The sequence below is a fragment of the Trichogramma pretiosum genome, unplaced genomic scaffold (genome assembly GCF_000599845.2).
Source record: "Trichogramma pretiosum strain Unisexual culture from Peru unplaced genomic scaffold, Tpre_2.0 scaffold65, whole genome shotgun sequence".
NCBI lineage: Eukaryota > Metazoa > Arthropoda > Insecta > Hymenoptera > Trichogrammatidae > Trichogramma > Trichogramma pretiosum.
This window is the reverse complement of record NW_019641689.1, coordinates 300,257-438,028: the sequence shown is the minus strand read 5'-3', so window position 1 is coordinate 438,028 and position 137,772 is coordinate 300,257. Positions and strand designations below refer to the sequence as shown.

The 137,772-nt window shown below is 41.4% G+C and overlaps 3 protein-coding genes and 1 pseudogene across 4 annotated transcripts; 3 read left to right on the top strand and 1 right to left on the bottom strand.

Annotated features, from left to right (window-relative positions):
- Nucleotides 1–4,175: 4,175 nt before the first annotated feature.
- LOC106650998 (zinc finger protein 112-like) lies at nucleotides 4,176–8,787 on the top strand. The gene is made up of 6 exons (XM_023461750.1): nucleotides 4,176–4,282; nucleotides 4,360–4,462; nucleotides 4,542–5,526; nucleotides 8,013–8,059; nucleotides 8,391–8,634; nucleotides 8,741–8,787. Exons 1-6 carry the CDS (start codon nucleotides 4,248–4,250, stop codon nucleotides 8,785–8,787), a joined length of 1,461 nt encoding a protein of 486 aa, XP_023317518.1. The 5' UTR covers nucleotides 4,176–4,247.
- A 14,207-nt stretch (nucleotides 8,788–22,994) lies between these two features.
- LOC106650999 (zinc finger protein 182-like) lies at nucleotides 22,995–24,318 on the top strand. The gene is made up of 3 exons (XM_014369325.1): nucleotides 22,995–23,146; nucleotides 23,222–23,324; nucleotides 23,404–24,318. Exons 1-3 carry the CDS (start codon nucleotides 23,112–23,114, stop codon nucleotides 24,316–24,318), a joined length of 1,053 nt encoding a protein of 350 aa, XP_014224811.1. The 5' UTR covers nucleotides 22,995–23,111.
- A 17,742-nt stretch (nucleotides 24,319–42,060) lies between these two features.
- On the top strand, nucleotides 42,061–113,717 carry LOC106651074 (protein daughterless). 2 transcript variants are annotated; one of them, XM_023461738.1, is made up of 11 exons: nucleotides 42,061–43,475; nucleotides 104,796–104,880; nucleotides 106,034–106,170; nucleotides 107,683–108,033; nucleotides 108,569–108,730; nucleotides 109,897–110,164; nucleotides 110,254–110,386; nucleotides 110,542–110,631; nucleotides 112,001–112,146; nucleotides 112,267–112,421; nucleotides 112,605–113,717. In XM_023461738.1, the coding sequence occupies exons 1-11, from the start codon at nucleotides 43,218–43,220 to the stop codon at nucleotides 112,647–112,649; spliced, it is 1,830 nt and encodes a 609-aa protein (XP_023317506.1). In that variant the 5' UTR covers nucleotides 42,061–43,217; the 3' UTR covers nucleotides 112,650–113,717. The 2 variants fall into 2 exon arrangements, with proteins under 2 accessions (XP_023317506.1, XP_023317507.1); XM_023461739.1 differs by lacking the exon at nucleotides 42,061–43,475 and adding an exon at nucleotides 102,926–103,265.
- Nucleotides 113,718–117,874: 4,157 nt separating this feature from the next.
- Nucleotides 117,875–125,605, bottom strand: LOC106651134 (annotated as a pseudogene).
- Between the last annotated feature and the right edge of the window lie 12,167 nt (nucleotides 125,606–137,772).

Genomic DNA, 137,772 nt, shown 5'->3' with positions numbered 1-137,772 from the left:
GTGCAATAATATACGCGAAAACGCGAGACTTCCTCGTGAAAATCATCGCTTAGAATTATTTACAAGCGGGTGCAGTTGGTCGGCGACCTGGTGCAATCATATACGCGAAAACGCGAGACTTCCTCGTGAAAATCATCGTCTGGAATTATTTACCAGCGGGTGCAGTTGGTCGGCGACTTGGTGCAGCAATATACTCGAAAATTTTCATACTTCCTCACGAGTAGCATTGTCTGGAACAATTTATAAGCTGGGGCCACAAGGCAGCGACCTTCCGTGATATTTTAATTAAAAGTATTAGAAGAAATCTTTCCCACGCTCGCTGTAGCGATAATTTAATATATAATTTTAATAATTTATTTTTTTGACATAACTAAACCATATTCTTATACATCAATGTTTTCTATTTATTAAAACCTTTATTTTGTGTATATTTCAAATAGTCGATTTTAAATCAAATTTCAAATTTCGCGCGCGTTTCCGTTCGCAGCGTTCCGTTCTGCAGTCACTTTTGTGAACCCTGATGCACACTCGAACACACAAACACACACATGGACAGTTTGCTCGTGTATCCTTGAGGCATCCTTTATATGTGTAACTGTGTGCCCGTATATAGCCGCGCGCGCCGACATCTTTTATCTTTCCTCTCCATCGACGCTCAGCCTCTCTTCTCCCTTTTTTTCTTGACTTTTTTTTCTTTTTATTGTCCAATTTCAGCGCGCGCGCACGAGAACCTTCTTTTTAATTCTTACACACGTTAATATACGATACGAACTCATTACTTTGCATTTCACCTCGGCTCGAGCTTAAACTTCGCGCTGACACGCCTTATGTAATGCAATATTAAATACGCTTTCCAATCGTGCAAGTACGCCGCCGCCCTTATAGCTCTGTTGCGATGCCTCGTTGCAATTTTCTCGCGCCACGATTTCGCGGGTGAATCTTCCTCTTCCTGTGCGTATAAGTGTCTCGGAAAAACCGACGGCAAAAGGAATAGCTCCAAGCTAATTTGCAATACTTAGCCAATTTCTTATCTCTGCGGCTTTTTATATTTCAATTGATCACTCTTGAATGGCGAAAATAGGAATGGTATATGTTATATTGATTCACTCGTTCTACATTACATATATTTGTCACAAAAAATGTTGTATCTAATTTTTATAATGAATAGTTTATAACATGGCAATTTCGTATGCTCGAAAGAAATTTATTTTGAATCAAGCATGTTTTTTCCCCAGTGCGTGCATGTATTATTCATTCGGTAACATTTTTCTGGGCATATATAATTTGTAAAACGCATTGTCGAATTCGTGTATTATACCTGCACGCAGAGCCGCGAGGAGAAGCCGAAAGAATTATACATGCCAGAATTGTGCGCAGAAAAGGAAGTAGCTGTATATGTGGTATTCATTGAACTGCGTTTGGATATTATAAGTTGGAGAAAGCCGTGCCGCGCGCGGTAAATACAACGATTCGATCGCTTGGTGAAATTTTGCTCGCGCACGTATACGCACTGCATCGAGGCATTATTTGCTTTTTTAATTTTTTTCCTTTTTTTGGTTTATCGTGCGCGAGCTCCGCCAAAGAAGCAAAGTGTTTTATATGTGTGTACGATTTTCGAAAGCATATTTGCTGCCGCTCTTGCTGCCAAAGTTCGTATTTGTACCTTTTATACAGACACGCATGCGAGAGAAGCGCTGAAAGTTGAGCTCCACTGGTGAGCGCGCGTTAAGTGTGTCTGGCCGAGTCGTAGTCGTCGTCGTCGTCGTCGTCGTCGTCGTTGGCAGGGCGCACACGCAGCGCACACCATATACAACACTGCATACAACGTGTATACAGGCATATATACAGCACATAGGACTGGCATATAAAAACTCGCGCGCGGGCTGAGTAGTAGTAGTGGTGTTCAGTGGGCCGGGGCCCCTTCCGCAGCATTCAGATAGAGCTCCGATCCAGTGGCTCGCTCTCGCAAAGGGGGGCAGCAAACATAACGAGAGAGAGAGAGAGAGAGAGAGAGAAAACTGCACAAAACGACAGCTGCTCCGCGTTGTGTGCTCTCCGTCTCTGTCTACTGCGGCCGAGCTCGCGCGCGCCTTCGCTCCACCAACTCCTATATATAATATAACATAGCGCGTATAAAGTGTACAGCAACGCAGGCAAATACATATCTGGAACCTGGCACACGTATACACTTGTGTGCGTGTGCTGCTGCTCCTTCCCCCAACGAGACGGGCTCTGCGGCACGGAGTAGCGAGCCGAGCGGGCCCCTTTTGAGCTTCCCTCACCACGAGGGCCCCGGTCGCGTGGCACCGACTGCAGCACCAACAGCAGCAACAACAACACAGCCTTTTTCTCCTCTCCGCGTCTATACGTGTATGCCTCGGCTGCCGAGCTTCGGCAAAAACTCTCGCTGCACCTTTCCTCCGCTTTTTTTCTTCTCTTTTTTTTTCATCGCATACGTATTGCTATCCTGTTTCTGCCAGTGCGTTGCTCACCCTGCGAGCCAAAAATAAAGTACGCGTAGGTACCGCATCGACGACTACGCTCGGCGTAACCCGAGCACTTGTGTGTGCGTATCGCCGTTTTTTTTCGACTAGTTGGACGAGTTCGCGACCCGCTCGGCCGATCGTGCCTTTATTATAATACCTTTGAATATGTAACTCCGCTCGTGAGCGATTAATCATTTTTCCCTCGATTGAAGCGATCTCGCGACAGAAATTTTGTACCTCTTCCAGCTCGAACCATTCGTATACAATTTCTATTATGTTTTTTCTTCTATTGCTCAAGGCTTATTATATATTTTCATTATCCTATCTCCATTTCGACCACCTATCGACCACCTTTTCTCATTCTCTCTTCTTTTCCAATGAAGCTTACGAATTTTGTATTTTCTGCTTCGTGAGCTCCTCTTCGCGCCATAACTCTATTCTCTTTTCCAGGAATATACTCCCGCGTGAGCGATTATAATGATTCGCTGTGTGGCTTCTTAGCCATACGATAATGATCGGACAGGATTCGGAAAACTTTTTAAAATCCTATTAGGCGCCTTTAATTTGTAATGGAATATTTCAAAATTACTAAATCATAACTAATTATGCTATCTTTGTAAAATATATATATTTTTTTTGAAGCGTTAGGTCAATTTCGACACAATAATAGGTAAAGTTTGCCTCTGCATTTTCACTTTATTCAGATGATAAATGATACTCTCTGCTCGTTGAAAACCCCTGATTAAGTCTTTGCACGTAATATTTTTAAAGGATTTTTCCCTTCTGACATCATCGATTTGTATAAAAGAGAATATGAAAAAAGATTATAACTCGTGTCTAGTGCGTATCTGTTTGTAATTTAACTTCGATGCGTAGTGTGCGTAGATATATTCGTTTTATTTTTATTTTGATCGTCAACGCGTCTTTCTTGTGCGAAATTGCGACATGACTGGTTTTAATGTAATTTCGATTTAAGATACTGATGATAGTTTACACTTTCATAAATCGAATCTTTATCTTAATGTTATATTTCACAGTCTCAACACAACAACTTTAATAAATTAATTTATTTTGTGTCGGTGTCGAATTGTAGTAAATTGATTAATATTCTTGCTTGAAATTTTTTAATGAAAATTTTCAAAAATATACAGACTCCAAACAGGACTATCTTGCATTGGTTATTCGATATTTATGATCATTTCACGAAATTCATCAGAAACAGTAATAAATCAGTATAGTTTTTCAGTTGGACGATTTTAATCAATTAAATTTTTTTGTTGATTACGAAAAAAAAACAAAGATTCATGCACAGATCGAAGATGAATGAAACGATGAGTTTAATGAAACAATACATATATATTTCGAGATGAAAGTACCATATCATGAGTTTCAAGCATCCCAACGGTAATGTGTTGGTGTATGCAACTTAACACCTGCTTTGTTTTCATTGATAACTAAAAAATTTATAAAACGATTCATAAATTTTATTAAATTAAATTCAAGTCGTAAGGCTCGAAAATACTGCCGAAAAGCGATGTGCTGTGTTCGCTGTATTTTAAAAATCTGTGTCTGTGTTAAGAACAACAGCTTTGTTGCGTAGCGCTATCATAATATGGACGGCAAGAAAACGCACTGTGTAACACACGGAAAGGTTATGCACGCCACACACAAAGTAAACAACAGAACAAACACAACTCTCAGGACTCTTCGCCAGTTTTCTCGTGCGAGGATTAGTTGTTAACGGAATTTCAAGTTTGAAAGATGGAAGCCAGTGATTTATTTGGCTTTTCGGTCAGGTAAGTTTTATTTTATACAAATGAAATTATTCAAAAATATTATAACCTAATACTCACGTTTACTGGACTTATTTTAGAGTGAAAAAGGAGCCTAGTGATGTGACGCCGAGTAAAAATATTTATAAAATGATTGACGAAAAACCCGATCTTCAAAATTTGCCATTTCCTCCAAAAAATTCAGTAAGTTGATGATTGTAAATTTTATCTTGTATCGTAGTTGATTTTTTATGCAAATTCTCTCATAGTTTTAATCTTTTAGCAGACCCATACCCTTAAAAAATGTGACAAAAGTCGTGAAAGTGAACTTGACGACGAACTGAAAATAGTTGTCGAATGCGAAGACGTAAAGCCCTGCATAGATTTATTAAGAGTAAAGAAAATTGACGATGATTTCCCAAATCACATGAAGAATACAAAAGATATCAACGACAAAACTCTAAATTTAATTAAAATGGAACCCAGAGAAGTGAAACAGGAATTTGTTGGCGACATTACAGAAGAATTAAATTTGAATGTAGACTGTGAACATGTCGAACAAAATAATAAAAGAAGAATTACAAAAAACTTAGTCAACCAACATAACCGTAAATGCAAAAAGGATTTTTCAACTAAGGATACTCTGACTAGAAAACCGAAATCATTGCTTCACTGTATTGCCCACTCATGCGATAAGTGTGCTAAGACATTCAAATATAGGGGCAGTCTCAAGACTCACATCGATGAGGTTCACAAGAATATCAGATATGCATGTGATATATGCGGAAAGTCATTCACCCAAAAGATTCATCTTCAAAGCCATGTCAATACGGTGCACAATGGCGTCAAACATACATGTGATATATGCGGAAAATCATTCACCAACAAATTTAGTCTTCGAACTCACATCGATGCGGTACACAAGGACATCAAACATAAATGTGATACATGCGGCAAGAAATTCACAAGCAAGGATTATCTTAAAATTCACATTAATGCTGTACATAATGGTATGTCACCACATGCATGTGATTTGTGCGGGAAGTCATTTATCCAAAAGTCTAAACTTCAAGTTCATATTGATACGGTTCATAAAGGTATGACATGCCATGTATGTGACTTATGCGGAAAGTCATTCATCAACAAATCTAATCTTCGAATTCACATCGATGCGGTGCACAAGGGCGTCAAATATACATGTGATGTTTGCGGAAAAAAATTTACAAGCAAATATTATTTAAAAATTCACATTGATGCGGGTCATAAAGGTACGACACAGCATCACTAACTCATTTCAACTTGACTAATTTAAACATTTTCATTGATAATTTTATCATGAGTTCCTTCAATGCTATCTCATTATGTAAAAACAATGTTCAACTTTGAATTAATCAATAAACTTTTGGAGGAAAATTAAGTGCATTATTAATTGTAAAGGTTATTACAACATTGAATCCCGTCAGTAGATGTCCATTGTCCATGTTATAGTGCCAGTCACTTTTAACACGTTTCGCTTGCTCTAAAATCCTGTAGTCTCACGGAACATCTCAAAAGCTCCATTTTTCATCGGTCAAATATATGATTGAAATATTTCAAACTTAATTTAAAAATGTTTATTAGAATGTGTTAAAAAATAATGAAAAGTCTGTTATCTCAGCATTAATGCAATGTTCGTTAAAATTGCCTAAAATGTATCGAACGTATGAATTCATTTGAATAAAAAAGAACTGGTTTAAATTAAAAAGCTTCATTGATGTCAGCGAATAGTATTTCGAGTGAATCCTTGAAACTGCATGCAGAAATGACTACGTAGACCGCTCGAGCTTGAGTAATATCCACAGGGTTGGTGAGCTGCACAGGGATTAGACTGCGAGAGGTATCGAATTTTCAATCATGTGTGCAAGAGGTTATTTAAGTCGCTTGTCAGGTAAATGGCTCGAATCAGGCCCATGCCCCGAGAGATACAAGTCTGAGCTGGAACTCGATACAGGCTCGTGTACATGCAACGTCGGGTGGTTGCAAATTTCGACGAACGGGTCAAGCGAGCGTGAACGCGGCGACCGTCCAACGTCGTCTCTGCACTGCACACCAGGCCCCATTTGTTCAGTGCACTGTTTCTCGTAAATAGTCAGCTAATGCGAGCTGCGAGATGCAGCACATTTGCCGAGAGTCCATGAGAAGTCACGGCTATACGTCGATTGATTACGATGCAGAGTGAAAAGTACACGCGATCGGTAAAATAATATCCAGTCAAAGATCAGCTGCATAGAAAAAAAACCGACCAAAGTCTGGATTTCTGCTTGAACCTTCGCAGATGTAGCTGAACGATTAAATTCTGTTAAACAATTAATGAGCAAATTCGTTTTACACTTGATTTTAGATCGATTTTGCTGAACTTTTAGAGAAATTTGCCATAATATAATCCGTCCACTAGCGTAGTTACCTACACTTGCTAAATAAGCTAGTGGTGCACACGGGTATTACGATGTGCATCGCTCAACATACATACAAATGAAGGCAACAATAATAATCGTAATTAGCTGCGGGAAATGGGTGCTTGCAAGGGAGGGGCGGGAACTACTGTATACCATCCCCGAGCCGCTATAAGTATACATACTTATCGGCTGACTGACTGGCTGGTATGAAGCAGACAAGCTTGCAACACGTAATCGTGATATAAGCTCGGAACCGAGTAGATATAGATGTCGAAGTCGCGAGAGCGTAGTTATGTATACGCGCGGGCCGCTCTGAGGATGACGGGCCGCCGAAGCTACTGTTGCTGCTAGCCCATGCCCATAACGTAATAATACTAGCTAGCTGCCCCCCGTCCCTGTCCTTTGATGCATGATGCGCCGCTGCTGCAGCCATGAGCGGCCGAGCGAGCCGAGCACGCGGGGATCGCCACCGATTCGTGCACACGCTCCGGCGAACGTGTCAGCGGCAAGCTGAAACTGTTAGGATTCATAGTTATCTCCTCCCCGTGCTCTCCTCGCGATACTACTACTCTCTCTCTCTCTCTCCGCATATAACAAGCAAACTCTCTGTCATGCACCGTAACCGTATGAGCGCGAGCGGCTATTTCTCTCTCTCTCTCTCTCTAATGTATAACGCGTGTTCGGATAACGGTCGATCTCTCGCGAGCAGTCGCCGGCCAGCCACCACCTCCCCATCCTCACGGTCAGCCTTCCACCGGCAAATTATCCGCTGAGCAATTATGCGATCGCTCATATAGAGATGGTCTCTCTCTCTTGCTCTATGTCGCATGCGTTTGCTACATAGACACATGGATACGTACGTAGGCCACAGGGTCGGCCGCGTCGTGCTCCGGAAACTTATTAGGGCGGCGATCTCACACAAGCCCGCGAGTATGAGCTGCTGTATACGCGTCACCGACGCCGCTCTGTGCTATATGTCCACCAGCCGTCCGGCCAATGCGCCAAACAACGTCCTTTACATGGAAACTCGTCGAATTAATGTCCAGCCCCTCCTACTTGTCGGCTACTCCGCACTTCTCTAATATATAATGATATAATTTATACAGCGTATTTCAATTACAACTAATGCCTTTGCATATATTTTGCATTTCTATCGTACATTACTCGACCATCGAGCGATATCTTATTTTCAACAAACGCACAGATCGTTTACTTGACGTTCGGCTGTACAAATGGCAATGAACGATTTTTTTTATTAAATTCGCATAACAAATCTAAAAAAACTCAAATAACACCTCATTTTTTTTCATTTGTTTCAGAAAAAACGAATTTTGAAACGTTTGTCTCGTCAGTAAACAATGGAATTGTAAGTTTAAACAATTTTTAATCGAATTTTTAAAGATTATTTTAATGATTCAGCTTTGGTATTGAATCTCAACAATTTTTTCTATTATTCGATTCAAATATTTTCAAAAGTTTTATTTTTTAATTAATTATCATTGAAGATGATCATATTAGAAAAGTAGGTTAAAAACTAAGAAATATATTTATTAAAATCTAATTTATATTTAAAAAAACACTAACGTGATACAAATATGCACTTGATAGGTGCTCGTAAAATATTTTTTACCGTAATGTTTCGATTTATTCGCGGAAACTCGCGAGTTAATTTCATTTCTTTTCTTCGTTGATTTCAGCCGTACGCGGAAAATATTACTGGAAGTGGTTATCAAACTTTAATTGGTGGGTCTGGAAGCGTTGCCGAGGATGCAGGCAATGGTGGCATGGCTTCAACGAGAGAGCAGCCTGCGTCGGGCGTCGAAAGTGCGACTTATCCTCCCGATTCTCCGTACTTCCCATTCGGTAGTAGAGTTCCTATAAACGAAGCTGTACCTGTTAACGTTAACACATGCGCTGGACCTAAGGATCAAGATTCTATCGGTGAGCTATCACTCTCCAAATGAAAACGTCGATTTTCATACTTTGAAAGATAATTTGCGCCGATCGACCAATAATCCAGTACTAAACATTTTAATAATTTTTTTAGGTATAGCAGCCAACACGAAAAAGAAGAAAGATGTAAGCACTATTTAATTATTTGTAATTTCTCATTGATCATTTGTAAAATAACTGCCAAATTTTCCCACATGTAATTACAGTTAAAAAAGTAATTATTATCTTTGTATACGTTACTTTGTTTACGTAATATTCAGTTAATTTAAGACTCGTTCAAAGAATAAATGAGCCGAAAAGGCTGGTTTTCATAATTAAGATATATTTTTCGTTAAGATGTTCGTAAAATAATCAATTTTGGTAGCGTAAAAGTAATGTATATTGCTTCCAACTTGAGTCGTGTGCGGCTTAATTAACTCTTCGAGAAGCTAATTTAAGAGCGAGAAAGCTCGACTGACTGATAAAGAAAGGCACAAAAATTCGATGGAGAAAAAGTGGGCAGGAGCGCAGCAGTAGCGCGTCGACTTCGAGTCGTAAAAAGATTTTGTAAAAGCCAAAAAAAAAGGGATTCGGGTGGGGAGAATAAATAAATTACACAGTACGCGTTATGTAGGTGCGCGTGCGTTATAATGTTTCGAGTATATATAACGTTGTATCATAAAAGCAAGTATACGCTCGCTTGGCTGAACGAAGGCGCAAGTAATTGCTATTTAAATTATAGCAAACTCAAATTTCCGTGGGCCTGGAGCTGACGTTGATCGGGCACGAGAGCTGCTAGCCGCTCGATGCACACGCAGTCGTCGATTATTGTCATTACCGTCATTATTGCTGCTGCTGCTGCTGCTGCCGTCGCCCCCCACACCCACACCCCCACACAAGAATACACAATCCCCTCTTGTTTTATTCGCGCTCCCGCTCCAACGGAATAGTCGCGCTTCCTCGAGTGCAGCGCGGTGTATAATCTGCAGCCAGGCACGTGCTTTGAGCGATTGCCACGTGCTTTCACCGTAGTATATCGCACGCGCGGCAAAAAGTCTCGGCCCAAAAGTCAGCTCGATCCGCGTCTATATCGTTAAACTGCCTAGTGACAAACGATATGCATGCGCGTGTGTACGAGTATGATATTTATAAGACGACGACACGCGACTCGTGCGGCCTCGCGTCGATCGTTTTCACTTTCGCTACTCGTGTTCTCTGACAACCTTAATCTTTTTCATCTCTCTCGCTGTGACTGATGTTGCCGAAAGCAGAGAAATTGCATTCCTATTGAGTATTGGCTGAAATTAATGTGTTTCTGTTTTTTTTGTCCTTGATGCTGACCAGGGCCAGGATCTCAACGCCGCCGACGGAGGAGTCGTTACAGCACAGCATTGGGTAAATCTTTTTTACTTTTATGCTTGTTCAATTTACTTTAATTACTATTGCAAAAAGTAATGATACGATAATCGTTGTGTTTACAGTTATTTTTTTTTACAATTTTTACTAGATACATTTTAATTTTGTTTCGTAATTTTTAATTGTTCATTCTCATTCGAAATGTTATAATTTTTTTTATTCGTTTTTTTATTTTTATTTTAAATTATATTCTGTTCATTTTTTGTTTATTATTATTTTATTTTATTACTCGCTTATATTATTTGTTATAACTGTTTGTTATGCATCTTATTTCTTATAAATGGTAAAGATTTTTCAATCAATGATATATTATTTCGAAAAATTGCGAAATTCAAAAAGGATTCTATATAGCATGAAGCATACTGAGGAACTTGATATTCATTGAAAAAATCGTTGATCTTTTGAGTAGCTAAACCATTACATTACCCTGAAAATTACACTGTCAAAACTATTTTGGTCTATAATTTTCTGCAAAAGCATAAATTTACCAACGTCATAATCGTCACATTTAAAGCTAATCCGTGCAAATAATATTGAAATTTATAATTAAAATATTCAATGCATATCGTTATAATTTCCAACTATATAATTGCCAGGGGAAACTGATACAATGCCAATCGAATCCGCTTAAAGTTCTGCGGTAAATCATTTCAGAAATCGATTAAATTATTATTTTAGCTTAATTACATTATCGCGACGTGAATTTCAAGCTGTAGGTGATATTAGCATCGCTTATAACCAAATATTTTCGAGCCTCATCGTTTCCGAGCTTTATTCAAATCCCAACGGGGAAGCGTGAAAAATACGACCGAGCAGTCGCTCGTCCGATTATATATTATACACAAGCTAGTCAAGATTTCTCAGGATGCAGAAAACATGAAGATACGCGCGAATAGACAATGTGACACATGTTTCCAATTGCAACGGGCTAAAATATCATTTACTCTGGGTATTTTTCGTCTGTGCCACTTTTTTTTGAAATCTAAAGGGAGTTTGAAAACACAACAAATCGTGAGAGCTGAGAGAGCTGCTGGCCTCGTTTCACTCGGAAATACTAGAAAGCGCGTATACGCATTGCAGAATAGTCAGCCAGCAGCAGCCTCTTTTCATCGAGAGGGAAGTATAACGCCTGTCCTTGAACAGACACAAAAGCTGCAGTGGTTGTAAATGCGATTCGGCTCGCTCGCATGGGCAGCTATCCTCGGTCGTCCTGCACTGGTGCGGCTTTCACCCTCCGATTATAGGCACTATAGCGCGGGTAACGCCCGTTCGTAGTTTACAACGCGATATGCCCGCCTACGAACGAAGTGCAGTGGAGTTCGCTCTTGATCTTGTGCCACTGGCCGTTATAAGACGGGAAAGATTCGATTTACGATCGAAATATTCTCTCATCTAGGTTCAATTCTCATATGCTGTAATCTTGCCTGCCTCAATTTTTCTAACCTTTTCATTTATGATTATAACTCGCTTAAAAAAAATTAATGCTCATAACCTGGCTCAAGTGTGCACCAAATATGGCCCATGTTTGGTGCAAACATTGACATTGATTTTTTTTACGCGGGAAGGTATATTATCAATTCCACAAATCTTCGATAATATTCGAGGCTAAAATTACGATTGAAATTTGTGTTATTGTACGCTTGTGATTGACGTTGGTAATTTTTCACTATGGTCCGGGAAACAGAAAAGTGTGTGAGTTATTAAAAATTGAATATAGATAATAAATTTTAAATTGTATAATTTTGATCGATTATTCTATGTTTCAAAAGTGAAAAAGGAGCAAGAAAAAGTTTCGAATAATTACGGCATAGTGAAACATGGAATGAACAATCAAATTTAGGGGAAAACTAGATTTTTCGTCCACGACCTATATTTCTATAAAAAAAATCTCAATTTTTTCCAAACTGAGAACGAGGGTAACTATCCACGTTTCTGAGACCATAATTATCCACGCCATAGCTATAATGCTCGTCCAATATAAAAAATTTCATCGTCATTTCAACATCAAAATTTAGTTAATAATTTATAAACGGACTCATATTTGAATATACGAATTAATGCAGTAAACCAACATCATTTAGAGTATTTTTCGCGAAACTTATCTGCAGATAATACAGATTAAGAAAAAAGCCACGCACGTGCCCTTATTTGCGTAATATAGTGGTCGACCACATAAATGTGAAAAATTTTGCCAGTTAAGGTTGGCAGTCGCGACATCGCCTTGCTAACCTATACGAGTGATGCGTTAACTCGCCAGTGTGTAGCTGGATATTGTCGACGAACAAGTGTTTACCAATTATCTTAGAGCATAGATCTTTTCGTAAAATCGAAGCATAAGATCAGCCATTTTAGACCATTAACCTCAAATATTTCATTGGTGTGAATCGTGAAAATTTACACAGAAAAAATTCAATCGAGGAGATGATAGAAAACAACAGTGCCATTATTATAATCTCAGTAAACATATAAATGTAGTACATCTCCATAGTAAGCCTTTCGAATGTGAGATTTGTCACAAATTATTTGGATTCAAACATCACCTTGAATCTCACATAAGGGCAGTACATAATCTTCTCAAACCTTACGAATGCGGTATATGTTATAAATCATACGGATACCAGAATCATCTCAAACGACACATAAATACAGTACATGATAAAATCAGTACATAATCGTAGTAAATTGAACCCGTTTTGGTCGCAAGGTTACCTCGAGAGCTCACATAAATACAATTCAAGACCACACTGAAAGAAATTTTGGATTAATTTTGTCTCACGATGTCACATTACGCTACAAAGTGGCGGACCATTATCATTCCTCATTCTCGGTTGAATCTAATCTCACTAGGGTGCGTTTTGATCCCATGGCAAGCGCGCGCTTTTCTCTTGTGAGATAATTTCGATACCAACACTTCGGTATTGTAATTGTCCACACACCTAATATCGACAAGCACACGCAAGACGAGTACGGTCTCTTACGTTAGGTATCAAATCGCTCCCAATCTTGGCCAGTAACATTTCCTAACACATAGAGTTCTTCTACCAGCGTGCCTGGAGCGCTGTGGTCTCTGTGAGAGAGAGATATGCTTCTAAATTTCTTTCAGTGCATAGGAAATCATTTAAAAAATTCGATTAGTCGCCAGATTTTAAAACACAATAAATGTTTACTCGCATGAGTATTTTATTGTTTTAAAACGCTTGACATGAATATTTTGCTATTTTGTGAAAAAATTTGATGGTATTTAAACTGATATTAATTGGATTGAAAATGTAAAAAAAATTTTTTTTCAAATGTGCAGGAACTTATATAATAAATTATACGTTTTCGTTTTCAATTAGTTTTATTACTTATTATCACTGTAAAATCTGAGTTCTCAAATTAAATTTGTTCCTAAACTTGGCGTTGTGTGAGTCGATTCATCGTTTCTTAATGTTGTTCGTCAATGCACTGTCCACCCCTACTCCTCAAGACCTCCATAAACAACTATCAACATCTATTACGCGCACGCGCGCAACGGCAAAAATTTCTGTCGCAATTTCAGCTCTGAATTTTGCCGACGATCTGTAGAATTTTTTATCTAGCACATGCATAGCCGCGTGCAACCCTATTACTTATAATTCGCCTGCATTGTTATAATAATGAACGACACGTAGACGAATGCACACACCTTGCAAGGTGGGCACCGGCCCGAGTAAAGCAAGCCGAACGAGCGAAATCCGACAACGCGTTCGTTGGCGCGTTACGGTGCAACGAGTAAGTTGCGGCCACATATATCGTACGGCGTTTTCTAGGCTGCAACTGGTTAATGCACGCGCGTACAAAACTGTGCGCAGGGGGTTGGGGTCTCGCTCGTCGACGCACACGCACATGCATCAACGGACGCGTGCTAATGACTGATTGCCGGATGCGATAATTCGCAGCCACACTCGCGCGATTCGCATCTCGTGTAATGTTCGAAATTTGCCCAAAGGGTGCCAGCCGACCAAGTACTTGCCGTTTCCTTCCACCCCGGTCATCAATTTTCCGACGCGAGCTACATTACGCACCTTTTTCCTGTGCTTTTTGTCGCTTTGTCTATATTGGGCGCGCAGTGCACCCTTGTATTACATCGACATCTAAAAAAATAAGCAGCAGGGCTGTTTCATTCAATTCCGGGAGACAATATAGTCAATCAGCACGTTTTCCGGAAATGTGCCTAATACCGATTATAAAACTGTAGGCGTTGAAACGCAAAACATTAGAGGAAAGTAGTGAGCTCTCTGGATGATTGTTGATTTTTTGTTTGCTTCTGCGCACATTCATCTCATTCGAAGAGAAAATTATTTCAGAGAGAATGTCGTACCTGCATTCATCTCATTCATCGGAAACTAGCATTATCATTGATAGTATTCAGACGTGGACACAGCGTGTCAAAAATTTACTCCCTTTCAAAATTAAACCACTAAACGCCGTCGAGGGAGCTATAAAAACGCTTGGTCCATAGATTCAACCTTCCGAACATCTTTATGCGCGCAATTCCCTGGTTAAGGCAAAGGAGATGAGCGCTTACTCTTTTTTTCTTTTTCTCTTTCCCATAGGCCCTTGCCACCGACTGGGAGCAACGCACCGTCTAAACGCATATTGTGCCCTTTTTTGCTCTCTCGCAGTCTCCCTCCATATGTATGCATGTATGACGCGTACTATACGACGGTGCACTTGGCCACTTATGATCCGAGCTCTCTCTTCGTTGGTCGCAACCGCGAGTTTTGCAAATATATAAACTGATTTGAAAAATAACTACTTTTTCAAAACGATTTGTTTCATATTTTTATCTGTTTTTTTTTTGTTCATGAATATTGGTGGGAGTAATTTTAATCTGAATCGTTCAAAAAAATTATGGTCATATGGCAAAAAACGAAAGAAGAGAACGTCAACTTTGCCAAACAAGTATAGAATTTTTGAGGTGACCCGAACGCGTCGAACGGAAAGGCAGCAGGATGTTCGATGTATCAGAGGCATTCAAAAATTCCTGATAATATTATCGGAAAGTACGAAAGTTGCAATAAAATATTTGTCGGGGGAGGAAATACGAGGATGGTCGGTGCGGTGCGCGCATAGTTGTGTACCGTTTATTGCGAAACGGGCTGGAGACCGCAACAACGCATATATTTGACGACGAGAGATGGGCAAGATTGAGAAAATTCGAAGCTTGTCGCTGACAAAATATACGGCGACGAGAGCTGAAAGGAAGGAAGGAAGGAACGCGAAGTAATGGAAAAAGAATGCACGTATGTAGCGCGCGCAGAGTGCCTCGACTCGAGCTTTGAGCAAAAATGCAGGTAACGTCGATGAGTTGCTCTCCTGCCTAGAAACTATATTATAGCAGCAAAATAGCCCTGCGCTGCTGGAGGAGTGCAGCTCGGTATACGTAGCGAAGCTGGAGTGCATCGCGCGCGTCCCTGTACGCTCGTGTTGGGTCACAAACATACACGCACACAGACACGCCAGATGCGGGGGGAGAAAGAGCTCGAGTATACGAGCTGCCGAGTAGCTATCTACGTGCTCTCTGCTCGTGTATATATATACGTGGCGTATCTCTCTGTATAGCACCGACACAATACACGCAGTTTTGCCCGGTACTCGTGTGTGCACGAGAATGCGTTTGTGTATAGGTGCGCGAGTGCAAAGTTGCACGCCGCCGCCTCCCAACGCCATATGGTGTCGCGTGCTGCGGTCGCCAGACCGAATACAGAGAGAGAGAGGAGAGCCTCTTCTCTCTCTCTCTCTCTATGGGCTGCATCGGTGGTGGCTCGCAACCCGAGGAGTAGTAGCTGCGCGCGGTGCACATTGCTATATAACGTCGAATCGGCTTGGCCGTGCTCGCTGCAGCCGGGACTCGTTTCACGCTAATTCGTGGCCTCCAGGAATTTCCGAAAGCCAGAGAAGAGCCGACGACGATGATCGTGGCAGTAGCTCTCCGAGTTGGTATAAGTAGTAGCGTAGCTCGCTGAATGCGTCCAGCTCTCGTGCATACGAGCATCGCAACCCGCGTATAGCATATAGCCATGCACATAACATACCTGCTTGTATAAGTTTACGTGTGTGCGCGCGCGCTGTACAGTATATGCCGGATGGACCAGGATTCGAGCACAATGCCGCGGACAATAAGCCGCGAGAATACACGGGCTCGCTCTGCTCTGCTCTCTCTCTCTCTCTTTTACTCATTTTTTTCCTCCTTTTCGCAAGAAAAAGCCAGGGAGGCTCTTTTAATTTTTGTTCTGGCCGAGGCCACTTCTTCTTCCTCTTTTCGCTGTGTGTTGCAAATTGCAGGATCGCAGCGAGCAGCCCTTTGTCGACAGGCGCGTCCGCTCTCCTTCCTGCGCCCCCTCTCACATACGTATATAGCATACAGCGTATAGCAGCGTTTCTCCAACTCGATCTCGCTCGAGCTCCCCAGGTGTACGAGCCCGCGCTCGCGCCAGCCGATCCCTTCTTTTGGCCCTGCGCTATGCATGCATCGGCTACTTCGACTCCGATTCGCGATCTTGCAAACTGCATCGACTCATCTTTTTTTCTTCGCTCTTTTTTCGCTGCTTCGAGCTTAAAATACTAAAACTAGGAGCGATAAATAGCGCGTCTAGCATCTCCTGCATTCTCTTCCAAACAAGTATAGCGAGCTGAGTCTGCACGCGACCAATAATTCATTGAACCAACTGCACGCCAATGCGATAATTGGCCTTATATATACCGAATGTCTGAAGTCGCACTGTAACAAAAAGCATCATCGAATTCACCTCTGGCGATTGGGATCATTTTTTTCTCTCCAACTGCATCCTTATCAATGCGTCAAATTAATTCAATTAACCACTGAAATCTGAATTCAATTTTTTTGTGATCTGTCGCGTGGTAGATCACTACTGCTTTTTTTCAATGTTCGTGTGAATGAAATGAAAAGGATTGAGGGACTTTAATTCGATTAAAGTTCATGGGTAGTAGCGATATGGGATGGTTTTTCGTCGAGGAGCACCTGTTGGCCGTGTTATTGGCCAAAGCTTTATTTCGCTGCTGTAACTGAGCGGACGTTCATGCATTCACCGCGTCGTAGTCTGCTTTCTTCATCACGCCTCCGATGTTCGTCTCGTTTTACATATTCAACATTTTTCAATCATTTTTCATAATTCAAACGATGCAAAATTGTTCAAGTAAAAAAATAAATCAACTTTTGAGTTATTTACAATAATTATCAATTTCGTCAAAATGCGTGTAATTCCAAAAGTAAAAGTTTTCGTGATCGGTCGACTAATGCGTATTGAACAATCAGTCAAAACACACACCGAATATCAAAGACCAATGAAGTGAGCGATAAGATTGGAATATAAATTAGGGTTTTTGCCGAACTTGCAGGAAGGTCCGCGATAACAGTTCCTTTGCGAGCGGACCGCTGCTTATAATATATACAGTCAAGTAATTAGCGGAAAGCTGTAAAGAAGTTAAGCTCTCTTTCTGCGTGCGGTCGCTTTTTTTGCGCAGCGACGTTTTTTACACAGAAGCGATCGGGAAAATATAACCAATCTGAATTTATAATTACGCCGCGATGCCTCGATTTATATTTGTTTCTTTTTTTTCTTCAACCCATTACCGCGAAGCTTTTACGTTGAATCAACGTACAGCTGAATTTTTTTACAATCAAAGCCATTAAAGAGGATATATTAATGCAGTGGGGCAGAGGCATAAGTTGAACTAGTATTATTTACGAGCTGTTTTCTTTTTTCCTGTCTTTTTTTTTACAAAGAAAGACTCGCGGTAGCCGCTTGATTGCTCGATTATAATATTAATGCGGCGTACTCGCGGCACGCTTTCGATCGGTATACAGTTTCGGCGATGGCTAATCCGTTATCTCATCCAATTATGCGGTAAAATTGGCCTCGAGTCGTTTCCTTTTGATAAATACATGCGTGCGATGGTAGCGCGCTCAGGGGAGGCTGCTATCGGGGTGGCTCGCGGAAGCAATCGAATCGCAATGAAAAGAAAAAGAAATTAAACGGCGCAGTGGCGTAGACGATCGAGCAAGAAACCGAGCTCGTATCTGGCGTGGCACGATGAGAGCGGCCAATATTTGCAGTGGCGCGCCGCACGCGCATACGCTTCGCGTTCCACGCGTCGTTGCACGGATCATTGAGCTCGTATGCTCGAATCGTCCCCCTTTCGCTCTTGGCAATTCGTGCGTACCCATCGCACATAGATAGATGCCATGTTTGTATAGATATATCATATGTGCAGCGTTTGGAGCCGCCGCCGCCGCCACGATTCAATTAATTTATTAGCGTCGGGCCGTCGAGTGCTTGGCATCATCTCGATGCGAGCTTTTCCTCCTATGGCAGGCCTTCTTCCCATGTACGCATAATACAATCTGCGCTCCCCCGCTCGAGCTTATACTTATATATGTGCGTAAGGTCACGTGTGCACTGCAGCGCGTACAGGACAGTTCATACATAAAAGTACACGGCGAAGCATCGTAGAAGCCCTCGAGAAGTACGTGCGGCAATGGTACGCGCAATAGAGATGATCCGCCGATCATGCCCCGTACGTATCACGTCGACGGTCGACGAGAGACGGGGTAGGTACTTGCACCGATGTTTACGGGGATATTGCTTTCATTGGGGATTAACGACGACGCGCGTCCAGACGAGAGTAAAAGAACGACGAGCGAGTTAGAGCCGCTGCCTGCTTCTCTCTGAGCCAATTAACATATGAATCGGGCGACAATAAAAAAGCCGCCGCCACACATATCTCACTCTTGGCTCTTTGAGCCATCATCTGCAGCACAGAGTAGTCCGTGCAGGTATATATAGCCGCTATCGCGTCGCCGCCGCCTTTTCTTCGATAGCTGTCGCTGCTTATTGTACACCCTACTATAGACTTTTTCAATCTCTCGTCTGTTATGTACTTTTATTTCCTGCGGAATACTATGTAACCCTTTGCGACCAACGAATTCTATACTATGCTCGCGTGCGCGTCACAATGAACAAAATTTGATCCTCGTTTATTCATCTATGTCTCTCTGACTCTTTGTATTCGAACTCGGTCATTCGAAGCTTATTTTTGAGCAATGGAGAGCATCGTTAATATATTCATTTTTACAAATCGAAATTTATTCCATTTTTCACTGCTACGAGAAACACTCGCGACCATGTGATTATTATTATTAATGTTTGAAGCAATTTCGTTTTTACTCGGTAACCGTATCACCTTTTTTCATTTTATTGAGCTCATTATATAGTCATAGAAATATCGAAGATACGGATTTAATTATTCAAAGCTTTCAATTGTTTGAGCTTATTATAAAATTTGTATGTAAATCGATAATTTTTTATGACGAGCTGATGAGTTTTTTTTACCAGTTGGCTATTCAATTTGTGTTTAGTTCTTTATTTGCAATTTTTGATGATATAATATTTTGAATACACTCATGTATCCTTTATCGCACATTATTGTTATCTTAATCAAGAAACCATAGTTAAAAGTGTCTCATATGAAGCTGATGACGAATTTTATCTGAAATTACCGTGCATTAATAAAATTTTGAAGATATTCGAGGTTATGTGCCTTGAGTAGCTAATAGTACTGTACCTCTAATTCGCACAAACTTGTAAACACTTGCTAACAAGAGTTCAGCTCCTTGATAGCGACTGCACACTCTACTCGTGTATTAGCGAGGTGACTCCGTGATTGTGGTAGCTCCTTGGCGATATTTTCCCCCTCCATAGTTGGTTGGTTATACGCAGTTATGGACCATGGAAAGATTCGTCTCTCGCGGTCCATTAAAACTATACAGGAATTATAATGAAAATATCATTGATCCAAGAGTAAAATTGACTCATGCACACGTAATACAGAACATAATAGTATCACGCCTGTGATATTAGAAATGAAATTCAATTAGTCAAGAGCTGCAGGTATTAGTAACATAACGCGGCAGCTGCGTTAAGAATTTCACAAAATACATTTCTTATAATATTAAAAAAGTAATGTTATAATTGAATGCGCCTTTGAAATTAACTTATTGTGATTGTTTGTGAAATTTAGATCGGTGACGTGAATTGAATTTAACGCGAGATTTTAAATTCTTGATAAAGAGACTGAGGACGGGTATGATGCGCTCATAGCATGCTGAAAGATGCTAGTTATGGTAAAAAAAAATAATAATTTCGATTGACATAAATCATAGTTGAAAAAATTGATTTAAAAGCTAGCAAGAAAAATAACAATCCAAGTGCGAATTTGAATTTTTAAAATTTTATATTGGTGGGTCAAAATAATACTTTTTTACAAAACCGTGCGCACGTATGTCACCGATCTTGATGCGCTTTTGGTATGTTATAGTACATGGTAAAAAGGTCCCAAAAAAAAATTTTAGACCCCTTTCCCCCTCCTAGCCCCCACTTCCGGAATAAACGTCCATTTTCGATCTATATTTTTTCTGAGGACATGGAGTAATTAAAAAATCTGAAAAAATTCACAAAAATATTTTTCAACAATCCAAACAACCTTGAATTTTTTTCAGATTTTTTGAGTGCTTCAGGCCTTCAGATAAAATCATTAAAAATTCTGAAAATCGAGATACGGCGATATAAGCCGATGTAGTACTCGGAAATTTTTTCAGTTTTTTATCGCATTGAAAAACATTACCTCAATTTTTTTCAGATTATTTCAGATTACCTAACGCACCTTTTGAAGCCAAAAACCGCATTTTTTGACGAAAATAATTTTTTTAGGGCGATACGGAGCCTCGAAAAATCTAAAAAAAATTTTTCTTGTTTTTTTTCATCAAAATACATAACCTCAAAATTTTTCAGATTTTCTAATTAAAGACGATAGTTTCTAGGGCAGAAAAATGCAATTTTTAACAAAAAAAGGTTCCTAGAACCCAATGGTTCCGGTGAAAAAATTTAAAAATATTTTTTTTGAATTCCTTGTCAAATTTTAATAAATTTTGACCGTTTCAAGTTTTCGATTGCAGCCTCCTACCTCAATCTAGAGCATCACAAAGGTTAGTGCAAAATATCTGAAGACGTTTCTGAAGACATTAAGGAATAATAAAACTAGTTTGATTATTTTGACCCTGGTATATTCGTTCCTATATATGTAACATTGGAATAGATTATATGATGTTTTGAAACATTAATGTCAAAAGAAGGAGAGAGAGAAAGTGAGAGAGAGAGAGAGAGATGTTGAAAGAGAGGCAGCAGCAGCTCGACACCCCAGTATATGAAATTGCATCGAGCTCTCGGCGGAATATGTTATTTGCCATTCTACGGCCCAGCCTCATATATACTCGCACGTATACACGCAAACAGCAGACTCTGTCTGGCTGCAGCGTATGTGTGTATTTGCGCTAGAATTGGGTATATATGCCCAATATACGTATATTTGTGCGATGGGCGCGTAACATATGTACGCATACACACACACACGGACACATATACAGAGTAGAGTCGACAGATACGGAGAGACACATGTAACTTTGGCTCTGGGAGGAGAGCTATATATTAGCTGCTCGCGCTCGGCGAATCGCATTGGCGCATATTCCTGCACGCACGCACTCGAATTCGGCCTGCTGAAGTTACCCATATATATATGCTCGAGCTTGGGTGGGTGTGTGCGTGTATACATGCGTGTGTTTATATATGCGCTCGCCTTCAGCCAACTCGCAGCGTGTAGTGCACATATATATAGTTCCAGGACTGTAGAGGCACGGGCTAAACCAGCAGAGGCTCGATAGCGAGAGATGCACATATAGACATCCGCATGGGCGCATACATACACACGTACTCCGACACTCGAGCTCTCTGGCGAGGCTGTATACGTAAGCTGCATCGAGCCCCCTGTACGTATACACATGCGTGTATATTAATCGAGGGTGGAATATGGAGGCGGTTGTGCTCCTCCTCTCCGGCAGCAGCTCGTGAAATATCTGCATGTACACATACGCACCCACGCACTACCTATAGCCCCGCGACTATTGCATCTCTCTCTCTCTCTCTTTCCAGCTCTGTCGCGCGCATTTATGCACGTGTCGATCTCTATATAACTACTGTATCTTCGCGCTTTGACTGTAACTGCTACTGCTAGAGTAAGCGAGGCTGGAGCCGCGATATATAAACTAGGATGCTCGAGCCTCAACGACGCCATATTTTCACGAGCTCCTCTGCTCGTCGTTCCTCGCAGCCTCGCGACTCGTTTCGTGAATTTTGCCCAACGACGATCGAGCCGCGCGTATCATACGTTTTACTACTTCCACAGCTACTACTCTGCACTTATAGGCTACGTCGCCGTGCGGAAATGTCGCGAGCTTCGCTTTAGAGCCAGCTTTTACTCCTTTTATCCGCGAGACGTGTATAGTTATATCAACAATTCTATTAAAAAAATCCTTAAAGTTGGAGACTGAAATTGCGATTTAAATTTTTGTTTCGGGATGCGCGTACCGACCATCGAGAACTGTTTTAAAGGCTCAAAGATACACGGAAAACGCAGGAATAAGCAAAAACTTGATATGGTTGTTAAGTAATAAATAATTTAATTGGCATATTGATGCATAAAAAGAAATACTTTTAAAAAATTTAATTCATAGTGACCGAGGAATTTACTCAAAAATTCTCATGAAAATGATTTAGTCTTGTTTCGTTTACATTAACAACTATTTATTAATACGATTGGTAAATATTATCAACTTGAATTTAAGCTGTAGCACAGAAATATGCAAGTTTTTTTGTTGTTTACGTTGTGCGTCTCATGCGTGACCTATCCTCCCGGTAGCCGCACATGTGTTTTGCTGCTGTAGATGCAATTAGCGCTATGATACACGAAGGACTATGTGGAGTAGGAGTGGTCGCGGTATGGAGACACAAGGTCCAAAACAAACGGTCCAATGCCAATGCGCATAACCTAGCACTATTCATGTAGACACAGTTTTTTTTTAAATATAGAGAGAATAGTACAGCAGTCTTCGTCGGTCTTTTAGAGTACATAGTAAGTTTGATGTATGAAATCATTACGGAAAGGCTAATTGTTAATGTAATTACAAGTGAAAGATGGAATCCAGTAATTTAATTAGCTATTCCGTCAGGTAATATTCATTTCATGAGAATTAAATTATAAAAATATTATAACCTAATACTCACGTTTACTGGACTTATTTTAGAGTGAAAAAGGAGCCTAGTGATGTGACGCCGAGTAAAAATATTTATAAAATGATTGACGAAAAACCCGATCTTCAAAATTTGCCATTTCCTCCAAAAAATTCAGTAAGTTGATGATTGTAAATTTTATCTTGTATCGTAGTTGATTTTTTATGCAAATTCTCTCATAGTTTTAATCTTTTAGCAGACCCATACCCTTAAAAAATGTGACAAAAGTCGTGAAAGTGAACTTGACGACGAACTGGAAATAGTTGTCGAATGCGAAGACGTAAAGCCCTGCATAGATTTATTAAGAGTAAAGAAAATTGACGATGATTTCCCAAATCACATGAAGAATACAAAAGATATCAACGACAAAACTCTAAATTTAATTAAAATGGAATCCAGAGAAGTGAAACAGGAATTTGTTGGCGACATTACAGAAGAATTAAATTTGAATGTAGACTGTGAACATGTCGAACAAAATAATAAAAGAAGAATTACAAAAAACTTAGTCAACCAACATAACCGTAAATGCAAAAAGGATTTTTCAACTAAGGATACTCTGACTAGAAAACCGAAATCATTGCTTCACTGTATTGCCCACTCATGCGATAAGTGTGCTAAGACATTCAAACATAGGGGCAGTCTCAAGACTCACATCGATGAGGTTCACAAGAATATCAGATATGCATGTGATATATGCGGAAAGTCATTCACCAAAAAGTCTAATCTTCAAGATCACATTGTTGCGGTGCACAATGGCGTCAAACATACATGTGATACATGCGGCAAGAAATTCACAAGCAAGAATTATCTGAAAATTCACATTGATATGGTTCATAAAGGTATGACACCACATGTATGTGACTTATATGAAAAGTCATTCACCAAAAAGTTTAATCTTCAAGTTCACATTTTTGCGATACACAAGGGCGTCAAAAATACATGTGAAATATGCGGAAAGTCATTCACCAAAAAGTCTAATCTTCAAGTTCACATTGTTGCGATGCACAAGGGCATCAAAAATACATGTGATATATGCGGAAAATCATTCACCCGCAAATTTAATCTTAAAGTTCACATTAATTCAGTACATTACCAACTCATTTCAACTTGACTAATTTAACCAATTTCATTTATAATATTATAAATTGTTGAAAAAAATGAAATATACGATTAATTGTAATACAATAATAAAATTTTGAACGACTTAAGTTTATATTTATTTAACAGTGCTCGTCATTTCAGCAGGATTTTTGAGGATATGACATGGTTATTATGAATTATGATGTTATTTTTTAATTTATTATTCCCAATGTAGTTTAACATTCACCAAAAATAACATCATTTCAATAAATTTTTTTTGAACCTTAGAGATTTTTTTTAATTATTCGATTTCTCAAGTACAAAAAGGTAGTCATATTGACGGGAAAATGTTCTTTGTCTTTGACGAAAATAGCTTTAACAAAATATCTAGTAAAATATTTATTGTTCCCATATTATCCCGTGTTTTTGGGACCTCAATGAAGAATTACAAATGTCCATTACCAACATCAATTTGAATCGATATTTTAGTCTCGAGATTTAAGGATTTTTTTATAGAATTGCTTAAATATATATGCAGCCAACGTTTACTCTTGCTCGATTATAAACTTGCCAAACTTACATAATTCCCTTGATTTTTTTCAATTGCCGTTAGATTTCGATTTTGCGATTCGTGTTCAACGCGCGATAAGTATGAAATTTTTGCTTTCCTTCTCTCAGATGGATATTTATGTAGGATATCGCCTAAAGTGCGGTACACAACTATATCTGCGTTGTATACGATCGCAAGTGATTAAATACACATAGTCTATATAGGTATATTTTATATAGGCGAAGGCACGCGTCTATATATATAGGTACGTGCGGGGCCATAATAATATATGGCTGCAATGCTCAAGTTGCCGTAACTAACCGAGCGTATCGGGGGAAAATTCAAGCTCCTAGAAATCTGTCACCGGCAGAAATTTTAAGTGAAAAATTATGCGTTGCCTGCTTGTTCGGCTGCGATGAGTTACACTCATCCGACAATTTTCAACTCGGGCTCTCCGCACTCGAAACTTCGCCCAGCTCTTCGCTTATATTATTATAGCTCAGCTTCTATTGTACAAAAATTCTACTTTTATTTACTCTCGTGTTACATCATTCGGCTCACTGCAGCGACGATTCCATTCGACTAACTATCAGCATCTATGCGTCGACATATTGCGCGAAATGGAAAAAAACGTTCTACGTATGTACATGGGTCGATTACTCATTATGTGCGCTAGGCAAGTATTGGAAACATCAATCGCAGAAATGACGATCTCGTGCATTTGCTCTTGATCGGTTTTCAAACCGATCCGCTCCCGATCTTGAAATGTATTCGTACCTATATCGGGAAAGATAATGGAAATAATATGCGCGAATCCTGCATACCGACGTGAAACGACGTTTGCGTACAAAAACATCAATTGATAATACGGAGCTAGCCGAAGCCGCAATCATTGTCAGCTCGCGTGCAACGGATGACATGTTTCTGGCTTGTCACAAATCCTGCGAACGATCGCTGCTGCCGATGCTACGCAAAATGACGAGCTTGACCGACGTACGCTGGTCAACTCTTGGATTGGCATTTGTCGCGATCAGTTGCATCGATTTGCGACAGGCTCACTCGTATCGGCTACGATTGTTGTCTGCAAACAGATCGCGACTGCATCAATGAAAAATTGACTCGATAAATCGAGCTATTAAGCAGCCTGAACAAAATTAAATGTCACTTTGAGGGCGTTCACCGAAAGCTCGGTATACTTGCGACACGATAAAGATGTGCGGATCGCAGCTTGATAAAGAAGCCGCGCTCAGCTGCACTTTCTCTCTCGGTTGCTCGCTATTGCGTGTGCCAAGAGAGCTATGTATGTATAATATATACGGGTGCAGCTCTCTGGTACGTGTGCAAACGCGGCGCGCCGAAAGCAAACACCCCGTCAGCGGCGAGCCAACTCACATTATCTCTTTCGCTGTGTGTACCTAAGGGATGCTCTCGCTTTCTGTTGCTGCTGCTGCTGCTGCTGCACTGGATGTGTGTGTGTGTGTGTGTGTGTGTGTGTGTGTGTGTGTGTGCACTCATGACGAGAGACGCGCTTTAACGGCTCTTTTGTTGACCTACACCCTTGCTCCCACGCTTACTTTGCGCTGCGTCGCGCACACACACACGAGCCGCCATTCTTTCCTCCGTGTGGTCTATTGAAACAGTGTCGCTTGCGTTGCGATTTTCACGCCAGCTTAATCTACGTTATATGGCTCAATCAGATGGATCTTTTATTTTTTCCCTTCAAAATTTAATTAAGCGAAGTTCTCATTTGTGTGACGATATAAGACATCGACGTGCCAGACAAGTTTGAAAAATGATGGGTACTTGAGAAGGGCAAAAAGTTTAGGAATAATTTAGGATTTGGGAACCGAATTGAGAAAATTTTCTACCTTTATAATGATAAGAAGTACTTGGTGAAAGGGTAGATAGAACATTTAAACATCGATTTTACAGTGATAATACAAAAAAGCCAATTGAAAACATAGATGAATTATTACTTATTACATTAGTTTCTGTACAGTACATGACTAGTATGTTACTGTCCCAGGCCGCGAAAAAGGCGCGGCCTAAGGCAGTAATAGGCCTGTATACTATTTTTCATACCCCGTGGCCCGAAAATAGCTCTTCCCGTTTTGCGCAGCAGCCGGGAAGTAGTCACTTTCGGGCCGCTGGTGTGAAAAAACTATTTTTTACATTTTTATGCCAATTAAGGAGGCTCTTTCGATTTTGTCAAAGATGAGAGAATTTGATGTAATTGATATCATCGATTCCTTAGAGCATCACAATTATGTAGAAAAAAAAAATTGGGGGTCGGCGAACTAACTTCCGAGAAAACTGCAGTCGAAAATGCTCATTTTAACATGCAGTCTTATGGGAGGCTATCTTTTTTTGTTAATAACTTTTTTCAATGATGAGAGACTTTGATAAAAGTTATATTTTCTGAAAGGGAATTTAATAATGTTTAAAATGAAATGATAAAAAATATAGGTTGGCGAACGTTCTGAAGAAATATAACGTGATAACCGTTGAATTCCTCGATGTGATCCGAAAGACGACGCAACGCAAAAGAGCGCGAAATTCAAATTCGAATAAAAATAAAAATTTTAAATTAAATAAAAAACGGAGCAATTCTGAGAAAGAAATCTTTTATTATTAAAATATGAATTGAACATTTTATAAAAAAAATCAACTAAATCTATTTCTCAATGGGAAATAAACTTAAAATCAGATGTCTGCTCGAGAAAGGCTTAGCCGTACGGCACATGCGCATTACGTTGCGTTCTGCACCATGCGTAAGCTACAGCGCGTTCGACTGTACAAAAACCGGTACCGAAAGAGCCTCCTTAATAACAGTTTATATATTCTAAATTTTTTCACAAAATAGTAGAATATTTATGTCAAGAGTTTTCAAACAATAAAATACTCATGCGAGTAAAAATTTATTGTGTCCAAATGCCGTGAAAATAATCTCATTTTTTTAATGACTTGCTTTAACCTTGAAACCGAAATTAGTTCAATTTACTACGATTATGTAGTTATGTTTGATGTAGTTATGAAGATTTGAGGTTATGTTTGAGTTCACATGATTTTTGACAAATCTCACATTCGAATGGTTTGCTCCGACTATGTACTGTGTTTATGTGAGTTTTGAGATTACTCTTGTATGAAAATGATTTATGACAAATATCACATTCGAAAGGTTTGCTACGCTTATGTACTCCAATTATGTGTTGCTTGAGATTATTCGGGTATCCAAATGATTTGTGACAAATCTCATATTCGAAGGGTTTGCTATGATCATGCACTACGCTCGTGTGACGTTGAAGGTCATTTTTTTGTCCAAATGATTTATGACAAATATCACATTCGAAAGGCTTTTTGCCTTTATGTACTGCATTTGTATGCCTTTCTAGGTTTCCTTTTTGTCCAAATGATTTGTGACAAATTTCACATTCGAAGAGTTTGTTACGATCATGTGCTGCATTCACGTGACGTTTGAGATAACGTGTTTGTCCGAATGATTTGTGACAAATCTCACATTCAAAGGGTTTCTTCTGTTCGTGTACAAAACTTAAGTGTTTCGTGAGATTAGTCTTGTCTGAAAATGATTTCTGACAAATGTCACACTCGAAGCGTATGCTACGATTATGTACTGTATTTATGTATTTATTGAGATTATTCTTGTCCGAGTATGATTTGTGAGAAATCCCACATTCGACGTATTTGTTACGATCGTATTCTGATTTTATCCGAGAATTCATGTTGAATTGAAAATTATTATCAAAATTAAATTTTTGTTGTATCAAAATTATAGGATCAATCAAATAATTGGTCTGATCATTGTTTTCTATTTTCACAATAGATTGACAAATCTGATCCTCAAATTTGCAGATTGTTGTTGATAAAGACTCCGGTTCAGATTTAAAATCTTTGCACTCAAAAACAATGGGTATTTTTTCATCTGTTTTTTCCTGTAGTACCATATCCTCATTCGTGTCATTGGCCTAAAATTAAAATTGTTTGATAGTTTTTGGTAGTGGAGCAATAGAACATAAATCAAATGATTAAACTCACTGATGATTATAAAATGGTAATGTTTTATAATTTTTAACTTTGCAAGAGTCCACTGGATCAAAAATATAATCATCACCATCAACCGGCCAAATATCAATCGGTTCATTCTTTATCCTGATAAATAATCGAGTTAGAAATTAGAAACTCGCTCATAAAAAGGATCATCGAAGTATATCAAACGAAAAAGTTATACCTAATAATGGCACTGTTGTTTTCCATCATCTCCTCGATTGAATCTTTTCTATGTAAATTTCCACGATTTACACCAATGAAATATTTGAGGTTAATGGTCTAAAATGGCTGATTTTATGCTTCGATTTTACGAAAAGATCTATGCTCTAAGATAATTGGTAAACACTTGTTCGTCGACGATATCCAGCTACACACTGGCGAGTTAACGCATCACTCGTATAGGTTAGCAAGGCGATGTCGCGACTGCCAACCTTCACTAGCAAAACTTTTCACATCTATAATTATTGGGTATACCGTCGACCGCGTCGATAAGTATGCAGTTATGGGTACGCGTGATTTTGCTCTCTGTATATTTGCTAAATGCTTTCACGAAAAATATTTTGGAATAAAAAAAGTATACATTGTTTATTTTACCATTGACATCAAAGACGTTTCAAATGTAAGCACCTGCTAACTGACTAAACATTGTTACATTTAAACCTTAACATCAATAAATTATTTTGCGATTATAATTTATGCAGTATCAATTAAATAATATTTTTAAAGTTTATTTTTTATTAATATAATTACTTTGAGCCTTTAATTACAAATAATAAATTGCAGATAAAAGATCAGAGTTTTAAAACAGAAAATCGACAATATAACGAGGAGAAGGAATAAAACGAGTCACAACGAAGAGACTAGCGGGAGAAAAGAAAAAGAGCGTATATAACTGCGAGGTGGCATATGGTCTCGTTTGAGTGAAACAGTTTTCGAGGTTTCCCAGCTCTTTTGAAGTAACTCGCGAAATAAAAGGAACCGCTATTCTTTCGGGTCTCTCATTCGACGTCTCTTTTATTTTTCGAAAATTTCTTCGTTTTTCATTGTTGCGGAGTCACCCTGTGTGTATAGGCTCTTGCGCTTTAACTCGCTGCGCTAAAGCGTATTTTACTACTTCCACCTAGCAGAGTGTGTCCGCTTCCGCGCGTGTCTATTCTACACACATACAGACACTTTCTTTTCGTTTTTCCCTTTATTCGTGTGGTTTATTTGACTTTCTAATTCTTTTCTTGAGCGCCTTGTTGCGGCCTTTTAAAAGGCTAGTTTACTTGGTCATTCATTATGACTCACTTATAAGGCCATTTAAGTATTTTCGTTCACCTTAATTTAAATGTAGTCATCTTATGTGGGAGTAATTTACTATGAATTATTTTATTTGCTCGGCAAGGAGATCTAAGAACTAGTTTTTAAACTTGAGTAGATTTTCATTGTTTATTGATTGTTTAATATTCTTTCAAACCACAACAACTAACATTTAAATGACTCTTCAGGTTGGTGAGAGAAGTTTTGACTAAACGATAAATTGAATTAATCGATTGGACTTGAAAGAAAACTCGTTGACAGTCATTTCAATCTAATCAAAAAAAGTATTTGCTCGGTGCAATTTATTGCAATTGGTCACAAATGAAAAGTTTGATGAGCTAGCCTTTGATGCACTACCAAGCAAGTAATAGACTTTTTTAAAAATTTTGCGGATTATAAACTCTCGCCTATCGCAGTTCCTATAATGAGGTTTCAACAAACTTGCTAACAATAAGGCTTGGAGTGACAAGTTGCAGGCCATAGCTGGAGCAGTGAATATACATAAGTACATGCTTGTATATATATGGGAATCATGTAAACTCGAGACGAAGATCCTTCGGCAGTAAATTGCAGTCAGAAAGGGTCGCCCCTCGCCCATTCGGCAACACGAGAGTAGAAGATACGCTCGGCGTCGGTGTCGGCGGTGGCAGCTGTGTATAGGAGGGGCGCAGGAGTCGAGCTACCCCAACGGAGCCAACTCGTATACTCCAACGTCGCGTTATGCTGCATTACGCGTCTCAGACTTTTCTTCGGATACGCTTATACGAGGATAGGAAACTGCGACGCGGCATCCAAAGTAGCTCGCTTCTCTATATACAGTCTCGGGGCGCGAGGATGCGGCTGCGCGGATTTCCGTGGCGAAAGGTTTGACGCTTCACGCGCTATACACACGCCGGCAGCAGCTCTCGAACCCTCGACGAAACTCAACCGCGTGCACGAATCGAGCGGCGCGTGTGGCAGCGGCAAATTAGCTTATCCGGGCACTCGAATCACAAGCCTAGCGCGCGGACCCCGCGGAGAGAGAATTAGAGGCGCGCGCTTGCGTGCGTGCAGTAAGCAAACAGTTTGCTCGATATCCCGAACTTTGTATACGCAACTGCACTTTGTGGGATTCAAGAGCTTTCGCGCGGCTCGTTACATTACATTAGCTCGATCCTTTTCCATGGGCGATGATCTTGCCGCGGTGGCCGATACAAGATGCCCTACGAGTGATACAAATTAAGTGGAGCAGGATTTTAGGGGAGGCATCCGCAGATATCTGCTAAACCGGTCACTTTGAATGGGAGCCGCTATCGGGATCGATGTCCGTCATCGTGTATGCGGCCGATGCCAATGAGTCTTTCATCTCGAGAGAGCCGAGAGATCCACGATTCGAATGAGAGATCAACGAGGATATAGCGGCTGCGTCGCCGAAACTGAGCACGTTTGAAAAAGCATCCTCGTATAAAAAAGCACTATCCACGATGATGCGGTATAGGCGGAAAGGGAAGTGGACGCAGAGATCATTAAGCACACACACACACACACACACACACTTGTTTACTCGGCAATCGAAGGCAATTTAATTACGAACAGCTATAATCGCGTAAAAGTGAGCCTCTCTAATTTATTACGCGGACGATTTAGCCACGACGTATGCGCAAGCAATAATATAGGTTCCTGTATAATAAGGGGAAGTCTCGCGCATAAAATAAAGTAACCACGACGCAAGCACGCGAACGCGAGAAATTAATAAATTGTAATGATCTGCAAAAGATAAGCGTCCGTCCGACAGCGCGACATTGTAATGATACGTTGGGATGATCGTTGGGCCTATCGACGCTCGCGCGGAAAAGTCTTAATCAATAGTGCGGCCCGATCACGCGGACTCGGCGCGACCGATATTCCAGGGGACGCAGGTAATACAACGTTTGTATAGGTATAATACGAGTATCATCGTGCCCCGAGAAGCGGCAACGCGAGCCCGAGCGCGGCTAGACGCTCATATTATACGCGTAAAAGATAAAAACTGCGCGGCTTTAATTAACCGACTCGTATACGCGGGACGATATAAAGATACATTTCGCGGCTCGCGTCTCGACCGCAGTCAGTTGATACAAAAGAGAGCTCGAGAGCCCATAATACAGCCTTCGATATCTCTCTCGGGCACGTGAAATCGGCATCTAGCTTCGAATTAATCATCGACTCTTCGATTACATTCGCCGGGCAGCCTCCTTATATGATGATCCGTACATGTATGTAGCGACTCGATTCTACGTACATACCTACACACACACACACACGAGGATGATCGCTCGTACAAATGACGCAGACGCACGCGATTAGTTTGTGCATTATACCCGAGAGAGCACATTTGCACGAGTGCAGCGGCCCCAACTCCGTGTATACGTTTATGTACATTGCTTGTTTCTATATCTATACACCCTGCAGATGTGTGTGTACCTGCCTTAAACGCGCATATATCTACCTGCTCAGCTCGTACAAACACTCGTACATAAACGTATATTGTATTAGCCAATGCCCGGCGCACGTTCAGCTAATTCCATTGCATCTATTGGATAATTATACATTGGATGATCGGACGCACTCGCTCGAGTTATACACGAGCAGAGACGTCTTAATAATTCGCAGAATATGCCGCGGACGCGGTAACAATGTAATTCATTTTATGAAATTCAGTCTACGCGCGCCATCGTGTCTGGGCGCCCCGTTTGTTATTTCATCGAATTTCTCAATTATGTAATACCCATCTTACCCTCTTATCTGCCTTCTGATGAAATTTCCTGCCTAATACGTCTATGATGTTTACGAGAACTAGTTTCTTGTTATCGAAGCGTTTTATCTCTCGCTCGCTGAAAAACAATTGATTTTCAAATGGTGTAATACATAATCAATATCACACTCGCATCCCCAAAATGTATAACAAAGACCGAGCGGCATAATGCGTCGGAGAGAGATGAGAGGAGAAGATTAAGCTTCGCCGATCGCTAGGCTAGATTGAGCGTTAAAGCGTTTTTCTCTCTCTCTTCTTCTATAGTACAACTTTTTCCCTTTCGATTTACGTGTAATGTAGTTGGGTTTTGGTGTCGCTCCCGAGAGCTCCCCCTTATAATACGAATCGCTAACTCTCCATCTCTTTTCTGCGTCCTCCCCTTCTTTACAGCGCGCGCCAGTAACACCAGCCAACTCTTAGTCGTCTCTCTCTCTCTCTCGCTCTCTGTGTCCTGCATTTAATGCGTTTCAGGGTCGAAATCGAGCTACTACTGCCGCTTCTACTGCTACTACTGCTGCTTCTATCCCTCCTACGAATTTCATTTCGCTTTTGCAATGTTCCTTTTCTTGCCCGTTCTGTACTATAAGCTCGAGCATGATATTTCTCGCTACGCTTCTATCTGGCTCTTGCTTTCAATAATCCAAACGTTAAGAGCCTATGTGGCGGCAAATACATTAATAATTATTTGGAAACGGCTGTGTGATACTTGGGTTACTTGCCCAACGTACGCATGCAGGGCTCGAGTCGACAATTATTCGCTTATGTGAATCATTTTTTCACTTGATATCGTTTTTGTATAATTCAGGAAGAGAAAATATTCCTTGCATAAGCCACATCTTGCAGCTTTCCACGGATAAAATTTTTTAAATCTTGTTTTGAGTTTTACAACTATTTTGATTTAGCCACTTGCAGATTTACAGACAAAAGAACTTGCCATCTAGTGGTAAAAGTTTGAAGTGGTATTATCGCATTTAAAGTAGTTGAAAGTTGGTCTGAATTAATGATCACGTACTTTAAATTATTTTATATGCTCATATATTTTTTTCTTACAGTCATTTTTAATGTTGAGAATTTTAACGAGGAAAATATTAGAGACACTGTTTTGGAGAAAATTTTATTGAATTGATAAAGTATAGCGAGAGAGAATATTTTTAGTAATTCGTTTATTTTTTTGAATGGATCGAGCTGCTACTGTTATATGATCGACCATGAGATTGTTTAAACGGCCATGAGATACCACTGTGCACTGTCATGACCATATAACCTTTTAAAAATTTGGAAGGAGTTAGCGTCAATCTCAAGGTTCGTGTCAATTGGTTCGGCTCGACTCGACGCAGTTTTGCCATTCGTTGGCTTTGGGCATCGGTACGCGGCCGATGACCGGAGATAGCACTCGTTGCCGCGTTATGATCGGGTAAAAATGACACCTTCGTATTTAAGCTGCACATACACTGCAACGCTCACGTGTATATACACAAAAGCAGCGAGGAGACGGAGGAGGCCAGTCGTTTGATCGACTCGCTCTGTTTACACAGTTGCTTCGAGAGCTCGAGGTTACCTAATCATGTCGCGATAATAAAACGACTGCAACGTTTACGAAGCGCGATACACGAATATATATTACATTTTGTCTCTTTTCTCTCTCTCTCTCTCTTTTCCAACGTCATCGAGCTGCAATTGAGCAGGTCGTCAACTTGGAACGCTCCGCGCACAAGCGACGTACAAAATTATATGAATTAAAATTTCAAAGCGAAAAATGTATCGATCGATCAACGATTGTGACTAGGGGATGAATTATTCTTCGGAGCTGCAATCGTAACGCAGGTCATCCGCAAAGCTATGCATGCTAAGGATATTCGACAATATAAGCTGGGCCAATATAGAGTTGGAATACGCAGGCAGTGCATGTATAGGAAAAAGAGCTGCGAAGGTGTGTCGAGCATGTATGTATGCAGATAGATAGAAAGAGAGAGAGAGAGGCTTGCGATCGATCTGTGCAGTGTGTACGAAACTCATTCTCTTATACGTATATATCTATATCTGTATTGTATGCATGCGTTATTGCGCGCAAGGGAGCCTTTCGATATTATGTGCGGCTTTGCGTTTGGTAGCTTTCACGCCGAGTGACTATGCTAATGCACAGATACCATATAGATATAAACCTACGTACACCGAGCGCTGCAGCACGTATAAGCCTATCCATGCATAGGCTGTTCTTCTGCTTGGTGTACGTAGTAGTGGCTGTGGCGCAGCAGCCCCCGACTCAATTCAGTCGTATAATAGCTATATGGGACCGAGCATATCGTTCTCGTGTATAGCGCGCACATATATACACCTATACGTGTGTTTGCGCCCACGCGGTATCGGTCCATTGTTATTCTCTTTCGAGAGGCGAGCATAAGTGCTCATTAATTATTGTCGCTGCGCTCATCTGAAACGAGTTTTTTCTCTCTCTCTCTCTCTTCCCTAGGGTGTAATCGCCTACGACTACGTGTATGTATACGTGGTAGCCGTTCGCTCGAAAGGAATTCAATTCGGTTAAAGCCCTGTCCGCATCACTCGATGTACAACATGAGTTATTCACTGCGAATCCGATGCTGCAAATTGTTTCGTTATTGTTCCGAAGAGAGAGCCAAAAAGTGCCTCTATAGCGAGTCTCGTGGCTCTTCTTATGTACTTATTGGCACTGTCCGACCTTTAGACGATTTAAAAATTCATCGCATCGCAGAAAGCAATGCCTCGAAACGCAATGACCCGGACGTGCATCGGCACAAATCAACACGGTCCATGCTCGACAGGCGACAGCAATTTATTGTCATCTAAGAAAAAATATTATAATAGTATAGCCTTGCGAGGATAAGCGAAGAAACTTGTAAGCAATTATAAAAACTTTTCCGCAAGATGTAAGGGGTGCTGAGCGACGATGGCCATACCTACGAAAAAAAGTTTTTCCGTCTTACCTCTACGTCGCTCTGGAATCAACAACTGCACACCGATACGAAAACACTCGTACAAAGTGTAATCGTACAGAATTTGCAGGAGAGTACAGCGATACACGTACTTTGCTACCTCGTTCTCGGTTGTACTCGTGTTCGTGTTGTTTGGTTGGTGCGAAGGATGAAAAAAATGAAAAAAAAGCGGAGAAAAAAAATGTGAGAAAAAAAGAAATAAAGAGCACCACGGCTGACGGCAAAGCGCAGCAGCTCCTAGAGGTTTGCAAGTGCAATACGTATGTACCGGCTGTTGCTATTGCCCTGGGCCAGATAATATAAAAAAAAAGTTGAAAGAGAAGAAGCAGAGAGTTGGAATGGTGCAGGTACATACGTAAGCCTCTGGTTCTCTCTCTGTTCCTTACGTCGCTAACTTGCACTGCTATATACGTATGTATAAACGAACGTTGCATTGTGCGTGTAGGTATAAATTTATATCCGGATACCTCGACGGTTCATTGTACTGCGCGCCGCGAATGAAAGGATGGCCAACTCAACGACGAGCTCGTCGTCTTTTCACATTCCCATATTCGGTGCTCCTATATATAATGCGTATATACAGCGCATTCCCTTCGCTGCGTGCGGAGTCGACTCTCTCAACTAACTTACTTCGTGTAAGATGTAATTCCAATTTGGTCTCGGATTTCCATTTCCATTTCTACGGCGGGTGATGATTAATTTATATTTTTTTAAATATAAGCGCACGCACACAGAGAGGCCGATCCGTTTCAATGACGATTTACGGACGAAGCTAAGACGATGAGATTTGATTGCTCGGTACTCGAGTGCGATTGTGTTGATAATGTGACCAAGACATTTACGAGGTGTCCTATTGCTAGGTCGCTCGGACATCTGTGGAATCAATTTGACACCGGACAGCCGTCACATTATCCATTTAAAATCGAAAAATCGTTTTGAAATTATACTCTAATTGTTTGGCTGGTCTGCTTTTGGAAAACTCGTAGTTAAATGATACAAGATCTTCCGAAAACAAAATCGAACCAATTGAAATTTACCAGAAAAAATGGCTATATAACGATTATCTGTTTTTTTTTATTAGTGCTCATGATGCAGTTTTAAATAGAGCAGTGTAGATTGAAAATCAAATTACTATGAGTTTTATCAGAAAAATTCAATAATAATATTTAGTCATGAGTAATGTGTGATACGTAAAATTTCGTGACATTTGATCGTCCTGCTAGAAATACTCAACGACCTCATGACCAAAAAATGACAATTCAAAATGTTTTGAAAGATATTATCATTGTCTGTTCTTTAACAATTTTTAAATAAATAACACAATTTTATTAAATTGAATCCGGTCATAATACCACTTTGAGCCTCCTCCGTTAGATGGCGAATACGTATATATCTGTAAATCTGCAAGTGGTAAAGTTAAAATATTTGTATAAGTAGAAGCACGGTTTGGTTACCTATTTCGCGCTCGTCTAACCACGCGATGTTGAGCATCTTCATCAGGGTCGCGATGAGAAAAATTGCAGCAACTAATACCTCGCGTTCTCCCCCTTCATAGTGCAATGTTGCTTTAGTTAATGGCAGGTCGCGCGGCGACGCGCCAGCTAACAAATGGAAAATTCGCAGTCGAGTTGTTAATATTCACACGATGTACAGTTCCGCTTGAAGAGGCGAATCTCCCCGCGCGTCCAAATAGGTTACTGCACACCGGCGTGTATATAATATACGAAGATGGGTAAGCCTCAAGGTAATTATAAACTCTCTCGCGAGCGGTGGCTATTTTCCGTGTTTATGCACGCAACACGATATACGAAGCTAAAATTATTCCTCCAACACCACACACACACGCACACATACACGCATACGCATGTACGTTCGAATGCGCGAAGCCGGGCTTGCTGCTGCACGTCGCGTCGCAAGAATACTCTCAATCTTGCAGCTTCACTATGCCATTCTCATCTATTTTTGTGTGTAAGCGAAAATTTATCTTGGCCTCTTCTCTTTTGCCCTCTCCATCTCTCTCTCTCTTTCTCTCTTTCGCGTAATTAAGAAATGTGTACCACTGTACACTCTCGCGAAGCTGGCAGAGATTTTAATAAATTTCATTTCTGCTCGTTAAAGTAATATGCAGCTCTTTAAACGCGTAATGAAGAGCGCTCGATGCGAAGCATGAAAAGTATAAAATTACCATCCCTTTGCTGCGCGATTTTATTCCCTCTCTGAAATTAGATGTTAATAAATATTTCGACGCGCGAGCTTCGCCTTTTATTTACGATTACAATTAAATTTAAAAAGTTAAGATCAACTATGTGGTCAGAATCATGTGTCCACGTACGAAATGGTCGATATACGGCGATGACCGAGAGGATGGAGTACAGAGCAGAGTAATGAAGAGGAGGCTGGGCTGTGCAATTGCCAATGGATTTACACAGATTGACTCGTCTCAATGAACGTCGAAACGCATCATCATCATCGTGGGCAAACAGTGTGCAGACTCGAGAGCCGCACGTTAATGCACTCGTCGCGTGTACGCGTACGGTAGCTATACTACACACATAACCGAGGTGCATTGTGAGCTGGTTACATAAGAAGCAGGACAAGATTTGCCGCTGGCTATATTGCATAATTGCCACACATATTGGCAACTGATAATGCTCCGCTTGCTGCCGATCCCTGCTATATATATGCACCAAGGCATATAGACACAGCAGCGGCAGTAGCCGGTTTCCTTCGACCCTGACGTGCAACGGTTTCTGCTATGCTATACTGCGGGGAGCTGCAAAGACGATCCATCGCGAGGCTTGGACTGACCGACTGTATAGCTGCAAGAAAACGGGACGAGCGAGCGATGTATGCAAGTGTCGGATCTTCGTCGGGAGCGAATACGTGGTATACGCATGCGACGAAAAAAATCATACATCACGATCACGGGCCGGGTAGCGCCGTATATTATAAAACAGCTCGGCGATCGTCGTAAGGCCTCGTCATGTTCGCGATCATTATCCCCCGTGAGGCTGCGTAAACTATACATGGGCTAGCACTCACGCAGCTGCATAATATCCTATACTCTCTCGTAATACAGTTTATAAATTCTTTCTTATGGGCGATTTATAATTATCCGAAACTTGCCACCAATTCGGTATAAATAACGACCTTTGAGTTCCATTCATACTTGGAGCTGTGAAACTTGACCATTTTCGACTGTGCTTTTAATTTTAAATTACTCAAAACGACGAGGTTAGTAACGGTATGTAGGCATCAGTCAACTTATCGGCAAATCTCTTGAAAAAAAAGTCGCAAAATTTCTGCAGAATTTCTACAAGACATTTTTACAAAGAATTTTTACCTAATTTTATTCCTCCTCATACCATTACGCCCTGTATTCATATGGGTGCAGAGAAATGTTTCTCTTTTGTGTTTGTGTGTGTCTGTGTGTAATACATAAGAGTACATGGCCAGTCGATCGCTCGCTAATATTACAATTAGTACGCTCAGTCACTATATTAAGAAATTCTTGCCGTAAGAAGTGTTTACAAATAATATCTGCAAAAGTGTACAGTAGGAAATAAGGCACAGTGTTGGCTATTCAAGGCACATAACTTCGAATAATTTCTTAGTAATATCGTGAAAATTCACAGTAATTTACTAAAACCAAGTGAGAGCTGGGAAGCAGAAAGGATTCAGTTAGGTATACAACTTTTTATATATTTTTTTAAACGATCGTTAAAGTGTTAAAGAAGAGCCGTATGATGACTCGTCGGATGTTGACGACGATTGCGATGATCCAGTGACACCTCAAACATCACATAAATTTAGTACATAATCGGAACAAACCCTTCGAATGTGACAAATGTCTCAAATCCTTTTGTGACAAGAGAGACCTTAAACGTCACGCCAATGCAGTACATTTTTGAGCAAACTTTTTGAATGTGAGACTTGTCAAAAATCATTTAAAGAAAAGCATACGCTCAAAATACACATAATGACGGTACATAATTAGAGCGAACCCTTTGAATGTAAGATTTGTCAAAAATCATTTAGAAGTAAAAATCAGCATATAACTCACAGAAATGTATATGGAACTAACCTTAGGAGTATGAGATTGGTCCTGAGTCATTTGGATCTTACGAAGACTTCTGCAATCACATGAGTAAATATAAAAATTTTGTTGCTACTTACTTTTGAATATTTTTTGTGAAGAACATTAAAGTATTCTTAATTTTTATTAATCTTGTCATGCTTATATAAAAAACCTACATATCTTTTTTACATTTACTAAAATATAAATAATATTTCCCAAGTACTTACTCACGTCAATGAAGTATAACTTCATAAGTTTTATCTTTCGAATTGAGTCAAATTAAATTGTATCACATTTTATTTAAAGGGTGTGTATTCATTTGAAAATTCGTCTATGGTCTCTACGTACACTAGCAGTAAGTTGTATCGGTTCCTGCAATAGGATGGTCGAGGAATATGTACAAGTATACCGAATTTCACGTTTCAAAGAACCAAATCAACTTACATTTAGTGTACGTCCGAGTCGTATTTATAAACATGAAATAGTAAAAGTTTTAAAAACACTAAATGATAAAAAGATTAAAAAAATTTTTTCATACCAGCCCCACGTGCCCCACGTGCCTCACGTGCCCTGGGACTTTTCTGTTTTTCGCGGCCTAGGGCAGTAATATACTATAAGACTATGTTATCGTATCGGAAGTATCATTAATTGCTTTTGAAAAGATGTCGAAAGCAATACGCAAATACAAAAAAAACGGCTTCGAATCATTATTAGCTATAAGGCAGCAGGTGGATAAACCTAATGCACAATCATCAATGGCAATGACCAGTACAGAATGTGGATGTTCAAAGTCCAAGTCTACAGTCAACAAGTGAACCGATGTTTTCCGTAAACACATGCACAATAAGCGTAATCGAAAAAGAAAACACAATTTCGTGGATATTATCGCACGGACGTTTTGTCAAAGTCAACGTATTAGACAAGATGTCAATAATCATGACGTATGAAAAAACATCAAGTTTGAAAGTAGCGCTACAAAGGCTACAATGGAAACATGACTTACACCTGGCGAAAGAATAATTTGAATATCTTCAGCAAGATAGAAGCAGTTTTATTTTGTTGAAAAATGATCGATGCCGTTTTACCGAGGTTACGTTATTAATTGAGTTGAAGGCATTATTGCCGTTTACACAAAAAATACGAGTGTAATTTTGCACGTAATTTTTGGCGAAAATTGCCAGAGACGGCGTAATTACTATAAAAGCTACATCTCGTTTAGGTGCCACAGCAAGTTGCATCGGGAGCTTGATCGCATATCATACATCATATATATTATTTGCATTGTGCGTGTATACGTGCGAGTAGGCATGAGACAAGATACATCGGAGGACACGCAGCGGTACACGCGCGCTATATATCGTGTCGTAGCTCTCGCGCATAAGCTGAGAAAGTCGCCGAAGCAAGTGACACAAGAGTCGTATATGCATACAGAGCTATACGGGCGCAGATACGTCATACAAGTTTACTACTATATGTGCTCCGTTCTGCAAGGGAGTTTGCGTTACATGCATGCGTATCGAACGCGCTTGTGTGCATGTGTGTGAGAAGCTCCGCTGATAGTGGGAGCAGCGCGAAAGGAGCGCAAAAGGAGTGCGAGCGCAAAAGTAAAGTAAAGAGGAGAAGCGCCTCATGCTGCTGTATGTATAGCTAGCTATACGAGTTGCGAGAGCTCCCGAGAGTGCGAACTCGTGCGAACTGCAGCAGACTACCGAGGTGGACTATATATAGCAGACTATATAGCAGACGTATAGGGCAGATTATATAGGAAGAGAGCAGTGCGCGAGAAAGAGAGAGAGAGGGAGAGGGTATATCGTAACGAATATCGCGCGAGTATAGCACAGTGTTGGCAGTAGTCGTCGTCGTCGTCGGCGCAAAAGCCGTGCAAAGCAGCGCCAGCGCAGCGCAGGCCAACAGCCGGTGCCGCCGAGCCGAGTATCCGACTGCTATAATACTGTATACGAGTGCGGCGTGTGGTAGTGCGTGGTGGGAAAGGGCGCACAAGACTCCCCTCTGCCTCGCATCGCGAAAGCATCGCCACAGTAGTAGTTGCGCCGCGCACTTTCGACCAAGAGCCAGGGGTTCGCGTGTAGAGCGCAGTTCACTCTGCCGAACCCGCACGAAGCGACACAGCGACCTTCTGTGTTTAGCGCTAAAATTTACACGCGTACACGCACTAGAAAACGCACACAATACATGCACACACACCTACGTATAATATCGATGCACGTACGACATATAAAAAGGACGCGAGTGTACTCCGATACTACTCGTTTCGCCTTGTAGCGGGAGTGTGCTACGTTACGATATCAAGTGTGCTACGAAAGAGAGAGAGAGAGAATAAGTGCTGTGCGGGTACATATAGAAGACCCGAAAACCCCACTGCAGTCCAAGTGACATACGTACACACACTCATAATAATAATAATATAAATATCTAACACCAGGCACACACAGGTGCGCGAGCGCTGCGGAGCACGTGCGCGACGAATCGTGAGCGGCCGCAAGTATACTCTACTGCTACATAGTATATACGTAGTAGCACAGGCCCTGCTCCGCATGTGTCAATTACAATAACAAACAAAACAAGTTAAATAGCAGTGACGATGTTGTGCCAGCAGCGAGCCAAATAATAATAAAGGGCTCGCATCAACACCATACTAACGTTGTGCCGCTTTAATAATACTGTCGAGCGATCGTCATCAGAGTGCGCGCACGATCATGAGCGCTGACGAGTCGCCGTCGCTTACGATCCAACTCGCGGCTACTACCACCAATAGCGAGGCTCTCTGACACGCTCCGCGTCGCGGATGAGCGTCGATCGTTTTGCAGTGCGAGAGGCCCGCAGTGTCGATCAGCTAATTGCCGCGTCTGCCGCTGCTGCTGATTGCGAGTTATATACCTCTTCTTAATGTAAGCGTCGTTTGGCCTCAGGTCTCTGTGTTTGTGTTTCAAAGTTCACAACTATTGCCTGGCCCGGGTGACTTTTATTTCGCCGTGAATAGTTACATTTAGTTTCTGAACCGCCTTCGAGCGAAGCCTCGTGCGGTGGTGCTTTGCTGCTTTTCTCGCTACGGGTTCTTAGAGATAGAGAGAGAGAGAGACGGAGCAGCGAGAGCCACCCGCGCGCGCCGGTCTTGGTGCACCGAGAGAAGCGTCGACGAGTGCAGTGTCTGTGCGCGGATATTATCCATAATATGCAACCGGACTCGATAATGCGCGACGTCGACAACTCCGTGGACAAGCTGCGCGTCGTCAACAACAATTACAACAACAACGTCGACGTCGTGGTGGTCGAGTCACCGGGCGCGATGAACAACGGCGCCGGTGGAAGACACGCCGCTGGCCCCGATCACAACATCAACATGTATCACCAGATGGGCGACGACGGCCTCACGCAGATCGGCCAGGTTTTTCACTCGGCTTACCAGTCGATCGTCGCTGGACAGCCTCAGGTATAACTCAATGATACACCCCCTACCCTACCATCAGGCGACGCGCGTCACAAGCTCGCTACGTATTACTGGCCACGGACCCACACGCTTATCCTCGCATACTTGCGAATCGAGCCCGATGTATACCAGAGAAAGAGAGAGAGAGCACCGTGTGCTGCGTCGCTCTGCGTATTCTCTCCCTTTTAGGCCAAGACTAAAATTAGCTTCGGGCTATGCAGGCGTGCGCAACTTATGTAGGTACACGCGCGAGTACGTAGCAACTTTAATGCACTGAAATGAGAACCACCTGCCTGCCTCTCTCGTGCTGCATTTATACGTGCACCGCGGATCGGAGAGCATCTCGCGTATCGTTCCTTTAGCTGCACACATTTCCCAAGAGTTTGTGCAGTCGGAATTTTTGCGCAGATTCGAAAACAAGAGGTCGCGATTGCGCTTCTCTTTTTCTTCTTATTCTTCTGTTTCTGTTGCTGCTGCTGCTTACTTCTTAACGTGGCCCCGCGCAGATCGTGTGTATACGTTCACGACTTTGCGCCAAAGCAGCAGCAGCGATCCGACTTTTCAATTTCAGATAAGGCCACACTCACAAAATCGAGTCGGAAAGAAAGAGAGAGAGAAAGAGAAGACGCGCTCAAGCGAAAAGTCTAGATATACAAATTAATTGTCGCCCGGTCTTGCCTGCCACGCTGCTATATACACACGCACTAACACCGCGATAGCTGTTTGATGAGAATTAATTCCTCGATAAGAATGATCAAATAATGAGCAATGCGCGCGGCCTGGCTCGCTCGCTCAAACTCACTGCTTTGACTTTCGAAGCAAAGAGTCAATTGTTGTATACGCCTTGAGTTTTTTTCCCCGTTTCGTCAATTTTATTTTTTCTCTTTGACGTGTAATCAAACCGAATTTGTCGCTAATTTCGCTCACATACATATATCGCGGACTCAACGGAGCCTTTTGGGAGACGCTTTCCGCGCGCCACAACGTGCTTTTTTGCTATTGTATACAGCAGCAGTCGCGTTGACGTTTACGCGCTCGTGTATACATGTCGCCGCCTAGCTCAGCGATGAGCTATAATAATTCTCCTTGAGGCACACTGTCGCGTGAGTCCACAAACAGATGCACGATCGAGAAGGAAAACACATTGGCTCGCACTCATGATATACACATCGCGCACAGAGAGGCCACTTATAATTTATTTGGGATGACTCGAGCGCGCGAGTCTAGCAAATAATTGCGGGCGACTGTAACGCCGTCGTTCGTCTCTCGCGCCTATATACTGCTGCATTGTCACCACAAGCTTTGACATAATAACATCGAAGAAAAAACGTTTTTCGTGCCTTGCATTCGTTTCGTGTACATACTTTGCTGCAGGCGTGTGCCGCGTTGCGCTTACGTAAAGGTCGTCGTTATAGGTGTCAACTTACCGATGCTTCAAGAAGCATAAAAAGCTGTAAAAAAAGCTCATTTTAAATTGATAATTTTTTAAACAAAAATCCATCCCTTTCTAATAGTTTTCGAATGCTATACATTTTTTAAATGTCATTTCAATGATTTTGATCTAATCCTCTCGAACTTGATCATAATTTTCATTGATTAAAGATTGTTGGGCAATCTTCCCTCGGTAAACTTGTAATGTTATGTAACAACATCGTATATCTATGGAGATAACTTGTATTGATGTACATGCATGCGCTATCGTGAATAATTACAGTGAATAATATCGTGATCAGATTAAAGATGACAGTGTTTAAATAATTAAAATTCCATCCGCAATTGATTTCCTTATTCCAAATTATTTTCGAATGATAGTAACATGACGAGATGTGTCATCAGTCATCCCTGTGTAAAAATGAAAATTTCCAATCTCTTCATTCAAAACTTCGTAAATAATTAGAAAACAACAAAACGATATACTAGAAATGCTTGGCACGTACGCACGAAATGTTTGATGTTTTAAAAATAAAGCATGATCTAAGCCGAAGAAACGTTTACCCTTACTAAGTAAAAACTGAGCTTCGACCATAATTATTATTAAAGGTTTTTAAAAGTATTAAAAGTAAATTTCGTAGCTCTGAGCTGAGTAAATTATTTAATGCAGAGCACACACACGCGCGCGCGCGTGCACAAAGATAGTTTATTTAAATCTGCGGAGCAGTAACTCATCATCTTGGTATTGTTTCGTTAAATGGAATTTCTATCTGATTTAAATGCAACTAAGCTAGAAATAATACGATTATGCGTTAGCTTATTCTGTTTGTTAATCTGCTTTGCACACCATTGTTAGTCGCGCGCGCGCGGAGCACTATAAGGGAAGGAGAGAGACAGAGCGAGAGAGAGAGAGAGAGCAGGATTCGTTATACATCGATTTTCTCTCTTTCTCTCTCTCTGCCGCTCCGTTGCCAGGATCGTAGCGCTATACCCGCTCCCCGGTTTCATCGTGAATTCACGACCCTTTCACTTCTCCAACACGGGGAATGTACATTTCGACCCACTTCGTCGCCAGATCTTTTCCGCACCGCTGAAGCACTGATACTAATTCAAATTTGAGATTCGAGCAAACTCGTAATGCGACAACAAAGCTCTCGTTCAAATATTTTGGCAGATTTTTTTTTTCTCGCTGGCAATGATTCGTGTGACAGATTTTATAAAGCTGCACGCAACTTGAAAATCGTAAGCTTGCAGAAAATATCGACTCGAATTATTATCTTTCGTGCGTTTTTAATGCCAACTAGGATCTGTTGTTGGAACTTGAATTTCTTCTTTTGCGTCTGCTCGTACGCTGAATAAATATTTCGTTCGCGTGTACGTAAATATCTATATTTATTTATGTTTATTTGATATATAGATGCAAGGAGCTTCGAAAAGCAAAAATAAACAATGCGGTCCCTTTCGCTAGCGGAATTATTGCCCGAGCAAATAAGCTCGCGCTACGGGCCGCGGAAAAGAGAAAAGAAGAAGAGAGAGAGAGAGAGATGATGAATAAGAGGAAGGAGGAGAGACGAAGAAGAAAAGGAAAAGGAAACAAAACAAAGAGATCGCGTGTATATGCTTATGAGCTTGTACGAAGGGGGAAAAAAGGGGAAAGAAGAAGAAGCACAAGAGTCTTGTGTGTTGGCAAGTACCGCTACGTCTTACTGATCGTAGTAAGAAATCGTGAACTTGGCGCTGTGCTTGCTGGCTACAGTGCTACGCTAGTTATCGTGTGTAAGGCTTTTTAGCGGCGAGTTTGTACGACTTGTCCACGTGTGCTGTTCGCTCGATGACCTCTCCGCATGCATTAAAAAGCTCAAATCTAGCCAGAGGATAGCTTTTGTGATCTTTTCGAGCTTTAATTTTGGGGATGGCCAAGTGCTTGACCTTCGCTAATTCATCTTTGCTCCTTTCAAGCAAACGTCGAAAAGAAATGAAATGTTTTACTTTTCAATCTTCGAGTTCACCGAGACGAATCATTCAGCGAAGAAAAAATGCAATGACCCGCGCAAGTGCGAGAAGAACAAAAAATGGACAGTTATAATCGTCGAGCGCGTATAATGAGCAATTTGTGCATAATTACCCGCGGCGCACTGGTATATTCATCGTCATTTCTTTTTATCGGGTTGTTTTTTCTCGAATATGTTAAACAGTTGGATCCATTGCAGGTACCGAGCAAGTGCTGCAGCGTAAAAAAAGCAAAATATTTCAGTACGGAGAGCTGCGTTCCACGCGAGATAATTTACTTTACAGGAATGAATTTTTTTTTATTATTCTCGTGTACTTAGCGATAAAGATAAACATTCGATCGAGATAAGCTGGGCATGGTAATACAATCTCAAGTTTTTTTTTGAGAGCTCTGCGCGCGGCGTATCGGGCAGGTAGAAGTGTGCAAGTTGGAATCAAGAATGAAGTGTGACACTTGACGATAACAGCTCGTAATATATTACGCACCTCGAGCTCGCGCATGTAATTATACTGTTTTCGTGCACGACGAGGAGACCAATACAACATGAAATTCTCTCTTATTAAACTGCGGCGTCGTGGTCGCGCGCAGCAGCAGCAGCAGCGGCACACGAATTCCATACACGTTCGAGGCACGCGTGCACTGCGTAAATCCAATTGGATAAGAGACTCGTTGAGGGGCAACGATAAGAGAAAGTATATTATAAATATGTCGTATGAAACCAAGAATCGCGAGCAGTATAATATGATGTATACTACATGTAGCGGAGGCTGGTTATTGCACGCTGCTGCTGTCAAATTGGCCCGACCCGATCTCAGGCGTGCGTGCGCGATAATAGCCGAACCGCGACCGAACCCCGCTAGCCATGGAGTTGACTTATTTTACAAATAAAACTGTTTTGCACAGCGGGGATTTAGGGGTCTGTGCATACCTTACACAGCTTCTAAAATCTTGAAAAATAATAAACAATCGCAGCAATGATTGATGATTATGTATAAAAAATTACATTGAGCATAATTACACGATAAGGCGCAACATATTTTCTAATGTGTAAATGTCATCTCGCAGTAATTAGTTTTTGATTATTACAATACTCAAATCAGAAGGAATTTATTTTCCTTCTTTCACTTGTTTACCAATCAGGCGATTTTTTCAGCTATTCTGAAATGCAGTATGCGAATCATTTTCTTTTCAAGTCAGACAGCGGAGTTTTCTAGGCGTATTTGGCACCAAATTCTATTAAATCATGCAAGGGAAAACCATCTGTTTTAGGTGGCCAAAAGTAGTTTTACACCTCGTCGTCCATGAGAGTACACGTTTATATACACGATCGGACTGACACTGACTCGACGATAAAACGAATACGCGTTACATATATAGAAAGACGAGGGTAGACGCAACAACACCGGCTTATAAGATAGTGCGCGCGGACCAAACACGTATTCACGCATGCAGGGTATAACATTGGCTACGGCCGAGCGAGCGCACAAGAAAATCGACAGCTGTCGGCCATTATTTGATGAATAGCACTTGTGTGTATGTGGTGTGTGTAGCCGAGGCTAAGGAACTCGCATCTCATTCTCTCTCTCTCTTGAGATGCCGTAATTTCACTCCCGGAGCTCACTTTCTGGAGTAATTCCAGGTATCGTTAAACTCGCCACTCGCGCCATCGACTCGAATAATTGACCAAACTCGCGCACACGCCGCTACGTTCGCTCGCGCTCCTCTTTTTCTCTCTCGGCCCTTCTCTACGTGCATCGTTCTCGCAAACATCTTCAACTGCAGTTCGTACATTATGCGCTATTCGCGCATGCCGATGTACCCCTTGGAATCATCCCAAGAAAATTTCCTCTCCCCGCGCACTCGTGTTTTCTTTCTCGCGCCTATGTAACGTCAGTGTGACATCGCAACGTTATTTTTACTTTATCAATTCTCTGCTTTTTCTCATTTGTAATTTAAAGGACTGCTTCGTTTCTCAAAATTGCTAATAACTCGCGTGAGAATTCGCCGGCTGAAAAAGGCCAAAAAGTTCCGGATAAGTCGAATAAGTAGGTATTATGCGAAAAGTTGCCCCGAGATCCACATGCTCGGCTCGGCTCGGCTCGGCTCGATGCTCTCGTTTTTTAGTTTTCGCGTGCGCAAAAGTTACGGGTGTACGCGCGCGCGTCGTTCCATGGCGCGAGGCGTGACGGCGCCGTTCTTCGCTCGGGCTTGCTATATACAGTAGAGAGCGGCGAAAGTAAGTTTCGGCCGTGCTGCAGCAGCGAGGCCCTCTCTTTGGCCCTCTCACGCGCGCGCACACGCCGGCTCCTGTACTTCCAGCCTAATAATTCGTCGATCCAACTCGTGCGCCCGAGAGAGAGAGAGAGAGAGAAAAAGTGCGCGCGAAACGTCCGCTCCTGCAGCCGATCGTTCTCGAGCCAAACTTTCCTTCTATGTTGGCTATACGCCTCGGCTCTCCGCCGTCTGCTTCCTTTGCTTGGATAGCTTTTGCGATCGCTTTTTTTTATATTAAATTTCGAAGCGATCCGAGAAAGAAAATAAGCTGTACGTTGAAAGAGAGCAAAATACGCGCTTGTAGCCGAAACACTGTCTAGAGATAAAAAGAGAGAGTTAGGCTGAAAAAAGGTAATTAGCCCTCGGAGCCTCGTGTACAAGAAACATTTTCAGCACACACGCCTCTCTCGAATAATAGACCGTCCGAGCTATTTCACTTGCTCGTCGTTGCGATACTGTGCCTTCGGTGGCTGCTGCTACACGAATCCTCCTCCTCCTCCTCCTCTTCCTCGGCTCCGATAGTCAAAAACGGCCGTGATTCTTTACGCCATAAATGTATATGGACGCGTTTTAAGGGCTACTTCCGTTGCCCTCGCCGCCACCGCTTCTCTCCGCTCAGCTCACGTCCGGTTGTTCGAATTTCTTTACGTTCTTGATATTCGAGGCTTTCATTTCGAGCCGCACCAGCCTATACCATTTTTTCGTCCTGCCTCTCTCTTTCTTTATCCGAAGCCCGGAGCTCTTGAGTATTTTTCGGCTCTCCAATTGTCTTAGCTCTTTTTCTTTCTATTTCTTTCTTGGGCTAAAAAAACTCTTGGCTTCGTTTTCGGCTGCGATTCGACATCCTTACTCTACAAGTATGTTTTTCGTCTTGGCTCATTTTCGATTAACTCGCGAACAAGAAAATTTGGTTCCAGACATTTTTTTTCTGTGATTCGTGAATTACTTTAATCTTGACGAACTACATCGCTATAAAACATAACTGAATTTAAACCTAATTCTTTGCTTAAAAAAAAAAAATTATGCAGTACAGTCGAAAATTTTGCTTCATTCCATAATAACAATCCATGTTTGACGATGCTCTTGAAATGTAAATTAAGCCAAAGGTTAAAAAAGTAACGTTTTAATTGAAGTGAGTTCAGTATTCGACCATTTATTTATTATCCAGTATTGCGCTTCTCGAATTTCGACGCTAATTTTTCTCCACACATCATCGAAAAATGCGATACTTTCATCTCGTTTCCTCGAAGCATCGAGAGTCGTCGACTTAAAAACCATCGGAGGTTTTTAATAATTCGAGAGATTTTCCTCTGCATCTGCCAGTCTGCGTCACTTGCTCGCGCATTACGCTATAAGATTTGTTGGTTATTGGCCATCTGTCCATTTCACGCATTATTTGTCAAAGATCAAGACGTCGCGGCGCGAAGATTTACTTTTTTCCGTAACGTTCCACGTACATCGTCACTTTCTGATAACTGAGATTCTTTTTTCCAAACTACATTACGGTTAAGATATAAAAAAACGGTTATAGTAAAAAACGTCGGCTTTGGTTGTCAACGAGCGTTACTTGTATCGACTCGAAAAACATATGTCTCGACGAAAATACGAAAATTAACGAGGCCGGGAAACGAAATAAATGCGCCTCTCTCGCGCATCGGCAAATAATTCGTGAAACTCGAGCGCTCGACGCCGCGCTGCATCGATCAGCGATCAGAATAACTGGAGCAAAATCGAAAGCTACTGTACTATATCGCCGCGTGTACGCGCGGCGCGCGATTCGATTCGAAGGCAGTAGAGAATGACAGCTGCCCTCTCGAACGCGTTGCCGCGGCGCACTTGGACCCCAACAAGTGCAGAGAGCAGCCAGCTATATACGCGAACAGATGCTCGCTCGGCTCCGTTGTTGCTTCATAGCTAGATGTACAAATTGCAATGCAATTTGCTCTCGATATATATGCCTCGAGTTCCGTTCTCGCGCGCGTAACCTTGACTCACTTTTTCGCCCTCTACCCTCTCTCTCTCTCTCTCGGCGCGATATCCCATTATGTCGCGCGTTTGTATAAAAGCAAGAATATAAATTGAGCGCCGATGCGCGTAATGGAGCAGGAGCGAGCGTACGATTGTTATATTGAAAATAATATATCGATAGTTGTGTAATGTTTACACGCAAATGATGTACGCACGGGGATGGAAATCGAATAAGGCATATATCGAGGCCCACAGTCGAGCATTGCGGGAGTCTTACTCAAGTCTCTCTCTTGTTTGCACACATATTTAGCTCTCCGAAGCAGCTTCACCGAGTATCGTCCACAATTCCGATATTATCGAGTGAAGCCGTCAATGCTTCGCCGCTGCAGGGCAGTATACAAGCTCGAGCCAGGAATACGTACGAGCTGCCCGGTATAATATAGCCTAATGTCCGACAAACCCAATTGAATCAGAAGTGCGCGAGACATATAGGACGATAGAGAGAGAGATGCCGGACGCGGAGAAGCAAATATGCTCTCGTCTATGTATATAAGGTAGCTAGGTATAGGCAAGCCATGATTATCCATGGCTCGTGTTTGCTTACTAGGGGATAGATATATATAGAGCTCGTGCTCGAGCCGCAGCACGAGTGCCGTTTGCTCGTCGCCGCACGACGTTTGTTGTCGTCGTCGGAGAAGGAGGACCTACATATACCTAGCTACGGTTGCCCAGCAGTCTCCTCTCGACTACTTGATTCTATTACATTTCCAACGCAGCAGTTTCTCTCGCCTCTTTGACTCCTTCGAGCCGCAGCGCAGCAAAGCTCTCAAAGCGACTCCGATTCGTTTGACGTATACGTGCGCGTTGTGCAGCGAATATAATGCCGAATAATAATGACGATACTATATCGATGTTGCTTCTGTGCTTACAGTGTACGGAGGCAACGGCTCGAGCTTTATGTGAATAAAGACGATCGATACACGACGGGCGACGAGCTGCTCGCAGAAAAGCCGAAGAATAAGTTAAGAGCTGAATTAGGAAAATGAAAGCAAACAGCTAACGCCGATTGGCAAAGTCGCACAAATCGTCTCTCTGATTGTCTCTATTACTCACTCTGAACTTTTAAGTACGATTAAATCGATCGCGTGATTTTTTTTTCGTGTGACGCGCGGCCTGTTGCGCGAAGCACTAAACGCGTAATGCCAGCGCAATTCTCAAGAGTACCACTACGCGCTCGACTAATGTGCATATGGTGGGCGTCAACGATCTATTTTATACAAAAGCGATTGACTCTTGAAATACTTATGCGTTTCTTTATTACCTAAATTTCATTGAAAAACATTCAATTTTACAGAATATTTTATATTCCGAGTCAAACTCAAAATAACAATAATGATACAATTTTTTATAACTAAATGAATATGCTTTATTAATACATAACGTAATTCATTTATTATAACCGTAACAATAAAAACGAATTTAAAAATGTGTATTATTTTTATTGTTGTAGGTGAGTAATCGTTTGTCAAGCAACATGCAGCCGGATGATTGGCAGGGGTGAGATAAAACTTGAACTTTGTTCGAAAGAAAAACCGTTTCGATTCTTCTCGAGTTAACGTACAAAAAGCAGCAGCAGCAATCACAATAAAAACCAATCGTACACGAACGCGATACAAAGCGAATACATGTCTTCTCAAATGAGTCGCGATGCGGACGCTCATAAAAACGAGCTCAGCTATTAACTCCTTGTTTGTTTGTGTTTAAACTCCAATTTTATTAAGGTCTATAATGTCTTTCGGAGACGTTTAGAGAGGAGTATAGAATTTTCGCTATGCGTGTGCCTCAAGAATTTCCGTCGATATCCGAGAGGCTGTTTTTATATTTTCTACCGTGACAAGCGTGCGCCATATGGCTCGACATTGAGAGGGAAATAATAGATGTCTTTAGCCGCTGCGGAGCGCACGATAAATGACCTATGCTAATCAAGCGCGCAGAGCCGCACCATCTTATTTCATTCGTTTTTCTCGAATTCATGGCGAGTCCAAGTCGCGGCGGCTCTACACTTTGGTATAATTCACGCTTCCTCCCCGATCACTTTGGTCGCAGCGAGCGACGTCGGGAACTCCTCCCTCGCGTTTATATTATAAAGCTTCGGAACCGATAGCGAGCGCAGAGTCGAGCAACTCACTCGTACTGGCTGTCTTTTTGTCGTTGTCGCCAGACCCAAGCCTCGTTCGTTCCGATTTCGAGGGCAACATTATGCATCGGTGCTTCTCTTCTGCCGCTTTATCGCTCTCGCACTCTAACGTAACCTATGGATTTCAGTTTTAGTTTCTGCGTTGTGTGCTTGTGTGCGTGTACGTCGCCGCGCAACGCGTTGCTTGTATTTTTCACGCGCTATCATAGCACATAGAAAGTCCTCTCGAGCGTGGCTCCGATCTTTGAGCGTACTTGGACCCTAGAGAGCAGTAATTGACGATTTTAATGGCCCGAACGTTTATCGAGAGCACATCCCGAGACACATGCCGTGTAGTTTATACATATAAAAGGCATCCTCTTTCCTCTTCGCGGCAAAGTATACATAAAGCGACTAACCGAGACCGCGTCGAATTTCGTTTATGGCTCGATGCCGTATACTTATGGCTCTGGTCCACAATATGTTAGCCATTAAATCGCGAGTGAGAGAGAGAGAGAGACGTTCCTCCGAGCCAAGCGAGAAAAACGAGCTCGCGCGCGCATTAAAGATCGGATCGCTTATGTACACGTACGAATCGTCGTCTTTGCTCTGCGAGTACATAAGCGCGCGAATGATATCAAATCAAAAGTTGCGCGCCTGCCACCACGCCGAAAGCTCGTCGCGTCGCGGTACGAAGAAATAATATAACGCGCGTACGCGGCTATAAATCAACGGAATTTTTGCTCGCTGCGCTCGAGCAAACTTTTTTGAGAAACTTTCTGACAAACTGAAAACGAGCGCATTATAATGTCGCGAACACGTCTCTCTCTCTCTCTCTCTCTCTCTCTCTCTCTTTCGCGTACTGTTCGCGTAAGTTATCTACGCGGCAATACACGGAATCCGTTTGCCTGCGCGCAAAACTTGTGCTGGCACACAACTCGTTGCTGCACATTGCAACTCTCTCTCTCTCTCTCGCATGTGAACTAGCTAAAAGGACATCGTCCGACGATTTATGAACGACTAACAAACAAAACGAGCCTCGACACCTCGCAGCAGCAGCAGCAGTATATATGTACCTATGCAATATGCAGTGCGCTAGTACATATCGTGCAGTACTATAGGTATATAGAGCGTCTCTGCGCACTACTAACATTCGCGAAATATGGCTATGAACCCTACCAGCGTGCGGCAGCGAAATGTTGCGCTTGTGCAAAATTGAGAATAAATCGTAGGAGGCCAAACTTTGCTCGCTACTCTTCCGAGGCGTCGAAATTACCCCCCTCTCCGCAGCCAGTTGTAATTTATCGATTATACTTTCTGCTATGTTATACTCGTGCGTGCTAGCCTACCTCTCGCGTGTTCCAGTTCCGACTTCCGAGCACGAAAACTACTACTGCTAGCTAGCTAGCTAGTCGATTCGCGCGCGCGCGACCTCGACAAGCCTCTCGAAACAATTTTTAATCTTCATTATGAAGCACTCATTCAACTGCGCGCTTTGCATATGGCAAATTTCTTTATCTCCCTGCGCTGGCAATAAAATGCGACGAGCTTCTGACAAATCAGCGGAGAGAGAGAGAGAGAATTCGCTGCTGCGCGAGAGGCATTAAATATATTTGTTTGTGCCGTCGTTGCTTTTTGTATACTGTCGTTGAATATAATTTAGAAGAATTGAAATTTGTTGTTCTCACGAAGCGATACTATCTCTGCATGAGGAGAGTGAGAGAGATGAATATTAGCCATATGAGAATTCTGACGCATGTATGGGAATACATTTTCGCCAAATACGAGGTCCCAGCGAATATATAGTAGCAGCGATATGAATAGGTCGCGTTCGTGCATATAAAAATGCAAATGAGCTGGTCATCGGCACCCATGAGCCATTGTACAAAAAGTAACTGCGCAGGATAAATCACTCGACGTGAATTGCCACGAAATTTCACTAGCTGCATAACGATAAAGTGCATTCAAATATGCGATATGCGCGCATGTGCACCAGCCTGACTATATTTTCAACTTTCAATGCCCGCGACTCTCTTACTACAAAGTTCAGATTCATTTCTAGTCGAAAGTAATGATTAATATCTTAAATAATTATACTGAGATACATGTTATTACAATATTTTCAAAATTTTGGTAAAAATTGGGTCATACAGTCATATATTTTATTTCTACGTGCTCGATGCTTCACTATTAAAAAGAAAAATCATTTGCACATTCAGCGTGACATTAGAGTTTTTGCCATTTAGAGTCTCATGGTGTCTTTCCCATGCGAGCATGAGGCCGCAGTTGTATCACCGCTTAATGTCATGTATGTGCTTGTTCCTCGTTTTCTCGAACCGCATCTTAATGGTTTTTCTATTTTAATCTAACAGTCTATTGTTGTTGTTTCGAATATTTTTTGCCCCTTTTCATTTCCTTTTCTCTGCGAACTTTCGACCGCACAATTATAATGACACAGAAAAATGGTCGAATATCCTGAAATTCGCTTCAACATTCAACGTAACGATACAAATAAGTGTGTGGTTTAACATGCAAAAATCACTCGGGTATTTGGTATGTCTGGTTGTTCTAACACTTTGAATTATATTTTCAAAATAATGACGTAATATAATTTTATAGATTATTTCGGTCGGATTTTGTTAGAATTATCTTATATGACTTTAAAAATCAAAACTAAAGCATTGCATTCTACTTGACATTCTTAGAATTTTAAAATCACATTTCATTGCAATGTTTATAGAATTAATTACTTTTACGTATCGCGTATACAATGAAACGATTTTTCCGATTCAGTGATTTGTCTTATTTCGGAATCTCAAACTCTCATTTTTTTCTCATTGAAAATAATCCTCCTCCAAATGGACTATAGTGCAACGTCAATAAAACAAAAACTCACGCGCATACATAGAACATATATAGATTTACTTGCAAGTCATCGACGCGCGCACGCGTTTAAAATATACAATGCACGCGCCGCGCGTGTTGTAAGCTCGCTCGCGAGAATGTTTATAGAGAAGAGAGGCACAGGCAGTAGTTGCTTCTTCCAACGCTCGAGCAATTTGTGTCATACGCGACATAATTCTTTTTTTCTTTCAACGTTTGTCATAGCGCGACGATATTGCTCGATAATCGTTACCAGGAATGTCAATCGCGCGCGCGAATAAAATAGCACAGCTTTAGATATATTGTCTCGGCCGTAATGCGCCTGAATTAACAAGTATAGTCTTGCGAGAGTGTGTCTATTCTATCTTAGCTATAGGACGTACACAGCAGTGCAGAGAAACGAAAATTAAGTACCATATTGTTTTGTCGATGTGTACTATACCGATCGTCTGCGCTTGTTAAGCAGTGCCAGCCATTTGCTACACACACACACACATACATAGTTGCGAGCAGCGTATCAGAAGATCATCATTCTCAATCGCGACGCGGCTCTAGCTTCGTCGATAGCCTATATTTTCTGGCGCACGTACCACAGCGTCTGGACGTATACACAGTAGCTTACAGATCGGGGTGGGTCGCGCGCAAATTGGCTAAACGATTCGAACCGGTAGAGCGTCGTGTTTACCGACAACTTACAGCTTCATCGTTGCGTTGTACACATACGTGTATCTCGCTGTTAGGAATGCGGATCGTCGCGTCAAGTGTCAAACTTGAATTATCGGAGCCTCTTCGAGCGCAATCTCGAATCCGATACTTTTGCCCTCGCACGCGAGCAATCGAGAATTATGTTCCGCGAGGCCCGGTTATTTTAGTCCAAGCGAGCATTACATATACACGCGAATCGACTGCACAAGCTCGACGCGATGTACACGAGCCAGCGAAATTGCGTATACGACGACGACGAGTAAATTACGAGGAGCGTGATTTCGATTGTCGCGCGCGTCAGCGCCGTGTATATATATCTGCATACAACACGTAGTATAGCTGGTAACACATGTTGACTGCAGATCGCGAGCTTGTATACGGATTGCAATAGCTCACACTCGAGTGCGAGACCGGAATCGTCGTCAACTTGTACTAAAACGAACAATTATTTATAAACTTCGTGTCGAATGGCAGGTAGTAAATTACATTGTAAACACATTGATGGTTAATTTCACTAAATGAAACTGCGATGAAAAAAATGATCGTAATACTAAAAATTTGCAATTGTTTCGATTCTTGTCTGCGAACCCGAGTAATGTGTCGATACGTCGATTTGTTTTTAATAAAAATGCGGGAATTTGCGGTTGGAAATCTCTAGGGTTTCCCACGAAAAATTTAATAATTCGAAAACAAACAAGTGAGTTCTTACTAATGTGCATGGTTTTTTTTTATCAGTGGAGCTTCGAAACGATCATTTCTTGCCGAATACATCATGAATATTAGTAAAAGTCATTATACTTTAAAAGTTTGACGATCCGCAAAAATATACTTTGTAATCTTTGGTAAATTGTTTATTTGTACAATGATCATGTTCGTCGGTGCTAATTTACTCTGCACTTGCGCAATTAGCACATAATTAAAGATCAAATCTATCTAAAATTAATCACTTGAACAATTTATTTTTGAATAAAAATTGACTCTCTAAAGAGACTGTGTTGCGAATTTCGACACTCTTATAAATCGATGACATATTATACAACAAGATCGATATCGTCTCTCACTTACAAGCATCTAAATGCGAACGTCACGACGCGCAGTCGGCTACTTGCTATTTCAAAGATTTTGTAAGACTTTTCCGGATCTCTATAATCTCGAAAGTCGTTTCTTAACTCTTTTTCTGCTAAAACTAGAGAAAATCCCAATTGTTTCGGCGTTGGTGTAAAGAAAAAAAAACTCGAGAATCATGTAGATTATTCTTACAAGAGAAGAAAAATAAAAGCCGTGACCAAATTTGGTTTGCTCGATAGAGAGTCTAAGAAAAATGAATAATTGATAAATAGAAGAGATAATTAGCAAGGTGTTTGCTTTTGGGTGTATAGACTTTTGAAAGCCGTGACTTTCATCACGAATCTCTCGTCGGGCGTGTAGTTGCGAGTTGTGTTATATACATTATGTACGTACAGGCATGCTACGTGCGCGTGTGCGTACATATATGCAAAAATGAGTCGAGAAAAAAAAGGTTTGAAAAAAGGGAAAAAGGAGCTGCTGCTGCTGCTGCTGGCAAGAAGCCGACGCTGAGAGGAGTAGCTATATATCGCGGCCTTGCTGAGCTGCCACGATGCTTTCTCGCCTGTCTCTCTCTCTCTCTTTTTGGTATAGTATATTTGACCAGCTATACGTACTACGCATTATTATATGTATACGCATGCAAAGAAGCTCGAGCTGTCTCGAGTCTCTCGTCGGATATACGAAGCGGTGCGGCAGGCGCGCGCCGCGAGTCGTCGCGAGGGCCTTTGCGGAGCAAAAATCGAGCCTCGCAGGCGATCGGGCGCACGCACGAATATGTATACACATTACAAACACTTATACGCAGAAAGAGAGAGAGAGAGAGAGAAAAAAGGTAGTATATAAGCTTGTGCGTGTGGGCGTGTGTGCTGGTGCAGAGAGTAGCAGCTGTCCGCCAGGTGCGCGCGACCGTCGACCAATAACGCGCGAGCGTACGCGTGCTTCTCTCTCGTCGTCCCGTCGAGGGGTTCTCAATTCGACGATCGAGCGTCGAGGCTCGCGAGCCTGTATTATCCTTTTTGCCGTGTATTACTATACTCGAGCTCCGTTTTTTTCTCTTCGTGTTTTTACACGCACACACACTCATACTCGAGCTCGCGTGCGTGTATGTACATATAAACATGTACAACGCGCGCGACGCGCTTCAAAGGCTCGATTCCTCCTCTTTGTCGACGTTCAGCCAAATAATATTATAGGTAGCTAAATATTCTCCTGCCGAGCGAGCGAGCGAAAGAGCCTCAAATTCTGCGAGCTGCTGTTGCCACGCGACTTAGAATCCGACCATCGCTCGTATTATATACCTTATTATATACACCGATCAGCGATCGAGCTGACTGCAGATTTTAGCCAGTCGCGTGCCGACCAACGACTCGCGGAATCAAGTGCGCCGCGAGTTCAGCCACCTTTGAACTGACCACGACGCGCATAGCTGACTGCCGCTCGTATATTCACGCGTCAAACGGATTATAAGCAGCGTCGGCTTAGAAAATACTCGGCCATCCTTCTGACAATTTTCTCTGGCACGAGTATTTTCAATATTATAATAATCCGGAGCCCCTTTCGGACGAAAGAGACGAAGAAGAAGAAGAAGAAGAAGAAACTCATCTTGGTCTCGAGCCGAGAGATCTTGGAAGGAAGATCTTCGAATTAGGGCCGCCCGAGGCGTAAGAAAGCAATGGGTTGCTGGTAGCTGCGATATATATGCGGCTGTATACTCGCAGCAGGAGCTCGTGCTCAACAGCAGCTGTAATATATGCCCGTTATATGCGAGTATAGCTCGACGGAGAGAGAGAACGACGCGTCCGAGCTCCGCGCGATCAAAGCAGAAACGAATCGCTGCTGCTGCTGCATCTTCCTCGTGATGTGCGACCGAGAGAACCATTTAAGTGAGCATATTATAGGTAGAATATTGATAAGCTCGTCTCATTAAGGTGCCCTGACTGTTTCTAAATCGCTTAATCAAATGGCCTTACGCACAAAATAATACACTGCGCGCTGACATCATCGGGAGAGAAAAAAGCTTTGATGAGTTTTTACGATATAGCTGCATATAATATGTGCCGCTGCGCGTAACTCACCACCGTCGACACTCATTTTATTCGTTGCGCGCGCTGTACGCAGCACTTCTCTTAATATGTTGGAGCGTGCTGCGCATAAGCCATATACTTGCTGTACAAGCTACTGCTGCTGTTGATCCGTAGATCGGCGTCGTCGTCCGTTATATTCTCCTTCGTTTTTTTCATCCTTCGTCTCTTCCTCGTCTTTCGCTCCTCTGTCACTCGCTCAACTCATACTATAGGCATAGAGAACCTTCAAACTTTTCTCTCCCTCTATACCACCTCATATTTATTTTCTTAATCTCATTATAATTACAGATTCTTTGTATGGACACCCATCAATTACATCGATTACTTTTATTCGCTCTATTCTTTTGTAAATTTACCTATGCCTATTGTAATGATATACCTCCGATTTTAGTATACAATTAACGAGTGTATCTATATTTACAACCGTTAACTATTCTATGATGCTATAATTCACGCAGTCGATCGGTCGATTCGATCAAACAGATTTGTATATTACACCGTAAAACTAAGTTAGCCACGAGTCTTGGAATTATTTAAATAAACTAAACACGCCGCCGCGCAAAAATATCAAGCATCTGCAAAATAAGCTCGTCTGGTAATTCTGTACAACTTAAGTTGTGAGCTGTGTTTTCGAGAAAATAAGAGATCAGCTCGAGCGTAACGCGAGTGCACTGCATTTTCCCGCATGTAAGTCGTGTTTATATGGAAACTGAATAAATTAGAGCTCACGTAAGAACAATGATACGACATTATTATTCTCTTCCTGATAAATAAACATTTATTCCCTTTTCTTATTCGAACGGGCGAAACGAGTTTTTTTTTTCTCATTCGCGTCTTCGTACTGATGCTGCTGCTGCTGCTGCTGCTGCTGCTGCTGCAACGGTTTATATTTATTACATCTTTCACCGTCACTGTAATGAGGGAATTATAATGCACTCGTGTAAATTCAAAGCGATTGTCTCGGCGCATACACGCGCACACACACTCGTACACACCGTATGGCGTAATGGAAACAGACCCTTAAGTAAGAAAGCTTAGCTCTAGCAGTGCCCAGTGCACTGCTATATACCTGCATGCATGTATATGAACTATGTATACTTGTTTTCACCATTTTGTATGTACTTGTGTTCTCTCTGCCTCTCTCTTTCCCCTCCCTTCTCTTTTTATGCCGTGCTGCAGCACGTAACGCACCGAGCATTGCTATTAACCATATACATTCTTCCTTACTTTTCATTGGAATTTTCTTTGAGTTTCTTTCGGTGCCTTGGAATTTTAGTTAAGAATTTTCGCAACTAAAACATTTTTTGACTCACGACGTAGCTTCATTATTTTGAGCTCAAGTTAATATAATGAATATATTGTTCCAAATGTTTTATTCTTTATGAAAATAAACTCAAAAATCGAGGATAGACGTTAATTTCCATAAATAATTGAAACAATTCGCTGTGTAATTTGTCCAAGAGATCAATATGTCCCGGACACTCGAATTATAGAACTTGATTAGTAACATAAGAACCGAATCGATATCTGTTTGAATAGGATCGATAAAAAAAATTTACCATTAATACAATGCCGATATCTCGATACGAACATAAATAAATCACGACAATTGTTTATCAGCATGTGCTGCACTTATAAGTAAAGCAAGCCACCGCCGCCGCCGCAGGTATACGCAGATACAGCACTATCAGCAACAACAAAAGTGAATGTTTGCTGAATATTTTGCAAAAAGCAGCAGCAGCAGCAGCAGCAGCAGCAGCAGGCCTTCGTCGTCGTCGCCGCATATGAATGGAGACAAAAGAGAGCAGCAACGGCAGAGAAAAGAACTTTAAAGCGGGAAGACAATATGCGGCGTGTGTGTATGCGTGTGTGCAAGAGGACGTCAAAGTGCCAGTGAAGCATAATTTCCCAAAGTAGTGGCCGCGGTAGACTATACGGATAGCAAGTACGGCACGGGGATACGCAGGTATAATATGCACGTGCTATACTTTCGAATAGGTGAGCTGCTGCGTGTGCCACAGTGGGACTGCGCGCGGACACTTACAATGGAATTAAAGGCGATTTTATTTATAAATATAGAGGCAGGGCCCGTCGACGACGACGACGACTTTAAGCTCGAGCTGCAGCTAGCTCTACATCGTCGTGTCGAGGCGATAACCGTTTAGGGATATCGCGGCATAGGCTTTGTCACACCCACGCGCGGCTACACACACACACACGTATGTATAAACACGCTAGGTGCAGTGCTCGCTCGCTGCTACACCGATTATGCGATTATGTACCCCTATGCGCGCGCGCGAGCTCGAACACACACCGTATATGCAGTTGCAGGCGGATACAATGCACGTACGAAACGATAGAGCGGAGAAAGAGTGAAATAGCCGCCGCCGCATGCGGACACGTCGCGAGCAGCAGTCCCGGCCCTGTCGCAGATCTTGTACATATAGAGCTGGCTCTATTCTATTCTATTGCTGTATGCGCTTCCGAGAAATCGTTGTGCGCGCGCGCTGCAGCTTCCATTCGTGCGCGGCGCGTGCCCCAGCTTGTACATTGTAAAGCCGCTGCGGCTCTGATTCTTGACCCCGTTATCGAGACAATTTACCTCCCAGCTCGGCGACGAACGTCAACTTGACATTGTGGGCCTGGGCGCGATCGGCCGACGTTTGCTGCACTCATAACGTTTTCGAGGTTGGCCGCGCGCGTCGGAACTACTGGTCGAGGAGCTTAGGAGCGAGCTGCAGCCGGAGGCTGCCAGAGCGCTAAAACATCTCCTCCCATTGTCTGGCCATTAGACGAGCAATTCATTCGACCGACCGTACCGGTTACCATAGCTATACGGAGAGACAATGTGACTCGACGATCCAGCTCCTATATCCGACTTGTCGATATATACCATACTCTAGCTCCGCTTTGATCCTTTAACGTTAATTATCCTATACGCTGCGCGGGCGCATAATCGATGCGGCTAATTGCCAACGACGACTGCAACGACGATTGTCGTGCTGCAGTCGTAGCTGTATACATACGTGTTTGTGCCTAGGAAGCAAAAACAATAATAGCCACGACACGAGATTGCGCCAGGGATATACAAGTATTCAACTTATAAAATGCAAAATCGCGAAAGTGCCATTTTTCCCTCCCAAAGCTTGCCGTTCAAACGAGGTGCAAGCGGACAGCGCACAAACACACGTGTTACTCTCGTTGAACATTGAATTTCCCCGAGGCGAGGGATTTTCGAAGATTAATGCAGTAGACGCAGCGGCGGCTCGTCATGTAAAGCTCGTACGTCTTCTCTCTCTCCCTCGGTGCCTCGCTGTGTGCATACGGAACGCCAGAGTCCGCCCACGCCTCGATACGTCCTGGTCTATTATATACGTGCATACGTCCTAGCCTCGCGTACATGCACGCCTGCCAGCGCATAAGGACGACTTTGTGTCGGAGGCCCTGCGCGTAATTAGCGAGTTTCTCTGCAGCGGCAGTGACGGTGGCGGCGGCGTTTCTGTGTCTTGTGAAAACAGCTACTTTTCGGAGACATTATCCCAAGGCAAACACAAACTGCTGCGAACCGACTAGAGGCCCAAAGCCTTGCTACGATACGCTGCACTACTGCTGCTGCTGCTGTTGTGCGTTGAAAAGCTCGCTCTGTTAATGTAAGCTCACAGGATACTAGCTACGAATGTACTCGAATAATTGACTTACAATTCTTATCAAAAATTTTTTTATTTTTTGCGAAGAAAATATTATTTGTTTTTTTTTCAGCGCGAATCGTGTGGTTCGTACTTGAAAAGTAATGAACCAACTTAAAAATAACTTTAATTTGATACGGATTTAATGTGTTGAAATTATCAATTTACTTTAATATGAAATCTTTTTTGAAAATTAATGCATCAGTATTGTTGTTTTTACAAAAATAAACGCAAAATGCATAAAAATACAATCGAATACAATATCTTCAATGCAATACTGATCTAAAAAGATTTAATTCTATTTTCAAATGTAAACATTTTAGTTGAACAATTTTAATGTAGCTTTAGTATTCGTGATAAGTTCGTAAGATTCGTAAGTTCATATTTAGATAAATTTCCGATAAGATAATTAATGATAATGTTGTTAAATTTAAATATATAAATTTAATTTGATCGACGTTTCACATTACATAGGCAAAATGATGAGATATCAGCACATAAAATTCAATGTTATTTTAACAAAATTTAAATAATCTGCACACATTTAATTTCATATGCAATTCATAAAAAACTATTCAAATTCAATTTCAAAAATCACATTAGCTTTAATGTTTCTATACAAAATTGAATTCCCCGCATATGACCTATTTTAACCTTTCATATCTATATGAGCAACATTTTTCTATTTTTTCTCTCCCCGATGATCAATAAATATTTTTTATAAATTTATTCTCCAAACCCTCATTTTAATTGGCAAAAATGAGGTTTAAAAATATTTACAAATTGTTAAATTTGCAAAATTTCCAATATTTGATTTGTGAAAACGTTTGTAAGATTCTTACACGCGCGATGGACTATTACGCAAAAAATAGCAGAGGCCTGTACAAGAGCACGTCATGCGAAGTTCTGTTTATTTCAACGGTTTTTTGAACTCCGTCATTTTAATTGGCCATTAGTCGCTGAGAGATGCTTTCCATGTACGCGCTCGTGCTCTCCTTTTTTGAAAATTGCTCAACTATTTCAACTGCTGAAATTAATGGAGGCAAACTATAAGATTTTACTCGAACTCGAATGATTCATCCATCACTGAGCTTTGCTCTAAGCTCGTAATGAAATAAAATTTTGTTGGAGCAAAAAGATTTTGTTGGACTCTTCATTTTTCAGCAATAATCAACTATAATACTTTTCGATGTATATTTCAGTCAAATTAAAAGGATTATTTCCCGAGATAATGAACTAAATAGGCAAATCTTATAAAGCGAAAGCCAAAGGTGCTGCAATTTGTCGCTTGTTTAACCAGATCAAAGTAGCTGCAGCGCAAGTTCAGTAACCTAGAATTTAATGCTCTGGCTGTGCAGGTCAGAAAAAGAAGTCCGCGCGTGGAAACTCGAGCAGCTGAGCACAAGAGCCGAAGAGTAACGATACGAGACAGAGAATCGAGCCGAGATATATATTTGCTAACGCACACATACACACATTGCCGGGAAGTAGCTGTAGCATAAGCCGGTATACTCGTGTCTGGCAAAATTCCATTTCCTCGGCTGCCGCTTCAGTCCAGCTTAGGCTGCATAATTGCTTGTCAATCGTGTGCTGCTGCTCTGCGCGCGCGTGTACTTCCGCGACTCGACTCGACTCGCTCGGATTGTTTTGCGCCGTCACCCTAGGGTTCGAGCTTCCAAGAGAATCGGCGGAGGGTTGCTTGCCTCGAGCCTTTGAAACAGAGAGAGAATATAAGGCTGTAGGCTGGATTAAGCTTCGCTGCGACGATTTTCCTGCGCTCGAACGAGAAAAGCGACGTGCCCGACACCGACTGATTCTAGAGCCGTCGCTCTAGGTTCTAGCCAAAAAAGATCGAAAACCCTTGGTACGGCCTAATCGATGCGTGTACCTTTTGTCACACATAAGAATTTTTATTGAAATAATCAGTGTTATTTTATTGTTTAAATATAAGCGTGCATTGGGGAGCACAAAGCTGATCCACGGAATTCGAGGTTGCGTAATGATAATTAGTACGTAGAGATAAAATTGACTTTGTTAAATTTTCCGATAGAAAGGCGAGCTACAGTAAAAGTCAGTATAGTCAAAGGTTTTCGATACCATATCCGCGTAATTGACAATCCAGGTCTTTTCGTTGAGAAACGCGCGATTTCGACACTCATTTTGGGCAGATTTTCCGCATACTTGCCTTGAGTCAATTGTCGGCGTTTTTCAACGATAAAAGTACACCTCTGAGAACGTGCCGATCTAACATATTGCTGTAACAGTGCGGAGAACGCATTGTCGGCTACTCCTGATATTTAATTTAAATACTTTTACTCGCGGTGGTCGCGGATAAGCACATTTTTTTCTTATACCAATGGATTGCTTCAAAAAGTTTCCATTTTTAGTTTCCATTTTTAGTCGAGCTACGTGTTGTTCCCCATATTCTTACCATAACGTAATTGTCTGAGTCACACACCCGCACGCTGATTGTTCAGTGCCGCTTGTTGAGCTGATATACATTTTTCTACCACGTTCATACGATTAGAGTCTACAAAATTTCATTGAATTATGTCTGTACATAAAAAAAGTGAACCGAATTTCGCGTGGCATTATTCAGAGCCATAGTGCAGGAGGGTATCGGTTGCCAAATAATAGATTAGGATCGATCGAAAGAGCTTGGAAAGGTGAATTAATTTTTGTCTCTTAGCGATCGAGCATTGTTTATGACTCGGAGAATGGAAAATTGTTGCAAATTCGGTTTGAATCTCTATACTATAGAATGAGCTGCTCACATACAGCAGTCTAAGTTTGGTGCGCGATCGACGAGCAATGTGAGAGAGAGAGAGCCGTAAGAGCACTCCGGCACTTAGACTTAAATATTTAAGTAACAGCACATTGTACTTCCGAAAAGTATAAAGAACATCGGGAGAGGGCGGAGAAGAGAAAGCGCGCGTCGCCGTATAAAGCTGAGAGCTAGCAAGCAACGTTTAGTCATGTATATAGGTTCGAGCGAGAGACAAAGGGTCGAAGCTCGGGCTTGCACACCAGCCCTCGAATATACCGCTTCTATATGCTACTGGAGCTACTTTCCTGTATCCAAGGTGAAATTCGTCTCTCTTTTCCTATACATGCGCGCGCGGTGGCTATATCGAGCTACGAGCCCCGAATTCTGAGCTGTCTTGCATGTAGATCTTGCTTCTTTGGCGAAATGCTCGAGGATGCTGGGAGCGAGAAAAAAGCATAGTGCGACAGATTCATCGTGCGTCAATACGCGACAATTCGATGCGAAAACAAAACACAAGTCGTACGTGGAAATACTTTATTTCCGATATTCTTTGTGACCACGGCGAATAATTTTAATGCGGACTCTGGTGGAAATTCTCAATACTTTATGACTACTTTTCGGTCAAGGAAAAAGTTACTTGGACGTAAAAGGGATTTTAAAGATTGGGCTTTCAACAATGTAAAAAATGTTTTTATTTTTAGTCTTGACGAGTCTTGACGTGAAAACCATAACAATTCTCATTAGTGGATCAGTCGATACGAGACCTTCGATAAATAAATAACTAAAAATGATCAAATTCGTAATCAATTTTAACTTTATCTTTACTAACGATATGTACGACGATAGGATCGATTGAGCTAGAATGCGAATTCTTAAGTACCTTCCCGTGTCGGCTAAAATTCTCCAACTTGACACTTGGAGTACTTGTGTTGGTGCGCATGATACGTGCCATAAACTCCTTCATGCGCACCTCGCACTTTACTCGCACGGAAGCTTCCCTCGCTTCTTTTTTTTCACTCGTAGCGGTCTTAAAAGTAAGCGAAAGATCGTATAAAGGGCTTTCTCGAAAAAGTCGCGAATATGTGTCATTTCTTTTTGGTACACGACACTAAAAGGCACAAGTTCGAGCGCGAAAACAAATGGCGACGCGCTCGGCCGCGTTATCTAGCGCTTTGTAGCTGCGTACGGTGTATTATAGCATGTGCTGCGTGCGTTATAGGTGCAAAATCAGACGCAGACATCTTGTTTGTCGCTGCAGCTTATTTGTTGCTGGGCTGAATTCGCATTAGCTCTCTTTCTCTGTTGCGCGCGTGCGAACAATATAACGCGCGTATATATATAGTAGTACTTGTCGCTTGCGCGCGAGGCATTTTGCAAATTTTTGCGCCGCTCGAGTATTTGATAATTGGAAAGCCGGTCCCGCGAGAGCAGCTAGGCTCTAGCTCGCGATCCGCCGCCGCGCGTTGATCGAGAAACAATGAAATGATCGATATTGTGCGTTCGTTGTCACTTAACATAATACTGCATACAATACAAATGGTATAGCACGCGCCGAGGCTGCAGCCAGCCAGGCTAACTCTATTGTCGGCCGGTTCACACGCGAGCGAGCGAAAAGCCCATTGCGAGGAGCTGCTGCTGCTGCTCTCCCGCTATATAGCTAGAGCTAGCTCGCGCGCGCGAGCATTTTTATCGAATTAATGAAGCTTACAGTTCGCGCGTACGTATATAAGCGACTGCATATCGCAGCGGTCCGATCCTGCACACTCGCGCAGCGGCCACACGAGCTGCTGCATATGCACGGCCGATATGTACTCGTGCAATACGACGTGTTTTATATGTGTGTGTATGTATGGACCACCGACTGCAGTCGCGCGATGCACATGCACACACGCGGCCAATGTGCAATGGCGAACGGCCAACGGCGACGAGGCGAGGGGGAAAAGCTGCAGCCGCGATTTATTAGCTTTCCCGAGTGTGCCACCGCTCGTTCGTTCGCTAAGCAACCAATTGAATATCTGAAAATGCATGTGAGCTACTGCTGCTGCAAGTCTCACGCACATATTGTGGATACTACACGACTTTTTTTCACTCCATCTCTGTTGTCGATTGCAAATTCGCGTGCTGGTGCCTTTTTTCTTACGTGTATATGTGCCTGAGCTTTTCGGCATGCTTCCCTCTCTTGCCCCTTGCCATCTTCCGATTTTTGATTGAATCCGCTACGTTATAAACATTGATTTACTCGTACCTCGAGCGTGGAAGTTTAATTAGCTACGTACCAACTCGTACCGCCAGGTAATTCCATATACGACTGCACGAATGCAGACTGTAATTAATCGAAAGCGAAAATTGTTTTTTTTTGTTTTGCATCGAGCTCGATCAATTAATGGATCGCAAAATCACTGAATGAATATAGTGTTCGAAGAAAAGAGACTCGGGTTTGAGAATCGACACGTTTTGATATAAGCACGACTTTTTTCCCGGGCGAGCAAAAGAAAAAACCCCGAGATCGAACGCAGCAGCAGCAGCAGAATTTCATATGACTTTGAAAGAGAGCATCTTTCTTGGCTTGTAAGATTCTCTCTCTCTTTCTAGTCTATATAGGCATGTCTTGCCAGGAAGAGTTGCAGCAGCAGCAGCAGTGTCGGAGGCAGCAGCAGGGTTAAAGATGGCGAGCAGCCAGGCGTAAGATATTTATCTCGCGCTCGCACGCGTCTCGTAAATTCGCGCTCCGCTGCATTTTTACGCTGGCGGTGAAAGAGCGCAGCAGAGCAAACGCGCACAGAGGCTATACAGCACCTTCCACGGGGCTTTCATAAATACATTATTTCCGTATTTTATGAGCCGCAAAAGCTGCGTATCGACTCTCCGAGTCACTTCGTTATATATCTCGACGATGCGTACGTTGTACGCGCTTTTTCTTCTTCTCTCGCTTCGATTCCAGCTGATAAATATTCCATGTTTTTTTAAGCTACACCTCTCGAATTAAAAATCAAAAATTAGCTGCGCCCGATGCTTCGAGCTTTGCAGCGGCTGAGAAACATTTTCGATCGACGTTCCGTTTCGATGCATTCATACACTTTTAGCTCGATAGTTTATTTACTTGGACTGTTTGCGAGATTAAAACAAGCCTCGCGTACGCTATTACTCTCATTATGGCTTCTTTGAAAATTTTTCTCCATCTCCGTAAATCCCATCTCTCGATCTACCCTTACAGTACTCCCGTAGTATAGAAGCGCATATAATTCTATCGTTGGATCAAATAATTGAAACGCTTTAATACTTGGCTGGTGAAAGGCCGGGGGTCAAAGAGACTGCTTTCCCTTTCCGCATATATCCCCCTCAATTTATGTGTGTGTGTGTGTGCTTGCGCGCGAGCAAAGAGACGCCTTCATCAATCCCCCATTTGGCTACGCGCGTCAAGAGCTCATTCTTAAGGTTACAATCCTGTGGGTGAAATGACCGATTTGCTCGTCGCTCGGCTCGCCCTCGCTCTCTTCTTTTCTCTCTCTCTCTCTCTCTCTTTCTTTCCATCGTATAGCGTTTTTGTGTTTTACTGCCTAAGCTTTAAGCCGTTCGGCCTAGCCCCTTTGGTCGAATCCGTGCGCGCGCGCGCGTTACCTACTACCCTCGCAGTACCTTCGCATTACAAACAGCGACATACACACAATATAAAAGATCGCCGATCTTTTTTTTCCTCGTAACCCCTGTCGGTGCAATGCCAGTCATAGCGTGGCACGCAAATTTTATTTACATATACACACGCGTGCCTCGTATGCATATGAGTTTACGTATACGTCCGGCGCAACTACTTTTCCTTTGTACATGGTGAAAATTGCCGGGCCATGTATGACACGGCGTGACTCTGAATTTCTTCTCTCTCTCTCTCTCTCTCTCTCTCTCTTACTCTGTGCACTTTCATAGCTCATCGCTCATCAGGAGTTTTTGTCGCGTCGATATATACTTTAATTCGACGAGACTCGAAAGAAAAGTGTCGCGAGCGCAATTAATCACGCGCCACTGGGGTCGACTCTCGACGCGTCGTCCTTAACGCACGACTAATTTTCCCGAATAACTCGCAAATACAGCGTGTGTGGACTTAACTCCTAATCCGCTGTGCTTCGTGCTCGCACGAGTTTATTTGCCATTATAATGCACTGCTGACCAATTCGTGCAGGATTAAGCGCATAGCCGCAAAAATTGCTCGAGTACGTAGGGAACTTTTTATGTCCATAGGCAACAAATTATTCAATTAACGGCACGATAATTTACGCGAAATAAAAACTATTAGTCGAATGATAAATCTTTTCATTAACAAAACTTAAATTGCATATATTTTAGGGTCGCACTTCACGCAGTATTGTCGTGGGTGAGCGGCGCAAGCGGCGTATGAGCCCCGAGACTTCACTTGCATAATAAGTGATCGCACCGATTCGATTGCGTACGTACAAACTCGCTGTCCCCCTCGGGGCGCGTTATTAGGCCTCTGTACACCATACACGCGTGATATCGCGAAACATAATTTTTAGCTCGTCATCGGTAAATTGCGAAATGTTGGCGTTTTAACATTAGCGTGTGCGCAAAATATGGTGCGTGTAAAACAGATCGAGGGAGCTGCAGAGAGGTGGCGACTAGACGCACGAAAGAGGGCACGAGAGTGTACTCGTTTTTGCCTATACAACACGGTATACAGTACAGTTGGCAATAATAACTCGATTGCTCGAGCTGCAAACTGTGGGCAAAGAGAGTCTCGGTTTCCGGCGCATATAGTAGGCATTACAGCGTATACGGCTACAAATCATGCAAGGCAAACCCTCGCGCAGCTTCTCTATATACCACCGCCGCACTCGCACTTCTCTCTCTCTCTCTCATTCTGTATATATGTGGGGTCGGGCTCTCTTGCTCTGCTTCGCGCGCGCTGTTGCGACATTATAATACAACCACCCCCGAAACGGTTGCTGCCACCCCCTCTTTGCCCCACCAGCGACAGCCCCCTACAACTCTCACCACATCGTTGATGTGTGTGTGTGTGCACACACACTCGTCTATGTAGCCGTTGACTTGCTCTTTACTTTGGGCTGTGCTTCAAAATCCTCTCGAGTGTCGCAGCGAGAGAGAGAGACTGTGTCTCGAAATTTGTTTACTCTCTTAATTCTCCAAGTGCAGCTGGTTATTTGCACGAGTAATTGCCGTTCGCCATTTGTGTGTTAGCCGCGCGCGTTTCATGTGCATTTGTCAGCTAAAATCCCGTAACGCCTTTTCATTCGAACTTTCGTTTAAACATTTTATGAATTTCAGAAAAAATTGGCTTTATGATAATAATGTTAGGATTCTTCAGAATTAAAATATGAAGCACAATTTCCCTACCTTTTCTGTTTATCTATATTTCTAGTTTATCTTTAACTGGGTTTCTGTATCCCAGAATTTTTCGTATAAAAAATCCTGCGAAATTTTTCGTCGGCCAAAACTATCCATTAAATGTTGAGCATTTTCACCAAGATTAATAATTGAAAAAAGGCTACGCAATGGACTTTCAAGATGGCAGAGTTTTCACTTCAATTGACGTGGAAAACTTTGCTCTTTAATTGAAAAATATCATTACTTTGAATATCAAGTTTTTCAACTTTTGAGATGAATTATTCAGACTTTTTGTTTTCTTTTAACTCATTCCGAACGACTTGCAGAAATCGTCAAGTATCATGAAAAGCATCATGACGTATACGGATTAGGGGTTTTTAGAAAATGTTGAAATCGTCGTCGAGGGCAAGTAGTAGGGTAGAAAGCTCCGGGTTACGGGGATGGATCGGCCCTGCGCCGAGAGTCGTAAAAAGCGGACATAAAGCAGCAGCAGCAGCGCATACAGCGAAAGCCACGCCGCGCGAGGCCATGAAACACTGCTCGCAGCACGTATATATAATATAAAGTATATAGTAAGGGATTTCAACGCGACTCGACGAGGATGAGCACTCGAATCGCACTTTGCTCGCTCGAGCCCGACGTCCCACCAACTCTCGTCGAGTTATTAAATTTTTAATGGGCCAAAGTTTGGACTCGGTGGCAGCTAGAGGCCGAGAGCTGGTAAGCCTCCGTTTATGGAGCAAACGTTGTGTGTACGCAATGACCTCGGACTTTGGAGTTGGACAACACATCTAGCTATGGCTCGCTGTATATACATTTCTCCCTGCGCGCAGCGGTCCACCAACCCCGCTCGGGAGTGGCTCACGGCTCTGTGCACCACAAACAGAGACTAGTTGATTCAACGATACGATTTGTGTGTTTTTTTTGGTCCGGCTTCGATGCACATCGGCGTATCAACAAAAATGTTGTTTATTGAAAAGAAAAGGATATTTGTATGTACACTCCTGTGCGAGCGGTAGATCAATAGAAAACAAAGGTAACGTAGTCCCGCGCGCGTATATAGGTATACACATATAGAGCGCGAACAACAGCAAGGGAGGGTGGCTGGCTCGACTCGGAAAGTCGGGGCAGCAAGTGAATGGCAAAAGGAGAAAATATAGAGAACGTTTTCACGCTTTGATGAGACATTAAAGAGAAAAATGGTCAGAAGCGTAGAGGATAAGAAAAATGATTGTGCTCCGGCTCGGCTGTGTGCGCGCAGGGAAAGACGCGCTTGCTAGCGGCCAAACATTTCGCTTTGTGCCGGTGTGTGTGTGCGTACACGTCCGTGACGACGACGCTGTCGTTCGGGCTATGCTGCCGTGTACCGCGTGCGTGTTTGTATCTGTCGTGATAAATTTATGAACCCCTCCCAATTATACGACGACGAAGCCGAGAGAGAGAGAGAGAGAGAGAGAGTGGTATATACACAGTTTTCCCCCCGCGTCCGCGCGCTAAATCGAATAATGTTCTTGTTGGATTCTTATAGCAGCAGCGACACGAGAGAAAGAGAGAGAGAGAGAAACTTTGTGTACAGCGATCACCTCCGTATATACAGTAGTCAAAGCTATGTCCCTTCGCAAAATCTCACTGCCTTAGCTACTCGCTTTTACAAACTCTATAATATAGCTCGATCGCCCTCGGCTTCTTTTGTATACAACTTGTTACTTTAGAGTAATATTACTTCGATCCATATGCGCATATCAGCATGTATTTTTGATACTTCGACTTATCGTACTCGTCATACTCATCATCATCGGCCTTATATGCAAGGCGTTATTTTTAGATTAAATTCAACATTCGAACCTACGTCGACCTTCGCAATGCAACGATGCTTACCATAGATTTTTGTTTGATACTTGAATATTTTCAAAAAAATGTAAAATATCTGAATAATTGTTGTTGCTGAAAACTAGACTATTGTGAGAATCTGTTTTCAAAATAACCATCTCTCGTACTTTCGTCGAACCAGCTCAAATTGTACTTTGATGATATTAAATTACGCTGTGCGCAGACGTAACAAAGATGAATAATTATTCGCGCGTTTACCCGAGCAGCTCCCGAGAAAGAATCGTCGGCCGCGTGCCTCGCGTAAAACAAAAAAGATAAAAGAATCGCGCGCACAAAAGTGCAGACTTCTGCATATGCACACAGCTAGGCGGCTGCTGCTGCTGTTTGTTTGCGCAGGACACACATCTATCTACGTGCACGATGCAAGCATATAAGAGTCGTGTCCCACAAGTGCTAACGCGACAAGTACTGTGCTGTATGACGCGTCGCGCGAGAGACGAGATGACGCAATGCGTCAACAATGTCTGGTCGCGGCTCTCTTCGTCACTCGAAACTCACTCGAGCAGCTAATAATCAGAAAGTACACATAGCATTTTCTCAGCTTTCCGCAATGAGAGCGAAAGCCCATAAAGAATTATCCGCACTCGCTAAAATTGTTTTTTCTTTCTTCTTCTTCTTTTTTTTAGATCTCTTCCTATGTCCTTGACGCATCGTGAATAATCATATCAAGCCACAAACCGAATAATTGTAATTTCAATTTTTCTCTATTTTTATGCGATGAATTACGTTCTAGTAAACAAATATTGAATTAGTGTTTCTCGTAATTTACGTATACATTATTATTTAATTTAAATAAAATTTAAAATCAAATTTCGATTTTACTACAATTATGTTGAATTCATTTTATACAATTTTTTATTGTTATTTTAAATATATCAATGAAATGAATAAATAACTGTTTCGATTATATTCGTACTTTACTCAAAATATTCTCAGCCAGTTATAAAGAAAAATTTTTGCACCGAGTCCTAGTATACTTGATAGCTTAGTGGCTAAGCGCACGGACTGACGCGCAGAGGCCGCGGGGTCGATCCTTCCATCATCGAATTATCCGCGAAATTTTTCATCGATTATTTAACCAGTTTAATGTGATTGCTAGGTTATCATAATGATGAATTGCGTAGGGGTCCTGAAACCAACTGTTTATGTGGGTTGGCAGCTGGAGAAGCGTCGAAGTTCGATGCACTCTGGTTGGATCAAACGCTAGCCTGAATGATTGAGAAAAAACTTGGCAATTACTTTTTGTAAAAATTGAAATTTTGAGGAAATTTATTTTGACGATTAATCGACAGCATCGAGAAGTCGGTTTTGTTGATGTGTCATATCAATTAGAGCTTCGTGTGTAGTCCGCGAACGCAATTGTAAATGAATGCGAATGTTCGATTGGCATGTTGTTACACACTTCACGTAGCTCCGCGGTGATTTCGCGAATCAAGCCTAACTACGTATATATTTTAAGACTTGGCGCCATAAATCGCGAAAAAATCGCTCAACATCCTATTTGGTTGAGCACGGCAATTTGTAAGCATAGCATCGAGCGATGAACAGGGCTGCGAAGACGTAAACACGCGCTCGGTATACACAGCGGTATTCGAATCGACGGGAAAATGTTTCAGTGACCGCGTGGATTGCACACACACACACTTGACGATGAAAGATTCATTCCGTGCGCGCCTTCGAGGCTCGCGAGCAATGAGACTAGTACGAAAATGGAACTGTCGAGAGCTCTGGGTAGGATTTGCGAATGCGCTCGCTCGGCAAAAAGAAAAAGAAGAAGAAGAGAACGAAGAAGTAGAAAAAAAAACTAGTCGTTTGGTGCGTGCCAATGACAAGCGAGGGACGAGTCGTCGCTTGTAAGCTTCTTTCTTCGATCTCTCGAGCTAGCCCCGAAGATCATGATGCATTGACAGCTCGCGCGCGCTCGACACGCTCTCTCTCTCGCTTCGATCGGCCAGCTATCTGTAAAATGTTTCAACATTTTTACCTCTACCACGCGCGCAACTCAATTCCCCTGAGCGAGCTGGACTCGCGGTAGGATTTTTTTTCACTCGCCGCTCTTTGGTAATCGATCATCGCGGCTATATAGGTACAACTGCTGCTGCGCTTCGTTTGACGAGTAGCGCGATTAGCGCCGCGCGACCAACAAAACGATTTCATAGAGTGAGAATTACGAGCAGTCCATACATATAGAGACGATCGAGATGATCTCTCGTACATACAGAGAAAAAGATACGCTATATAGGTACGCTTTGTAGGATAGCGCGATCAGCGAGCGTAACCGAGTAAAGATAGCGGCTGCAGAGCTCGTGAATCGCTGCTCAGCTGACACCAGAACGCGCGTCAAGGCAAATGCGAGAATAATCGTCGACCGGCTAAACGTCCTTAGCACTGAGTCCTCTAATGTTCTCCGATCCGAGCGCAAGTAGCTCGTGACCCTGAGGCACTGCGACGTACTGGTATATATTCACCGAAGGGCGGCCACTGCGGCGTCGTGGCGTTACACCGCAAAATCGCTCGGCCGACTCCACCGACGAGAGACGACTCCGTGTGCGGTCGCGTCGGGGATCTGTGCTGGCCAACATTGAGGCCAATTTTCCCCGGCGTTCCTTGTGTTCCTATGGAGAAAATCTATCGCACTGCATTTTCCCAGCTATTCTCCATCGTTTTGCTATAGCTAAATGGAACGAGCTCGGACGCGTAGCATCGACGAGGTAGGATTGCTCGATTTGGACGTTCCGTACGACAAAAAAATTGCCTCTTTCTATGTACACATGGAGCTGTTAGCAGGCAATGTCGAATTGCCGAGAGCGTCTCTTGACTCTTGAAGGAAATCAAATCCGAGCGAAGAAGATTGAGCGTTGGCGGCCTTGACGATCGCTGGCGCGGTATACGGCGCGCGAAAGGAAAACCGTTGCCTGCGCACACTTTTTCTGCGGCTTTTGCTGCGTGCGTACCTCTATATACCTGTACCAGCAGCGAGGACAGAGTCGCGTTTTTTCATTGAACTCGCGGAGCACTGCGCGCGCTCACTTTTTTCTGTCGCTCTCCGGCGGGATTCGTTCGCGCGCACGGGCCTCGCGCGCTCGAGCGCCGTAATTTATTGTTCGCAATTAAATAAATAGAATGTTCCGTCGTTGCGAAATTTATTGCAAATAATTATTTTTCCTATAGCCCCGGCGAGCGCCAGTGCCATGCAGCAGACTCGAGTCGCGCGCGCGGCTGCCTTTTGTGCTCCTCTCCTCTCGGCGCTGCTGCAAAAAAATAAATACTTGCGCCGCGCAAAACGTTTGAAGGAGGAAAGATAGATAGAAAGAAAAAAAAATACGTGATGATGAAATTTTTCATGAATGTACAATGGCATCGTTTGCTCGTTTAATCTATTCTTCTTTTGTTACACACAGGATAGATCGCCTGATAATTATAAAAATTGCTCTCGCCGCCGCCGCCGCAGCTACGGTATAATAATGGGTTTTGTTGAACGATATAAAATTAGCTGTAATGACGTTTATTTATACGTCGTTGTGTACGTCGTGCGTGCGTGTGTCGGTACTTACACGTTATATTATACACCGAAGCGCGTGGCGCTCATGCAGCAACGCTAATAGCTCGAGATATTTTTTTCGTCAACAATTAACGCAAAGATCGTCTTTCAATTCAAAATAGTCGTTTACATGCTCGACTGCTGGCGTGGATCTTAATCGCGTTACAACAAATTATCCACCAGCGAGGAATGCGATAATTTTATCGGACATCAAAGAGATTGTCAGTAAATAACTGCGACCATTATACTTTGTCATATATGGGTCCCAAGTTCTTGCAAACAGCGAGTTTCGTTATGCAGAATCATGGCAAAACGAAAAAATTCTATTACGCGACGACGGGCATCGCGCGATTAATAACGACGAAAGATAAATCATGCGAATAATGAGATGCAAAAGTGAGGCTTGTAGAAAAATAATTACATTATTTGAAATCAAATCACGTGAGTCGGCTGCCGTTACAGCTGCTCGTAAATATCAGATGAATGATTAATACTGCGCGATTTGACGTATATTCCTCTATTCTATCAACATCATTTCATTGCGATTGCAACTAATTAATCGAATGTTATTTTCTTTGTTCTAGGTGAGTAACAGAGGGTTTTTACTGTGTTTGACTGCAGAGGGACTTATTACTCTCAATTAGCAAGTAAGTGAAAAAGTTAAATTCGAAAGATTTCAACGAAAATGAGTTATAGAGTGGACGGAAAAGAGGCATATTTTAACTTTGTTGAGCTTTTAATAGACAGATATTCGCAGAGGCCGAGCAAGCCTTATAATGCAGAGTCAAAGAAGCACGCGTATACATAAGCCAGATATATATGCATGGCATGTTGAACTGACCGAGGATTAAGCAAGCTCAAGCGCGAGTTTGTAATATAGGCTTTACAGCTATGAGCGAGCAATTGTTTTGGCTCGGCCACTGCTGCAGCACACACATACGCACAGTCCAGTTGCGGCAAAGTGCGTAAAGGTAAAGAGAAAAAACGTAAATGCCCATGCGGAGGACTCGAGCGAGAGCCGATCGGGGGGACGCTATGGCACGCGCGAGTCGCGGGAGCGTAGGCTGCATCGAGCGACCGACTCGAGACTTTCTAACACCAGCTCGAGCGATCGTCGAGTGCACTTTAATACCTCGAACGCGCGACTCGTGTGGCGCGTGCGAAAATTCAGCCCGCGCATAAAAGGTATACGTTCTCCGTCGCGCGAGCCAAGTTGGCCTTGTCGCGATCGCTCGGCTCGGCTCGCTCGCTCGAGCTGGTATCTTGTCCAACTCGGACACACTGGCAGCTTTAACCGTTTGCCTAATGCAGAGTGCCGTGTAACTATTAATAAGCCGCCTCCGCTGTGCGACGAGCTCGTATATACCTTATACCCGGATCCCTGCCACTACGCGACCATAATTCGGACTCGACTTTATTTACGAGAGTCGACTGTATTATACCTGCGCCGACACATATAATACCAGTGCGGTGACACGCGTACGACTTGCTTGTAGCTCGTAAAAGCTGCAGCGGCCGCCGATTGTTTACGTGTGTCGCGCCCGCGCGCGAGACTCGTATCACTGTATACACACACCGAACATGTTGAATCGGCGGACTCGGACTGCAGCGCGTGCCTCGAGACTCTGGCCCATTAATAAAAGAACGCGCACGGTGTGTAGCTGCGATCGCGTAAATGTTTCATTCGCGACCGGGGGCTTGGACGAGCTTTCGTCGCCGAAAAAAAGCCCGATATCCTGAGTACGCTCCTATAAATGTGTGTTTGCGTGTGATTTTTACCCGGCCAGCATTAAGTCCGAATGAAAGTGACTTATATTATAATAACAAGCCGTTGCTGCTGCTGTTGCTGCTGCTGTTGCTGCGTAGTTCGATGCACACACTCACGCGCGCGCGCAAACATACTTATATCACAAAACGCCGTAAATTCTAAGACATTTTTCAGACTGCTATATTCCGCGCGCGACAGTTCATATAAAGGAACTTTCACATCGCGGCTTTGCTTATAGCTGCTACTGTTTTACTCCGCTGCTGCTGTTGCTGCTACTGCTGTGTCGCGCACGATCGCCTCCGTTATACATATCGCGTACACAGTACACACACGCGCAAACGTTCTCATTCCCCCTTTCGGAATAAATTCATGAACAAAGAATAATTGAATTTACAACTTTCTTTGCCAGCATCCATTTATAGTTATTTTAATTAAGCCGCAGCAGCACCGTACGTTATGTCGTTGTCGCAACTACCAATCGATTCCATTGTGCTTTTCTCTATATTATATTCGCCACTGGCCACACGACATTATACCGCCTCGCCTAATTCGCAATTTCGATGAAAATTTGAAATTTAAAGCTTCGACGCGTTTTCTCGAAATCGCCTGGCGGAAGCTAGATCGATCGCGTGCTTTATATACGACGAGCCACGCGACAATATGTATTGTTTTGTATCATCTCGAGCTTTCCACTCTTTCTATTTCCCCTTATGCGCTGCCTTTTTTCGCACCTCTAAATGAAAACTCTCGAAGTAGGCACATAAGTATACATTCGTATGAATAATATTTCACGGCCTTTATTCGGTCGCTGCAGCTTCTCATCGATGTCTTTACCATACATTATAGTTTCCACCCTGTCGAGCTTGCGCGAGCTTCTTCGAGACGTCTTCTCTCTAGTCTATTTCATTTATATAATTTCAAAAGCTTCGGTATAGAGTAAGGTGTCTTGTGTGCTCGAGTTTTCTACCAAATTTCTCGCCTTCGAGAAGCTCGTGCTTGCGCACCGATGGAATTTTTACCTCTATTTCTCGGCGCGTCTCGATTTTTCTTCGTTTTAACTCTCCTCGAGCGCGTCACGCCAAAAAAGAGACGCTTCCATCTATCCGCTAGGCTCCTCGCTCCGGTAGTGTGTGACAAAGACGCGCGTCGGATAAACGGAGCTCCTCCACTTCTTCTGCCGTTATATAGCTTGCGCGCGGTGTCTATCTTGCAGTAGAAAAAAGCCGTCGAGAATTCGATTTAAGTCGCCATTTCCTATTTCTACATCTCGACTCTACTTCCCTCGTCTTATATATTGCATGTTTCTACAGCGAGTAGAATCAAGTGACCCTTGATGCTTCGTATTATTGTTTTATTCGTATAAAAACTGAAATGATCTCCATATAAGAATTTCGCGTGCTAATTCTGATATCCGTCATCTTTTTGAATCTGATTCAGCGGCAACGGCAGTTACGAAACACGGTCGTTTATTCGGTATAGCTGCAGTCATTGCACTCGCACGCATAAAGGAGAGGATTGTAATTAATATATAGAGCATAAATAACGTTTCTCATTGAACTTCTCTTTCGGTTTGTTTTTGCGCTCTTATAAATTGCCTGCGCCTGCTATGGTCTCGTTTAGAATATAATTCTCCGCGGAAGATCGTCCGCAGCGAGCTAAAAATAAGCCCGTTGCATCGTCGCGAGCGAGTATCGAGAGCCGTTCGCCCAGTCCACGTACGCGGCGATGGCTGTTGACCGCGAGCACGAAATCTGATGATAATTATGTGATACACAATATCGAATCGAGATATAAAACTATCGTAGAAGTGAACGGGACACAATTAGCAAAATACTTGTTAGAGGGATTATTGAACTTGTAAAAAGTACTGATAGTCGAAAGAATTTTAAAAACTAGAAAAGTGAGCCTGTTTACATCGATCTGTCTCTGCGTTTGAAGGTAATCGAGCCTACGAACCGAACTACGCGTCTGTTGAAGGTAATCGAGCTTTGCTCATTTATATAGACGCGTACATACATATAATACGAGCGATAGAGCGACGATGAGCGCAGGTTGTTGCATATGTGCTGCTCGCTATTGCCTTAATGAAAAACCGAGAGAATGTGTCGAGTCGCTCGGAGCCTGATTTTGCTGCTGCTGCTGCTGCTATTGTACAAAGGTGCGGCGGCAGGCAGTCTGGCCGGTTGGCGAGAGCACTATTCTATACATACATACGCAATCCTTTCGCCAAGGCGTGCTAGTGCATGCCACCGCCATCGAGACAGCTCGCGCGTATAAACGAGCTCCATATGCATTTGCAAGGACTTCTCCGCGAGGAAGACCTTCTTCGGGCCTCGAGATCGACCAATTTACTTGATTTTTCTGCCCGCACTTTCGATCCACTGGCCGCTGCATCTCGTTGTGTTTTTCAAAATTCATCCAGCTTCGCGAGCGAATATTTATCGACTCCCCCGAGCCAATCTGTAATGCGTTCGAAGACTAGCAAGTATATAGGTATCAATATGGATTGCGCAACGTCGCCCGCACACACACACACACACTCATAATATTTGCTCGATCTCGAGCGAATTTCAAATGCAAATCATTTCCAATGATTTGTGCTCGCCTTACAACGAGTTTGGCTGCGCAACGACTTTATTATACGCTCGGTTGACAAAGATAAACCTTATTTTGGCTGATGATTTTTTACTGGGCAGTTTACTATATCGATCGTCGACTTGAACGACCCTCCTACGTGAAAATACCGTCGAGTTCTCAATGTAGTTTGAGCTGCGTCCGATATTTACTTATAGGTATACCTGCTGCCGAGTGGCAACAAACGGTTATCGAGTTCGGAGAAACTACGAGGCGGATTGAATGAAAAATAACAAAAAATCAATAGGCGATCCGATTAATCGTCGACGCGATAAAGTTATTTTCGATAACGCACCGGCGGCAGCTCTCAATCAGTTATGTGTCCGATTTGATTTCCTTCTTCGTCCCGATCGGCGATCCCCTATACATGTACGTAGTAGTACGTCGCACGACTCGAATGAATGAATGAAACGCACCGACTGGGTCAGCTGTTGCAGCTGTCGGTGTACACCTCGTGTCGCGTGCATGTTTTATATACGTTATATATGCTCGCGCGCGCCTATGTGTGTATAGCGAGGTAAGGCCGCTGAGCAAGCAACGCGCAGCAAGTCCAATACAAGGCTGATCGTTGCACTCGTGACACGCGTGCGGCGGGCTACTATATACCAGCGGCTCTTTTCTTGCCCCTTGCGCGCGCTTACATAAACCCTCTTCCGGGGTTAAGGCATGGCCTATACACAGGCAGTAAACATCCCCAGAGGTTTCGCGTGCGCGCGGCCAGTCGCAGCTCGAGCGCCTCGGAATTTATAACCTGTTGCATACACCTCGCTATAACTATTGCCTCTCGCTGCCGATACACACGACTGCAACTTTTTCCCGGGCTTCTTAGCGCGCGCACCGAGACTTTTCACTTTGCCCCATTAATTGCTCGTCCGCTCGTTCGTAAGCTCTTCGAATTTGTTTTGCGCGCAGAAAAGGAGTTTACCTTTACGTATGTGCGCGCGACTTATGTGAAGAGGATAAATTCGAATCGCTGCACTGTAAGCCAATGATTCCTTCTTTGGGATTTTCTTCTCTTTATCTCTCAGGGTTTTGCAAAACTCGCAATTGATGTCTCGAGGATCGTAAGTAACGATTCATAGAAATTATTTGCGCAGCGCACGTAAAGAAGTCGAGCTCGCACTACGCGTGACGTCGTACGATAAACTTACTTGTCCTGACGTACATATTCAATCGGCCCGCAATAGCAGCCTCGCAAATCCATGATTGAATGGCCATTCTTGAAGCCGCGCGATAGGTATACGTGGCCTGCGTTGCGGTGTAGGTGTACTGTGAGCTCTCAGCTGCTTGTAAGAATTTACACGTATTTTTAATTCCGCGTCAAAGCCAAGGCGACCTTTTGAATGCTACGATGTAAACTTCATTTCAAAAGAAGAATTAATGAATATGTTTTTTTCTAATTTATACTTCAATTATGATGATATTGGATAATATTAGTAAAGGTCCAGAATTTATGCGGTATAATTTGAAAAGTCAAGTGTCAAACAGAATAACATTGTTATTCACGAAAACTCCTCTTTTTTAACTTATCTTATCCATAGTCGTCACCAAAAGTGAAATAATCAATAATTACTGTATAAACCTTTATCTTACGTATAGATAAGAATCAAGGAAAATCAAATCGATACGAAGAATAAAAAGTAAATTTTGTGCAAAACTTGCTCAAAGCTCTTCGTTTAAATTATTAACATATACAAATTGCAATTATAAATATTAAATAAGAGAAATTTCAAGTCAATTGCGAATTGCGTTATCACAATTTATCGATTATATATTCTCGAAAAAAAAGTTTAAATCGCGCTCCAAGAGAGCACAACGAAATGCATCGAGTGGGAAAATATTCTTATCGAAAATTGAGCTTGTGTGCGCGCTACCGATGATGCTGAATCAAATAATTACAGAATAAATGTTCTCTTTGAATTATCACATTTTTGTCGAGCTGCTCAAGTTACGTATATAACAAACAATGCCTAATTTGTATTAAATTTTGCAACGCGCGCGCGTCGATGCCGCCACACGTATTTCTAATCAGTAGGAAAAATGACGACCGATACCCATTAATACACAGAAATTCTGCAATTGTCTTGCGCTCGCGCGTATACAGAGGGTACTTATGGGATGATTGTATTGAATAAATATATCGTTCCGCGCCTCTAAACGCGTACAGCTGTTTCGTCATGTCTGCCGATCGAGTATCGTCTTTTGATCTTGACAAGCGCATTATATTGTGTGCTGCGCGGCTTGAACAATTCAAACGCGGTGTTTTTAACGATCAGCAAATTCGAAGGAGCAATCGATTTGCCAGGCGAAATATACATGTACTAATTTCTAGCGAATCGCGTTATCAGTCAAGTTCGATCGCTTATTTGGCATATGCCGAAAGTCAAGCCAAGTCCCGCTCGTGCGAGAGGAGCTTTAGTGAGTCTACGATAGTTAGACTCGTGGTGCGCAACGCACCACTGGTAAACGATTCAATATATTCTTATAGGCCAAATATATTTTATACATGAAGAAATTATTATGTATTACAAAGATATAGTTTACGCAAATTTCATACCAATAATTTACAAACCATGCACTGCTATTTTATTCAACAAACCTCAACTTAAACAATTTTGGACATACTTTGTTTGTGAGATGAGAAACAAAAATTTGCCACCTATTTAATTCTATAGAAACTACTATATGGTTGTACAATAATAACAATATAATAACAACACAAACCTGCCACGATCGACTCTCGCATCTTCACAGTTTAACTGGGAGGCATATAGTAGGCATGATTGGATCAGCATCAAGTTTTCCAAATGCTCCATTGTGCGTAGCTCTTTGCAACCATGCACTGCTCCAAAAATTCTAATACCCACTTTAGGGCTACTGCATTATGTATACGATTGTTGCGCTTGGTCACTGGTGTACTTAATATGTATGTCGATCTATTGTTCATGTATAGAACCACGTGGATATCACGCGACTAGCCGACGAATTCTTTCGCTCGTGAGCTCTAAGGCATAATTACGATCTAAGACTAATCTTAGCTAATCGATGCGCAAATTTCTTTATTATTTGTATGGAAGATTGCATTTATGCAAGATCTGTGTAATTACATCGTTTGTATGAATTATCCAACGATTTGCGTATCATGACAAACAAAAAGTTGAGAAAAAATGATTCAGCTAATGATGTGTTTTAAGACAACTGACACGACTACTACGTTTAGACGTTTAAATATACCAGAGAAAACAAAAGTCCGACCCCAGCGATTTTACACTGTGCTGCTATGCTGCATCGCCTCTGGACGATCATATTATCCGGTCTAAACGTACGCGGAATATAGATGCAGAAGTGACTCGAGATCACGATTGCAATTTGTATGCATCTCGGTGCATTTCTAGGTCTGCAATTGCCGCAAATGCAATAATACTTGAAAATATCATCCGTAAACGAGCACGTACACATCTTATGCGCAAGGGTGAGGACTGCAGATTAACGAATTGGTCTCGTCCCGATCGTCTCTTGTGCGACTTTTACTTCATTAAAAAGACGTTGCGCATACCAAACGGAGGATCATCGAGGATACCGCGAACGAATCTCGCCTTTCACGACGATATGCACATAGTATAATGCATAGGCAGCAGCAAAAGAATGATACAGTCGAGTCGCGCGCTCGCATTCGAGATAAAGACGGAGAGCCGAGAGGGAGGGAGGGAGCTGCCGCGACTCCGAGGGAGGAGGAGGGGGGCAAGGGACATAGATCGCGCGAGGCACGAAAGAGAAAGAGCGACGCGTGCACTGCACACATAGGTAAAGATGCAGTGCGTACGTGCACGGCTGGACTGGACCCAGCAGCTCGCTTAGCAGTTTGAACTTTTTCGTTGCGAGAGGCCCCCGCGAGATTGAGTCCTTTCGCGCGTGACCCGCAACACCCGATATTACGCTCCCGTAGACGGTCGTGCGCGGCTGTGCATTGTTTACATCGATACAGAACGAGGCGAACGATAGGTAAACCTGTCGAATGACATTGATTTAAGGAGTAATTTCGATCGATTGTGCATTAGTGTCGAGCCATGTGCGTGCGCGTCAGTGTTTTGCTCATCGCTTCGTACCGAACGATCATCTTTCTTGCCCAAACTTCTATGTGACATTAAATTTACGATAAACCCTTTTTACTCGAATCAAACAATTGAAATATTCGGCGTGGTAGGAAAGGTGTTAACGAACTGGATTGTACTTTGAAACATAGAGCTTGTTACAAGTACCACAGTGTCATATGTATATATGTGCCTGTAAATAAGTGTGTGTGTTGAATGTGTGTTCAATGCTTTACTCGATAGTCGTCTCTCACTCTGTGTGTACTCGAAGGCAGTAGAAAGGTGTACGTACAATTTATATACACAGTGTGTCGCCGCCGCGACAAGAGTGTCAAGGCAACGTGGAGAGATCCGCAAATCGAGCAATCTCGTCGACGGCCTAGGCGAATATAAAACTCGACTCCTCCGTTCTAAAAGGGATTATTAGCGTTGCATATAACGGTGAACAGCGCAATTACAAAGCATGTACTCTTGAGCTTTGTGCATTGCACATTGTACCATCGATTCATGGACTTTTGCTCGTTATTTTTAAATCGAGCCACGAAATGAAGTGAATCAGCGATAAACCAATGAATAAATGAACGGACGAGAAAGAGCTTTTTATCGAGCTTTCGAAAACAAAAAAGAAATGAGCAATTATCTGAAAAACAACGCTGACTTCCAATCGGCGCAGCGGAGCTTTAAGCTCGCCCATCTGAAAGCTGACGCGGAGACGCTGCAGCGACTGCAGCACGACTTCGAGGCGGTACGACGACGCTCTGCTTCGCAAAACCAGCAGCACCAGCAGCAACACAGACTCTACAACGAGACCGCGACCGCGACGAGCTTTGTTACTCAACAGCAGCAGAGAACTTCACCCCGAGCCAATAGTAGCAGCGATTTTCTACGAACTTCGACGAGTCCCTGCAGCAGTCAATCGGTCTCTCCGCCGAATTATTGGAAACACTGTACTGGTCAGGAGAGCGGGGTAATTCTTTTGTTTTTTTTTCATTATTGACTTTAAATTGTTTTAATCTAGCTGACAAAATCGATAAAACGATTTACTGGACGAGTAAGAAAATGATAATTATATTGGTTTTTCAAAGTATAAAGCGGCAACAGAGAACACTTTTGAAAATATTTGAGCTTTATGACTTTCTGCTATAGCATGGGCTGAATCCGTAGAAAATGGTTAAAATGTGTATACATAGTCAATGTCGCTGCGATGCGATTCTGTACATCGATCAACTCGACGTAGGCACAAACCACATAGCCACGATCGCAAAAAAACTAGATAGCACGGGACGATAAGCCCGAAGCGCAGCGATGACCGATATTATAAAATGCGGCGCAGCTCGACTCGTCTCAAAGAGATCGCTAGACTGCGGGATGGTACATATATATTGTCTTCGAGGTGTATACACTTGCCGTGCAATTACGACAAATCCGTGCGATGCTTCTCATGCCTTATATGTACAAACGCAGCGCGTTTAGCGCGCGAGGCAGTGCATAAGCCGAAGGCCTTTGCAGTCCCCGCAACCTCGCGCGCGGCGCGCTGCAAAAGCTAAACGTTCGATCAAGTGCACATCGACGCACGCGGTGCACGGATCCTTGTTGTTCTCTCATTATACACTATGCATTGCCAGTGCAGTCTTGTGGCTTTCTTTTTTTGCTTCGACTCCAGAGCTACGCGAATTATGCCGATTGCATGAAAGACTTGATGTTTCTTCGTCTCGATCGCTCGAGCTTTAAACGAAGGCCTAAACGTTTCATCGATTTTCCATATATTAGTCTATTTGCCCTACCAAAATTTAAAAAAAGAAGTTAAAATAATACACGTTTAATAATAATGGAGTAAACGAATAGTTAAGCAGTTGGAAAGAGGGAGAGAGAAAAGTCGACATCGTCGCTTCGGTGCGCTCCGGAGTAAAGAACGCGCAAAGTACGCAGTGAATGTATCTATGCTGTTTCGCGCGCGCGCGCCAAGATAGCCGGCAAATTTGCCGCCGTGAGCAGTTACATCGTACGCCACTGCAGTGCGGCGCATTGCAAGATGCATGATGACCAAGTCGAAGACTCGCGCCACAGCGCAAAGAGTTTGCCGCGTACTGCGTCGGTCTATAAAGAGCAATGGGTGAGTTGCGAGTGCCGCGAGGCAAATGTATACTGCAGTCGACTGCTGTCGACCGGAGCGGTCATTATCAGCGCGTCGCGTCCACTTTAAAGCCCCAAGAAGTCGACTTCTTTACCGCTGCTGCTGCTGCAGCAAGCCTTTAAGAGCTCCGCGTGTACAACTACTCTCGCTCGCGTTTGAGATACTTGGGCGAGAAATGCCCGCGTGACGGTCGCACACTCCGGTCGACGCTTCTACCTTACTTACGGCAGGCGTCGTGTTGTTTTATTTCTGTTTCGTCGCATCTCGCACGACGTTCGAGTCAGCGAACTATTTGACTTCGACGTTCGACAATCGGATATCGACGCGTTGACAAATAATCGACGGCATTTAGCTTCGATGGATATTTAAAGTTGCAGGAGCTGCGGACAGTTTGAGACCGAGTTGTTTAAAGTTTTTATTCTGATTCTCTGAAAGCGATAAACATTTGCAAGCTCGTTACATTTCGAAGTATAATTTACTTTTGATTTTTATATTATCTATAACAAAAGCTTGAAAAAAAGGTCCAGTAAATATAATTAAGGAATAGAGGAAAGCCGAGAAGCAAAAGAGCGAATCGGTAAAAGATGTAACGCGCGATGATTGGCTGGCACGGTGTGCTCGCGCGCGTTTACTCGCCGAGTCGCACAACACACAGGCCACAAAGCTCATAGCCGCAAACAGACGAACGTCCCGAGACACACGTAATGTAACAGCAGCAGCAGCTTCGGCTGCCAAAGAGAGCCTAGCAGCGGCACGTAAGTGTGTATTTGTGTATTCGTGTGCGTAGACGAGGCGAGTAGTCAGCTCGGCTCGTCTCGCACACGTTTGAGAGAGAGCTTGGGCACACGAGCTTTCGTATGCGAGCTCTCGTCCGGCGCCTAATTTCCTCACGACGCGTTACATACTAATTAGCTGCTGCGGTTAAAGCAACTACAGCGCAGAGAGAGAGAGAGAGAGAGAGAGAGAGGCGACACGAGTGAGAGAGACGACAGAGAGCGAGAGGCAGGCTCCACAGAACCTAGTAACGTTCGAGAAGAGGAGCATTTCTCTGAAGCTGTTGTTACTGCTGGCAGTGGTACGCGGCGCGAATGTTACTTAGCTCGCTTGCCTTGCTCGCCGGTGTGGTCCAGAACTCACGTACGTTGCGCGCGGCCCGCAGGATATGTGCAGCCAAGGGGATGCGTGAACTGCCTTTGAAGCCATTGCAACCGAGAACTCGGCCTGTTCTCTCGCTTTCTCACTGCGTGCTCACGCACGGCGTACACACGTACGTCTAGTTAGCAGCTTCCATTCGCTTTCTCTGTCTCTCTCTCTCTCTCTCTCTACTCTGGCCGTTTGCAATATAACGCCAGCCAGGGCCGCGACTGCCCATTTCTCTCTTGCCTATATGTATTATACATACGCTACGAGCCAGTGCAACTCGGAGCTAGCAGCTTTGCGCAATTTTGCGCATCGAGGCAACCTTTGACTGTCTGTGCCTTACTGCTGCTGCTGCTGCATCTTGTGATGCTTTGACGCTTGCAATCTGCACTGCAAGAGAAACGAAAAAAAATAAACCCAACTAGGCTGCGTCTTGCACGCATCGACAAAAGGAAACGAATGCGTTTACTACTACATACGAGTAATTTCCGACTAATCGAGGCAAACACCGTGTCAGGGTCCTGTGGCACGAAGCGACAAGTTTTTTTTTGGCTATATCACACCTGCCTCTAGGTGTCGAGCTACAACGATCTCCGCATGCACACAATCGACCGACGATCGTCGACGATTTATCGATTTTCATCGATCGTGTGTTATACACCTCGCAGCTCTCGGGAGTGACGAATTGCGCGCGCGTTCGGAATCGGCAACGATCGCGCGCTCAAGCTCAGGCGGCGAGCCAATTAACATTAGCGACACGTATTTTTCAGCAGCCCGTGTGCACACGATATTTTTCTCTTTACATGTTTTTCTCTCAATGCAGTACATTACAGCTTATACGAGCTATTTCATCGTTTCTTAATACTCCATCGCTACTGACAATTGCTTGACTTATTAAAATGCTCGGCGCATCGCGTCGCATTTTTCCTCTATACCGTCGCATCAGCTCCTCGCCTCCATAAGTCGCGAGGCGAATTTACATGATTCTTTTCTCTCTCTCTTTTATTATTGTCTGTTATTGTTGCCGTATTAGGTCGTTCGTAAATACGAAGACTGCGTTTTCTTCGATACATATCTCGCCGTTGCAATCGTCCTAGACGACTCTCTGTATACTCGGTGTATATTTGTGTATGTACCACAATGCGTGACAGCACAGAGGATCGTGTCGCGAGAGCAAAAAGAAAGGGAGGAGAGTCGCGCTTGGCCTACTCTAGGAGCCATCCCGACGTACTGGTCGTATTCAAATGCGATATAACGCGACGTGCCTAGTCAAATAGCCGAATAATCATCATATTCATGTATCGTTTTTGGTTTGGATGCAGGCGTGCATAAACTACGCATGACCTCAACAGAGAAAGAGAGAGAAAGATTTCGTTATCTTCCTGCAACTCGAGGCACCGAATTCTTCAAGCTCGCGGATAAAATATATCGGCTACAATCGAAGCCGAGCGGAATCGAATCTCGAATTTATAAAGGCTCGCTGGCTCGTTCGATCAAGAGCAGAGCAGCGGCATTATATGCCCATTAACAAATGAAAGACACACGCTTAGAGTTGAATAAGGCTAATCCCTCGTACGGGACAATCGTGCCAATTAAGACCGAGCCTAACAACAGCAACAACAACGGGAGAACAAAACGAATATTCGGAAAAAAGGGCGCGCGCACGAGCGGCAGCAGCAGCTCCGTTCAATAAATGTGTTGTGCTGCCCAGCCGATCAAACTCTAACATCTTGCCGTTATTTAACCTTTTCTTGCTCGTTAGTCCGCTAAGCTTTTTTACCCCCCCAATATTATCACGTTTTTTCAATCGAATTATTTCTCAAAGCAATAGATGCCCACATTCGCCATCAAAAAATAACCGATCGCTACATAAAAATAAAACCAATTATTTCGTGGCGCGCTAATCAATTCGCGTACAGTTGTCTTTGGGATTCCTCAAGGTGGACGCGAAATTTCATTTCCCACATTCTCTCGGCGCGCAACGACGACTCGATCGTTTAAATTACGTCCTAATACCCGCATATAAGCTGTCAGGATACTATATTATACGCATCCGCACACACGTATTTACGAGTTTCGAGTTCACGAGAGTCTCGGAGCTTAACGGTAGAAAATCATTTTTGAATTACTATCGACTTTCTTACTCGTTACTTATAACTTATAAGTTATAAGATGTGCGTTCTTAACTCGACCCTTTCTGCTTGCTTATATACACGTTCGTGCGTCAATGGATATAATTAAACTGCGTTTACAACCGTACAAGTTTCTTTTATCCTTTTGAATATATTCAACTGACACAGTCGTTCTCAATAAGCTGGAGAAATTGTAAAAATTATTAATAATTGAAACAATGTATTTTGCATGAACAGCAAATTACAGGTGTGAATTGTAAACATAGTACCAATTATCACAGGAAATTTCAGTCACATTTTTCGATAGGAACGCTTAACTCCTTAGCTAGTTTTTAAAACCGTGCTTTGACTTATATACTTTTTTTTGACTTTGCCACTTGCAGATTCTCCAATTTAAGTGCTCGCCATCTAGTGATGGAGACTTAAAGTAGTATTATCGTATTTAAAGTGGTTGAAAATTTATCACATTTTTTTAATTAATTAAATTGTGATTTTAAGTCGTTTCAAAAGCTTGCGATGTGTGTATCCTAATTATACTTAAAAAACGCCAAAAACAAGCCAATTGTTGATCATATATTTTGGGTCAGTTTTGGGTTATCACGGACCATTAATTATGTTGAGAGGTTTTTTTTACCAGATTGAATGCTCATCATGAAATTAATTAACTAAGTTAAAATACATTTTTGGTCTGGCACAAAAAAGATGGTCTAAACTAAGTTATAAAAACTGGCTTTGTCATTGTCATAATACACCTTAATTTTATTTTATTCCCAAGCAATTATACAGCTGTGACATTTTTCCTTGGAATCTCACGAGAACAAATGTATAAAACTTCGAATTCGTATATACGAGTAGCTCACTGGAAAATGTCGATGGCACATTAATTGCTTTTTCCTTGAGGTCTATATAGGAGGCTATATAAAAATAACCTGTAATGCATATCGGTGACTGCAAGCGTCTAGAAAAATTAGCTCCAGGCAATTGTTTGATAATCATTAAGCTTAACTTTCTGCTTAAAATTTGGAGAGAAAATAATATACAAACATTATCGACTTATTTCGGTACACCTATTTTCATGTTTTCATCACACAAAATTCATTCGACTGACGCTTTGTTTGATGAAAAAAAAAATTCATTTCGCGCAAATCTCTAAATCTTTTTTGCCTTATTGAGAATTATGAATGCCGCAGCTATGAGCGCCGACTGACGCGCTCTCGTCCTTGCAACATTAGAATTATATTAAATTTCATTAATCATTGTCTTGGCCTAAAATGGCTCGGAATGCTCTCGGTCAATTTCTCAAGTTATCGACGCATGCAGAGCTATTATACTCGCGCTGCACTATAGGCTCGCTCTCGCAAAGCCGCAGAGAATATTACACGCGCGCCAGCAATGTACTCGAGATGCGTCAGTTTTGTCAGCAGGAAAATTCTCCATCGAGTTGTATACGTTCGGCACCGTGTGTCATTTTTCTGATTGTCCGTGCAACGACAACGACGATCGCCGATCGACTGCGGATAATTAGCGACTCGCATCGTGGAGTTCCGATCGCGCGTTAGCTCGCAATAAAATTGACCGGTCGCAGAGAGCCCGCAGACTATACGTGTGCACGCGAGTATTAAATACGAGCATCAGTTAAACGATCACTTAGTCTTATCGGGCGTGCTAATTGTCGCGCTTATGCGTGTACACATTATACATATAGTATATATCCGCTGCTGCACTCGATGCTGCCGGTGCGCGTCCGAGCTCTTCCGATCGCCCCGATAAATGACTAATAAATAATTTACGAGCTCCGGCTGGACTGTACATATATTATAGCTATACTAGCTGAGCTCGTTCGAGTCCGCCGAGTGAGTATGAAGGAAAGAGCGGCCGCGAGTTGATTGTCGAGTGACTGCTGGAATGTACGACACATACTCGGCTCATTCATTTTTTAACGGCTCTTCGTATAGTCACTAAACAATTGTGTCCGATTTTTTTTACATTTTTTTAATTAATACTGATTTAGCTTAGCCTTTTTTCATTCCAGATCAGTCAGTCAATATTAGAGAGGCTTATTTTGTTGAAACGAGTTCCAAAATTTGTACTTATACCGAAAGATGTTTTGTGCTACTTGCGGATTTCCAATACTCCATCTGTTGATGGAATTAAAAATTACTTAAAGAGCATTTTTAAGTACAGAGTTACAAGAAAACTAGGTTAGGTATCATAGTGATATTCAGCATGTAAGAAGCAGAAAACCTCCATTATTCGATTCTTTGTCCATTTTCCCAGCAAATATAACAATTTTTGCCAACGAATTTTGTAATATTAAATGCAGTATATTTCTTCGTGCATTTCCCTTTTAAACTGGTCTAAATAAAGGTACTAACAGGCAGAGAACATTTCAACTTGGAATTTTAATTTTTCATCCAAACTCGAGACGAGCTTTATCACACATACAAAGAAACGAGCCGTCAAGATGAATAATGCGTTTCGGAGCTGTGAAACGAATGCTATATTGTTTATTGTCATGCGATTCGGTACTTCCTTTAATGTCGAACACGAGCTACATGGCCTCTTTGTTTCAAGATCGCTGACACTTCAGCAGAAAGTAAATAAGAGGCGTATAATATAGTAATCATGTCATTGCGATGCACAGGATTCTGTGAAAAAGAGTTCCTTTATGTATAGTTATCATAAAAAAATTTGTAAACACAAAATACTCCCGTGTACATTCCACATCTCACTTTTAAAAAAACAACCCTGAGTTATATCCAAGCATTTTCTTAATGATCGATTATTTAATAATTTCCTTTTGTTCTGAAGGTCTAGATGGATTTTTTTATTGTGTATAAACAGAAGGAGAGTGATATTTAGTCTAGATTTTTTCTCAAATGAACACAGTGTCGCACTTTGGTTCCTATAAATATGATGTAGACACACATAAGGAGTGATTCATCGCTCGATCGTAGCAGAGAAGTAGGCAAAAACTTGTCAACTCGCTTCGTATGGTGTAACACGATAAAGTGACGCGCACGCGAAGATAATATCGAGTTGTCATAATACAGAAAGTAAAACACGGCAAGACGATACCATGACTCGCGCGGCAGTCAGTCCCGATGCACCGACTCGAATTCAGACGATCGCAGCAAGCGTATACAGCTCGACGCGCGTCTATATTAAGTCGACTGGAGATTTTTCGTATGTTGCCGCAGCAGCGAGCCCCGATCAGCATAACATCCGGTTTGGATCGACGATGATGGATAAAGTAATTCCGCGCCGGGGTGATCGGCTCTCGTTCCGATCGCTTTGGGAATTTCGCGGGTACGATGACAAAATCCAAAATCGAATATCAAATTCCGATCGAATTTTCCGATGGCGTAGCTCGAGTTTCAAGAGCTCGCCGATAATAGCAAAAACGAGCCACGCGCTTGATTCACCGCAGTTCGAGGCAATTCCTCGAGTTCTTTTTTTTTGTACGAACAATCGATTCAAGGTCGCGATATTTTACTAACGAGCTGTGTGCTACGCGTCTGTTATATTACAAACGTATTTTCAATAGGCGTTTGAAGTTCAATATTTTTCTCTGAATATTCTGACTGACCATTGTTATCGTCACTCCTCTTTGTTCCTCCAACGGTATAGTTTGGAGAAAAGTCTAACAGCTTTCTTGGGAAGCATGTGACTCGTTGCTGATGAAATTCAGAGTGGGCCTCTCTTTTATCATTTAGCATTAGTAATAGTAGTGGTAATTCATTAACGATCCACGCGCGTTCCTCCAAGTGTCGTTAAAGGATGTTGGCTCAGTGCAAAAATTAGCAGCGACCATAAGTGTACGCGACATGTGAAAAAAAGAGGTACGTTAAGACGCTACACGAAGACGACGACGACGACAAGGAGCAACAACAGCAGCAAGCGGAAACTCGCGCGGCGCGCATCCTCCATCGACAAGCATTTCCTCTCTCTCTCTTATATATACCCGCTTAATAGGGTAGGACTAAAAGAGAGCTACACATAGCGAGGAAGTCCATTGGCCTTCGCGAGCTTGTTCAGGACATCATACGCATACGGGCGCACGTGAAAATTTGCGCCACGGCCTTTACGTATATAATATACATTTTGCGGTTTCCTCGACAATTCTATATGTTATATATGTGTGTGCCTGCTACAAGCGCGAAATTGCTATTGTGACTTGTGGAAACGAGACGGCTATTGTAGCTTTTAATATTTATTAGCACGAGTAGTTGTGGCGTGTCGTCCTCTTTTTCTCACGTTCTCGCTTCGTATCGGCCAATCGATCAGTTCCACGTCGTTGCATTTATCGCACGCATGTATTGGGTCGTGCATGGAGGTGCGTGCATACTAATCGTCCCAGCTCATGATGTGCCTCCTCGACAGTGGAATTTTGCATATTTTTTGCATCGGTCGTCGATTCGTCTATCGGTGCGAATTTGTGCATATTACATTATTCGTCGCTTTGTCGCAAAAATCGCAAAGTCGAGGAAGAAAATCAAATGTTGTTTTAACTGCGAAAGAAGCCTTAAAGAAAGCATCAAATATACGGGGGGAGGGCAGAGCATAAGTACAAACAATAACCGAGGCTGGCATGACGTCATGGGATTTAAAAATAACTCGGGCGTTCGTATAAGTCTCGTGGCTCTCTTCGCGAAACTCGACTGTATCAGCTTCGCGCTTGGAGGAGTTTTGGAAGAAAAGAAGCTTGCGGCCACTTGATTGGCATCCAGACTAGACTTATATGCTCGTGATAACAAAGAGCTTACGAACAAAGAATTATCCCTAAGCATTATCGCAGTCATCTCAATTTTTATTTTAAGCTCTGCCATATATAGGTGCTCTCTTGAGTTACTTTTCAAGCCCACGGACTTGAGAATGTCGAGCTTACACGGTCACAATTTATGCGACGAAAAAGTTGTGTAATATAACTGCGATACAAAACAAGGGACACAAGGGCATTGATACTTGGTACTTCATACACTGACAGACCTTTCTAGCCCCGGTGCCGTGAAACGACACGGCGCGGATACCACACAAATTCACGAACGATCCCCCTCACTTTCACGTATTGGCTACGAGAATCGCTTAGGAACCGCTCCGTGAGTGACTCACGGAGTATATCCGTGAAAAATCATAGCTACGTTATGAGGTGCGTTCAGCGAGATTTTGTGTATAAAAGGCGAGCGGCCAATTAACAAAATTGTACGAGAAGAATAAATAACAGAATTTTTTGTAGGATTCTCATTACATAGTGCTACTGATAATGGAAATGTATCTTATTAGTTGTAAAAGTAATTGTTTAACCCTTTAACGTCTGAAATGACCATTTTTGGACAACATTTATAGCGATGAATTACACCAACTAAAAATTGTTTAAAAAACCTTTCAGATATAATAACTTACGTAAAATTTAATGTACTTTTCAAATCTGGGGTCAGAATTTTCAAAAATTTATTTAATAAAAAGTTATAAACAATTTTGTAAAAAAAAAAATATGAAATTTCGAGAAAAAAAATTTCGTTTAACTCAAATTTCAACACGAAAAGAAGGTTCGCTCGTGCGTCTCAAGCGTATAGATTTGGACAATGGCATGTATACTTTATTGTAAAATAGTTATAATTATGAGATTCAATATGGCGATCATAAATATAACTCCCGAAGACCTGTATGTCATGAAATGATTTCGACAATTTTTAACTCGATAACCATCAACTTTACGAGAAAAAGTTGTAGAATAAAAAGTGTTTAGAATTGATCAAAAAACATGCCTGATTTTTGTAATTCATCGCTAACTCGTAACAGGACATCTTAAACGAAAAATTGCAAAATGTACAAGTCTCAAAATTAGTCAAACAATACATTTGAATTTTTTCAGAATTTCTGAAACCTACTATCACTTATTTTCAAAGGTCTCTGTAATTCTTAAGAAAAAAGTAAAAACGCGTTAAATTTGAACCTTTGAAAATAGGTGATAGGAGGTCTCGAAAATTCTGAAAAAATTCAAATGTATTCTTTGACTAATTCTAAGATTTGTACATTGTGCAATTTTACGTTTAATATGTCCTATTACTAGTTAGAAAATTACAAAGGTTTTTCAATAAACTAGAAAATGATTTTTAAAATGGGCCCTAAGGCCCATTGGATCAAACTAAGCATAGGGGGTTTCATTATTAGATACCAGGAGACCAGAAAAAAATTTTCAGAACATTTGGTGACCCGCATCTCATGTGGTCTCCTTGTTGGAAAAAAAACTTTCCATATTATCACCTGATACATAAATCAAAAAACTATATTATTTCAACAATTCAACTCAACTCAAATTACGATCACCACTGTGGGCTATGTGCTATGAAGACATGTAACGGTCTACGTTTAGCGTATCGCGTTTGTATACAATGTCTTAGCGCGGCAGCAGTAGCGATGGCCTTTTAATTTCACGGGTATAGTCCGTGAGTATTCACTGCGAGGCTACAAGAGTACAGTCAGGCAGCCCGTCTGTGAGATCAACGGTCTGCGCGCTTGACTCACGGCGCATAGGCGTGTTACTATAGTAGCCCGAGCCTGAATTCGTGTAGCATCCGCGCCGTGTCGTTTCACGGCACCGGGGCTAGAAAGGTCTGTCAGTGTACTCTCGCTCGTCGGTGCGGATAGAAAAAAACTCCGCGAACACGCGAATTATCTCTGTGGGGCCGCAGCTCGCAGTTTGTTTTCATCGTCATTTTTAATGGACCGAATTACGAGGCTTACGCAAAAGGAATCGAGCGAAGTTTTCACCTGCATAATATAATGACAAAACTCGCAGCTGCTCCACGACAAAAACCAGAATTTTACAAGCATTCTCGTTTTTTCGAGTTTTCGTCTTTGAACAAAAGGCTTTTGTGTAACGTGGCGAGAGCAAAATCGTGCGATAAACCAAAAAAAAGGAATATTTACAATTTTCCTGGGTATATAGCTACGAATTCCGGGCAATTCAATCATCAATTTGTCAGGTATACAAGTCGACGCAGAGACGACAACAAACATCATAATTTCGATGTCAACTTAATTACACTCCGAAGCGTTGCGTAGGCAAAAAAAGAAAACGAACTTTGGTCGCATCTCGCGAGGAAATCGTCGCAGTGTTGTCAATGTCACTGGCTCTCGTCGCAGAGCACACGTACGCGAGTGAAAGCAAGACGATCGGGCCCGAAAGAGCGAAACCCTACGGCCCGCATGGAGAAATGCCGATGCAAGCGCGGCCAACAGTAGCACCTGGCTTCACTCGATCGAGAGCTGAGGTACTCTTACGCGAGCATAATTACACGACGCTGTCTTTTTTTTTCGTTTCTTTTTTCACCCCGACGCGTAAAGCGTTATGTATTTACTGGCACAGGGGGGTTCTGTACTCGTAAGAGCTCGAATTTCTCTATAGACAAAACTAATAAAATCGAGCTTTTTGTTATCGCGATAGGGTGTATGAATTTACAGAAGGACACTTCCGTCGTTTCGACTTTCCCATCAGAGCGATTCGCGGAAGGTTTTTAACCGTTGAAGTCATTAATATTATGCACGCATCGAGGATGGACGTCTTCAACGATGCGACAGAAATTGAAAACGAACGATTATTATCCTCGCATGCAAATTCGCATAAGACGATGAGAAGTCAGGATCACCCGCATAATAATATCTACTCGCGCTTTTATCTTTATCAACACCTGCAATGTGTTGTTTGTCTTTTTATTTTAACATATTGGTTTGGCGAGTAGCCAGTGCGTAAACAGGAAAGGCTCGTATTTTTTTCACCTGAATTCTCGTACAAGAATTTCATAATTGTAAATAATTGTATAGGCACGTCTGCTTTAGAAATGAATTTGACGTAATTCGTCCTACTTGTAAGTGCGATCAAAAAATCTTTCATGGTCAATGTTTTTCTAAAATCGTGCTTTGATTTATGTAATTATTTTGACTTTGCCACTAGCAGATTTACAAAAATACAGGTATTCACCATTTAGTGGGGGAAGCTTAAAGTGGTATTATCGTATTTAAAGGGATTGAAAAGTTATCTAAATTTTCTGAAACAATTAATTCATAATTTTATTTAAAATGTTATTTAAAATGATTATTTAAAATGTTCTTAATATTTGTTACATAATTATAGCAGAAAAATGGCTAACAACAAGCTAATTAATAATAACGTAATTGAAAATTATTTTAATGATTATTTGTCGATTATTAGACCATTATTAATATTGAGTATTTCTGTCTCGGATCATGATTGTATAAAACCTGAAAGTAATAGCTATTGAAACAAATTGAAAAAAAAAGATCGAGTTCGATGAAAAAAAATTGGCAGTCGCGACGATTCTTACGGACATCAATGTTTTTTACGTTCATGTATTTCGAGTCAGCCAGAAATAATTTGGTCGAATTCGAGTACCAAGTTCGTAAATTGCTGCATAGCCATTCACACGTATTACATGAAGCGCAATACGTATCACGAAGAGCGTAATGGACGATTTCCATGACAGGGCAAAATATTAAGACGTTTCGTTCTGTGCAGCGATCAGAGTTAACGCGCCCGATCCGAGGGAGGTACGAGGAAAAGCGAGTAAATCAATGGTAAGACATTTATATTGGCTGCTGGGAGAAATCGCTGACGCCTTAACTCGAATGTGCATACAGTAAGAATAAGCATGGGCTACATGTGCGCGGACACAATATTGAGATTTCTGATATGCGCCCTTTGGTGGGTGCTGGCCATCTCTCACAGCTCGTACGACTCGGCAGCTATAATATACCGCATGGCTCGCGCATAGGTCGCAATTCTCACACCACAAAAGTAGAGCCACGCGGCGGCTATTTTGCCTTATACAGCTCGGAGCTGACATTTTTATTATCGGCTCGCGATCCTCGATGGTGACAGTGCGTGGTAATAAACCTGCGTACGGAGACGTGTCGCAGAACATGTTAATCTGCCACTGTGTGAAAATGAGTGTGCTTTTAAGTGTACAAATAGGTGAGCGGATCGATCGACGATGCGAAAGCCATAGCAGTGATATCTCGTTGCTAGCAAATTGGGCATGATATACGCGATCGCCTAATGACTAACGATCAAGCGCCTGCACCGCTGTAGCGTGTGTGGAACGTTTCGCGTCTGCCGTGGCCCTCGAGTGCTGTTATAAAAATGTTCTATAAATGGAGAAGCCGCGCGCGAGAATAGATGGGTTTAGAGAAGAGAAGCTGAAAAGTATACACATGCAGGCGCACACACGCCGTGGCTTAATAGAAAAAGCCTGGCATCACGATTCTTTATCTTTCCTTGCGCCGACGAGAGAGAGAGAAAATATATATAAAGAATCTGCGCGCGCGAGTTGGAGTCGCGGCACACACACTGCTGCACTATAAAACAGCGCGAGCAGTAACATCCGCGTTTCCTTTTTCCTTATCGCTCCAAGCTAATCGCGCGCGAGCGCGGCCCCTTTAGAATTTTTGCAAGAGCCACGAGCACAAATTGCGCCTTAACGAAGCCGCGGCGGCCGCTGCTAGTAGTATAGACGCTCGACAATGGGCCCGTGTTCGAGCCCGAGCTTCGGCTTTTGGGGTGAAAAAATTATACCTCCCGCGAGAGCTACTTGCACGTACCATACCGCCTCGGCTTACGGGATGAATCCAGCTGTAGTGTATATAATGCATTAACGCATACACGTAGCTGAAAAAAAAACTTGGAGCTTTCTTTTTCGGCCCTTCTTATATTTCTTATACCGATCTGCTACTGATCCAAGCGATCATTCAGCTTTAAATAACATAAATGCCTAACGATCGATTAAATGCATTGATGAGTCGAAGGCACGAATTGGAGTGGATTAAAACGCGCAAATAATCGAAAAACTAGCAGAAATTTAAAAGGACGGGCGAGAGCATTTTCGGACTACACCATGCAGCATTGTGGAGCGTAGCTGGTGTCGTATGCGTGCGTACAGGCTTATATAAAGAGATACGCTATTCTCCGGTTGTATGTTTATGAAATGAAATTGCTTGCATACGTTGCTCCTCGTGCTATGTACTTTAGTTTTTGTCGCGCGAGTCTCGGTTCGTTGGTCGGTATATACAGAGAGCAAGAGAAAGAAAGAAACGGGGAAAGAGAGAGAGAGAGAGAGAGAGAGAGCGAGGCGATTCATACCGTTCAGTCCCCCTTGTTCTCTCGTTCTCTTTTCATACCCCTCCGCAAAGTTTGAAAGAGAAAGAGAGAGATGGATGGATGGTCGGCTGGTATGGCGCGCGCGACTCCGAGCGTTATATAGTGGTTCGGGTGGGGGAAGCACAGAGGAAGTAGTGGCTGTACGGAGGAGAATAGAGAAGAGAAAGAGAATCAGCAGCGGCAGCGAGCAAGTATATAGCAATATGCCTTGGAGTTCAGGAGCAAACTACGAAGACTCGACTCGATGCTGCTGCTGCTGCCGAGTTTCAGTTGTGCGCTAGAATTTGCCAAGCCAGAGCGCCTCGCCAAAATTCGCCCTCGTTTTTCCTTCCTACGTAATTTTGGAGGGTGGAGAAAATATAAAATACGCGTATACTCGCAAATATCGCTCGCTTCGTAGCCGCGGCTGAGAACTGAATCTGCGAAAAAACTTGTCACGCAGAGACTCGACAAGTGGAGTTTTCTCTGCCTCCTGTTGCAGTGGTATAAATTGCACGTGCAGCTGGCCCAGAGGAGGCTCGAAATTTATGTATCGCGCCAGAAAACGTCGCGCCCGGACACAAAGAGGAGCATCGGCAACGTCGGCCCAAACCGAGACTCAAGATTGAGACAACGACGAGGGAAGTTTACATTTGATCCCGTGTGTATAGGCTGTATACACGCGAACGAGTTGTATATGTAAGCGGCTCGCTACTACAGTGGATGTATATACATGCGTCGGTCGTGCGCTCGTATATAGTTGGCGTGCGCCGCTGCTCGTTGGCATAGTGTGTCCCGAACCCCGTCGAGCCCCGACTTCCCCTCCGCTATCCGACGAGAGTCTTGCGCGCGCCTATCCCTTCTCTTCGCCTGCCTGCCTGCCCCCCCCCCTTCCCCTCCCCCGCGCGGCGCACCGACCGACTCAGACTCGGGCCGTTCGTTCCCCTCTTCCGTGGCCGTCACCGCCGCCGCCGCCACCGTCGCTCTGCAACTGCTGCCGCTGCTGCTGCTGCTACTCCGAACCTCGTCTCTAGTAGGCAGCTTCTAACTGCTAGTGCTAGGCTCAACTACTACGCTCGACAGTCACAGCATTTATATAGTTACTTTAACAGTGCCTGAGCGCCGTGCAGTGCCTTAGTGCTTTAGTGCTACGCTTTTTTTGTTCCCTTCGTTGCTCCTCTCCATTATCGCCAACGAAGGTGTGTGTATGTGTGTCATAATCGTGTGTCCTGTACACCTTTCTCGTGGTGAATGCACCGACTTCCGTGCGGCTGTTTACCTTCGCAACAGTTTTGACAAGCCCAGCGCGAAAACCGCCGCTTCGGATTCAGCTGCAGAGCGCTAGAGCCAAGTTCAGCGCGTCTCTGTCCGTCGGGGCCTACGCTGCTGTGTGATCCCTTCTTGTGTGTCGTGCATATAATAATACACGAGTGCAGTGATCCCGAGGTACTACTACTACCGTAACATACCTCGCTCTTTCGTGCATGTTGCTTATGCATATAGCTGTGAGTGTGTGGCAAAGTGCATCGAGCTCGACAGCTCCGTTTTAGAGTGCATCATCGTATCATAAAGTGTGCGTGTGTGTGCGTGTGCTCGAAGCGTGCGGCATTCGCGCCGTTCAAAATTCGCTGCAGTCGTTGGACACGTGTGCGCCCGCCGACTCCCACACGCCGATTATACCACTGCGTTCCGCAGAGAATCGATTATAACGGTGTGTGCGTGCGAAGAGTTGCAGCAGCCGTTGGCGCGCTGCTCTGACTCCTTTCTGCGATATCATCGAGCGTCGGAGCGATCTTACATGAGTCTGTAATCAACCAGTGCAGAGTCTTCACGACGGCGTCCGCGAGAGAGACTGAAATGTTTGCCAGTCCCCCAGACTACGACAACAATTGCAAAATGGTACGATTTTAAATAAGCTACCTTCTACTTTCCAACGGCCATTTAATTCGCTCGCGTCACTATGTGTGCGTCCGTGTGCAACGACGCCGTCCTGCTTCTCTCCAAAAGAACACCCCATACATAGGAATATAAGTACTGCGCTGTGCAGTGTATGTGTGTGTACCGTAGTAGATCGCACTCGTCTGTGTATACGTGTATGCGTGTGCTATTCTTGGCCCGAACTAAGGACGCGCTCCGACTTTTCGCTGCTGTTGCACAGAAATTCACTCTGCAAATTTCCTCGACCAAGAGATTCGTTGGCTCTTTGCGACTTTTACCTTCCTATACTTTTCCACTTTTCAATTGATTCGTTCATATTCCATCTCACCTTTACTGATCCATCCACACATGACCTTCGCAATAAATATTGAATTTGTGAGTGCATTGCCGCTCCCGATCGTTCGTTACTCCGTTCTCGACTTCACGCCTGATCTATATACTTGCATTGTGGAAAATGAATAAAATGACGCTTGTCCATCGACCACAATTTATCATTCTAGCACATAGTCATATAAAATGATCGGAATGGCTGCTGGCCTGAAAGGCGGAATCTATTAGCGCCACCTTTTTTTTGTCACGCGCTCCGAAAACTATTGTCCAATGTTCTCCAGCGTTTAATTCGGCGTATCAATCCAATTAAGGAGTGTATATCGAAGTATATATCTATGTATGCACATCTTGGAGTGTCGTCGCGACGAGCAAAGTAAACAAAAGCACGTGTAAGTGCGGTTTTAACGATCACACACACACACACACACCGAGGCACGCGTCGATTGATACGCTATGCGTGCGTGCGTGCAGGCAACAGCGCTAAACGACGGCTCAACGTACGCTTTGTCGCCTTAGCGCGAATTCGTCATGCCAAAGTCGGCCGACCAATATGTGATCGATAATATTAAAACATATATAGACTGTGTTATGTGGTTATTGGCGCTTGGGTTTTTACCCGATCAACACGGCAACTAATACGGAACAGATCGCGAATCCACTACGGCAGTTATTACTACGGTCCCCCCTGCGGCCGCTCTACTCTCCGCATATATAGTATATTGCACACGTGTCGGAGTCGCGTGCCGCCGAGCTGCCGTCGCTGCTGCTACTCGCCAACGATGCTTTCAATACATTATATATAAACAAATACTTGTGCGGTGCGATCGCAGAATAGCCGAGGCTTATAACCAGACCGCAGACTGCCTGCACACCGCGTATTTAGCGCCTGGACGCGTTCTCGGCCTATGTATTGAATACCAACTCTCACTTGAAGTGGCTCGCGTACTTTTACGATACTAGTTAATACATTGTATTGGGCTCTTTGCGCGCTCTTTACTGTATTGACTCGCCTCGGCTATTGCTCAGCGTTTCATATTTCTACTTAATATTAAGTAATCTTATATCAATGATCGTTTTCCGTATGGATCGAGACTTGATGGAATATAACTATATAGCTCATGTTTCATTTACTTATTTGTTTTTTTTCTTTTTTCTTTACAGTATGGATCAGACGAATTTGGACAAGACTCGCCAAGGTACACTTCGCCAAAAGGTGCAACTCTCTATGGGGATACCTACTATATCGGTAAGTCCGCAAGAGATTAATTACAACTGTGAAACCTGATGGATTCGAACCTACTACTTATATCGCGTTCCCGTTTAAAACAATCTTGAAAAAAAATCCTGATTAATTCGAACGGAAATCTGGCTGTCTAAAAAAATTGTTCAACATTTTATTTTCAATTTGTGTATGATCTATTTAACCGGAGTTCCACTGTATAAGCAGGTTTCACTGTATTATCTCTAATCCGCGTATTCACATTTCAATTCGTCATTTTACATTATATTTTCATCGCATTCGATACAATGTGTGCACGGAGGCAGAGATTTATTTTAAAAATCATTATATTGAACTCGCGAGTCGCTGTTAGAAATTTTCTACCTAGACTATATATATACACAAGGCGATTTAATAAGATCGATGACCGCGTGTCTGGTCCGACATGTGCGCTTCGTGACGCCTTTTGTTTTCAGATTTATATCGAATGACCGCTCGGATTTCTAACACCATAGAGAATTCCATGCCAAATTGAATTACTGTACCATAAATTAATTCATACTTTTTCTTAAAAAGTCCATGCTACCATGGAATTTCATTCATTTTTCAAAAAACCATTTGCTTTACAAACGACTTTACCAAGGCGTACCAATATTTTAAACGATAATTGGCTTACAATATATTAGACGCGCGACAAAACACGGTAAAAGTGTCACGTTTTCTAATGGTTTTAATCGTTTTCACACTCACTTTATTCGATTATGGCAAACAAAGCGTCTGAGGTAGATTCAATCATTATTCGTGTTTTTATCTTTATTTTCTTCATAATACTTGTTGAGTAACTGAGAGAAAAGAACAATTTTTGAAAGTACTCGAAGAATATATGAGATTTACATACATTTTCACGATGCACTCGAGCAGCTATTGAAGTAATACGTCGGTAAAAATGAATCAATCAATAATATTAATTCTCGTCGATCCCTTAATTTCTCTCATTGATGGATACAATTTGCAAGAGTTGTTTCTGTATAACCTGTTCTAAAATCAGCTTGCACCGTTACGCTTATATAAGAAAGCAACGTGGACAATTGCACGTGCTTAAACTTTATTACTAAAGGGTCATTATGTACCGATATGGTTAATCAATATTCATAATAAAAATCGTTCGATTTTTTTGCAGATGGCAATGGTGCAGGATCGGGCCCAGGTGATCCATGGAACAACGCCACTGGCGGTGTTCAGCCACCCTACAACAGTTACGCGCCGCCTCATTTGGCTCAACCGGCTTATCCGATGCACATACCACACGACCCGATGGTGAGTTCTTTTACGTTTTATTATTTTAAATTATTAGCAAAATATTTGTTGTTGTCTAATATCGGGTGCACAGTTATTCTATAATGATGCTCGTCCAGTGCGTGGGCGGTCGAGATTAAAACCTCAAAATGCATCTGGTCGAGAGCACGATGAACCCCATGCTGCTAGCTGCGGTATCGAATTTAACCTTATACCTACTCTTTTCTGCCTCCCTCTCACACTCCCTGCTCTCTTTTTTTTACTATATTACGTCGCTCATTTGCTCGTTCGCTTGCTCACCTCTCTCTCTCTCTCTCTCTCTCTCTCCCGCTCGTAACAGCAGAAGCGAGTCGCGTGCAATTTTTAAAGCGAATAAATGAGATGGAGTGTCGTTCGAGAGCGCCGAGGCACACACACACAAAAAGAAGAAAAGAAAGAAACCGAGTAGTATAGGAGGAGGACCGGAGAGAAAAAAAGCAGAAGCGCTTCTCTTTCTCTCTCTCTCTCGCTCCTTTTACCTGAGCTTCAAAATATTGGACAGAGAACAGCTGGCACGGGGGAGAATCAGCGGCGGCGCAGAACAGAGTGCGAGGGAGAATGAGAGGCAGCAGTTCTCTGCCGTTCTAACGTTGCTGCTTCTTTCTTCACAAACTCGACATTTTTATCTTTTCGGTGTTCGCTTTTTTTCGATGCTTTCTTTGTCTTTTTTATTTTGAGCGAGCCAGGACCACCCTGTGGCTTTTGGCCCGTCTGTCGTCGAGTTTGCGCAGACCAGGTCAGTGCACTCGTGGAACTGCACGCCAGCCGTACTCTTGTTTCTTTCTTACATCCTTTCTTTACTTTAGCAGCTACTCGTAGACAGCAACCAGCCTATACTTTTTCACCTTTGAACCATCGTCTACTCGCACCTATCAACCAACGACATTGTTATATTATTGTTATTATAAAAATAAAAACGCATGTCCCATCTCGTATAATAGTAATCTTTTTAAATTTGTTGAATTTGTTTAATCTTTTTGGTTTTTGCTTTATGATTTTGATTTAAAAACGTCCTACTTATTTTGAGCAAAATAATTATTTCACAACTGAGACTTTCATTTAAAATGAACATAAATGGAAAAAATATAAAATGCTTACGATTAAAGAAGTGTTAAAGTCTAATATAATCTCACTCTTCTGTTTTTTCTTTATTTATTTATTTGCAAAAATGAGTAATTTTGTGTCAATCAATAAATCATTTTGTTTATTCTAAATATATGAAATTCATGTAATATTTGTACTCGTTCTTCAATGTCACTTGTGCAGTCAAGCAATCGAAATCTCGAAGTCATAATAAATATTAATTTAATTTTACAACTCTAGTAATTGTATGATGTCGTTTCTTTTACATCGAAGAACATAGAATTTCTAATTTGTTTGATGTTACATTTTTTTATATTTTTTCCCCTCACGCACAAGAAATGATTTAAAAGTATTTTATAAAATTGTCGCCACTCGTTAGACTCGAGAACTAAAGCATACTTGACCTTGCAGACATACCCGACGATGTCTCCGAACGGTGAGCCCCAGGCCCAGCCGATCCTGGGCTCGGCGGTGACCTCGGCCGCCTCGCTGCCGCCGATGTCGTCATTCCGCGGCAGTGTGGCAGCGGCCATGCCGGTGCCTGGGCAACAGCAGGCACCAGGGGCGAGCCAAGGATCCTCCTCGCCTGTCGCACTGCAGTACAGTCATAGTCCTGGAGCGCCGGTTGCAGTTCCGGTGGCGCCCAGCGCTACTCCCGTGGTTACTGCAGCGCAGCAACAAGCCAGTCAGAATACCGTCAGTAATCAGCCTCCGCAGCCGTCTTCGAATCAAGACAATCTCAACAAAAATCTCTCCACCGTTGTAAGTACATTTTGACATATTTTTTACGCACAGGCTAAGGATGTTGATTTCTTGTTGGCAAGCTATGATTTTCTTATGCGATATGGACAATGTTTTAGACTTCATTATCGAATATTTTGCTCAGATAAATATTATCGATATCAGGGCATCAAAATCATCATTGAAATGAAACAAATGTGTTAATTCAACTATCTACTAAATATTTTTCTTACAAAACTCTCTAGTGGCCCTCAGAACAACTAAAAAAGATCACTACAAGATTTTTGAAATAATAACTCGTTACAATTTTAATGTTCAGTTGCTCAATTGTTCAATTGTTTAATTGTTTAATTGTTTCATTAATATTTTTTCTTGCCTTTAGCCTCATGTAAGTTTGATTACAAAAAATGAAATGAGCAAATAACTTTCTCTTTTTGAAAAATTAAAAATTAATTGGAATATTCTGGATGATACGCTTACTAGAAAAACTGTAAAAGTAGGAAGAAAAATTGACACTCGATATGTATTAACGCTTTGACCTTTCTTACCATCGCAGATCTATCCAACCGACCAGTCTGTGTCGAGTTATAGCAGTAATCCTTCGACGCCCGTGAGCTCGCCTCCGCCTTTGGCCGGACCGGTGTCTGGCTGGGTATCTGGAGCTGCGCCGGTTTCGCCGCACATAGCAGCGGATCCGAACCGAGCAAACTCTCACATGGTGTGCATATATTCACTTTTCTAAGTACAATTGTGTCCTAATTTTTTCGTATCGCATTTCTCTCTCTATCTTTCTCTTCTTATCCACAATATTAAAAAAATCCATTTTGCAATTCACACTCATTCTGTAGTTAGCATAAAGTATATTTTAAATAGATGCACTAATTGGAAATTATGTTCGAACATTGAATGCAATTGCTTTTTTTTAATCATTTTAATAATTTGCGACATATTCTTATTCATTCATTATCTTTGATCTCTTTGCAATAAAAATTAACATGGTTTTCTTAGGTAAATTTATTTTTCAAATGACTTATTTTTCTGTATTATACATTTTTCTGATTACAATGAAATGTGTATTGTATATGTGCGAGCAAACATCCTCAACTCAAAGAGCTTTCTTATCATAAAATCATTACTGTCGTGGTTAATTTCATCAACAAGGTCATTCTGGTACGAAGAGTTTCATAAAATCGTCAAATTGATTCCCTCAAATCATTCATCTGAAAATGCAAATATTTTGCATAGTACAGAGTTATTAAAAAGAAAGAAAAATTGAGTTTAGTAACGATTATGAACTAATGCAAATGAATATATGAATAAGATGTATTATACGGTAGCTATATTATTCGTAACATACATTTGTGAAAGTATTTAACATCGCACACCTCACTTATCATTTGCTTTTCAAACTAGAATCTTTTTTTTTTCAACTGCTGTTTGCAAACGTTTTGTTTGACTTGGTTGTTGTTTTTTGTTTTTGTTGCATTGGTGTTTTGTGTGAAGCCGGCACCTGAACTTCAAGGAGTAGACGATGCCATCGGCTATCTTCACGGCCACTCCAAGGTGAGGATCACAAAACATCAGTTTCCACACCCATTCATTAATTTCTGTTTCATCTTTCAATCATAGTTTTATTTTCATTTAGCTTTTATAATTGATTGTATTGCTAGTTTGTTCTATCTAACAAATCTTCACGTGACTTAAGTGCATTGAATGATCACAAGTCTCGTTTAATAAGTTACAATCATTATAAACTATCGCAGGCTTTGAGAAATTTACTAAAACTTTGTACATATAAATGTAACGAATTCATCAGTATCGGTCTATGCTAGTGAAGATTAACTTTTTTAAAAATCTTAACATTTATTTCAACGCTTTTTCCAGGGTCCGAGATTGGAAGAGCCTTATCACATGGATGATGCGATCAATGTATTGAGGAACATTGCAGAATGTCCACCTGGGCTACATCTTGGAGTTGGCCCAGTTGGACCTCACGGTGCAATTTATTCTCATACATCTCCACAACCATTAGATCACATGGCGAACCCTCATTCTGCAGTAACAGTATCACAAACACAACCTTCATACCTTACACCAACGTCTGACACCGATGGCACAATAAAAATTGAAAGGTTGCCAGTAAATAACACAAGTAAGTTCAACAATTACGATTACAAAACTATTCAAGTTAAATGAATCTCAAATTCGGATTTGAGTATTTATTTAATTTCTTATTTTTAGAATACGTCAGTGTTGATAAAAGAAAAGATGTTCCAGACTCAAATCCGGCTGTTGAAGTTAAACCGTCGGGACGAGATCTTACGGCTGCAGCTGCAGGAGCCATTGGAAAGGCTGCGAAGCGTTCGAGACGATAGTAAGCTTCATCTCTTTTTACATACTATTTTTTTTAACGATCAAACTTCCAACGCAAGATCGAATGTAGCATTGATTAACGCATGTTAATACGACACGTTACATTTGATTTGGACAATTTTTCACAAATCTAACCATTTTTTTTCTTTAAACTTGTTGTTCGAGCGCCGATGAAGACTGCGACGATCCTAGTACTAAGGCGGTACGTGAAAAAGAACGTCGACAAGCCAACAACGTTCGCGAGAGGTTAGTGAACGCACGCAATTAATAAAGCATCTTCCTTCCATTCCTCATTGCCTGTAATATTCAAAAAGAGCTTTCAAAAAATCGGCACTTGCTTGATCTTATTAACAAAAAAATAATTTGACTTTGATTCTACACCTATGCGAGTAATATTTAGGCCTTAGGATCGCGATGAATCTAAATAAATCTTGAAGTTTCTTTTATTTTATTCTCATATCTGTTTATATAGTTGGCTGAATTTTTTCTCAAACTTAACTTTTTGTATAAATTTTTTTTTTATATTTTCCTTTAGTTGTTAATTCATTATTTCATATTATTTTATTCTTTTAAATTGATTTTTATGAAATCCTTATTTTAGAATAGAGAATACCGAAAGTACAGGTGAGCATTATCGACCACACTTTCTGAAATTCTGTGGTGACTTTTATTTTATTGTTGTAAAAGTAACCATGAACTGCAGAAGAAATAATAATTAGTAGAAATAATGAATTAAAAAAAATTTTTTTAAATTTTTGTTTTTATGTAAACTTCGGCATTCTCTTGAGAATTAAATAAAAATTACACTCGCAAGAAATAAATTTATTTACTTTTATTTATAGATTCTAATTTTTAAGTTTTTAAAAATACTATTCTTATTTTTTGAAAGCTAACATATGTAAATATACTAATATCACCACCTACTCGTCGTAACAATGTCACTGCAAGCATACGTTTCACTGCAGAAACAAAGAATATGGGCCTGTTGAATTTAATTATTTTAAGCTAAAATTTTAAAACCCATTCAAATCTCATCTACGAATCTTTGCGTGTGTTCACTTGACTGTATGTATCAATTTAATAACGTATTGAAAATGAGCATAATAGTCGATAACAAGGTGTACGTAAATCAATCGCTCGAACAACTTGTACTAGAATTTTCTTTAAAAAAGGTGGAATCATAATCGTTTTCAAGATTTATTAAATAAAAAGATCGCTTATGATTCTGCTAACAATTTTTATTTTTAAAGAAACTATACTATACAGGTAATTAATTGAGTATTTTTTTACGCCACTGTTGTTCGAGCGCCGAAGACGACGATGACGATCCTGGTGTAAAAGCAATGCGAGAAAAAGAACGACGACAAGCAAATAATGCCCGTGAGAGGTAAGCACTGTGCTATAACAAGAACAGTCGAAGAAAAGATATTTTGAGTTAGCGCGGAGTACCATTCACTTTTTTATTTTATCATCTTTCGTTGTACTTTATATTTAAGTGTTGGCCCGTATTCAAAACAGCTCTGTTAAACGTATTTCAGTGACACTACACTATTTATTTTGATTCAAAACAAAGGACAAAAATTTATTACATGGTTGAATTTAATTTTCTATGCAGGATACGCATACGAGACATCAACGAGGCTTTAAAGGAGCTTGGCCGAATGTGTATGGTTCATATGAAATCTGAGAAGCCTCAAACGAAACTTGGTATTCTAAATATGGCTGTAGAAGTTATCATGGAATTAGAACAACAAGTCAGAGGTAAAAAAATATCAATTTTATAAATAACATTCACAATGTTGCACTTTTCATAATCGCAATCCATTATGGCTTAAATTTTCATGACAAATTAGATTAACATTGTTTATAAACTTATTACAGAGAGAAATCTGAACCCTAAGGCTGCGTGCTTAAAAAGAAGAGAAGAAGAAAAAGCTGAAGATGGACCAAAAATTCCAGGACATCTTGCATCACACATAACTCATCCACACCCACATCCTCATGCGCATACGCAGGCGCCTTTTCCAGCAATGCCTGTAAGTTGGATGTAAATCTAACAACAATAAAAAGTTTCAGTAGTTGTGAACTATGCTTGTATAGTTCAATTAACGCGGGAACTGTAAATTCGCGGAAAATCAGTAGTTTTTTTTAAGAAAGTAAAATTGAAGAGGAAAATTAATTTGGCACTAAAATTTAGTAATTAAATTACTATGTTTCAGGGTCCTCAAGTAACTCTTCTTCATAGTTCGCCCCAGCAACAGTAGCAAAAATTGTTCTATAGCGCAATGATTTTATAAGTCATTGAGATGCCGCCAATAGCTATAAACTTTACTAGCTATATTTCGGCATTGTCTTCTGTATATCCGCCCTTCACTTAAACGATGAATGTTGAATTGTAATTGTTCGACGCTTAACTTCACGATTGTAAGCGATTGACTAAGTTGAACAATTTTTTCTTATTATGAAAAAAAATTTCTTAGTATGAAAAAATGTTGAAAAATTCAAACGTTCAGATATAAAGACGTTGTATATCTCATATATAAGAAATATTTAAGTATTAAATACATTTTTAATGTTCTTTTGTTTATTTAATTGAAATCTCGAATTTTGTTCGTTTATCAGTTTTGTTTAACGTAAATGTGAAACTTGAAATCACTCAATTAAAATGTTTTATATACGATGTAGATCTGAGTGAATTGTGAAAAATATTTTAAAAATTCAAGACTTCCATCAAACTAGTTTTAACATATCATGCGCATATTGTAAATATTATATATATATAGTGTGATACACACCAAATCTGTAATACACTTAAGATGAAAATTGCCACATATAATTATTTTTGCTCTATTACCATTAATGATTTTTATGACATTTTCCATCAATAACTAGTTGTAAATTATCATTTAACAACATTTGTGTATAAAGATTGTGAGAGAAAAGGAAATCCTGCGTCCCGAAGAAATATTATCTATTTGATGCAAAACTTTGATTTAAAAAACGTACTTGAAAACAAAAAAAAAGGAATGAAAGTACGTGAAGTAATTTATCTAGTATTGACTTTTCAATAGTAAACGACTATTGATTTTACATATCGATCAGAAAGATGTATATTCATTGCATTTCTGAAAGAAATATTAATATTGGATATATTATCCGAATTTTTGTAATTCAAGAGAATGAGTTGATTAAATTGTGTTGACTTTACACATTATTGAAAAAAGCAAGTATTTATTCAATTTTTTAATCAATTATGTACTCATAAATATTGGAAATTGCTGAAGACAGGCAGCTTAAAATCAATAAAATATGTTTATTTGAAAACGAAAAAACATATGTTAATATGATGTTCTGATCATGTACTTGTGGCTAAAACATCTGTAAGCATTTGTAACATTAAGACATTCACGATCATTTGCCATTTTCAAACGTGTACTCAATTACTTGCCTAGAAAAAAATTTTCATTGGGTTCGTAAACATAAACTTGTATCAAAATTTAGTTCATTTGAGTTTATATTCAAACCTTATTTTCACTATTCAACTGTGATCATAATGCTGGAATGTTGAATAGTATTTTTTTTTCGTTAGATGAGAAAGAAGAAAGGAATTCATTCCGAAAAAAGTGGATGCTAATTACACCTGTGCTCTATTACATTGTGATATTTGAAAATGAAGGTTTCCTTTTCTTTCATTTCATTGATTTGGCTTTAATTTAATTATATACAATCATGTAATATTCGCGCCAGTGTACGTTCTCATGATCAATTTTTATAAAGATTAAATACAAAAATTAGTGTATGATATATTGGTGGCAAAAAGATGTATTATAAATATATCGAACAGGAAGTCGTACTTCCTCATATTATAAGTATTCAACGTATTGCTGAAGTTCCTCTGGCATCTTGTAGCAAGACTTCAAAACATCCTAGGCTTTTTTTGATCTAATTCGACTTGATTATTGCTAAAAAAATTAACGACGACTCATTTATATTGAATGAAGAACTACTACGCTGTAATATCTTAAAAAATTGTAATTCGTTTTACCGTGTAATACGGTTAAAAAATTTTTTTTCAAGAGTTTGACCAAAGGTATAGAAACTTGAAAATAATTTCAAATTCATAATAATATTATCATTTCATATGATTATACGATTATGTTTTGGTACATAAAATTATTTTATACTTTAATTAGTATCTAAAATACATAGTTTGGCCAAATTTTAATCTTTAAATGTTGCGTTTCACTGTAGATAAATGAGAATTACTTGATGAATAGATCGGACAAGGTTCTCGAAGTATTATTGTTTCTTGACCAATGTTTTTATAATTATAATTTTTTATAAACAATCTTACAGAAATAATTTAGCTTCGATTACAAATTTTACTTCGTTAAGTAATTCCAATTCATTACAGCTTGTAATGAATTAAACGAGACACGTATTGTAAAAAAAAACAACTAAAAAAAGTCTACCATGGTGCAAATGCACGTGGCTTGTAAGAGAGAAAAGCCAAATCATTGATCAGGAGAGTTCCAAAATTGAAACTCTTGAGGACTTCCGCGAGATAAAGACAATAACGTCGCTTGCGACCTCGTTCAACAATAATTACTTGTAATTGTATATCTCCGTTCGTCAGGGCTGCAAGGAGAAACTGAATAAAATAAAATTTAGAATGAAAATAGAATGAAAAAGTTGTAAATTATGAAGTGAATATGTTAATAGAGGATCGAGTTGACTCGCCGTAATATTTATCATTAAGATTCTTTTGACTTTTTATAATTACTGTCTCGGTGCGGTAATAACGATTAATATTCGATTGTTTTATGATCTTACTAGGTCCATTTATGTTTGCAAATTCAAAACGAGACTTAATAGCGATAAATACTTTTTTAAACAATAATTGTGCGTGTCGAAGACTTGCGAAGGTAATCATGTAAAATAATGATGACTATAAATAGTATTTAAGCTATGTGTATAAGTTAGACTCGACGACAGATTTAGATAGTTCAAGTGAATGATTGGTGAAAAAAGTGCACGTTAAATTGCAAATCTAATAAGTAAAAGGAAATGCGATTGAGTGGAAGTTATGAATGAGCGAGGAAGTTCGTGTGATAACCGATGCAGCAAAAGATCGGATTACACGAATGTGCTATAAATATTTCGTGATGTTTTTAATTAAATAATTCTTATTGACTGATTTATTCAATCCGATCCGTGCATAAGTAACAAATTTTAATCACTCATTGGGTTGACAGATAAAAAACTTTGCCACTAAAAATTTTGGTTCAACCATTGTACACAGTGTATGAGAGAAAAAAAAGTATAATCTGATATGCGATCCGATGAATAAAATAGAAATCGGCTCAACTTATTGCAGAAAAATCTTAGTTTATGTTGATAGGCATACTATATTATATACATTAATTAATTAATTTATTTGTTTATTTCCGTATTAATCACGGAGTTGGATTAAACGAGTTCACGAAATAATTCGATTAATTGCGAAAGAAAAAATGTTTCATTACCACTAGTAATTATATTGTCACTTATAACATAATAAATGTGCCATTTTTACAGATTTCAGTTATTTCATTAGTTCAAACATATTATAATACCTTTTTTCATTCAGGCGTTTATAAACACGATTCCATATATAACTGATACTGGGTCAAGTACTGCAGAATAGTATTATTTACACCCGATAGTTATTAGAACTATGATTACTGCGCAAAATTTAACAGGTTCACACCTTATGATAAGAAAAATATACTTTTAGATAACTTTCTCAAGCTGCGCGTGAGAAATACAAACTATTGGTACATTTTAACATAAAATGTGTAATGTGCAAATTGCAAAAAGTTTGAAATTAATATTTTACAAAAATTTATTTACGAATTATTTACAAACGCTTACTAAAACATTATATCTCCCAGTAGAGTTATTAAAATGGGTTTCCAATACTTATACTCAGTTATTCCATTCCTTTTCTTCATGTTTATTATCATTATCTTGAAATAGTTCAAAGTTTGTACAGATATACAATAGACAGCTTCAGCATGGTAACTTTAAAAGTCACAAATCGTTAAATGTTGGACTTGTATAATCATCTCGAGGCCGAGAAAAACATTAACACTCGTAATGAGATTTTTTACAGCCATCAAAATGAATTTTTTACAGTCTTTTCAGACCTAAAATTAAAGAATTGTGCGTAATAAGGATACATTTTTTCGGACGAAGTAATTAAGACACGAAGTAAGTAACTTGAACTTTGCATAAGCTCTGAGGTTCCTTATTAAAGTGTGTATAATTTTAAAGGTGTTTCAATTTATTCTTGTGACTGCAGTTTTTTTGTTATTATTTTAGTTTTGATAACTTCTTCATAACATTTTTTCATTTCCATGTGTCTAATAATAATGAGATTGAGAATGAAATTATTTATTCCAAAGCGCTATCTTTGGAATAGCAATGATGTAAAATAAAATATTAATATTTAATAAATATTTCAACATTTTCCACTTTCGAAAGGCTTTTCAATTTTACGCATATAAAAAGTGGTAAAGCAAGCTAAAATTATTGCTTCAATGAAGAATGTGAATAAAAGAATTTTGTATTTTTACGAAGAAAATGAAATTTATGATAAAAGCGTGGCATATTTTTATGCGCTAAAGGTCAGCGGGCAACAATGATCACGAATCTCTACGATGCTGACTCATTATTTATAATCATAATTGAAAATTTTCATAAGACCTTTTGATATTATTCGGAAAAATTTTGATGATACACAGAAATAACTTCAATTTTTATACATTTCAAGTTCATCATCGAATTGAAAGAAATTAAATACTATATTCTTTATAACATTGATCCCAATTCTCGGTTGAATAAACAACTATATCTTCTGAAGATATTATAGAATCACAAAATATTTGAACGTCGAAAGGGCATCATAGAGTTTTTAATAAAATTATTGATTAGACAACTCGGGCAATGAATACTGTTCAAATATGTTACTCTGACGTTACCTCAATAATTATATCGCTAAATACCATTTTTTTATGTCGGTGTGTATTGTTATTTTACCACGTGGACATTGAGTAAAGTTAAAAACGATAAAAACGTAGATTTGGAAAAATGTACCAAGTAATCGTCTGCATTGTGAATTACGTTGCCTCTTCGAAGCAGCATTATCCTTTACGTAATTCGGTGTCATTTAGTAATTTTTTTTTTCATCGAGCCACGATTATTCGTTCATCGTACATGCTATATTCAGTTGTTATCTCGGAAGTGAAACACGTTTGCAAATTTATTCAAATAGGAATTTTCAATGATACAATAAAATAGTAAAATACTTTTTTTTATTTAACAATAAAAATCCATAACAATGTGAATGACCTGATGCTAAAAAAGTCACTTAAACATAAATCAAATTAATGAATTCCAAAAGTTATAAACACATCGTCACATAAATGAATTCAAAAGTACATAAATATAAATTTGGTTATTTTATTTATAATAAACTTTATAAAATACATCCATGCATAAAGTACCTAGCTAAATACTTAAAATTAAAAATGTACAAGGTTTAAGTTTAGAAAATATAATTACAACTGTTAAAGGAGATTAAAAATAGCAAGAGGAAAATGACGATCGTAGTAATCGAAATAATTAGTTACACTTTTTACAAATCGTTACTAAGTATACTGACACAAATGGTTGTAGCGTAGTTCCAAAAAATTGCAGTTAATGTGTGCCTAGAGAAAATTATAGAAATACAAATTTTCTTACAAATACGAAGAGTTTAAATGGGCGAAATAATTTTTACTCTTTTTTCCAAAATCGAATACCAAAACACTTACGCACATGTGCACGCGAAATCACGATTGATTATACAATGGTGATAAATCGTTCATTCGACTTTGAGAACAAAAAACATACCTGACCGCGCAAAATGAAAAGAAAAAGTCGTATATACACATTCACTAAACTACCGCATTAAAGACCAATCGAGCCGTCGGTTACGAGCACTTTGCGAAAATTCCGTTCTGTAATTCGCACGAGGTGTGAACAAAAAACTGAATGAAAAAAAAAAAATTAATAGATTCAATTGCTACCTTAATGCGTCACATTCGAGGTATTATATATTTTTCGGCAAAAGTCGATTGCGCACAAAAAAACTACCTTGCATCGCAGGCGCAAGATCATTACACGATCGTCGAGCTCTGGAAAAAAACTTGTATAGCTAGATGTCGTGTGCACGGGGTGTTGGATTACAAACGAAAAAAGGAAAATATGAGTACGAGAGCGCGTTGTCTCCTCCGAGCTCGCCTGATTTAAGAGACGAAAAAACGCCTGCGTCGGAGCAGAAGAATTTTCCATTGGTGCGGCGGCGCGAATCGAGCTGCAGCAGAAAAGATCCCGGATCGATCATTATGAGACGCGATCGTTTTATATACGCATATAATAAACAGCCTTGGCTCGTATAGTCGGCAGCGGCACACACGGTGAGGCGCGCGGCGCGTGTTCAACGTTTTTCATAGACGTCGTCATCGTTATTAAGTAAGAGTTCGCGACTGAGACGTGCGGCTCTTCCTCGTCCCGACTCTGACGCGGCACTGCTCGAGGACGTTCGCACGACTACGCGACGATCGACGACGACCACATCGCGGCGGATCCTGTTTTTTTTTTTTTGCGACACGTCCTTCCACACAGTCTCGTTAATTATATCCTAGGTCATGCCCGAGCTTCCTGCGAGCGACTAATTTTGATTCTTTTTTTTCAAGTGAAGCAACGATATACAGTCAAAAACAAACCGATTGCGAAGGCGTAATGAATTTTTAAATTTAAACAACAGTCCCCATTTGGAACGCGAAGGACCAAAGGATCATTAGCTACGATTGCCAATACGTTCTAATTTTCTCACTCATACTCAAATAGTTGCAAAGAAATGAGCTGCTCTTTTACTATCGAATCGCTTATTAAGTGCGTCTCAAACATTGTTTGTCAGAGTGAAGATCGAAATTAGTCGCCGCAGATTTTAGTGCAAGTTTGCCAGTCCATAAATTTTTTACGTTCAAATTGCATCGTAATTCTGCTCGATAAAAATTAGCAGCTAGAAATGTTCCACGGAAATGAAAAAAAAAAAACGAATTGCAGTTTCAAACTAGCTAGTGCTAGATTCTAGCACGTGTACACGACAAAAATGCACCCGAAAAAAGATATCATTTGGTCCTCTAAGATTCTAGTTTTAGTGGATCGAAGAATTCATGAAACCGATCGATCGATGCGAATGAGTTGAAATTTATAGGCCAGCTACGCGATAAACGATCTTTTATATTCGTCACGCTTGGAAGTTTAGCTAGGATGCAAAAACGTGTTTGGTCAATCGCGTGGCGATTCTCCTCTCAGGTAACGCTATAATTGCTATGACTATCGATTCGCTAATGCAATCGCACACTCCGGCTCATTACAAATACTGATTTGAAAAATTATAACTGTTAATAAAAAAAGAAAAAGAATAACGTCAACAGTGACTTTGGTAAAGTTAACAAAGGTCAATTTTTCTCAAGTTTTCTCGAACGAACTTTCGCAAGTGCACGAAAACTGATAATGACTCGAGCTTTTTTAAGCGCCGTCTCGACTGATACTATAAATAAAGACTATAAAATTCTTAAATAGCAATTGATTGAGAATACGTACAAAAAGATCTTGCAGGATGAGACTACCGGGATTTGTAGCGATATAAAGAGGCATAAACCGAGTCGATCACTCTTGAACAATCGGCCACGAGTTGTTTTGACAAAGCTGAATTTATAAGACAAAAAGGAGAGTCAGATCAGTGGCAGGCTCGGCGATGCATCGGCTTACGATTCGGCGGGCCGAGTGAGAGAGGGAGCACGAGATGCAACTCGCGTACGGGTCCGCGTGGCAAATCAAAGCCTGGAGAGTCTGCGTTTCAGAGTAAAATAGGCGATAAAGCGTAGCCCGACGAAATGCACCATGAGCACGGCGACATTGAACCAGTAATTCTCGTCGCTCATCGCGAGCTCCTTCATGATGACCTTGGGTATGCGAAACTGGCAGTAGCCGAGGTCGCCGTCCTTGCCGTCCACGGGACAGGGCAGATTCGGCCGATCGAAGCCGTAGACCGAGTTGACCATGGCCTCGAGGGCGTAGCGCAGGTAGCTCGTGTAGGTGAAGTAGTACATGAAGCGGGGCATGTGATTGAAGAGCACGAGGAAGCCGGCGAAGACGAGGGCGGCGCAGGTGCCGATGGCCCCGAGGAAGGTGCCGTTGACCGGGTTGACGGTCGTGCCGAGGGCCAAGCCGAAGCCCTCGGCCGTGAGGGCGATGAGCACCGCGACGAGGAGGAACATGCCGAAGCGCCACCACTCGGCCGGCTGACTGCTCATGAAGTAGGCCGTGACGGAGTAGGCCACCACCATGAACGTCTGCACGGGTATGTTGGAGACGAGGAAGGCCGCGTAGTAGGTGCGCAGCTTGTACCAGTTGTTGAAGCGCTCCTTGCGCAGCACCGGCACCTCCTGGGGGAACTTGAGGATGGCCGGCATGAGGCTCGTGTAGCAGATGTACACGGCGTTGACGAGCATGAAGCAGACGTTGCTGACGGTCTTGGCGCCCGACGAGCCCGAGTCGACGTACAGCAGGCCGAGCAGCACCCCCACGAACAGGTGGAGCGCCAGCTTGAGCTGCGTCACGGTCCAGTCGCGGAACAGCTGGACGAAGCAGCGCTCGAGCAGCACCCAGAAGCGCGACAGCTCCGAGGGCGGCCTGATCAGCACCGTGGTCTTGCCCTCCTCGCTGCTGAACTTGACCAGGCTGTCGCTGTGGTAGAGGAGCCGCTTGACCGGGCTGGCGGCGCGCCAGGCGAGGGGCGCCTCCGTCGCTGCACCGGCCAGCCGCTCGTTGAAGTCGCCGTACTCGCGCGACACCACCTCGATCATGTAGTCGGCCGGGTTGTGGTAGACCGGGCACTGCAGGCCCAGCCGGCGCAGGTACGCCACCGTGTTCTTGGCGTCGCCCTGGTACATGCAGCGGCCCTCCGCCAGCAGATAGACGTGGTCGAACATCTCGTAGACGGTGGCCGAGGGCTGGTGCACCGTGCAGACGATGGTGCGGCCGCCCCGGGCGAGGCTCTGCAGTATCGCCACGACCTGGAGCGTGGCCGAGCTGTCCAGGCCCGTCGTCGGCTCGTCCAGGAACATCACCGGCGGATTGTCGACGAGCTCGAGGGCGATGCTGAGGCGCTTGCGCTGACCGCCCGACAGCCGGTCGCAGCGCGTCTCCTTGGTCTTGCTGAGGTCCAGCAGCTCCAGTACGTCGTCGATGACGATCTGCTTGGCTTTGGAGTTGAGATTGTCACCGAGCTTGAGGTCGCAGGCCATCCGCATCACCTCCTGCACGCTGAACAGCGGCAGCAGATTGTCGTCCTGCTGGATGTAGCAGGACTCCTTCTTGTAGGCGGCCCAGTCGCGCTCGCCCTGCTTGCAGCGGAACTTCATGACGCCCGTGACGCCGCCCCGCTCGAAGCCCGTGAGGATGTTGAGCAGCGACGACTTGCCCGCCCCCGAGGGGCCCATTATGGCCGTGAGCTCGCCCGACTTGAAGCAGCCCGAGACCCCGTGAAGGATCTGCTTGGTCGAGCGGCGAAAGCCCGTCGTGACCGTCAGGCCGATGTCGTTGAACTCGATGTCCAGAGACTCGGATTTAGGCAGGTTCACCAGCACAGCTCGTTGACACATCTTGGCGCACGTGTCGATTTCAGTCCTCGATTCGTACGTCTTTCGCTACTCGCACAGATTTCTATTCTTTTTTTTTTGCTCGATACTGCCTAGACTGCACTGTCCAGACTCGAGCTCGCGACTATGTACTAGTGACCGAGGCCGATAGCCAGGACATTCTCACACGAGCGTCCACGAACTCGCAACGACAACAACAACAACAACAATAACAATAACACTTGGCAGCGATTCGATTTGACGCGCGAGACGAGACCGACTTGCTTCGTTGACGATAATGTGCTGACTACTTTGCCGGCCACTCGCACACCTTTTTTAATGGCCTTTCCGGCTTTGTTTTTGCTCGATTGTTTTTTTCAGTCTCCGCTTCATCTGCGATTCATCATCCGTCGGGTTATTTCCAAAAAACTGCCTGCAACAAGAATGATAAAAATTGATGATTATGACCTCGTTAGAATACAAGCTCAATTGACCGATAAAATTAAATAAATATAATCTATCGCGCTGTAGACGTATCGGACCATGGAATAATATTGAGTCTTTTTTTAGTGTGTATATACGGCACAGCGATATGACATATTTTTCCCGCACATTTGGCGCGCATGCTCTCACACCTACGGGCTATTACTACATCGTAAAATCAGATTCCTATCGAGCCTCGCAAATATCATCACGAGATTAATTTCGCATCGGCAGAAAGTCGATCGATACCAATCTCAGATCTACGAACTTTAAGCTTTTCATACGTAATTGCTTTTACTTGTAATATTTATATGTGCATGTCATTCAAAAAATTTCTACAATGATCGTTAGATAAGTTATGAATGTGTTGTGATTGAAATTTTCACGATATCGGAACTTTATAAAAATATCCCACTCGATGATTTTTACTGGCACATACCGGTATGAAATTAGTGACGACGAAATTGAATAAACTATACTATTTTAAGTGACGCTTCATTCATTTGATTATTGCATCAATCATTTCAGAAGCTCGTCACGTTCGATCCACAATTTTTCTTTGCGATTATTACTTCTGCATTGATAGAATTCTATACTTTCTTTTTACCATTCATACTGTACAACGTTATCTATATACACTTTATTATCAAAAGTCGATTATGAGTTACATGATTTTCCGAAAGCGCAATTGTCAATTAATGTTAAACATCGACTCTTTTAACGCAATGCTGCGCTTTGTAACACTCACCGATCATTTCCTGAAGCAAAAACGAAAACGTGAAAATTAATTTTCAAGACCGAGATGTGTTTTGTTGCAAGATTCCTCAAAATCTGAGGTGTCAGCATGTGCATAATAATTCGTGGGTACGCCGGACGGCGAGGCGAGAAATTAATGCTACTGCAGAAGAGCGTCATGAAAAAAGGCCGGTGGGGGGATACATTAACTAAATTAACGCGATAAAAAAAGTAATGGAATTTCATACCAACAGATGCAAATTTAAATCTCTTTAATTGATTTCATAACAACGGCACAAATTGCGCGCACGCCTCGACAAATCCCCTTCCGTCAAAGGAATTTTTTGTACAATGGGCTTAAAGTATTAATTGACTTAAAATTTCATTGATGGATCGTTAGAGTTTTTAATTCACGAATTTTCACTGTTTTTTCACGAATCTCTCATCAACTTTTCATGTTTTATCGGTCGTAACCATACTGGCCCGTATGCATGTCGTTCGCACAACGATTATATCAATGATTGATTACATAAATAATTTCTATCAACTCGTAAAATTTCGGCACTGCTGTTCATTAATGCATTGAACTATACCATGTATATGCAACTAAACGATAAAATAGATTTATTGAAATAGATGATTTTATATCTCAAGATTATGCAACTTCTAATTATTTATAAATAATATAAAATTAAAATAAAAATATTATATCATGAAAGTAGCCAGATTTAACAAAAAATTATAATTTTGCAGGAGTGAGGAATATTTTTTCAACTTCTAATAATAACATAGATCTTAAACTAATCATTACTTTCGATAATGTAAATTGATGATGAAGTACTCGGTATTCTTTTTTATTTCCTCTATCTTCAGTCTGCGACTAAATTCATTGCATATCAATTATATTATTAGATAAATATTGCAAGAAAAGTTTTTCCGAGGTAATTTTTCTGAATAATTGACGCTGTTTTCATACGTGATTTTTTTCACTTTAAAAGTATCTTTGATACTACATTTTTTCACACAAGTGACGATATATTTTAAATATTTACATGCATAATTAATTCCATAGCACCGATCAAATCTTGTTATTTGAAAGATTTTTTGAGTCGATTTGTTTTTAAACGAAGATGCTAAGTCTGATGATGGCGCAAAAAACTATGTTGCATGCAAAAATGTTTATCTCGATAATTAGTTTGACAACCTACAATTTGTACATAGTTTACAAAAAAAAATCTTAGTTAGCTATGATTGGTTTTTTCTGGTATTAGAAAATTGTTTGATTGTTAACGGCCGAGTTATCGTTGATAACATTATTAACATTATATTAGCGATTTCTATACAAGCAGGTTGGAGATGTAAAAATATGAATTCGCAAGCTCTGGCACGTAGAATTGCAGTAAATTTCAAACTATGAGGTGAATATATGGCTTCGAGATACGCGATGGCATACAAATAAACAATTTCGAAATTTTTCGAAACCGTGAGCGCCTGAATCGTAAAAAATATTAACTCTTTCATTTCGTAGTTTCGTAAGCGCTCGCGCATAATTTTACGTTTATCTTGCACATCTATGCAAAGCTATTAAAATGAATAAAAATTTTACGTGCCGTCTGGCATGATTTAAGCGCATTGAAAAGAATTAAAAATGCCTATGTCGCAAAGCATTTTAAATGACAATAATAGTTGGCGAAGCAAAACAGAGCTTGTAAAAAGTACCGCAATAAAAAAACGATCGAGTCTCTTATCACAATGGAGATTTGAATGACCGTGATCAAACTCCAGCTTGTATCTTCTTTTCAAAAAAAGCAAAACAAAAAAAAAACAAAAAACAAAAACCAAGATCAAAGAAATTCAGAAAATTCAAGGCGAGTTAAAAATGTGTATATTTACCGAGAGCTGAGTATGTCGTTACACAAGTACCAGAAGGACGTAAGAAGCAGAAAAGCGCAATGAACCGAGCTCCAGCCAGCGAGTCCTTATATTCTATACGGGTGCAGTCATAATAACGAGCGACGGCAATAGTCAACTGGAGACGCACTATTTGACACAGAGAAATCGATCGAATGATTCAATGGGTAAAAGAGACGAAGAGTAGGACGACGGTTGGTGGCTAGCCCCCGTTCCCAAAATGTGCTTGATATATTTTGACAGATCGAGAAATCGTCGTCGGACGTATGCGTACACGACGGATCTATAAGACTGTGTGTGCGGGACACTCGTGTGTGCGGCGAAACGAGGAGAGACGGACGAGCGATCGAGCGAGATTCTGAGCCGACACTGCATCGCGTTGAACACGAGCGCGAATAGCGTCGAAGTACGCGGCGCGTTCGGGTTCTCTCTCTCTCTCTCTCGCTCTCTCAAACATGCATGAGATTGCTGGAGAACGATATGAATACGAATCAGCCGAGAGAGTCCACTACTACCACGTAAACCAGTTCTGCATATCTCATCGTAAGGGTTACTAGCATCGAGTCGTCGTCGTCGCGCATTATTCACGTAGCTATCCTCGCGGACGACTCACACACACTCATGCACATTTGAACATATAATACTCATGTTTTATCAAGCCTCTCATAATGCCGTACGTTTTCATAGGCCTGCGAGGCAGCAACTCGCTTAATTTATTTTCGCTCTCATCAGGATTCAAAGTCCACGTCCTTGAAGTATATCTCTCTCTCGTGAGTCTTGACCAGTTCAGCACGGCGCGCAGCACGGCGGCACACGGCCAATGCCGTGACATTGCAGATATTCATTATGTTGCCTGTTAGCGCGCGGAGCCGAGAGACCGGTCCGACGAGCGGCGATCGCGTGTCCAACGACACGCATCCTCTGCTTCAGGGAAAGAGTTCGAGGAAACAACGAATAAATAATAACAATGACGAACGATAGATCAAAATATATGTACCCATCGACGAATTAATCATCGTCAGCCGCGAACTTGAATTTCCATTCTAGGTCAGTGCAGCAATTTTACTTCTGCTTTTCAAAGAGTTCATAGCTCGCGCTCGCGATCATCGTCGACGTTAAGACATAATTAAATCGTTGCGTCGCGATTCGTCTCGCCTGGATGAGTCTTACGCGCGTCTCTGCTCGCTGAATTTTCGCGCGTTTCATTAATTTAACACCAATACGATTTGAATATCGGTAATGTTTTGTGCGCGACGTAACCTTGAGTTCTTGGGGCATTTATCGCATTATTTAAATTTCAGATTATTCGGTTGGGGAATGCTCGATTTATTCTACTTCGGCTTGTAGTATTTAAAATGAAGCTCTGTAAGGGACTAGGAATCTGCATAAAGTTGGGGAGGAAAACTTTTGAGTTATTCAACGTTCTCCGATCGACACGCGCGTATAAATTTTATCGCTCTAGGTTTTATTCAAAATGTTCAATTAACGTGTATTTTTAGAATCTTTGATTTCCTCTTTGGTTCAATAAAATCGTCGTATAATTGTTGAGAATATGTTCGTTGAAGTTATTTGAGAATGTGTTTGTTTTTTTTTTTTTTTTTTTTTTTTTTTTTTTTTTTTTTTTTTTTTTTTTTTTTTTTTTTTTTTTTTTTTTTTTTTTTTTTTTTTTTTTTTTTTTTTTTTTTTTTTTTTTTTTTTTTTTTTTTTTTTTTTTTTTTTTTTTTTTTTTTTTTTTTTTTTTTTTTTTTTTTTTTTTTTTTTTTTTTTTTTTTTTTTTTTTTTTTTTTTTTTTTTTTTTTTTTTTTTTTTTTTTTTTTTTTTTTTTTTTTTTTTTTTTTTTTTTTTTTTTTTTTTTTTTTTTTTTTTTTTTTTTTTTTCGAAACAAACTTCATCTTCGCAACGATGCACGAACAACGATCTGAATGTTTAATGCGAAATGAAAAACTGGAAAAAATGAAAGGTAAGCCGACAAGCAGTACGTTCACCTTTCTTGAGCCAGAGATTTTGCTCGGTTTTATGGGTTTTTTTGTTGTCAATTCTCAAAAGCGATGAGAATTGGTTTATTATTTCTTATGCGTATATATCAACGGTATACACCGAAACTGTACATACTATATATTCTCGCTTCAGCGGCGATCGAAGTTGGGGATGAGTCACTCAAAGGCAGCAACAGCAGGATTATTTGCACATTGTGTTTTTCGAGTTTTTGGCGCGAGGAGCAACGACGCTCTCCGCAGCACAATCGTCGACGAACGTACGTACGGACGGACGAACGGTTTGGAGAATTGCGAGAGAACGAGCGAATAATATTATATGCCGCTGCGAACGTGCTGTTTATCGCGGCTCTCGCTCTGTGTGTTGTTGCTTAGTAGCTTTAAGCGCCCAAAGCCGAAACTATCTCTCTCGACTGTACGCGCGAGTTATAATACTCATGCTGATGCTGGGGCTGTGTAGGCCGACCTACTGGGCGACCCTCGCGCGGCTCTCGCATAGCTCTCGCTCGCTCCGTATCTATCGCTGCTCGCTGCAAATGTGGGTTAAGTTTGAGATTATTCTAGTGCTGCGCCTTATCAATGCACCGACATGCGCGCGCGCGCGCGAGAGAGAGAGAGAGTTGGTGGCGCGGCGAGAGAGTAAGAGTGAGAGTGAGAGTGAAAGATGAAAACGCAGCAACGCAGCGCAGCGTCTGGACTCTGGGGTATTTATTGTATCGCAGTCGAGCTGGTGTGAGATTACAGCAGCCGCAGCTACAGGCTATATTAACGAGCTCTGTACTGACTCGTGCGGATTGCTGCCGCTGCTAATGAAAATCCACCTGCACAGAGCAGCAGTCAATTGGCGGATCGACCCCGACTTTCATCGAATTTCCTCGTTTGGTATACTACTTCTGTGCGTCGTCCCTCGTGCTTCGTGTAACTTTGCCGAAGCTCTCGTAGATCTCTCTCTCTCTCTCTTTCTCTCACTCTCTCCGCCTTCCCGGCAGTAGCAGGAAGTAACAAGTGTCGACGACGAGACGCGATACCGACTATTACTGCCGGGTACATAGACACATCGCCTGATTCTCAATGCCGCGTCGTGCCAGCAGCAGCAGCAGCAGCAGCAGCCGACTACGATGAAACAAAACAAACGGACAAATCTCTGCCTTTTCGCTTGGCTTGAGCCCCCCGCATACACGCACTCACACATGGACGAGGTGGCAAATATCATACGTACACGAAGGAGGCAAGCACGCGCGCGAAACAGCGGAAGCTTCCAGAGCTTGAGCGATGATCATCAGCAAAGACGACGACGACGACGACGACGAGAAAGTTTCGGCGAAAGCATATTGCAGCACGCGCGCTGATAACGCACACACGATAAATTTGCCAACACAGTGCATCGGTACAGAAGAGCATTTCTCGATTATTATACGTTTGCGCGCATCTTTCTCTCTCTCTTTCTCGTCCAATTCGTATAGTATATAATGAGTTATTATTTTTATTAAATTTAACCGATATTCAGCACGCGCGCGCGTGTGTGTGTGTGTTTTTTTATAACGTTGCATCAATATATAAACGCTTCTTATCGTCTACGCGCGCGGCTCGATTATGCCAGTCGCACAATCGGGTATTCGTGTCTACGTAGAGACAACACACGATATATGTAGCGTGGTATTATACTCGAGTTTAATAAGATGTAACTGACGTGCGTTCATTCATCATTGCGCCCAGCAAATTTTCAGCGCGCGGACAAAAAATCGAGACACTGCCACTTACATGGGGGCTATTATCATAGCCTCTCGTATACACGTTGTCATGGACACACTTTTTTGCCTCTCCTGCGTACGCGCGGACGACGCGCTCGATAATTGTTATTAATACTCTTGCCATTTTGCCCCCTCCCGAAACTTTCTTCTATATATAGGATCGGGAGAAGGATTAAGGACCGAACGAAATTGAAAAATCAGGAAATGTCTGGGATGGGTGGGGGTACGTTAATTTTGATGAATGATTTCGGCCCGTCCAGCTATTATCGTTACGTTATGGCTTTATAGCTTCGGTGCAGTTTCTCTCCTTTTCTCTTGCTACACCGCACATAGAGGAAGCTTCAGACACGGCCGATTTCGTTAAGACGTAAATTGAGTGTTTTTGCCTGCTTTAGCTAATGCACCAGCCAGAGAGTCGAGTTATCTTTACTAAAAGACTAAGAATACCTAATGTAGTAAAGCGCGCGCAAAAAAAAGAAGTTGATTTATGTTTACAATCATCGTGACCTGAAAAAGCGGTGTGCGTGCAATGAAAAACATCTTTCCTATTGATTCAATAAACAAAAGTATAGCACGCCAGAGAACAAGGAAATGTTATTTATCGTATTTATGATAAAGCGTTAAATAAAACATCTCGCGGAGAAGAATATAACAAGAGGGTACGACGACGTGACGATGATGCGATGTATTCAATCAGTTTGCGCTGCCTAGTTTAGACTCAACACGATGCTTCTTCGACGCTGCATTGGCGTAATAATAGTGTTGTTGCGCGGCGAGCGCGCCTTTCTTTCTTTTTGTCCGCGCGCTATTTTTTTATCAGACATTATGCAACTCGTGAGCTTTAACCCAAACACGTGTCCTCAACAGGAAAACTATATAATGATTTTTGGACCTCTTGCGATCGTATAAGTATTTTAAAGTTCAACTTATAGCTCTGAGTAATTGAGTTTATTATCACTACCACTCGCTTCCTCGAACAGTATTTTTGGACAATTGTTTTTTATATTTCCGAATAGATTTAGTTGTGGCTGGGTACATTAATCTTGAATCAATGTTTAAATTTTTTCAGTTTCAATAAAATTTCATACTTTATATTTAAAAAAAATAACAACTATATTTTTAGGAGAAGTTCCTTGCCAATGAATTAACAGCGTTTTTTTATATCAAAGTTTTTATAAGAGCATACAGATCAATTTTTTCATTTTAATGTTTTTATATACTTGAACTAATAAATTGATATTTTAGAAAAGTTTAATTTTGTATGTTGTGCGTATTGAAAAACGTTAATTACTGATTAACTTATTGACTTGATCAAGTTTATCTGATCGCTCGGTGAACTGCAAGTATATGAATCATTAATTGGAGTCTTTGAAAGAATTTTTCATGACAAAAATTACATTTGCGTTGTTTTTTGCCTTCAATAATGGTATTAACAGTGTTGGTTTTATTGAGTATTTGAATTTAAATATCTCGTCTGATATTTCGGGCACGTGTTGATAATAAACGTTGCGTATCTGTTCAACAGAGCCTTGATGAACTTTTATATGTTTTAAGAAATTTTTCTTTTGGCCAAATTTATTGTAAATTGCACGCATTTGTGATTTTTGCAACCTTTGTGAATCAAATCGTAATTCTTTTGTCTAATGTGAACCATTTTTTCGTGTGATGTGAGCAGCTGTTTTATTTTAAACTTTTTTTGCACCCGTCGCACGCGTAGTGTTTTTGTCTTTCGTAAATTGTTTTTTTTTTCGTCGTCAAATTACTTTTTAATGAAAAAATTTTTGAACACAGGTAGCATTGAAAATCTCTCCATCCTTCGTAAATATTTTTTTGGTTGATCCTCAATTTTATTCGATCTAAAAATGCTGTCTGACACAACTCGCATCGATGATCTTTTCTTTCCTCGTGGACTTTTTTGAGATCTATTGCCAATACTTCTTATTTTTGATAAATAAAATGAATTCAAATCAGAAAAGTTAGGAAATTAACACAATGACTTAAATTTTGTTAATTACACAAGTATTAAACTGTTAACATAAATACTATTTTGTATTGAGTTCGATTTAAAGTGTGAGAACAAATATACTATAAAAATTTGCTTAGAAAATATCTGGATGGAAGAAAATTTGAGCTTTGCTTACATTCGAACTTTTCTAACTAACAATAAGAGTTTCCTCTGCTTGATCCTTCATGTCTGCTTTAATTTTGAAAAGTTCAATTTTTTACATTTTGAACTCTTGAACAAGCAGGGTAATGAACTATATGTATATTCTTCACATCACTTAACATAACATAACTTTATCCAAATCATTCAGAAGTACATAAAGTGTATATAAGTAGCAAATGAATCTATCAATTAATCAAAAATATAAAAATTAGAATAATCACGTTATCGGTAGGAAACTTTTTGCCAATATATTGGTAGCGTTTTTTTCAGTTATTACAAATTAATGCCGTGCAGCCATGTATATAAATTCGTAAGAGTTGGATTAGTTATGTAGAACGATGAATTTGCCAAGGTTTACTTCGCAATATGTAAACCACCCTATTTTCTGTTTGGCTACGTACTACTTTACAAATTTTTTATCCCTTTTCGCCAGAAAAAAAATGGAAAAAAAACGAGAGAACTGAAAAAAGTTGGGAAAATATATTCAAGCTTTCGTGAATAACATAGCGACTACACGGCGCGCGATAGCGAGGAGAACTCGTCCGGCTCAAGCCATACGGGGTTCCTCTACCCCGTATAAAATGCATTATGCAAAAGTATGCGTGTGCCCGTTAGGCGAATACGTATCTGAACTGTCTAGTATCTGTTAGTTTTGCCCCCCACGTGTTGGAATACACCTATAAATACTTGACGTTGTTGCTGCTGCCGCCACCGCCGCGTCGTTTTAAAAAAGCCCGGCGCGTTATACGTATATAATAATATATATTTGCGTAAGCGAGCGAGCGAACGAGCGCAATTCACGTTGAAAAAAAAACAGAGTAGTACTGCAGTGTAGAAGCACTCTAGATTTGTTCGCGGAAGCTCACATTGTTTTTCTTTTTTTTCCGCCAATTGCGACGGCATACAAACGTATTCTCGATCTCTCGTCGCGCTCGGATTAATTACCATAGTTTAAGGCTCGCATTATAGTCACACTTATTTATATACGGACGTGCATCGATCTCGCGAGCGACGACTAAAGATTATACGCTGCAGCGTCTTATGCTCGGATCTTCGTTTGGCAATTTCCAACTACACAATTAAATCAGGCAATCGTTATTTTAAGGCAAAAAGGATATAATAAAGTTTTTTATTCGTCCATTACTCATATAATTCGATCAAGAGTGCCTAATCCTCTTACGATGTTCGTCTCTCAGAGAAAACGTTCTCAACGGTTGGCCTGCCTATGTGTGTGTGTGTGTGTGTGTGTGTGTGTGTGTGTGTGTAAGTCGCTATTCGAACGGCTCTTGAATAGCTGCGCAGACAGGAAAACTGAATTTTATTTCTTTTGTGCGCCCCGTTCGAGTTCGAATCTTCTTGTAAATTGAACGTAGTTGCCGACGAAATTTCGCCTCGAGAGAGAGAGAGAGAGACGAGGTTTTTGAAAGAAAATTTCAGCCGAGTCATAAATATAAGAAAAGCCCGAGTTAAGTACAAAGATGAATTCGTCAATTTCGAGCGGGGAAAAAAAATAACATTCCATGTTATATTGCATAATTGACTTTGTTGAACGCGTTTTTCCAGTGCCACCAAGAACCTATCAATTATATACGAAAAAAAGATATTTCGTGAATAAATCTTTATAACGTGGTTATCCTAATCTCTCGTTCGTGTGTGCGTTATTAAGCTGTGCTTGCGTACAAACACGCACTCAAACGCATTAACGCTCACGAAGGCGTGCATCGTGTTGTAGGTGTGCATATTTTGAATAGAAAATAGATATAAGCAAAATGAGCTCGGCAGGAGGGCCACCGTGGGCTCTTGAAAGCAGCGGTCAAATTTACAAAGCAGCTCCCTCTCTCTCTCTCTCTCTCTCTGGGCTGCGTTAAGCAACGGCGATGGTGTGCGGCAGCTAGCTCTTATACGAGAAGCGCGCTTATACACGAGGGTGAAACGTGCACGAGGCGGTGGTTCCCTAGCTCGTATATAGCTAGCTATACCGCCTCAACGGATAGAAGCTTCGAACATAGACTCGAGCTTGTTTTTTGCCGGTGATTTGGTTAAAAGATTTCAGCTTGCGCGCCGTACGAGGAGGTTTGATATATCTCTCGAACATAAAGTAGAGGAGCTATAGTCGGGGCTGCTGCTTCTGCTGCTCTTGGGGTTTTGCCGGCAAAAAAGAGGGAGGAGACGACGATCTCTTGCTCAGCTTGGCTGCAGAGAGTAGAGTATAGAGCTGATGATCGAGGCGCTTCCTCGCGCGAGCTTCCGCTGCGGCTATCGCAGCTGCTATTTCGCTCTACCTTCGCTAATCTTCTTCCACTTTGCTATTCTCTGCTATATGCTCTCTATACACATCGAGGGGCTTGCAGCAACACATCGCGTGCACGCGATCTATATCCTTTTATTTTCAGCAAACTGCACAAAATCGACGAGCAGAGCAGCAGTAGCAGCAGCAGCAGAGCGCACGATGGCCCCGGCGTTATATTGCTCCCTCGCTCGATATATAATAATACAAACCCGTGGGTAATACTCTCCGCGATTACCAGCCTTATCCTGAATAAATGCCGGCGTCGAAGTTTCTAAAGCTGAATAAGCGGCGAAAGGCGACAGGCTCCGCGCTGCGCTGCACACATTCTTTTAAGCTGGGCCGCCAGCTAGCCGCCATTACGGATGTATCAAATTTCAAGGATGTTGAGAGCGAGTCGTCGAGCTACCTCAAGGGGATCAACCTGAGCTCGAGCAGAAAAACTTTAAATGGAGCCGCGAGTATCGTGAAAAATGGCCACGACGTGCTGCAGTTGCAGACATATAGCCCAACTGGCTGCCGTGCACAATTGGCTTTTTCCATTGGCGATCGCGAGCGACAACAACTCGACTGGGCAGCAAGTCACCACATGTACGCACTCGCGGTGCAGGTGACAGGCGTATTTGCGCATCGTCGTCGTCGATATAATTGCAGACTAGGCTACGTACGTGGTATCCCCGCGTCGCTGGGGATTTTTCCTACGTTTTCTTCTTCTTCTTCTTTGCGGCTCTTGTGTCATGTGCACTCGCGCGCGCGCGACTCTCGCTCATTAGAAATTCATAAATAGCCGCTACCTGCCGGCGCGTGAATTGCCCGAGATTTTAAGCTCCCCCGCACCGTCGGTCCGGCCGGCCGCGTCGTTGTGACGCCCGCAGTGCACAGACGTCGTCGTCCTCGTCGTCGGCGCGCGCGAACGCGAACACGCCTCGCGCGCTATTGATGTCTCAATGAAATTACCAACTTTTACTTGCCAGCCAGAGCGCGGAATAATTTTGCCATGCTCGGCCCAGCGAGCTTACAAAGTTTTGAATAATTTAAAACTTGTGCGTCTGTGTAGCGGCAGCAGTGACGACAACGACGGGGACGGGGACGGTCCAGCTGCAGCAGCAGCAGCCTGTGCACGCGGCCCTCTGCGCGCGCTCTAATGTTTTACTCCATTTTAACTTGATTTTCGGCACCGCAAAGATTTCGGCGACGTGTACGTACGCGCAAACTGCAAATGATTTTTCGAGCGCGAAAATGAATTTGTCCAGAAGCTCGCGCGCACTCTTCGAGACGAAAAATCGGGCCACTTTTAACGCGCGCTAAATGAGACGAAGAAAATGGATGTTTCATGAGGGACGACAAAAGCTGTAACTCTTGCCGTGAACGTTTAATAGTTTTTGTAATGTTAATGCATACGGCATCTACAGCTAATGTTCAATGTTATAATCTTACTTGCATTCAACGAATTGAACGATATGTAACGAAATCAAGACTTACGAGAGTCTGGTTCCAATATGAGGTGAATGTGAAAAACATTCAAATGTAAAATCATATTTTGAAATACAAATTTCTTTGAAAATTACATTTTTCCATTGAACTTTATCATACTCACACAAATTCGCATGTAGCCATTTTTTAATGAACGAACACGAAAGGACTTACAAAACAAATAAAGTGAAAAAAATTCTCCATCTTGGGATATTGGGAAAAGCATCCAATTTTCGCGCTTCAATATCCAGCTTAAATATGTATAACCCACGTTGTACCGAATCATCTTTCTACTAGGGAAAAGTAAGATGAAAAATATGAGCAGTGACTCTATATTATGTATCTTAGCTCGGGATTCAAAGAGTGAAAGGGCTTAAAGATCTCATATATAGGCAAGAATCATTGGACTCTCTGACGTAATACCTGAGTTCACAGCCGACCATTTTCAATAAAATGTATGTAAGTCGCGATGCTGAAAATTAAACTTGGGAGCAGATATTCCGAAGGGTTATATCGGATTTTCACACGTGCAGCTGCTACGTGTTGTTCAAAATGAAATATTTGACATATTCGTCTAACACGCGTACTAAATTATATTTGGATTTTGAAATTCAATTAAAAAAACTTTTTTGCCATGTTTTTTTATCAGGGAATGACTTATACACGAAGAAAATACTGTATTGAATATTATTACATCTTTAGCCATAATTATTATATGATTGCTTAGAAAAAGGTAACAGAGTCAAATAATATTCATTTTTGATTCCAATAACAGATGGAGTATTTAAAATTCGCAAGTAGCAAAACAAAGTTTTCGTAGGTATAGACACAAATTTCGTTTAGTTTTCTGTAGTCTTTTTTCTCTTGAGGGATTTCATATTAATTCATGTTTCACATTTCGTCGTTGGAATGTATATTAAAATTTGGTTCATAGTGTAGGATTTTTATGTTTTTTCTATTCTTAACCCTTCTAACACTCAACTGAGTTTCGTTTTTAAGATAAGTAATGATTTAAGTAAAAATCTTTGAATTGATATACTCTATGATTCCAAAATCGTGTCAACTCGAATAAGAAATAAGTTTATTTATCTTAACATCAAAATACACATCATTAAATATTTTTATCAACTTTGGAACACTTTTGCTATAGTGAACATAGTAAATTTTGCTAATGAATGTGATCATATTTACTACAGCATTTCCTTCCATGAAGGAATACTTTCTATATCCTAATACATCATCAATCCATGTTTATTAGGTTAATCCGAAAAAAAGTGTTTGCTTAAATTTCATATACATGTATGTATTTTGATTTTTAACGAAGTATAACAATTTTTAAGTATTTAATAAAAAATCCTATGCATAGGATAGGGACTTTTACGTGTTCTTAGGTGGTGAATTTTTATCATTTATACTAAAAAAGTAGAGAGTAAATAATCTTCAGTCGATAAGCTATTTATTTATTGTAACTAACGAGTATTGAACATTTTTTAAATTTTTGTATACATAAGTCAGATTCGGACTTTTTGAATAAGCCTGCACATAGGATCTTCAGCTATTAAGGGCTTGGAGTGTCGTGTGTAATGTGGAAAAATAGTAGACAAATTCATATTCTAAACTTCAATTTCATTTATGTGCGACCAAAATTCGATGTCCATGTGTTTATTAAAATCTATTTCAAAACCATTTTGACTTAAAAAATCTGAAATTTTTAATTTTTTAAACTCTAAATGCCTTTTATAAAATAATTTTAAAATAATTTTAAAATTTATTGCTCTGGTGATCTGATTCGATGACCACTCTGATAATTTTTTCCTTTATTCTTAAAAATAAAGGAACACATTCATGAAGTAATTTGAAGAGTTATTACATTTTTTGTACAAAAATTGAAACAAAGCCGTTCCTTTTTTGGTTAAAAAATCGTAGTGATATAAAATATAAACCCATTTAGGTGAGTTTACGATTCGATGCTAAATTAATTACCAATGTACATTTAACAAATTTGTGGTATTAAAGTAAAAAGGTAGGCAACTAAAGCAACTGTCACATTTCTATATATTTGAATTAATTACTTTCCTTGTGGTATTAGACGGTAAAAAGCGATAAACTACCATGGTAACACATCACAAGGTCAGAATCAGATTTCCGAAAAACAAAACACAACGTTCAATGACCGAGGACACTGTAATCTCTGGTCATAAAGACATAACAAGGAAATTAAATTAAAATTAAATGCACTCGTGCAAAGGTAAAAACTGCTGCCAATTTATTGGCAAAGAGCTTCCTCATAAAAAATTATATTAATGAAAGGGTTTGGTTATTAAAGGGAAAATTCGTATTTCAATTTTGACTTTTGAATTCCGTTTTCATTTTTGTATACGAAACTCCAAAAACACTTAGAGATTTCTGGAATTTCGTGTAAGATTTTCTTGCAGGTACCCTTGTATCTTAGCCAAAAGGCCGAGAAGACAAACACACATGAGGCATTTCATGCGAAGTGTCCTAGCGCTTCGCCGCGCGGCCCAATTAAGCGAAATCACTCAGTTTCTAACTCACGTAAAAAGTATCAAAATATACTCAGAAAAAATAACTAACTAATGATTTCGATAGGAAATTTCCTCAGCTTTCCGATGGTGTGGTCAGATTTTCCGAAATTTTCCATTTTCCCCGGAAAAATTTGACATAAAGTTTAAAACGCAAATATCTCAAAAAGCCCATTTTTAAGATTTTTTTAAATAGTCCCAATCGAAAGCTGAGGAAATTTCCTAACTGTATGCAAGTTTTCAGAGTGTGCAATTGATTATTACTTAGTGAAACACAGCTGTGAACATCGGGCGCTCGGCCGCGCGGC

What these genes read in the sequence shown, in the direction of transcription:
- LOC106650999 (XM_014369325.1), top strand. Translation starts at nt 23,112, where the DNA reads ATGGAATCCAGTAATTTAATTAGCTATTCCGTCAG. An exon ending in TTAATTAGCTATTCCGTCAG is followed by an intron (nt 23,147 to 23,221) that starts GTAATATTCATT and finishes GACTTATTTTAG; the next exon opens with AGTGAAAAAGGAGCCTAGTG. An exon ending in CATTTCCTCCAAAAAATTCA is followed by an intron (nt 23,325 to 23,403) that starts GTAAGTTGATGA and finishes TTAATCTTTTAG; the next exon opens with CAGACCCATACCCTTAAAAA.
- LOC106651074 (XM_023461738.1), top strand. Translation starts at nt 43,218, where the DNA reads ATGCAACCGGACTCGATAATGCGCGACGTCGACAACTCCGTGGACAAG. An exon ending in TGGGGATACCTACTATATCG is followed by an intron (nt 104,881 to 106,033) that starts GTAAGTCCGCAA and finishes ATTTTTTTGCAG; the next exon opens with ATGGCAATGGTGCAGGATCG. An exon ending in GTTGCCAGTAAATAACACAA is followed by an intron (nt 110,165 to 110,253) that starts GTAAGTTCAACA and finishes TCTTATTTTTAG; the next exon opens with AATACGTCAGTGTTGATAAA.
- LOC106650998 (XM_023461750.1), top strand. Translation starts at nt 4,248, where the DNA reads ATGGAAGCCAGTGATTTATTTGGCTTTTCGGTCAG. An exon ending in CATTTCCTCCAAAAAATTCA is followed by an intron (nt 4,463 to 4,541) that starts GTAAGTTGATGA and finishes TTAATCTTTTAG; the next exon opens with CAGACCCATACCCTTAAAAA. An exon ending in CATTGATGCGGGTCATAAAG is followed by an intron (nt 5,527 to 8,012) that starts GTACGACACAGC and finishes CATTTGTTTCAG; the next exon opens with AAAAAACGAATTTTGAAACG.